Genomic DNA, 121,896 nt, shown 5'->3' on the forward strand with positions numbered 1-121,896 from the left:
GCATGATTGCTGGGGATACTAGCTTACTCCCCATAGCTCTCCCCTAATATTCCCTGAAGATCGTGCATGGATTTTTTCCTTTGAGCACTCACAGGATATTATAGGCAGCCTCTTGGATGTAAGACATCCATTCCAGCCTGATATCTCTCCCTGCTTCCTTCTGGGGGTCCTGGTTTCTCTCCCTTCTTTCCCTCATTGTGACCCTATTATTGGTCATTTTACTTGCTCTTATACTTGTTCTGTGCTTGTTTAACCTCCTGGTTTGATTTGTGTCTTCTCATCCACAGCAACTTTTAGGACACCGACCCCTGCCCTCGATGTCACCAAGTGGCTTGCCTCTCTCCACCCTGGACTCAGGTGGCACCATATGCCATACCTCCACTACCCCTCCTCAACCTATTCTGGCCCCTGAAGTGGACTCTTCATGCCTGTTCAGCAGGAAGCAGCTACTGAAGATAACGACTTTTGCCTCTTTTCCCTGAAAGAATTCTCCTACCTAGTGGTTGAATGGGGAAATGATGTGGATAGAAACAGTGCTCTAAGAGTTAAAATAATATTAAGGGTTGACTTTGTGAAGCCCCTGGTTTATTTTCTAACCTGACGGCACCCTACAGTCTATTCCCCTTATCTTGAAACACCATAAGACTTCTCCCTTATCCTGGACCATAACATTCCTTGTCTCCCCTCCCCCATCCTATCTCCTTTGTCTTGTGTCCTCCATCTTCCACATCCTGTCTCCCATTAGAAACCCTACAATTACATCACCATCCTACAGGTTGTGCATATAGTTCTGACCCTTTTCCTATATCACTGCCTTTGTTGAGCTCCTTGCTAAATCTCAGGCCTGCTGCATGTGCATCAATAAAGCTCCCAGTGGCTACAGAGAAGGTCTAAGTGGATTCATTGACATTTTGAACCAGCTCTCCCATCTCTCTCTCTTCAATACTATCTCTTCCCACCATTAAGCAAAATAATAATAATAATAATAATAAAAGGAAAGAGAAAAATAAAGATCTCATGTACTTACCTGTTTTGGCAATAGTCTAGCAAAACGATCCCCATATTGGTCATGTCTGAAAATGTATGTCTATTTCTGCAACTTAAGTTTGTCACTTCTTTAACAGAAGGTGAGTGGGACATTTAATCTGTACTCTTTTGGACTTGTGGTTTATCATCATATGCAGATTTCTAGACTTTCAAAGTTTTTTTTTTCTCTATAATGTTATCACTGTATATTTTTTTTCTCTTAGTTCTGCCCAGTTTGTATCAGTTCATAGGAATCTTCTCAGTTTTCCCTGAAAATGTCCATTTTCCTATGCACTATTTTTATGGCACTATAATATTCCATGATTTGTTTAGGCATGTCCCAAAAAGCAGACATTCACTTAGTTTACAATTTTTAACTACCACAAAAAGAAGTGTTATAAAATATATTTGTGCATATGGGATTTTTTTAATCTTTCTTTGACCTCTTTAGAGTGCAGACCTCATAGTGGGAGGCTACGTAGTGCAGTAGATAGAGCACCAAGCCAAGAATCAGGAAGATCTTAGTTCAAATTTGGCCTCAGACATTTACTAGCTCTGTGACCTAAGCAAGTCACTTAATCTCTGTTTGCCTCAGTTTCCTCATTTGTAAAATGAGCTGGAGAAGGTAAAGGCAAACCACTCCAGTATCTCTGCCCAAGAAAGCACAAATGGAGTCCCTGAGAGTCAGACATGACTGAAGAACACCAACTACAAAAGTGGGAAGCTGGGTCAAAGGGTGTACACAGTTTAATTCCTTATAGTTCCAATTCGTTTTCCAGTACTTTTTGACATTTCATTAAGAAACATTTAATACCTGTTACACTCATGGAATGATCAGTTGATCATACATTCATGCTACTGGAGCATTAAAATAACTCCAGCCAAAATTTTTATAAAAGTCAGAGAGCAATGTGAATTCTTGGAGCTACCATGGTACTACCCACAGTGCAAAAGCTACTGCCACCTGATCCACAGATCCTGACAAACCCAACTGGGCTACTTTTCCATTCTGAATCTTGTTTTTTTGATAGTGACCTAACAAAGAGGGTAATGTATGAATGGATAACAAAGTTAATCTTGTACAAAGAGAGTTTAGAAAAAAACCATCAGTGAATTTGAGAATGAAAATTATATACTAGGCTTTGCCCACTGCTGCTAAGACAACCAAAGTGGTATTTAATAGCATCAGGCTACTGGGAAACATCACCATTTGTTTCTTGACGTTAGCATCTCTAACAAAAATAAACAGTAATAACAGAAATAGATGTTATTATTGTTTCAACAGTACACAGGTACTCAGGAGGATGCCTGGATCAAACTGCTTAGAAAATGCTTTTAAAATTCCCCAAAGTTCTTTCAATATGGCATGGAGTCTTTTTCTTGACTGTTTTTCAACTCTTTCCTCCTCTGAAAATAACTTGTAAGTTCAAAATGTTAGAGACGCACTTGACATACAAAAAGGTATCAAGGAAAATTTATTAAAATGGAGTTCAGAGGAGGGAAGGCTTTCTACATCCATTCCTTTGAATGAATGGGTGGTCTCCAGCATGGCTACCAGAGACTACAACGAGGTCAGAATAAGGAAAGCTTCTTATAGAATTGTACACTTTGAATCTCGAGGGCCACTGTTCCGTAGTCATGTGACTTCTCCTTTCTGATAGGCTTTCCCTCAAACAGCTCATCAGGCCTGCACAGTATCTTCTGACCTTTTACCTGACTGTGCTAGGTCACAACTCTGTGGAAACAACTTCCTTGTTTCCCACAAAAACATTTTTGTTTTCCATTTTAAAATCCTCAGGTTCCTGGAAACATAACATGGATTTCACATGAGTTGATAAGCTTATTTAGATTTTAATTAGTGATTGTGAAGGATATTGAATAATAAACACTCAATTATCCCACAGGATACTTTGTCAAGTAGGACAAATGACCATATCTGACCAATTTCATATCTGCCTCCTGTAGAGTGATATCCTATCATAATTAAATTGAAGTAAGGCTTTGTCAGTTTTACTGTTCCTCAGTTCAGATGATTAAAATTGTATAAAAAGTCCTCCCAAATTTTAAGGCTTTCCAAAAAAAAAAGCTTTCTGATCTCTATCCAATGTTGAATTCCTATAAAAGACATCCATTGAATACTATTATTGAGGGTAGAGCCAAGATGGCAGAGAGATGCCAGGACGTTGCCTGAGCTCTCCCCAGTTTCCCTCAGAAACAACATTAAATCAAGCCTCTAAAAGACTTCTGGAGTAACACAATCTACAAAAAGAAAAAGTGAAACAATTTGAAAGTCTAAGATAACTTAGAAGGACTGCAGGAAAACTCTGCCTCACTTGGGCAAAAGGGGAGCACAACCTAGCACAGATGGTGTCCAGGAAAGCCAGCAGGAGGCTCTTCTCACAGCACATATCAGCAACCAAGGCCCCGGGGTCCAGGGTCAGCAGGCCAGGGGCAAAGCAGGCCAGCTATGAAGCTGCTAGCCCTAGAACTCAGAGCACAACAGGCATAACTAGGGTGGACCACCCTAGTGTAGTCAGCAAGCCATCAGCCCCAAGGCCCTGGCTCTAGAAGCCAATTACCAGCCCCCTGGCTCCTAGTGCAAGAAGTTTTAACAGTGCCTCCTGTATGGCAATGGGGAAATCAGAACAAACCAATTAGAGGACAACAATGACAAAATGCCTATATGTGAAGTTTCAAAGTGGAATAGGAACTGGTCTTCAGACCAAAAGTTCCTCTTGGAAGAGCTCAAATAGGATTTTTAAAATCAATTAAGAGAGGTAAAAGAAAAAATGGGAAAAGAAATGAAAGTTAGCGAAGAGAATTATGAGAAAAGCATAAATAGCTTAGAAAAGGAGGCACAAAAATTGACTGAAGAAAAAAAACCTTAAAAAAACAGAATTGGCCAAACAGGGGGGAAAATCCATTTAAGAAAACAACTCTTTCAAAAGTAGAATTGACCAAATGGAAAAGGAAGTACAAAAGCTAACTGAAGGAAATAATTTCTTTTAAAAAATTAATTTATATTTATAATGTTTCTGTTTCTTTTCTTATTATGTATTATGTTTAGACTAAATTAATTTTTTTGGTTTTTTAAATTTTTAATTAATTGATTTGTTTTATTTTTCATCAATCACTTCCATAAGTTTTAAATTTTCTCTCCCTCTCTCCTTCCTCCGTCCCTCCCTGAGACAGCATGCAATCTTATATGGGTTCTACACGTTCATCCTTATTAACCACATTTTCACATTGTCTTATATGACATTTGACTTATATGAACTGATGCTGAGTGAAATGAGCAGAACCAGGAGAACATTGTACACAGTAACAATCACAGGGTGCGAGGAATTTTTCCGGTAGACTTTGCCCTTCACAGAAATGCAAAGACCTAAAACATTCTCAAAGGACCCTTGAGGCAAAATGCCATTCACACCCAGAGAAAGAACTATGGGATTAGAATGCAGAATGAAGCAGAATATTTTCTCTTTTGTTATGTTTTGTTTTGGTTTTTCTCATGGTTTCTCCCATTGATTTTAATTCTTCTATGCAACATGACTAATGTGAAAATGTAATTAATAAGAGTGTATGTGTAGAACCCATATAAGATTGCATGCCATCTTGGGGAGAGATGGGGGAGGGAGGGGAAGAAAATCTAAGACTTATGGAAGTGATTGTAGAAAACTGAAAACCAATTCATAAAAAAAAGAAAAAAAAATCCACTGATCACCTCAGGAAAGAGATACCCAAATGAAAATTCCAAGGAATATTCAATGGATAAATGGTCAAAGGATATGAATAGGCAGTTTTCAGAGGAAGAAATCAAGCACATTTGTCTGATTTTTGAAAGTTATTAGGGCAAAGTGGCTTTTGTTAGTGCCTAACAATAATAAAATAGCATTAGCTTGATAAAATACCCTAAAATCAGTGTTCAGGTCAGCATCACAGGAGCCAGGAAATTATTTATGAAAGTGAATTGAAGCAGGGACACAAAGTAATAAACATCACTAACAGCCCCTTCTATTAGCATACTACAAGCCCCCGAACTCGTACCTCACTCTGAATCCCACATTCTTGCTTATTATGGGCATCTTAGGATCCTACCCACCACCACTGATCTACAACAAGGGAAGAACAGTAGCCACTTAGCTACTCTGTCTGGTGCTAAGTGATTCAGACATACAATATCATAGAACCACCACAACCACCACCACCCCCAGCTCTAGTCCCCTTCACTGAGCTCTAGAATGCATCTCTATTCACGATAAAATTTGCCTTAGTTTGGCCTAGAAGAGGCAAATGCCCAAAATAGGAGGCAGGAGCTTGGGACAAGTGGAACATAACTTCCTATCTTCTAGTAAGAAATCCAGGAGCTTAGAGAAGCTCATTCCTGATAGATATAAATAACAAATTAAGCAGAAAAACAAAGCTCAAGACATGAATTCATGTTTGTCATCTAGGATGTCAAAGGGGTTTGTGGAGCAATGGGCCTTTTCAAGTGGATTCACAGGCCAGAAATACAATAAACGGTCACCACAATGTGATTCTGTTTGTGTGGGGAAGTCCCAGTGCAGGCATGTCCTCCACTGACATGCAATGGTCAATAGCTTATGATCTAAGAGAACTGCTTGGAGCACTGAGGTTCAGTGAGCAGTCTATGGATGGTGTTGGAAATGAGATTTGAATCTGATTTTCCCAACTCCAATGCCTGCTTTCTATCCATTAAGCTATATATAATTAATTGAAGGAAGTTATAGAAGCCAGAAGGTGACAATGAGGAGGGAGACCATTCTAGGTAGGGAGGACAGCCAGTACAAATGCCTGGAGGAGGGAGATGGATGATCCTCGGAGAAGAAGAACCAGAGCATCAGTGTCTTGATCCCAGAGCACATGGGGGATGGAAAGACTGGAAAGGCAGGAAGGAGGGTCAGATTTAGGTCAGATTTAAGGTCAGAGCCTTAATAGAGGACTTTCTGTGTGATCCTGGAGATGTTAGGGAACCACTGGATGAGATGACATGGCCAGATCTGAACTTTAGGAAGTTCACATTGAGAAACGAGTGGAGGATGGACCGAAGTAGGGAGAAACTTGAGGCAGGGAGACCAAGCTGTTGGTAAGTCTCAGAGGTTGGATCCAAACCCAGAACTCCTGACCCCAAGTCCAACACTCTTTCCACTACATTATACATATAATATGCTTCATCTAAAAGCAAACAAATACAAAAACTGAAAATATCTGTTTCACAAGAGAGACTTAGAGGTCTATTTATATGATGAAATTAAATCAAGATCTCTAATATTTCTACATGACTACAGTCAACATGGTTTACCAACGAGTCTACTTCAATAGCCAAAATAATCACATCCCCTGTGTACTTGTTTTGGGTATCTAGACAGAGCCAGGATGGAGAGATGGACTTTTATTTTGATATGCTAACAAGAAAAACTGAAATTAAATACATTGAACATAATGTAAAATCAGGAAAAAAAAGCAAAGTCAAGTCAGAGTGAAGAGCTTGGGACAGTTTTCCTCTCTCTGTGTCTCAGTTTTCTCAGCAGTAAATTGAAGGAATAAGATGACTGCCAGCTCTGAACATCTATGACTCTGTAAGTACGATGTAAAAGTACAAAATGTTTCCCTTCAGGTGTTTTCATTTAAAAAAAGAATAACCCCCATTCTCCAACCTCTTTGTCTCTTAGGGCTAGAAAGAAACTGCTGTTTGAAAGGGATAAGAAGTCTCTCAATTTAGTTGTTGGAATGGATTCTTTTCACAAGTAGCTGATCTCTCTGTTATGATTTTGTAGTGGCATTAGAAAGGGAAGAAGTTTATAGTTCTACATTGTTTGATCAACTTCCTAGGACTTGTGAAGTGTAATTGATAAATGTCAGGTCTGCCTCCTTCATCTATCCAAGTGTTTCTGTGAGTCATTTCCTTCTGAACTCCAGAAAATAGTTAATTTTAAAGTTGGTATCAAAGAAGACAGCCACGGTAAGTACCAATCAATTGGAAACTTCACACAATGTAAGTGGTTATGAACAAATAAAAGACTGGGAACAAAAGCAAATTTTTAGAGAAATAGGTAGGAGGCTTTGAAAAATAATAATTCAGAGTATGTGACCAGGATTTTTCTGCTGCTTCTGAAGAGGAACAAATACAAGGGTCTTGTACATAAAATTTACCAAAAGTCAGAGCTGGGATATTGGGGAGGGAAGCAGGAACTTTTCTGCCACCATATACCAGTGTTGCAAAAGCGTTAACGTGGTTTTAAGCTTTAAACTTAAAAGTGCACTGTGTTTTGACACATCCTCTATTGGGGATAGAAACTGGACCTGATATTTCACTGGTAGAGGGAACTTCTAGGTAAGGAAATTCCTACTAATGCAAACCAGCACCTTTTCTACAACTCACTGTGTTAGAGAGCAGCCCAGAGCATAGAGAGGTTGACTTTTCTAGGATCACGCATCCAGCATCTGTAAGAGGCAGAGCCTGAACTCAGATCCTTCTGGATCCAAGGTCAGCTCTTGAGCTACTATGTCACACAGAAAACAGGCTAACTAACAGCTATGCAAGTCAGTGATCATGAATCATGCTCTAAAAGAACTGTTGGCTCAAACTGTAAAGAAGGGTTAGATTGAGAGCAAGATGTCAGCTAGAAGAAAGGTCTTTTTACCTTTTTCAACTCTAATGACATCTATGAGAAGTCCAAAATTGAACATGGTGCCAGTGTATATCAGAAAAACGTGCTTACCAGATAACCTTGCTTTCTGGCTATGCCAGCAGAGTGAAGATCTGGAATATCCTCCCAAGGAAGGCCTTATTGCCCCATAGCACGCCTGTTATCAGAGGGACAAGCTAGCAACATCCAAAGACACTCAGGATCAGACTGATGAGTTCTTTGACCAGAACAATTCTTTAGGACAACCTAATCCAGGAAGCTATTGCTCATGGGGCAAATCTGGTTTTGTTTTAAAATGTGAAAATTATTCAGCAAAGATGGAACAAAGCTATCACTCTTTGCAGATGATATGATGATATACTCAGAGAATACTAGAGAATCAAGTAAAAAACTATTTGAAATAATAAACAACTTTAGCACCACACAAACCATTGGCATTTTTATATATTACTAACAAAGCCTGACAGCAAGAGATAGAAAGAGAAATTCCATTTAAAGGTACTGTAGACTTCATAAAATATTTTGGAGTCTACCTGCCAAAACATACCCAAGAACTGTATGAACACAATTACAAAACACTTTTCACACAAATAAAGTCAGATCTAAATAATAGGAAGAACATCGGCTGCTCGTGGGTAGGTCGAGCTAATATAATAAAAATGACATTTCTACCTAAATTAATTTACTTATTCAGTGCCATAGCAAGGAAACTACCAAGCATTATTTTCTAGAGCTAGAAAAAATAATAACAAAATTCATCTGGAAGAATAAAAGGTCCAGCATATCAAGGGAGTTAATGAAAAGAAATGCAAGGGAAAGTCAAGCCATACCAGACTGTAAATTGTATTATAAAGCAACCATCATCAAAACTATTTGGTACCGGCTAGGAAATAGAGGGGTAGATCAGTGGAACAGGTCAGTTACACAAGACACAGTAGTCAATGAGTATAGTGATCTATCGTTTGAAAAACTCAAAGACCCCAGTTTCTGAGATAAGAACTCACTATTTGACAAAACCTGCCAGGAAAACTGGAAAATAGTATGACAGAAACTAGGCATAGACCAACGTCATACACCATAAACCAAAATAAAGTCAAAATGGGTACACAATTTAGATATAAAGGCTAATACTATAAGCAAACTGGGAAAGCAAGGAATAGTTTACCTGTCAGATATATGGAGAATGGAAAAACTATTTTTAGCTCACATATACATATGTGCACATATATATGCACATACTACATACATTTGAGGAGAAGAGCATAAACTCTTAACGACTAGCAGGGATCAGAAAAGGATTCATGTAGGAGGTGGTCCCTGAGCTGGGTTTGGAAAGAAGCTGATAATTTTACAGGTGATAGTGAAATTCTAGGGATAGGGGATAGAAAAGAATTGAAAAAAAAATAAAACATTCAATATGTCCAGCATTGTGCTAAGTACTATGGATGCCAACAGAAAAACAAGCCAGTCCCTGATTCCAAGGGGAGGTGATGGCTAGAGAAGGGGTCCATTTTAGAGCACATAGCAGTCCTTAAGGTCTGGAGGACAATGAAGTGAGGCAGGGCGCAAAGCCAGTTTGTTGAGAATAAAGAGAGCCTGAAGGGAGCAATGTAAAATGAACCTGGAAAGTTAAGTTGGGTTCAGATAGTGAAGGGCTTTAAATGCCAATAAATGGAGGACATGTATCCACAAGCTCTGTCTGGGATGTATCTTATCCTGGAGGCACCAGAGTGGCATAATCAGGCTGGGATTTTGGCATTGGGATGTATCTGGTGAGGGAAGAGATGGGAATACAGAAGTCTAGTTTGGAACAGCCCAGGTAAGAGATAGTGATGACATAGACCGGGTAATATCCATGTGAGTAAAGATGAGAAAGAGGCAAGAGAAGATCAACCAGAACTGATAGCTTTTTAGACAGAAGGAGAAGGATGAGAGAAGAGCTAACCTGGATAACTGGAACAGGAAATACTAGAGACAGAGCCAGACTAGGAGTAAAAATGACTGGAATTCAAATCCAGCATTAGGCATCACCTGGTTAAGTGACCTCTGTCTGCCTCAGTTTCCTCATCTGCAAAGTGAGGATAAATCATAGCACCAATCTCCCAGGGTTGTTGTGAGAATCAAATGAGATGAATGAGATTTATAAGGCACTTTGCAAAACTTAAGAATGCTATATAAATGCTAGTCAAAAATAAATAGATAAATTAATAAATGAATGAATGAAAAATTAAATAGAAAACCCTTTTATCCTAAAGGCTAAACTCTTGGATATCCATCAGTCACCGTAGCTCTCCTTATACGGCCCACCTTCCCCCGTTGGTGCTAGGATGTCATTTTCCACCTTGAATTACAATCCTTTCCTTTTTCCTTGGAAAACCAAAGAGTCTCCTTCCATAAAATGTTTGCTCAAGAAAGAATCCTATCTCAGGAAAACAATGAAATGGAATGATGCACATCATTCATCACACCCGGATAGGAGTGTATGTATTTTTTTTTTCCATCAATGACACTAAGTTTTGCATGATAACAACTAGTTGAAGTTGAAGTTGAACTCTTGAATAAGACTTGGGTCATGAGATTTGCAAATGTAATTTCACAATGGCCTTCTGGAAAGGGATTCTGACCATGGAGAGAGAAACTCATCCTCTCCTGATTTGGCTAGGCCTTTGATCATCACATGGACTTCCTCAGCAACTGCCAATGTATGTCAGACACTATTACTCTCAGCTTTGGGGTGGTGCTGAAAATTATAGAGGGTGTGTTGCCCAGTACAAATTGTAGGAAGCGCTTCTATTCAGCCTTGGTTATTTTGAAGGCATGACTCCTGTGGCCTAATGGCAAATGTCACTCTGTTATTTGCAGGATTGGCAGTACTAGGAAGAGGCCATTCCTAATGAATCTTTAGACCAAATTTCAAACTTTATTATTTCTAGCAAATTATGAATTTACATCGAACATATAAACATATAAGCTTACATTGATGTTCAGGGACATTTCTGTTCAACCAGAAAGACCATAAGGCTTCAAAGTAGTTTCTGAAAAATGTTCTTTCAAAACGATGGCGTAACTCACTGGGGCCTTTGAACCTTGGCTTTTCAGTTATTTACATGGTTTCCTTCCAGACAATGTGTGGTTACACACTTAAGGAAGGATATAGAAAGCTAAGTAACTTGGTACCTTAATGTTATAAAGCAAAGTCTTCCCAGCAAATGTGAATTTCTATGTGTCTAGGTTTCCAGTAATGTGTTTTTTTTCTTCCTATTACATTCATGCAAACCAAACTTCATTTACAAAAGTAGACCATAAAAATAAGAGGGAGATTTTCACCTATGACATATGCCACTTCATGCATCTGAAATACGCTACAGTATACATTTCTACTTGGGGAAATGCACAGTTTGTTTTAATATAACCATTCTGATTCACAATAAAACTGAGGTGATGGCTTCTACATCCACATCTCACCTCTGACAATAGCCTGGGCCCCAAACACTGAGGCATATTGCCAACCTCTGGCCTTGTTTGCAGACACTCTCCAAAGATTCTCAAGAATTTGGGATACACAAATTATTCTGACACAATAAAACATTAGTGTAACTGTTACTACATCAAAAGGACTTGGGAGAAAAAATAGGTTAAGCCTTTCCAACAGCTTGCCAAATGGTAGAAACATATGCCTTTTCTTCTCTGATATTTTATCATCTAGCATCCTTAACCCCATGCTCTCAAGGATGTATATTTCATTTATTGAAATCTAAAAAACCTTCTGATTATGTCATTAATGAGATCCACATTTTCTATTGTCCCATGGGAAAACGTAACCCATTTGTACTGAGATGTCCCCTAAACTCAGCATTCCATTTCTGGTTTTCTTCATTCATATAGACATTGGTCAGTGTGAAGAGCACTGGTTTGGAGATGGTGGCTCTGAGCCTTAGAGGTTCATTCATGGCACGGGCAAAGTCCTGAGTGAGTGGATGTGTGTATGTAGAAAGGGGATATGGAGGGCTAGTGATCGATCTGTAGGCTGATTTGTGAAAGTCAAAGATATATTTATCCTCAACAAAACTTCTAGACTCCCTCCTCTCCAATCTAGCCCTCACACAACTGCCCAAATCATCTCCTTAAAGCATATCTGGTCATGTTACTCCCCTGCTCAAGGGTCATTAATAGCTCTCTATTGACTCTAGGACTAGATTGGCCTTTAAAACCATCTAACCCCAGACCACCTTTCTAGGCTTAGTCTACACGACTCCTCTTCTCCCACCGAAATTGGTCTTCTTGCTGTTCTTCCCACTTACGGCCTCCATGCTTTGGACAGACTGGTTACCCCTCCTTACCTCTGCCTCTTAGAATTCCTGCTTATCTTCTAGGCTCAGCTCATGTGTCACTTTTTTTCTGTTGATTCCTCAAGTTGTTAATGTTTTCTCCCTCCTCTGATTATTCAGAAATATACTTATCTGTTTGGAACCATTATTGTCATCCCATCCCAATTCCAGTAGAGTACAAGCTCTGTGAGGAAAGAAACTATCTGGGGTTTTGCTGATGTCTCCGTGCCCTCACTAAATGCTTGTTGGAGTGGACTGGATCACCAGGTTGGTGAGAGATACTGCTACAGAGATACTCTCTGTGGAGTGGGGAAGGGAAATCTCTTCCTAATTAGCCCGTGCAGCATCACTGGAGCCATAACCTACTTTCCACATTTAAGGTTTCCTAGTATATACTTCATTTACTGCTGCCTATGGTTTTTACAATTCTCCCTGTGAGAATGGGTGGGAAAGAGTGGAACTTAAAAAAAAAGAAAATCATTTTGAATCCATCACAAGAAGAAACAAAGTGTTTATTTCAAACTGTATTCCTTTGACAAATGTGACAATATCCTGTATTTCCTCTATTTGTACATTTTGATTAGACTGATTTCTATTAATGACTTAGGGATGAATTTTGTTTAAATGGTAATACTCTTCTGAATATTTCACGCAATTGTTTTGTAAATAGAATTTATTCTTTTAAATGAATCAGTTATAAGAGAGGTATTTACAAATTATCTTGATGTGTTTTTATCTAACTCCCTAACTCCCCATGAAGCTCTCTCTATTTTATTAAACTCTTCATTATCATTAAGAATGCTATCAAGGGAGTTTGTGGTGAGAAGGACAGAGGAGAAGTAGGAAAGAATTCTTTCTGCAAATAGAAATTTTTGTTTCAATCATTTAAGCCTAAAGGGAGAACACATCTAGGATACGGCCTGCACTTCATCACTGAATTAGCAAAGTGGCAAACTATGACCAGGCAGAGTCCTCCATGTTGGCAGCATGTAATGAATAGATCTTTATACTGTCATTCATGTGACCTTGGCAGTAGCCCCCAAATTTAAACACTCCTACTCTGTGAAGGTAGGTAACTGTTACACCTTCCATCCTAACTTAAAATCTATAGGAGGTATACCCCTCCTCCTAACATACACACCACATAAACATTTTCCGACAAGGCAAGAGGGTAAGATGTCCACTGATTGTTTCAACTAGTAGAATCAAAACACCTAAATGGCTATAATATTTCATTGATAGGGAAGGAGACAGACTTGATGACTCTCATGGCAGCCATGCCATTTGGTATGTGATCTAGCCAAGGTCCATACACACCTTCTATTGGCTTCAGCCTTGTAAGAGGGAAGATGATATACCCTGCTAAGAGATGGGTCTAATAAAGGGATCTGGGTCCACTCCCCATCTCTAAAATTATTCTGCCAATCAATTGTTCTTAGTTACTGTTATTAAAACATCACCAGGCCAAATGTACAAATCTTACCAGTACAGTTTAGGTCAGAACATGAGTTACTGTGGTCTGTTTTGTAAGTACTGTCACCAGGGCTCTATACTGATTGCCCTACCCTAGTTCCAGCTTTGGTTAATCTGAAGAATGACTTGTAGACAACCTCACAGTGACTTCAGGGCATGAGGAATGAGCAGCCTTCAAATACTTCTGCCTGTGTTGTCCTGTCCTCCCTTTGCCATCAGATCTCCTGATTTATTATGGCATGACCAGCCTATTAGCCACCAGCCTTGCTCCAGTCCTCCCACTAGTTCAGTGCTCTCAGTTTCCAATGATTGCCTAGCCTTTGGTTCACCTTGGCCTCAGTCTACCTCCTCTGCCTCTTCAATATCAGCAGGCTCCTGGTTATTGAATGTTTTCTTAGACAGAAGGCAATCCACCTTGCTCTCCTCTTTAGTGTCATTGTTCACTCAATTCCAGTTCATCTGACCCAAAGATGCTAAAACCTTTCGACTTTGACTCCTGGACATGCTGTTATCCATATTCCAGTGTCAGTCTCCCCAAAGCTTCCTGCAGTTGGACATAGAAAGGTAGACCTGATATGACTCATTAAGCTTGGAAAGAACATGATTACTTCCTTTCAGAATTGATCCATGCTATGAACCTTGGAGCCCATAATCCTGCCGGGACTTCCCCATATCACGCTTACTAAAGGTTGGGGTCATAGTACAGCCATGATGTCAAACTCAAATTAAACCATACAGAAGGATCCCCAGAGGCCACAAATTAACTTAGAAAAATACACTTTAACATTACCTATGTTTTATTGCATTTTTTATCTTGTTAGGTATTTCCCAATTGCATTTTAATTTGGTTCTGGCCAAACTTGGGAACTGCCTCCTGGCTCCTATGTGTTGGACATTTCTGATGTAGAGACTGCCTTATTTGCAGATGCACCTAGGCTCCATTATTCCACACAACTCTTCTTAGCTATGGGAACTAGGAGAGCTGTGTATTCACAACCCAGCCCTGCTATTCCAAAAGCCACAGAAAATCTCTTCTTATACATTCCTTCTCCACAATACATTCAAACATCATCGCTACCAACTTTGATACCACCCTATCGTCATGCCCTGAAAAGCTCCTTTTCCATAGGCATTTATCACAATGAGATAATAATGATTGTAATTATATAATGATACAATATAATATCATAATATGAACCCAACTGTCTTTTGCCTCACACACAGAGTTAAGTGTAAAGACCTCCCTCTGTATTACAACTTTCCTCTATCTTTTAGCAAGAGCTATAATTCTTTGTGTTTTTTGCCTTCTCTCTCCTCTCTTCTCCAAAGGATCATCAATGATAAAACCTTAGAATTTTGCCCTCCATTCCCTCATAAGCAAGCAAGGATTGGGAAGGAGTGGAAGAAAGGGGCTCAGCAGCTACCATTCTTCCAACCTGGAGACCTGAGTTAGTTTTTCCAAGGCTTTGCTTCTGACACTTCAGTCTTTAGCCAATGCAACATTTTGGCCACTGTAATAGGCACTAAGGAAAGGAGAGCAGGAGATTAAAGGAATTAGTGAGATGATTAAAGAAAAGCTCCCAAATGGATATTTTTTTCCTTTAACTTTTAAGATTTAAAATTTTTAAGTCTTAACTTCTAGTGTTTTTCAGGTGAGCAGTTTTTCTTTGCTTACATTATTTGTATGACATCTCATAAAGTCAAAGACTATTTTTTGTGCCTTGGACTCTCTCTATTACCGCCCTCACCCACCTCTATCCAGGCTGCCTGCGGAATCCTGGATGCCCTTCGCTTCAATCCATGGTGGTAACTGTGGCGATTATTATACATTTCTTTCTTTCTTTTCTTTCTCTCTCTCTCTTCCTCCCTTGTTCCTTCTTTTCTTTCCTTCTTTCCTTCATTCTCTCTCCTTTCCTTCCTTCCTTCCTTCCTTCCTTCCTTCCTTCCTTCCTTCCTTCCTTCCTTCCTTCCTTCCTTCCTCCCTCCCTCCCTCCCTCCCCCCTCCCTCCCTCCCTCCCTCCCCCCTCCCTCCCTCCCTCCCTCCCCCCTCCCTCCCTCCCTCCTTCCTTCCTTCCTTCCTCCCTTCCCCCTCCCTCCCTCCCTCCTTCCTTCCTTCCTTCCTTCCTTCCTTCCTTCCTTCCTTCCTTCCTTCCTTCCTTCCTTCCTTCCTTCCTTCCTTCCTTCCTTCCTTCCTTCCTTCTTTCTCCCACATTTTCGATGATTGTACACTTGCCTTTCTTATTGATCCTTTTAGATACAGTGTTCCTTGAAGACTCTGAAAGGCCCTGGGACAGTGCTCCTGGGAGATCACTAAATGTTGGCTGAACTGCTGATTGACTTCCTTCTCAGGGGAAGCTTTCCATAATTTCTGTCAGGGCTTCTGCCAAATACATAGGAAGCTAATTGCAGGGGAGGAGAACTAATTAATGAGCCAAATACAGATCCAGGAACACCATCTTAGTGTTTAAAAACATTTAGAGTCTCAACAGGCTTACTCTTAAGAGGAAGATTGTTTCTGATCATTGCAACCCCAAATGTTCATGTAATAATGATGAATGTAGATATCTGTATTAAGGACCAATATTTTGCCAAATTAGGCAGGAACTGGTGTGTACTGTACCCTCTCCTTCCTTGCCCCCAAGCCATGGCTAGTAATTCTGGCATCAGAGCCAATTAGCACAAAAGCAGTCAAAACCACTGCTTCGGAAAAATTTACTTGAATTGAAGTTGGTAGAGCAACAGGGGAGAGAACTCAGGGTAAGACTCAAGGTATCAGGATGTGAAGCTCCAAGACAGGAGAGACCTGAAGATGCTAGCGTGTGTGTGTGTGTGTGTGTGTATGTGTATGTGTGTGTGTGTGTGTGCGCGCGCTGTGTGAACAAAGAAACACTAAGATTCTGTACTAAGTGGAGGAGTAGAGTGTGTTTGGGTCAGGGAAGCATTTAATTCTCCTTGGACTCCCTATTTTAACTAGCTGTAACTGATTACTAGTTGCTAACTTGAGTTGTTTGTATGTAGTTAAGGCACATAAGTGGTATTAGAGCTGAGAGCAGAGCCCTGGATGCCCTGCCCTACTTTTAGCTTTGGCAGATCTGAAGACTGACATGTGGATAACCTCACAGTGACTTCAGGGCAGTAACCCAGTAGAGCATGAGGAATGGCCAGCCTCTGAATACTTCAAGCCATTGGAAATATTTCAAATTAAGAAGAAGATGTCAAGCACAGTAGATTTCCCTCCACTAATTGGATTTGGCATGAAGAGGAACACAGGAAGAAATCCTCCAAGCCACCGTCCTCTAGGAAGGAGTTTCACTCAAAATAAAGATAACAAATGACAGTGCACAATAACTCCTCAGGGACATTTCCTTACCTTTAGAGAGAAACCATTTCTAGTCATTGCCGGGGATAATCTAACTCTAGCAGAATTTTCTCTATTTTGAAATATAATCTTCCTGATATCAACATTCCATACAATGGTTGTTCCAACAGCATCAGCATGTGACATCATTAAAGAGGAAGGTACCTTAAAAGGAAAGGAAAGACATAAGCATCACCATTCATTCATTCAGAAAACCTTGTTTCTTTTTTAAAAGCATATTGTGTTCTAGGTAGTATTATGTTGGCTTCTGGGGAGATAAAGATAAAATTAATCAGTCGATCCCTGTAAGAAATCTACATTCCATGATAGAATGGGACAGGAGAACATGAACACAGACAAGTGAATACAAAATATATACAAAGTCCTGGACATACAAAGTATGGACAGGTAATGGAATTATTTATAGACTATGAATGGGACCCCAAGGATCAAAGCAACATTTAAAGTCATCCTCTGCTTAACAACATCTTATACTTACATAGTATTTGAAGTACTTTCCTCATAACAACATGTGAAGTAGGCTGGGGTAGAATTATTATATGAGTTATATAGCTAAGAAGGCTGAGGCTCAGAAATCTTCTGTGACTTGTGTAGTGTCCTAGGGTTAGTAACTATAATTTACAAAATGGAAGTCAGGTCTCTTCTGACTTCAAGCTCAGTGATCTAGCCACTTTTATTACTACTACCATGACTACAACTCAACTATGATAACTACTACTACTACTAATAATAATAATAATAACTGAATTTATTCAGAACTTTAAGACTTGTCACTGAGAGAGCAACGAAGAACACAATGTTAGGCATCAATTAAGCTGCAACTCAACAAATAAGGAACTACAAAGAACTGGAACAAAGGGTATTCTCAAAGAAATGTCTAAGAATGTATGAGTAAAAAAGAAAAGGGTCTGTTCACATAAAGAGATCAAGGGATAATTCCCATGTGCTCTACTAGTACCATGGACATATTAGGATAAAGCCTCAAGCATCTTCGGTGGACCTCAAATGGGAAACTTATGGGATGGACACATGCAAGACCTACAAGGATGAATGGACTATTATTTGCATCACTGGAGGGAATACCCCTATCACTAAGGTGATATATCTTCATTAGACCATCTAGTATGGGGCCATCTAAGTTAGAAAAGGCTTTACAAATTTATCTCACTGCCATCTCACCACAATCTCATGGAAAAGGTTAGAAAAGAATTATCATTATTTTCACCCTTTGTGGATAAGGAAACTGAGACTCAGAGAGGTTCAGTGATGTGCCCAGGGTCACACAACTAGTAAGAGTCAAAGCCAAGATTTGAACCTCGGTCTCACTTGCTAAAAGTCCAGAACTTTTCCCACTCCACCACATATCTCTCTAACAAGAATAAAAAGAATCTGCATGATGACGATGATGATGATGGTGATGACAGTAATTATAAGAAGCAAAGATTCAAAAGTTAAAGCGAAATTAGGAGTCAAAGCAACACAGAGAACAAAAGTAAGCAATTTAGCATTTATCCAAAACTTTACTCTAGAAGCTTGAGAAGTAAAGACATCAGGGGCAAGATAGAATTCATCCAGAAGAAGGATACAGATAGCTTTTTTCATCTAGATGGTCACAAAATGTTTAAGAAAACAACAAGTCAAGTTGGATCGAAAGAGAAACAGGAAGCTTATGGAACCACTAATATGAGGAATGACAGAACAGATGTGTCAAAGTTGCTGAATGAAATTCTAGCCTCTATGTAAACCTGGAAAGTGACAAGTAAGTAAGATCCAAAATGATTGGCTCAAAGGCTTCACAGTGGCACTTGAATTCCTATTAAAACACTTTGCCAGTTTTCTCTGAGACAAAAGCCTGATCTCACCTAGCCTAACTATTGACATTACACTATCTATTGTTAAAGAATGAGAATGTCAGTGACGCCTACAAATATATAGGTCATGTCTATGCACTCCATACAAAGAGTTCACAGGTTTTATTATAAAAATGTCCATTAACACTTAAGAGAATATAATGTTTTGGGCAAGCAGGAACAAATCTCAGAGCACACAAAGAAAGAACAGCTTATTATCAATTTGGTAATTATTGAACAAGCTGCCTGAAAGCACCATAACATTGAGATCACTTCTGTTGAATATCGCAAAGCCAGTTCTATACTCACAGCTTATTCATTTACTGCAAACATAGAAAATTGGCCTAAGTATAGTGAGAATGTTAGATGATCTGAGGTCCAGATGGAAAGTTATTCTATGTTTAAAACATGCCACCAACACTATGTGAAGAACAATTCGTATAAAATGCAGCTCATTATGATTCTTTCTAGCCTTAAATCCATCGTTGTCTCTCCTAAACAGAGCTAAGTAAAGTTCCATATTGAAAAAGTTGAATCAAAACATCTTATTAACCATTTCATGGTTGGTGGTTTGCATTGGGCTACATAGGTACCCCCAAAACAGACATTAAACAACTCCTTCGTCTTGTGGAATCTTTCTCCAGTGATATCAGAATGACCTTAGGACTCAAAAAGTGTAAAATTCTTAATGTGATCTTAAAGGTATATGCTAAAATCTCTGAGTATGATCTCAGAGGTCACATAGAGCCAAAGAATGAAGGCAATACTGACAAATACCTTGGTCCCCTCTAGGCCAGACGCATAGAACATACAGATATAAAAAGGGGCAACAGCTGAATAATGACATTCTGAAATCAAAGGTGGATGGAATGAATATGTTAAAAAATTAACATCCATGCAATACCACTCTTAATGTATACTTTCAGATGTAAAGTGGACCATAACAGATGTGGAAAGTACCCTAACAAAAATTTATACAATATTGAGAAAACAGACCTGAAAACAACTATAAAAAAATTAGCACTTCCACACCACCAAGGCAGAACATAACTGATGGACATTCATAGAGCAGCTCCATAACTTACAGAAATACTTTAGGAATAAGCAGAATCTGCTCACTTTGCAATAGTAAGGGCTGCTAATGGGTACAAGCTATTGGATTTTTCAAAGGTAACCAAAAATAGCTTACCTCTATATGGAGCCTATGAAATGATCAAGATTCAATAGTGTAATCCAAAGGCCATCCATTAGAAATAGCCAATCAAATTCAGCCAATGATACGTCAACAACGAAGTATTGAATAAATGGCCAAGCTATGTGGATTTGTTACTGTTAAAGGGAGGGGTTTCTGATGGCAATTCAGGAATAGGTCACTGACATTAAAACTAAAGGAGGCTTATCCTTAAGGAGCCCAGATTTACTGATCAATACCAATTATTTATCTAGAGAGAGAACAACATATTACTATGGGCTATACAAAAATAGCATTTACTGAATATCTAGCAAGACATGATCTGGTGGCTAGAATTATATTATTAGAATTATATATATGGCCACTTTTCTCAAATATATAGAGAGCTGAGTCAAATTTAGAAAAATAAGAGCCACTCTTCAATTGATAAATGGTCAAAGGATATAAATGGCAGTTTTCAGAAGAAGACATCAAAGCTATATATAGTCATATAAAAATGCTTTAAATCACTATTGATCAGAGAAAGGTAAATTAAAAGAGCTCTGAGCTACTACCTCAAAATCATCAGAAATGACAAATGCTGGATGGGATGAGGGAAAATAGGTATACTCATCAACTGGTGGTGGAGTTGTAAATTGATGTAACCATTCTGGAGAATAATTTGGAACTATATCCCAAAGGTTCTATAAAGTTGTGCATTCTTTTGACCCAGCAATAGCATTAATGGGCCTGTATCTGAAAGAGATCATAGAGAAAGGAAAAGGACCTATATGTACAAAAATATTCTTAGCAGCTCTTTTTGTGGTAGCAAAGAATTGGAGATTGAAGGGATGCCTATTAATTGGGGGATGGCTGACAATTTGTGGCATATGATTATGATGGAATATTATTGTCCTATAACAAATGACAAGCAAGATAATTCCAGAAAAAAAAACCTGGCAAAACTTATATGAACGGATGCAAAATTAAGTAAGCAGAACAGGAGGTCATTTTACACAGTCACAGCAACGTCAAAGATCAATGGGAAAGACTTCGCTATTCTGATCAATATAACGATCAAAGACAATTCTAAAGGACTCATGATGAAACATGTTATTTACTTCCAGAGGGAAAACTAATAAACTCTGACTGCACACTGAAGGATGCTTTAAAAAGAACTTTCATTATTTTTCTTATTTTAATGTGCATTTTTGTATCACGACTAATATAGAAATGTTTTACATGACTTCACATTTATCGTTTATATCATATTACTTACATTCTCATTGAGATGGAGGGAAAGAATTTAGAGCTCCATATTTTTAAAGAGATTGCTAAAATAAAAATGTATTTAACAGTTGTCATCATATCAAGTACTCATAATCCCTAAGCTATATGGAACAAAAATTTCTTTCAGCTATAGAAACCTGGCTGATAATCCCAAGATCGTGTGGGAATAGGAAGAAGTACATCCCCATCGTTCTGCTTGCTACTAGATGTTTCCTGAGGATTCTTTCAGTGAGCCTAAAGAGGGTAAACTTACATCTTCATACTCTGAGTAAAAAACCAAAAACAATTATTTTCTCAACTGGTACAATATTCCATAGAACACTAGATATAAAGGAATAATATCAAGAAAATGACTTGTCCCAGAATCACTCCTAACTGAACCCTCTGGGGAGAAAAAGATGAGGACAAAACATAGTAACAGTAACATCCAAAATCCATGTCAGTAGCATAGGAAAATATGGAATTTTTCCTAGACTAAAAGAGAGTATCGTGAAACATTTCCTTCACAGGAAAAATAACAAATACAATTACTTACATTGTGTAATTGAGATCCTTGTCAAAAGGGGGAAAAGAAGCTAAGAAGAATCCCAGCGAGAGTTCCCAGGGAATTAAGACTGGCTTAAGGTTAAATACCATTTGGAAAAAGGATGATAAGGGAAGGAATGAAGCTCCTAAGCAAAGATGTTTCTCCCCTTAAGTGGAGACAGAATCCATATGGAAGTATTGATTAAATTCAGGATCTTACCACTTGGTTACATTTGTTAAAAATGAAAGATCACATAATGTTACAGTGGAACAATATGGATTCCCATTTGATTGAGTCATTTGGAAAGAAATACTAAATTTATTTTCTCTGCATCATGATGCAGTCAGAAAAAAATGACCATGAAATCTATAGATATTGCATCCATAATTTATGGCAAATGCTTGTTTAAAAACAAGACAAGGATCTCTTTGCATCTGACTCCTATTTACATATGTGGTAAGTCAAATATGTGAATCAAAGAAGACATCGACAATGTTGTAAAAAGTCTTGTTAACACATCTGGTAGTGAAGTGGAATGGAAGTTAGTGATTGCTATTTTTGATAGCTGATTCCATTTATTGAAAGAATTTTTTTAAATAGAGAAAGTTGGGAATGAGAGAGGTAGTGTATGGTAGTAGAAAGAACACAGAACTAGATGGTAGAGGCATTAAATTGAGCACTAGTTAGCCGGGTAGCTGTGTACAGATTATTTAAATTGTCTAGACCTCCTTCTTTTCATCTGTAAAATGAAGAAAACCATCCCAACACTTGCAAGCTCATTGGGTTGTTGTGAGACAAGTGCTTTCTAAATTTTAAAGTGGTCTATAAATCTAAGTTTAATCCTTTTATGAAATTAATGGTGAAGAATAGCCCATCAAACCAACTGAGGCCAGCTGCTCGATTCAGCCTCCTTGTGGTAGAAAGAAGAAAGCACACTAGAGAGATGAAGGGGAAGGAGGGCTATGTGTGCTGGGTGTGTTGAATGAACTGAGGAAGAGAAAAATGATGGGAAGGCAAGCTCAGAAGGTTGTGCTGTCTAAGTGAATGCTACCATATTTTTTGGCTGAAGAAATTGACTGAAATTGTCCACACCTCTGGGTAGTTAACAAGTCTGGGGTACCATCTGCTTCTCAGTACTACAAGCATACAACCTATAATCCCTCACAGACTAATGTGAGCAGGCTTCAGCTGTAGCAATTTCCAGGAGTACAAACTTTAAAAGAAAAAAAAAAGACTAAATGTAAAACAGAAACGACAGATAAATAACCATGCTCCGAGGGAAAAAAAGAAAAACAGCTGAATGGAAATGGTATAGCTATTAACTCAACTTCTCCCAGGATACAAGTTGACCTATGAGAAAGTCCCTGGAATCATGGGATGGAGATGCTCTTGCCACTTGAGCATGTGTGCACTTAAAACCAGCATAGCATTGGATTTTCACACGCTCCAAGATCTGAGTCCCATTGGTTCACAACAGAAGGTCCCTGTCTGGCATCTGAATTAACTTTTAATCTGCATGGCCAATGGCCATGGATCTGACATTACAACAGCAGGGCTGGCTGTAGCCAAAGGAATGGCTCCTGGCTCACTCCATGTCTTATCCTTTTGTGATACTGTGATGATTGAGAAAAGTTTTAGTGTACAGCATTCACTCTTGCTTCCTCTATATAGTCAGTAAGCTGCATAAGAGAGGGTAGTTAGTATCTGCAGTAGTTGGTCTATGATGAGAGGGCCAAAACTAAGGGGAGACTGAGTGAGGGCAAAGTCTTCCTTGGTCTATCTATCCGTTTTACTGTAACAGCAAGGACCCCGGCATACACAGGAGGGTGTGCTATATAGGTTTTTAGATCTGCTTTTCTAAAAGGAAAGCAGTTTTTGAGAGTTTTGAGCAGTTTCAGCAGCAAAGAAAATACAAGCAGAGAAATAAGGACCAACAGACAGGGCTTCCAAGTGTCTGACCATAAGCAATACATATATCACAGATCAACAGACAGATCCAGCTGTCTGACCATTACACATGTACACATTTACCAGAGACAGAAACACCAATACCTGGGTTTTCAAAGCCAGGGGGCTCCTTAAAGGCTACCCAGAGTTTCATCTGGCCAAAAGAATACTTCCAATGAGTAAGTCCCAAAGTAAAACTTCACCTCAGAACATTTATATACTTTTCAGAGCAGGAGGGTACAATCCTCTGACCCAGTACCTCAGCAGAAATTAACAAAAGGCATTGAGGCCTATTCATGGACAGAGAAGATCTTTAACTCTTCCCCCACCCACCAATAAACTTACATTAGCATTACATTCACTCACCCCAGCTCACTTCCTACCACACACATATCAAATCAAGTTATATGACACATAGGAAGCTGGGTTCCCAAAATTTCCCTCTTCCTTGGTGAAGGCTCCTGTCCTTCCATGCCTAGTAACTTGCCCAAGTTCACATAGATAGTGTAGATGCAGAACTGGGATTTTAATCCAGATCAATTGACTCCAAGCATAATTCCACTGCCCCCAAGGCCCTCTGGGAGCAGCTGGTTTTGTCTGTGTCTATCCTTTTAAGAGATATTTTGCAAAATGTATTTGAATAATGTGACTTGGTTATCTCAGAGGAAGATGGGAGTGGGGAGGTAGAAGGCCAGCATGGAGAAAACCAAAGTAGGCTTTTGGAAACTCAAAGCTTTGTGGGAGATTCTGATGCCAGTGGGAGCCATACAGGGGTAAAGTGGGAAGCAGGCCAGATATGGAGTCCAATGACCAGGGCTCACATTACAATGGTTCCCACATAAAACCCATGGGACTTAACTTCCAATTTCTACCTCTGTCAAATAAAGCAATTGGAGTAGAGGAGCTCTGAGGCCCCTTTCAGTTCAGTATCTGTGATCTTTTCTGGGCTGTTCTTTAGAAAATAAAACTGCCTTATTTTTTGATGCTTAAAAATGTGTATGCTGCTAAAGGAAGTTGGCTTCCTTTGGGGTAGGTAGTGGTAGATACTTATGCCCCCAGGTGCCATGTGAGTTAGGGACATGTTTATGTTCAGTTATGTCTAGCTCTTTGTGACCCCATTTGGGGTTTTCTTGGCAGAGATATTAGAGTGGCTTGCCATTTTGTTCTCCAAATCATTTTACAGATCAGGAAACTGAGGCAAACAGGATGAAGTAACTTGCCCAGGGTCACACGGCTAGTAAGTGTCTGAGGCCAGATTTAAACTCAGGTGTTCTTGACTCTAGGCTTGGCATTCTATCCACTGCACCAAAAGAACCTTGGCCATTGGTCAAAAGAAAGTGACCCAAGGTTCACAATACAATCTGCAAACTTGTACTTCTCTGCTTAATAATCACTAGCTTCTATTCTCCCTTTTGATGAGCTATATTCAATAAGTTAGCTCCCATGAGACTTCCCATACACTTTCTCTACCAACCACTTAAGACCCAGCTCAAGTCTCAGCTCTTCCATGAAGGCTTCCTTTACCACACTACAGTGGATGGAGCAGTGACCCTAGAGACAGGAAGACCTAAGTTTAAATAGGACCTCAGACACTAATGTGCTGCGTGAGCTTGGGCAAGTCACTGAACCTCTGTCTGCCTCTGTTTCCTCATTTATAAAATGAGAATAGCAATAACACCTACCTCCCAGAGTTGTTGTGAGAATGAAATTACATAATACTTGTAAAGTGCTTTGCGTGATGCCTGGAACATAGGAGGTACTTAATATAGCTTGTTTCATTTTCCTTTCTTGTTTTCTTCCTTTAGCTACACTGATTTCTCCCTACTTGGAAACAGGCACTCAGAATCCATGCCATACAATTTAGCACATAATTACACGTTGTCCATAAATGCTGTGATTCAGCTGTTCTGGTCTTCTTGCTGATCACAGCAATTCACCTTCCACCTTCATGCCTTTCCATTTGCTGTACCCCATGCCTGGAATGTGTTCCCCATCACTTCGGCTCTCAGAACACCTAGTTTTCTTTTTTTAAAAGTGCTATCAATTTACTTTTAGCTTTTGAAATTCATTTCCACAAGATTTTGAGTTTCAATTTTTCTCCCTTTCTCTCCCCTCTCTGCACAACACCTAGTTTTCTTTAAGGTTCTCAGGTGTCATCACCCACATGAGCCCTCTCCCAGTCCCTTCCCTGCCACAATGCCCTGTATCTGTTTCATACATACCACTGTATGGACCTGTACGTGTTCTCTTCCCTAAACAGACTATGTATGAGCTTCTTGAGGGCAAGGACCTTTTTCTCTTTTGTCATTGTATCCACTATGCCTAACACAATGCCTAGCATATAGAAGGTGCATAATCATTATTCGTAGGTTGAATTATTTATTTATTACATTATTTGTTACTGGTTTAACCCAAGTCTATATCTTCTAATGGGAGATAAGTTCTTTAGACGCAGGGCCAGCACCTTGTATTTCTACTAATTTCATGGAGGCCAGCGCTGTACCAGGTACAGAGTAGGCACATTAATACCTAAATAATTACTGAATGTTGTGAAATCTGGTAAACTGAGTCCCTCAGAGATGGAACAATTAAGCTTACAAGAGTTCAGTTTGATTCAGTAACCGTGTGTTAAGTCTTGCCTGTGTACAAGGTGTGAGGCAGTGTGGTGCAGTGGTTAGTGAGCCAGCCTCAAAACAATAAAGACTTGTCTCCAAGCCATGCCTCTGATACATGCTGGCTGTGTGATTGATCAACTTACTTCATCGTGCACTGTTCTAGAGGAGATGGCAACCACTTATCTGTACAAAAGGATCCTAAGGGCAGCTAGGTGGCACAGTGCCAGTCCTAGAGCTAAGAGGATCTGAGTTCAAATGTGACCTCAGACATTTGTTAGCTGGATGACCCTGGGAAAGTCATTTCACCCTGTTTACTTTCATTTCCTTAACTGTACAATGAGCTGGAGAAGGAAATGGTGAACCTCCCGTATCTCTGCCCAGAAAATCCTAAATGGGTTTGAAACCCTAAAAGAGTCAGACACAACTAATAGCCTAAAGAGCAACAAAGATCCTTGGGAGCTGAATACTGACTTGGTTTTAAAATGTTATTTGTGTTTTATCGTATTTTTAGTTATTTTGTTAAATACTGCCCAATTACATTTTATTCTGGTTCAGGCAGCACTCGTGAGTGTTTGGGGTTCATGGGCTGGCAACATGGTTGGTACCCCTGTTTTAGGCAACTCTCTAAGACTATAAATTACAGAAAAAGTGCCAATCTGCATTAGAAGAAGGTGTTTCCTCTCCAGGAAGCTCCGTATACTAATGAACCTGCTAGCTCAGTTCTTTTTATTGACTGAGGATAGTATTCCTAATAGTGACCCGAGGGCAAAGACACATATGCATTCCTAAAAATTCAATGAAAACTGATTACCAGTGGATACCTGTCCTTAACTTAGGCACTGTGTCTCAGGCACAGCTGCTCAAGAAGTGACAGAGAGGAACCCTAGTGAAACTTTGAAAGACTGAGAGAAAGGGTGAAAGAGCTAGTGGACCAAGCAGAAGGGATGAACACTTCGGATTCTGTTTCCTTTTAGAGTCAAGTTTCTGTTCCTTCCCTGTTTTCTTTGCTGGCTCATTGGCAGTATCACGGGCCTTAAATGGGTATAGCCCAAGGCTCGGCTCCTGAGTCCCCTTCTCTTCTGGCTCTTCAATCTCTTGACTTGCTGATCTCATCTGTTCCCATGAGTTCTATTATCATCTCCAAGCAGCTGACTCACAGATCCATATATTCAACATCAGTCTGTCCCCAGCCTCAGGCCTGTTAAACATTTCAAACTGGTCCAGAACTAAACTCATTATCTTTCCTCCAAACCCACTTCTCTTCAGAAATTTTCTGTTTCTATTGAGAATACCACAAAGGCTCCAGTCACCTAGGTTTTCAATTTCAGTTTCATTCTTGCCTCTTCACTTCTCTCTCATGCCCCTCACCCTCACCCCCCTCTAAGCACTTGTTATGTCTCGTCAATTATACCTTCAAATAATTTATAGGCTCTGTCCCCATCTTTACTCATTCAATCTCAGGTTCTTATCAGCTTTCACCTGGACTACAGCAAAGACTCCTAATTGGTCTGCTCCACTTAACTGCCAAATTGATATTCTGAAAGCATAGTTGTGACCATTCATTCTCCTACTCAAGAAGTTTTCAGAGGTTCTCCACTGCTGGTGAGTCAAAATAAAAATGTCTCTCTTTGGCATTTAAAATCTTTCACAGTGGACTTCCAGTCTACCTTTTAGGCTTAGTATATATTACTCCCTTTAATGCACTCTATAATCATACCCAATTTTTATTCCAATATGGGATTGGAATTTCTAATTGGAATTTGGAAAAGGAATTTAGAATTTGGAACTGGAGTTTGGAATAGGAATTTAGAACTTGGAACTAAAATCTAGAATTTGGAACTGGAATTTGGAGTAACAATTTAACAGTAGAATTTGGAATTGGAATTTGGAATTGGAATTTCTAATTGGAATTTGGAGGTAGAATTTGGAATTTGGAGTAGTAATTTGGAATTGGAATTTAGAATTTGGAGTAGGAATTTAGAACTGGAATTTACTTCCATGGAAGAGGCTTAGGTATAGAGATGGGGAGCTGATACAGTGCTCTGAAACCCCTACTTCTTTCCTGCCCCAGTTCCAAACAATCCTAAGGGGATACTCAATTCATAGTAGTGATTGACCAACTGCAAAATAGCTTTTTGCCCAGGTATCATGCTTTTCTCCTTACATCATGAGCACCTCTTTGCCTTTTGCAATTCCTTCTCTTGCTCTAAGACAAAACTTGCTTTTAGGGAATGGAACAATTTAATGGGAATAATGCAGATGCAGAAATTATGATGGGCTCCCAGGTTCATATGATAAATATATTTCCTGATATATTGTATCCTCAAAGAAAGGGCAATTTATTCCTCTCTATTCTCTGTTTGGCCCTTTAGCTACTGTAACCACTATTTACTCAATACTATCTATATTTTAAGTATAACTAAAAGGGCATAATTTTTTCTCCCTTCCCATGGGGGATGGAAGGATCCAAAGTTTGTTTCTCAGTCTGCTGTAGCTGCAAGGTCAAGGTAAAGAATGTATTTGGGTGGAAATGTATTAATTATATTAGCAGGATTTATAAATCATCCTAGCTTTCCCTTCCTAACCTTGAGCATCACTTCATAAGGCTGCTCTGAGGAGCTCATAAAGTTTGGTCTATATTCTGCATGGTTATACTTGGAAAAGTTAAAATACAAAACACACATAGCCACTAAAGCAAATTCACTAATTGTAGAGAAAATAAGTAAAGACTCTGAGCAAGAGAAAAGCCAGTCTCTCTGGGGAAAGAGCAGTGCAGTGTAGTCTGTTGTCTGTCAATACTACATTTTACAAAAAAATAAAAGTGTCCTCTATCCAGAGATCAATTTTTTTATTTTTCTAGAATTTTAAAAAATATTTTTGTACATGTGGGTCTTTTCCCTTTTTTTAGGATCTCTTTGGTATATAAATCTATTGCTGGATCAAAAGGTATGCACAGTTTTATAGCCCTTTGGGCGTTCCAAATTGCTCTCCAGCAGAGACCATTTCCAAACATTAGTATATGACTAAGATGAACTGAGTAGCTTTAATTACAAATTTCTTTTAATTAGCTCAAGGATATTCAGGCACCACAGGTATGGGAGCATTTCAGAAGATGGGGCCAGGAGTTGCTCTTGTAAACTTCAGTAATGCTTCAGGAAACTCATCATTCTTTCTTTATTATCTGTTAAATTTTTAAGAGGAGCATTGAAAAGGAGCTCATATCCAGGCCAACATCCCAGTAATGTAGACCCCTTACTCTCAATAAAGCCTACAAAGCAGTAGACAATGACTGAATGAGAAAAAATCAGAATGAAAGCAAAAGAGCTAATAGACAGACAGTGGGAACATCAGCCTTAGAGTAGGAGAGAAGAAAACCAAAGAATTCTGTGCAATGGAGACACTATAGAAGGAATCAAGAAGTCATGCCATCCCACGGTATCTGTGGGTCTTGGAAAGGCTAAGGAAGCAGGCCCTTCAATTTCTTCCTCAGGCAAACAAAACTTCTTTTTCTCTTGATTCTGTAACTCTATTGTTGTTTGTCCTTCATTCTCAAAGAGGGCCGATGTCTTGACTTGCAAGTGAATTGGATTTAAGTGAGGCAGAACTGTGCAAAGTCACCAGCCTCAGTTTTCTCCTCCCAGAGCCATCTGGGTCCAATGGGAAGATATAGATCAGGATGACTGGAGACGGCCCTGGATGTCTTTTCAAGCTAAGATCTTTCCCAGTTTGTATGAGGAAAGACCCATTCAGTGATTAAGGCTAGGTAAGAAATGAAGCCAAAAATGGCCACTTTCACCTATTAAAAAAATTAATCTGCGAGGGGAAGAACCTCTATAATGCAGGCCTCACCACTAATGCTTGCTATTTTAAAAATTTAAATGTGCTCCATAGGAAAGTAGGCCTTCTAAAGACACAATGCCTTCATTTTCTGAAATGATTTTTATTTCAGACTCTGGCTTTGGGCAGAAGAAAACATGATTTGGAATCAGGAGAGCTTTTCAGTGACCATCACCTGATGCCACTTTGGTGGATTTCTTGCTCGTTTTTACCCCAAACTAACCCAGCACACATCTGTGTAGGACCTGGAATTTTCTTCTCCTTAGACATTCCTGGAAAATGCCTCCCAGTAACAGAAACAATAAAAGTCATGTAGTTATATCACAAGATTCCAAAGAAACTTTTGACAAAATATAGTATTCACTTATGTTTAAAAAATAATGAAAAGCATAGGAATAAATTTTTTTTCAATATAACAAAGGACAGCTATCAAAAATCAAGAGCTAACATTACCTGTAATAAACATTAGAAATCTGCCCCATAACATTAAGGAATAACAATCTCTCCACTGTCAGTATTATTATTTAATATATTAATGCAAGCTATTTCAATAAAAGAGAAAGATATTGAGGGAATCAACATACACAAGGAAGAAATACAGTGATCACTGTTTTGCAGAGGATATGATGGGTTACTTGGAAAAACCAAGACTCAACCAAAAGTGAATTGAAATAAAGCTTGAGTAAAATAGCAGGATTTAAGATCAACACAAAAATTATCAGCCTTTTGACATACTGAGTATCTCAAAAATCTTAGGGCCGTTTTATGTTTGGAAGTTGTGATGAATTGGTAGAAACATTCTGGAAGTTAGTATGGAATTATTATACGCACAAAGTTACTAAACTGTACAAAATTTGAAGATCATAGGGCTACAAAGATTTCAGACAAATGACAAGTATTATTCAACTCATTGGAGAGAGAGAGAGAGAGAGAGAGAGAGAGAGAGAGAGAGAGAGAGAGAGAGAGAGAGAATCTCATATCCAAGTCACCTAACAATCAAAAATACTTTTCAGAAAACACCAAACTACCTTCCGTCTAGTATGTAGTATATTCTCTTTGTACCTATCTGGTTCACATTACTTATCATACTAATGAAAAGATAGTCTATGTTGTTCCCTGGTATGCTAATCTTTCTTTCCCCTTTGGCCTGAACAGATGGTACCAATGATTAATAACTTCATCTCCGTTCAAATCTCTCCTCTCCTCCTTTCCTTTCCAACTCCTTTCCACACATGATACAACCCCCTAAGTGCCCACCTTCTAGAGACCAAGTGGCTACATCAGCTCCTCTCTATGTCAACTTAAGGCATGACTTTTCTATGTCTATGTGCATTATTTGTACCTGTCCTTGTATCTCTCTTTTTTTAAAAGGTCAAGTCTAGAAGAGGTCCAGCTCTTGATTCCTGATATGTCAATGTGGTCATCCTTTCTGCTCTGCCAGCTCTGAAGCTGGGTGACCTTGCATCAGGACCAGAAGGCCTTGCCAGTGTGGAAGTGGGTACTCATAACCAGGAGAAGATCAACCTTATCCAAGAGAATTCATACTTTGTCCTGGGAATTGTCATCTTGTTCAGGAGATAGGAGAAAAGTCTGAAGAAAGCACAAGGGATCCATGTGAACTCTACAGAAATACATGCTTGCTAACATATATATATTCTGCATATGTATGTGTATGTACATATATACATATATGTAGGCATGTATTATGTATATAATCTCTCTATATAAATTTGTAATGGTGATTTGAATTGGAAAAACCTTTCCTATTCATTAATAGGTCCATTAAGTCACATAGAGTATGTGGTGGAAGGAGTTTGCTGAATGGGTGGAGCAGGAAGAGGCAGAGCTGAGAGGGAGTTAGTCCTCAGAGCAGTCAGAGCTAGGAGGATGCAGGCTTCTGGGTATGTGAGTGATTTTGTGATTGTGATTTTGTTTAAGAGAGCCTGCTTGTGATAAGTGTAACAGATCTGGTTTGTGGGAATCCTAGCACGGGGAAGGCTTGGGGATGGTGTTGTCCTCTGCATTGTTATTGTATATAGATTTTCGTTGCTGTGATGGATCTGGGTCTGAATAAATGTTTTAGCTCTGACTTTCATGTGGAGAGTCTGGTATTTCAGGATTCTGAATTGCGCCATGATATTCATGACTGTCATGGGCACTGTGAATATTGCATTGGTGCTACAAAATTCTATACACATATACTATATATGGTATTATGTGTGTATACATAAATATGTATATATACCCAAACATCATACTACATACATAGCATTTTTCTTTCTCTTCCTACTTTTTCATATAACCACAATCAGGAAAATTCTGAAAGCCAAAATCACCACCCCTACAAAGATGAAAATCTGAATGAGTGGGAATACCTTGCAAGGGTAGGCTTGACCACTAAGACCTACCACAAAACCATTCTGGCTCCATTTCCTTATTCATTCCATGTTTTTAATTAGATGAAATAAAAACATGACTTCAGACCTCACAATTAATGAATTTGTTTGCCTTAAAGATCTGGTCATCTATTCATCCTACAATTTAACTAGGTTGGGGGAAGGCATACAGCAAATTTGAACATATTTTAAAGCAATGTTCTCATTAACTGTATGTCTTTGCGCAGTTTATCACCTCCTTCTTCATTAAGGTTATATACCCTTTTATTTCAGCTTTGCAAATTACATTTAATACAATTATAAGAGAATTTCACATCTTTATTGCATGTGACTTTTTACCCCCTAAACAAAATTTAATAGTATCTTCTATTAAGTTGCTTTATGGCACATGGAACAGTTTTAAATATCTAATACAGTATGATTAAAAGTCTGAGGACTAAATCCCTTTTAACAATTACAAACAAATCTTTAAAAAACCCCACGAAACTGGAAAATACATTTAGCAAATAATTTTATGCTACTATTTCTGTCAAAAACTCTAACAGTATTGACATTTTTAATGACACAAAAATGTGAATTTTGTTCTTTTCTCAGTTTGAATGTGGAATATAAAGGCAGGGATGAGAAGGGAATAAGCATTTATATAGCACGTGTATGTGCCAGGTACTGTGCTAAGTGCTAAGGATACAAAAAGGGGAAAAGTCTCTGCTCTCACAGGATTCACAGTCTAATGGAGAGATAACATGCAAACAACTATGCAAGTATATAGAAAAAACCCAGGATAGTGGAGGAAAGCACCAGAATTAAGGGGGATCTACCAAGTCCATGTAGAAGGTGGGATTTTCAACTGGAACTTGAAGGAAGACAGGGAAGCCAAGAGGGAGAGATTCAAAGGGAGCGAATTCCAGGCATGAGAGATGGTCAATAAAAATGCCTGCACTTGGAAGATGGAGTATCTTTTTCTAAGGAACGAGAATACCAGTGTTACTGGATGACACAGTATGTGGAGCATATGTAAGGCATAAGAAAACTGGAAAGGTACGTGGTGGGTGCACATTATGAAGAGCTTTGAATGCCAAACAAAGGATTTTCAATTTGATCCTGAAGGTAATAGTGAGCCACTGGAGATTATTAAGGAAGGGAGTGACTTGATCAGACTTGTGCTTTAGGGAAGATCACATTGACAATTGAGTGGAGGATGGACAGGTGACAGGAAAGATTTTTGTCAGGGAGGCCAAAGAGCAGGCTATTGCAACAGTCCAGGTGGGAGGTGACAAGGACCACAGCCAGGGTGGTGGCAGTGTCAGAGAAGAGATATTATTAAAGTAAAGTTGAAAAGCCTTGACAACAGATTAGTGGGGGTGATGAGCAGAGGGGGAGAGAGGGAAGGTAAAGAGAAGAAGATGACACTTAGGTTGTGAGGCAGGATGGCTGGGAGGATGGATGGTGGTTCCCTTAATATTAATAGGGATGTATGAGGGCAAAGATGAGTTCAACATTAATTATGTTGAGTTTTAAGATTTCAATAATTTTCTCCTATTTAATTTCTAATTATCAACATTGATGGGCCTGGATTCAGGAACATGTAGGTTCAAATGACAACTCTGACAAACACAAACTACATAGCCTTGGGCAATTAATTTAACATCTCTGGGCCTCAGTTTCTTTATCTGTACAATGGGAATTTTAATACCTGTAATAGCTTTCTCACAGGGCTCAAATGAGATTATATACATTTAATGTCTAACAAAAATTAAAGTACTTTATAAATGTCAGCTCTTATTATCTAGCCTTCATCTCGCCCGGTCCTGGGGCAAGTTGTTTTGCTGCCTTTTTTTATATTTAATGTTTTACAGATTATTACAGCAAAAGAAAGAAAGGACTGCATTTTGTAGAACAAAAGCTTGAGGGTTTCTCTTCATCCTCTGTAGGATCTCGGAAAGCATCCTTGGTACAGTTCTAGCAATTAATTCTCCTTCTTTTTTCTCCTTCTCCTCCTCTTTCTCTTTTTCCTGAAATACTTGTTTTGATTTTAAATGTGCCAAGATAACTTATTGCAAGAAATCTATCATTTTAAAAAGAATCAAAGAATCACAGAATCTTCAAGTTGGGTGGTATCTCCATGGTGATGCTTTCTACACCCACCAGAACCAGAACAATAACCTTTTTTCTAATCTAGCTGACAAGCAACCACCAATCCTTTGTCTGCAGGGCTCCTCAGAAAGCCCATGCTGCTTGTGGAAAGCTTTAATTGTTAGCAAGGGTTTCTGTAAATGAAATTAAAAATCTGTTCCTTTGAACTTCTACTTGTTCTGTCCTTGGTCTGTCCACTGGGATCAAATAGAAGTGTGTCTGTCCCCTCCTCCACAGCAAAGGACACTTGGAGTATCCCTCACAGTACTTCAAGATGGCTGTCATTACCCCCTACCCCTACAAATATTCTTCTCTTCTGCAGGTGTTTCATTTGATATTCACAAGGCATGGTCTCAAGTCCATTCCCCACTCTACTTAGCCTGGGAACACATTCTGGCTTATAAATGTCCTTCTAAAATCCAACTTGCCCAAGTGTACACACCACTCTAACTGGGTTGTGATCAGGGCAGAGTATAGACCTGTCAAATTCCTAGTCCTGAACACAGTGGCTCTTTCATGGACACTATTAGAGACTTGCCTTCAAAATTCACATTGAACTACTAATGGGTCCTTCCAATCGAACAGTTCCAATACCACTTAACTGTGCTACCACTGAACTCATATTCTTGTCCACAAGAATAGTGTGATGGACTCTGTCAAATACTTTGCTAATATCAAGGTAAATTCATATCTACAGAATCCCCCAATCAACCAGTTAAATAAATTGTTGAAAAATAAAATGCATTTAGTTTGGCATGACTTCTGACCTGTTCTTAATTAAGTCATATTGGTATCCTTGATCACTACTCCTCATTTAACCATCCCTATATGGAATAGCTCTAATAAAAAGATTATGCCCATGACCAATTGGCATTCCTGGGGAGGGATGTCAGTAGGAGTTAATTTCAAGAAATATGTACTTTTCAGGGTCTGTGAGCTCTTTAAAAAAAAAGGTTAATGAAGAACGTTAGAAAAATTCAATATCACAGCGATGTTCCTGAGGATAGGAAGACTGTAATTAAAATATATATTTATAAATAAGAAGCCCTGTGGTTTTTTAAGAAGAGTTTTGATTCAAAAATGCACTTTGAGACAAAATTTGGCATATGAAATATCAAGTGGAGATTGATATTTAATGTCAAATTTTCTTGAAAAATAACAATTATCAATTAAGTTGATGATGAGAGAATGAAATGGGAAATATCATTTCCAATACGAAAAACTTTCAGTGACTTTCAAAAATTGTTTTTTTTCTTTTTACAACTTTTTCTACTGCTGAGACTGCCTAAGAACTGGAAGGAAGCCATGTATTATCCATGTTAATGATCATGGACTTTGGCTCTATAATCTCAACATTTTCAGGGTGATGGCATATGGTAGATTTATTGTGTTTGATTTGGTATGGGGTAAGGCAGATGGAATGAATACAAGAGAATTAATCTCAAATACTGTTCCATGTAAAATTATATTAAGTGGATATTCTGTTTTATTTTTACATCGGGCACACCAAAACCTTTTTTCCACAAGTTGGCTTTACAGATCAGTTTCGAGACATTTCTTTTGAAATGAGATGGTTGCTATGTACATAGGTCCATGGACAACAATATTGTCCTCATTCTACAACTATTTTAAAATCTAACTTTTAAAATTCCTGAGCATGCCTGAATTAGAGTAACTATACACAGCTCTAGAAACAAACAGTCATTCATAGTCTAAGACATCTTCAGCCCATCTCCACTGGCCAAATGATTTAACTCTTAAGTTATTAAATGGTGTGTGCAAATGAAACACTCCTAATACTGAAACAAAGTACAGAGCATGGAACCAAATACAGAGCTCCACTCCTTGCCCCAGCTGCAAGAGATTTGCATTCACATCTGCCAGAAGGACCTCATTTTTTAAACAAAAGTGTTGTCTGGTAGAATGCAGAGTTGACATTATTTGCATGATGTAAATTACCCAAGATAGTACATGTTTACAGATCAGGGAATAAGAAATTTTAGCTTTTCTAAAGTAGGACAAGCAACTCAAATACAGAGGGCATTCCGGATCAGGTATAGGTTGGACTTCATAGATCTTGAGTTCTAAGATTCTAAGATTCTGTGTACCATAGAAGAGTGGAACATGGAAATGGGAACAGGAGAACCAAGTGACCTAAGAACCAAGAGACCATAGTTTCAGTTACAAGTCTGCAAGTAACTAAATAAACTTGGGTAAGTTCTTCAATACTTTTGGGTTCCAGATTCCTCAAATGTTAAATGAGACAATGGGGTGCTAAGTAATGAATGGAAAGAATACTGGATTTGGAATAAGAGGTTGCTGTTCAGTTGTTTTTCAGTAGAGACCAACACTTCATGACCACATTTGGGATTTTCTTGGCAAAGATACCAGAGTGATTTGCCATTTGCTTCTCCCACTCACTTTACCAATGAGGAAACTGAAGCAAACAGGGTGAAGTGACTTGTTCAGAGTCACACACAACCAGATAGTGTCTGAGGCTGGATTTGAATTCATGAACATGAGTCTTCCTGACTCTAGGCATGGTGCTCTATCCTCTATGCCACCGAGCTGCTTGGGAGAAAGAGGACTTCAGTTTAAATTAAAGCTCTGACACTTATTGTCTGCATAACTTTGGGAAATTCATATAATCCCCTACGGCCTCATTTTCCTTGGATGGAACAGATGACTCCTTACATTCCTTCCACTTCTAAATCTATGATCTTATGATCATCCAAGGACTAAATAAATTATTTATAAGGTCCCTTCCACCTCTAAAATGCCAATGAACCTATGATTCCAATAATGGATGAACAGTATAGAAACTGCCATATTTATTCAGATATATGGCCCATCAAAATCAGCATTCTGTTTCTGGAAAGAGCACCAAGAGATGGTTTGTGGACAGACTTAAATATACTTCATGATGCCAACCCCAAAGGTTAGGGATGTACCTCCCAGTATCCATATTTTCACTTAATATCAAATTAAGGAATTGCATTTATTTTATGAAAACTAGCTCCCTGAAACTTCAAAAGATGCCTCCTAGTTCTGAGCTTGGTAAACAAGTCAGTGTTTAACCCGGTCCTAGTTCACATAAACCAATGGATCAATATCCACTTATTAATGGCCTTCTACATACCAGGCACTATGCTAGACACCGACGATACAATGAAAACAGTAAAATAGTCCCTTCCCTCAAGGAACTTCCATCATGTTAAGGATTCTGAATGGACCTCCCTCTCTCCTCACAGTTTTCATCATTCCACAATAAAAAATTCATTTTTTTTGTTTACAAGTCTCATAAGCCCATTGGTTATTTTAGTCATTATCTCCTATACTACCCCAACTCTAGTTTTTGCTTGAGATAAAGTGACCAGAACCACTTGCAGCAATCCAGATTGAGCCACTCCATAGTTACCACTCCAAGGTTGCCCCTTCCCAGGCAAGGGAAGAGAGCTGACCATTTTCTTTCTGGTTCTTCCCTGATAATATCCAAAATACTTTCTCCCCCTTGGCCTTGTGAAGTCTATACAAAAGAACAGGGTACAGTGATTATCCAATCTTAAAACAGAGATTTAGGCTGTCAGTATCTTTAGAGCAGTCTGGATAAATTTTCCCTCATAAATGTATTGTTTGATTATTTCAACAACTAAACTGAACATAATGTTTGACAAAGTCCATCAGATATCAATTTTCCCCATAATGGAAATGGCTGGAAAAAAGTAGAGTTGATAAGTGTGTAGACCCTGCTGCATGCTGGGTCTAGAGCAGGCATAATTCCAAATGTTTGACCTAAACCATGATTCCCACTCACCATATGGTTTTTCTTCGTAGAACTGGGGAGCCTACTAGAATTAGGACAGGTGAAAACTTCAGCCCCAGTAGGACCAAAACAAATATTTCCCAGAGGATGTAAGCTCCTTCCAGGTAAGGGATTTTGCATTCTTTAGCATCTGTACTTCCAGTGCTTAGCATATAATAGATATGCTTGTTAAACTGAAGTGGCTTTTAAAAAGTAAAATTTCATTTTTTCCCAATTACACATAAAAAATTGAAATGGTTTTTAAACAAGATATGGACAAATGAGGTCAAGGAGGAAGATGAGTTTCCAGTTCTGGTACTGAAATTGTCACTTTCAATGATACATACTGGTATATTTTTAGCATAAGCAATCTCTCTACCACCACACAGGCTCCATGAGTTTGCCTTAACACTGCAAGAAGATTATTTGGGATGGAAATTGTGCATCCTGGCAACACTTTGTAGAAGACTTGCTTTTCCTCTCATTGCTTCAAATCTAACTCATAGAGGAAATGCAACTTTCATTTTAATCAGCTATTCATGGCTCTTTGAAAAAGGCTAATAGTTGAGCAGAAGAAAGTGGCATCCCTTGACAGAATTCCCTTGAAAACATGTTATAATTAAAACAAAGTGAGTTACTCAGGCCCTTCAGATTGTAACAATGTGAGTCACAAAGCTACGTCTATAGCCTTTATTAAAAGGGATGAGAAAACAGTAATAACTCAATCCGACATTACTTGTGGATGGTAAATTCCTGTTTCAGCACAACTTTCAAGACAGTTCACCCATGTCTTCACTACAGAGATTTTCTTGAGGAATTTGACTTTCACTGCATCCTAAGTAGCCAAATGGAGAATTTACTTGTCTCTGGAGAATTAAACCAATAAAACTATCCAAGATTATCAGCAGGGACAGCTTCCAGATGGAAATCCCATCTGCAGTTGAATCCTCCCGAGAACTCTATGGATGACAATAACAAAGAGGGTTTCACTCTGGAGAATTTGCCCCTCATTACACTTGGTAGTATAGACAGTGGCTAACACTTATTATTATTTTTTAAAGCACAGAGGCAAGCAGAAATTGACTCTTCAAAAATAATCAAGAATAGCCTTGCATTTATTTGCTTTAGATAATTTTCTGCTAGGGTCTTCTTTAAAGGATAGTTTTTTCCAAGGCACATTACCTCAGTTTCTCTGCCATGTCTGACCTAAAGCAATTACACAAGGCTTTTATGTCAGAAATGCATAATGTTTCTTTTCTTTGATTATCTAGAGTTTAAGAAACCATAAAAAATCCTGAATTGTAATAAAAATTCTATCCCCATTCTCCTCCAAAATCAGCACTACAAATAGAGATAGACCTCCACATTATGTGACATGTGACAATTTTAAAAATGATTGATTTTTTGTAATGTGATTCATTCCTATGATCCACTCCAAAAACATTTAGAGAATTATAGCATTTTAGACTTAGATGGGACTTCTTTCAGGATCTTTAAGGAATCCCAGCCACAAAACTCCAACAAGTACTAATCTGTACCAGCTCAAAGACCTCCAACAGTGCTAATCTACTGTTTGCCAAGGCAGCCCATTCCACGCTTTATGTACAGCTCAGAAAGTTGGCAGGTTTTCCCCTACCACAAGTTCAAATTTGCTTCCTGCCATCTGGTCATAGTGATCTGACGAGGGTAGAGAAAAGTGGGCCTATCACATCCTCATTTCTGGAGGCTCAGCCTTTTCTGATGCAGCCCAAAATCTCATTAACTTTTTTGCCTGCTACATCACACGTTGCTGATGAATCCTGAACTCCAGAACTTTGTAAGACAAGCCACTGTCTGGATTTCTTGTTCCAACTTGCAGAGTTGATTTTGAGACACCAAATATAAGGCATTTACCTTAATCCACGTTTATTGTTGCCTTACGAGATCCAGCCCAATGTTCTGTTTGGATCTTCACTCTGCTGTCTAATGCTTGATCACTCCTAGCTTTAGATCTTTTATGGTTAAGTGCACGGGATAAGAATGTGGAAGACAGCCAAACTCTCCCCTCAAGGAGCTAACATTCTCTTGGCGGGAAGAGGGGAGGGATACAAAATTTACACCCGAATCACTGGTGTAAGTAAGTGAAAAGTACATGTTAAGTACTTTTAAAAGGGATAGGGCCATTAACTTTTTTTAATGGAGGTCTACATCCTTCTCTCTATAAAATCCTGTAAAGAATGAAAAAGGATCTAGCATTATTCCAAGTAGGTCTAGTTCTCATCCTACAAACTGCCTAACAATCCACATGCAGGTTCAGCTTCATGTCTAACAAGTGCCTCCTTCTCCAAACGTTCATGCACTGGGGCTCAGGACAGCCTCTGATCAACCTGACACATGCCTCCAAACAACCTGATGGGTTAACAGGATTGGGATATTTCTCTGAAAGGGGCATCTCCCACAGAGCCCAATATGCATCCTGGCCTCTTACTGACATGCACACATTCCTGTGCATTGCCAAGAAGATGCAGGGACGTCTTGATTTGTCTCTAGTGATTGGGGCATCCTCATGATGATTGGGTAATTGAAGCTGATCTTGAAGGACAGACTTTCCTGTGGTCAATGGAAATGAGCTATGAAAGATCTCCATCCTTTACTACCTTTTCCCCTTAGACCTCTAGACTGGAGAGTAGCATTTATGGAAGGGATGATCCTCTCCCTACCTTCATCCAGGAACAGAAAATGGAATCTTTCAAGAGGAGCACACAGCAATAGTGAATGGCCTATGTGTGCCCAAGAGAACCTGATAAGAATTTTTGACATCCCAATTCCATGCTGCCTCTGTCTGTTTTTATGTCTTCTTTTCTGATCACAAGTCAGTGATTAGTGATCCTGAGAAATGGCTGTTTCCAGCCTTAGGGGTTGCATTATGGGGAATTCTGAGTGTGGAGTTAGGCACCAACTGCCATGACTTCCTTAACAGCATGCGTCTTGGAAAAGAGGACTACCAAATGGAGAATCCCACAGCTGAAGGACTAAAGCCATGTTGTGGCTGGGCAGGAGACCTTTACCCTGCCAGCTGACCAGGATAATTACCATGAGTTGCTCAAAGAGTGTAGGTCCAAAGTGAATGGGATGAATCTGCCTGTATAGACGGCATTTTACCTTTTGAAGCAGCAAAATAATTGGAAAGGGCTATTTGAATTATTGCTGCTTCCTGTATTTATTTATGGGCACTGGGGAGGGCTCTGTATCTTAAGCATTTACTGTACCCCACACCAGATACCTACACTGTACATTGAATACAGATGCTGGAGGTTGACCACATTTGGGGAGACTGAAACACAGACCATACCTATGTTGTATGTTTGGGATATTTTTTGGGAGCTCTATGATAGAGACAGAAACAATAATGGAGCCACTGAGGGGCAGGTCCTTTGAATCAAACCCTGGTCCATATGAGCCTAGAGTCTCCTAGAGGGCCACTGAGCCATGGAGTTCATTTACATGAGCTGATTAGCCTGGGTAATGTTATCATTGTGTCTAAAGCAATATCCATTCATTGAAACATGGGACAAAGGGCCTAGACACAAGGTGTCACCACTGAGTATATGTCAAAAGCGAGAACACAGTAAGAAAATGGAAAAGAAAAGGAGAGTTCAGCTTTTGGGTTTTATGGAGTTTTCCCATTCCCCCACACCCATGCCCACACATAAGGTGTCTGTCTTTATGGTGAAGAAGAAAGATGGGACAAAAAGAGGTGAGAGGCAATGAGAAGAGAGGGTAAGAAGAATGGAAGGAGAAGGCAAGGGTGTTGTCCCAGCCTTTTGCACCCATTTAGAAAAGAGATCGATATTAAAGGGGCCAAAATTGGAACAAGGGTCCTTCTCCTTCTTTTAAACTAAAGCACTACAAAGAAGGGTTGGGGGCAGTTGACTTTCTCCTGAATGTAGCATTGTGGAGGGTGTGAAGATGGCAGGGACTTCTGGACTCTTTTCTTGCTCTACTTTAAATTCCCAGCCTAGGTATGCTGTCCTAATTTTGAGATGGAAATGAAGTACCAAAACCAAATGGAAGCTCACTATATACCTCCTGGTCACCTTCTCCTAAACTCACCACATTTTTCAAAGTAGCCACTTCATTTTCCACTCAAACAAGGAAGTATTCATGATGCTTCTCAGTAGGCAAGGACAGTCTGGAATAGAAAAAGAAGCCTCTTCAGGAGTTATATGACAATCTATAATGAGAAAGCATACAAATGGATTAAAAGACAAAACATATGGATCAAAGAGTTCTTTACATATGTTGATTTTTTTATCCCCAAAGCAACATATGTGAGAAGGATCTTCTTAAAGTCCCCTTTTTATGTTTATCATCTGGCTTGTGTTTCATTAAATGAATATCAGATTTTCTTTCTAGTTATGAGCTGTAAGACATTAGGGCTATCTCATAGGCCTGTGGCCATTTCCTCTGAGATAAGACTTTCTCACATTCATCCACTTGGGAGGACTTTCTCCCCTCCCTCTCATATCCATCCACTTTGGGAGACTTTCTCCCCTCCTTTTCACATCTATGCACTTTGTGAGACTTTCTCTCCTCCCTCTCACATCCATCTATCTTGGGGGACACTCTCTCCTCCACATTCATCTACTTTAGGGGATCTTTTCCCCTCCCAGTCACATCCCTCCACTTTGAGGGATGCTCTCCAATCCCTCACATCCATCCATTTTGAGGGACTTTCTCCCCTCCCTTTTACATCTATCCACTTTGTAAGACCTTCTCTCTTCCCTCTCACATCAATCTACTTTAGAGGTCAATTGCTGGGAAGCAGCATTTGGAAGGGCATGGAAAACCTCTCCTGGATCTAAGATTCTGGGACCCTGAGAGCTACAGGTGCACAAGAAATTGGGGTCTTTGAAAAGCAAATTGAATACTGTTTTAAGCAAATTAGCATCTACTTTAACAAGGATCAGGAACCAACTTGGGCATCGAAAGAGACATGAAGTGGGCTCTTTATATTATTCTTTTGGCTCAGGACCTAGAGAAGGATCCCAAGTGGCAATAAGATTAAAAAAGATCAAATAGATGAAACATGTTCATAATGAGCTCTTCCTTTCAGAATAACTCTCATCAGGTCATGAAATGTGAAGGGAGAAAGAACATTGAGGAACTGCAATGAAATCCAGGACCAGAATCTAGCAGGGTACAATGCAGAAGATCCTGGCATAGCAGTTGGGAGCCTTGAATATTATCTCTTGCTCTGTTGCTAGCTCACTGGGTACATAACCTCAAGTTTCCTCAAGAATGAATGAATTAAGCATTAATTATGTGCCAGGAAATGAGTTAATTATAAGAGATACAAATCTAAGAAAACAAAACAACCTCCAGCCTCGAGGACTTACATTCTAATATGGTAAAACAACACAGATAGGTGAGTTGGGGTCAAGAAGAAGTGTTTTGGACAGGGAAGTCTGAGAGAATGGTGACTGGAGAAATAGGGTAGTTGTGAGATATTTTCTAGGGTTCGTAGTGTTAAAATACGATTTTCAGAACAAATGCTAGATAAGTGATCACAGGAGGAAGTATTTGGGAAGAGAGTATAGAGATGGATGGGAAGAGTCCACATGGTTTCAGATAAAGAAAGGTGAGGTGAAATATTCATCAGAGCCCAGGGTCAAAGAGGTGGGAATTTGAGTTCTAATAGGAGAGAAAATGAAAGGATTGGACAAAGCTTCTACAATTTTGCACACATCAATTATGTGTCTACTGTGTACAAAAGAAGAGGCAAGGGACTAGGGGAATAGAAAACTAACCACATAGTCAGTATTATCTGGGTTCAAGCCTTGTGTTTCAGGCACATAGTAGGACACAAAGAAGGTCACTTCATTTCTCAGACCTCTAGTAACTTTCTAATACCAGAAGTTGCAAAAAATGTTGCAAATCTATATTAATATAAGGTGTTTCCTTGCTGAGATTTCTGTATAGCACTGCAATGACACCCCTCTCCCATGCATATACACTCTCTCACCCAAACTCCCATATCCCTTATGTTGTGACTGGGGATATAAAAACCAAAAATGGTAAAGGAAGTTGAGTGTGCTTTCCAGGCTAAAAAAGGAATCTTGGGGCCTCAGTTATCAAGATTTGGAAGGTATAACTTTTAAAAAATGCTGATTATATGGATAATTATTAACTTCTCCACTTTCCTTTGCATGAATAGTCTCTTAGTTCACATTGTTTCTTCTGTTATCTGAGATAAAACATATTGTTAAAAAATAAATAAGAGGAACAGCCTGAGGATACTAGCCAGTCATCTTTGTACCCATTCTTTTCATGTTTGCCTAGGGAAGAAGCTGTGCATTTCTCCTTCAATCCTATAAAGGACCTCTAAAGACTGAGGTAGCTCCCAGGATCAACGTCCAAAGGGGAAAAGTGGCATGGCAGCTAGAGAAGGTAGCCAAAGAACTGTTTCAAGTACCTGATTCCAGTTTGAGGTCAATGCAGTGAAATATAGGTTAAAATGGGAGAAATGCTATGGTGAAAGCTGGCCAGTGGCCCCAAGCACAGTAACTGGCACAATTTCCATGCTGGCACTTCTTCCAGAATACATTCCATGCAGTTACATGCCAACACTTGGGAATTCCTGGACCATGGCAACATCCCCTTCCCAGAAAATGGATTTCAGTTCCTAGCATCTGGAAACCCACAGCTCAAAAAGACTTCCTTTCTGAAACTATACAATACCTTTCATCCACCATGAATAGGCAGCTGGGGACAGCTGTGCCAGCTGCTCCCTATAACCAGGTCTTTGTTTGGAGTGTACATTGTGTGCTTCTGTAGAAATAAGAATCCCTCCCTTGGATGCCCAACAGGGTTTCTTGGAATCGTGGAGCACTCCTCCAGCTGGACTTTCATCCCACGTACATTCTTTCTGATTACTATACTTCCTGCAAGGCTATATGTTTCAGAAGATGGTGGATATTGTACCTTCCATGACTGTCCGAGAATTCCAAAATCTGTTAAGACCTGTAGTTCTGTCATCTTTAACTGGCAGGAATGACAATGAGGGAAGGATATAAAGCACACAGAGATGACATCTGACGCATCTGTACATGTTCTTTGTTCTTAACAAAATTCAACAAGAATACCCTTTGACAATGTGCCTCTGCTAGGGTTCTTGTGAGTAAGAACATCCTAAGACATCCCATTCTACTTTTTCAAGTTCCCAGTGCCTAGCATTCAATCTTTCATTTAATATACAACTGCTTCAGGACTGCTTCGATTTTTTTACGAGGCACATGGAGTTAAGTGACTTGCCCAGGATCACACAGCTAGCAAGTATCAAATGTCTGAGGCCTGATATGAACTCAGATCCTCTAGACTCAAGGGCTGTTGCTCTATCCACTGATCCACCTAGCTATTCCTTCAAGACTACTTTGAAAGGATAAACATGTGCAAAAGAGGAATAAAGAGCAGAAGCTAATGATTCCAGGAGACATCAAGAAACAATGAAACAAAAATAAAGGAACAGAAAAAAATTGAAGAAAATGTAAAATATCTCATTGGAAAAACAACTGACCTGGACAATATTCAGAAGAGATAATTTAAAAATTCATGAACTACCTGAAAGCCATGATCAAAAAAAGGGTTTAGACATCATCTTTCAAGGAATTACCAAGGACAACTGCCCTGATATTCTAGAACCAGAGGATAAATTGAAAGAAACCACTAATTATCTTCTAAAAGAGACCCCAAAAATGAAAACTTGCAGGAATGTCATAGTCAAATCCCAGAGCTCCCAGGTAAAGGAGGCAATATTTCAAGTAGTGAGAAAGAAACAATTAAAATATTGTGGAGCTACAGTCCAAATAACACAAGATTTAGCAGCTTCTACATTAAAGAATTGGAGGATTTGGAATATGATATTCTGGTGGACAAAGAATCCAGGTTTATAACTAAGAATCACTTACTCAGCAAAACTCAGTATAATTCTTCAGGGGGAAAAATGGGCATTCAATGAACTAGAGAGCTTTCAAGCAGTCCTGATGAAAAGCCCAGAACTGAAGAGAAAAATCTGACTTTCAAATGCAAGATTCAAGAAAAGCACAGAAAGGTTACAGTAAACAGGAATCATAAAGGATTCAATAAGGTCAAACTGTTTGCATTCCTATGTGGGAAGATGATACTTGTAACTCCTAAGATTTTTATTATTATTAGGACAGTTAGAATGAGTGTAAATGAACAGAGGCAATGGGTGTGAATTGACTATGATGGGATGATATCTAAAAAACATAAAATTAATGGGTGACAAAAAGGGAGCACTGGGAGAAGGAGGAAGGGAGAGGTAGAATGGGGTAAATAATCTCATATAAAAGAGATGCAAAAGAGTGAAAAGGAAGATTGATGAGTTCAGGGGGAGAGATGTGTGAACTTTACTTTTACTGGAATTGGCTCAGAGAGGGAATAACATACATACTCAGGTAGAGAAATCTATCTTACTCTACAGGGAAGTGGGTAGGGAAGAGAATAAGCAAAGGGGGTGCTGACAGAAGGGAAGGTAGACTGAGTATGATGGTGGTCAGAAGCAAAATACTGTTGGGAAGGGACAGGGTAAAAGTGGGAGATAGAAGGATAAATGGGAAAAATAGGATGAAGGGAAATACAGGCAATAATCATAACTTTTAAAAAATTATGACAAGTTTCTCTGGTAAAGGCCTTATTTCTTAAAGATATAGAGAACTGAGTCAATTTTATAAGAATACAAGTCATTCCTCAATTGATAGATGGTCAAGGTTAAGAAAAGGTAGTTTTCAGAAGAAGAAATCAAAGTTATCTATAATCAAATGAAAAAAATGTTCCAAATCACTCCTGATTAGAGAAATGCAAATTGAAATAACCCTGAGGTACCACCTTATACCTATAAGATGTTAGATAGATGTTAGATAGGCTAACAAAACAGAAAAGGAAAATGATAAGTGTTGGAGGGGACATGGGGATATTGGAACACCAAAACACTGTTGGTAGAGTTGTGAACTGATCCAACCATTCTGGAGTGCAATTTGGAACAATGACCAAAGGGCTATAAGACTGTGCATACCTTTTGACCCAGCAACAACATTACTAGTTCTATATCCCAAAGAGATTAAAAAAAGGAAAAGGATCTACATGTACAAGAATATTTATAGTAGGCCTTTTTGTAGTGACAAGGAATTGGAAATTCAGGGGATGCCCATCAATCGGGGAATGGTTGAACAAGTTGTGATATGTATGATTGTGATAGAATACTATTGTGCTATAAGAAATGAAGAGCAGGATGCTTCCGGAAAAACCTGGAGATGTACATGAACTGATGCAAAGTAAAGTGCACAAAACCAGGAGAACAGTGTACACAGTAACAGCAATTTTGTGCAATTATTAATTGTAAATGACTTAGCTATTCTTAGCAATACAATGATCCCAGTTAATTCCGAAGGATATATAATGAAAAATGCAATCCACCTCCAGAGAAAGAACTTGTAGTTTCTGAATGCAAATTGAGGCAGACTTTTTAAACTTTATTTTTCTTGGGGATTTTTTGGTCTATATTTTCTTTTACATGACAAATATAGAAATATATTTTGCCCAAATACAAATGCATTATATATATATGTATATATATATATATATATATGTATGTATACATAATGGCTTGTCTTCTTAATGAAGGTGGAGGAGAAGGGAGTGAAGAATTTAGAACTCAATTTTTTAAATGAATGTTAACTGTTTTCATATATAATTGCAAAAAATAAAATATTTTTAAAACATGAAAAAAGGAAATGTATTGAATGATCTGAACTGACATACCAAATCTAGAAATGAAGACCCAATTCTGAAATGGTATTACACTAACCTGATGACTGGATATCAAGAAGATGTTTATGAGATACTGAGCCAGGTGTAAGAATATGGGAAGATAGGTATATGCAAATAAACGAAGGATCTGTGAAGCGTGGGAAAATCCTGGTGTGGGGACTACCTCAACTGAGGCAGAGGGCAACCCTTCTATGAGTAGTAAATACATCCTATGGAGTTACCATAAGCACACAGAGATTAGGCGACTTTCCCAAGGTCACACAGCTAGGCAGTTTCACAAGTAAGATTTGAATGATCCACTACCCTACTAGGATTGGAATGATGTAGAGCTAATGTACTAATATACATGGATTTTGAGAAGTTTGTATTATTAATTATGTTGATATTAGTCATGATGAAATTATTATTATTAGTGTCATTGAACTGGGAATAAGTTTGTAGCAAGCCATATTACACTAAATTGCATTACATGATTTAGGCAGGGTTACACTTCAGGGTCCCAAGGTGACAGCTAGCCACAGAATAACTTCTGTAAGGAAAATAAAAAGAAAGAACTAGTTTGCTGAGAGGATAAAGATAATGATCTGATTGGGAAAGAAAAAAACCCCCTATAGCAATCACTCCCACTTGATTCCTATGGAATAACACACTGGGACTAAGAGAAGAGATTCGGATTTTGATGGGTTACTTGGAAAGAGGCTCCAAAGTCATACAATGCCCTTTGAGGAGTTGAGTAAGGTGACATCTGTGCTATAACATAGACTATACTCATGAACTACATGAGTAAATAAAGTTTCACATATACTTCAAAATTTAAGTCTATAATAACTCAGGGGCCCAAGGGGGTCCTAATTTGCTGGTCACAGAGTCCTATGGAGAGCATTTTGGCGTAGTTGGTCGAATTCAAGACTAGGGCAATATGTGAGTTGTATAAAAGATTATGATTTTCCTGAGAAGGACCTGATCACATGGCAAATGAAATTCTTGAATAGTGTTTCTAATTGAGGATAGTTGCTGGTCACTTTTCAATGGGGGCATTTGGAGCTGGGGACCATATGGTAAAAATTGTGGGAATGGGTAGATAGCATTTTATTGACCTTTAAATTCAAAGTGGGAGTCCTCTGTATTCCACAGAATACACGCTCTACAGAGGAAGCTATTGGTAGATCTAGAGGACCATCAGACTCTAGGGCATATAAGACAATACAAGGTCCTGATTTACCAATATGCCCTCTCTGTGCCTGCAAAAGAAAATATAATTGTACATTGCAAGGAAAAGGTATCTCAGTGAGGGAATTAGAATTGGACTATTCAAAATTACAGCAAGAATTGTCCAAGATGAGTGAAAACATCCTTGAGCATCAAGAAAAGACAATAAAGACATTGGAATGGGGCCATACGTGAGCCACACAGCACTGAAGACACCATTACCCTCAGGGACTCTGGGACCTAGATTGCAAGGTTTTATTAATCTTTAACAATGGGCACGAGTGTTTCATGTATCTCTAGGAAAAGAGATTTCTTTTCATAGACCAATAGAGAAGCACATATCTGGTATGAGTACTATATACTACACCAAAGAGAGATTAGGCAGGGGAAGCCCTGTAAAATATTTTATCACAGATAAGTAATGAGCAGAAAAGGAGGAGGGCCAGTTGTGTAGTGACATAAGTGATAAATAAATAGCCTGTGTACTCTACTGGTATCAATACAATGTTAAAAAATCTCTTGAGGAAGGCCCTCAGAATATAAGGTGGACCCTGTTTGGAGAATATATGGGAGGCCATGGACATATCCCACATGAGGTAGCATGGATGGGCTATAAACTGCATCACTTGAGATAGGACCTATTTTGAAAAGATCATAAATCTGTTCATGTATGGCAATACTGGAATATGGATATGAGACAGGGAACAACAGCTTTTGAATGATTACAAATGAATATTACATGTGTGTGTGTGTGAGACCTCTTTAATTTCCACTGAACTGGGACATCAAGGGACATTGTAGGTATGGTGCCACAGAAGAAAATGGGGACTAGTAAGGTTGTACATGGTGAAACACTATCTTAGCTCCCTCCCTAGTGGCATACAGAACCTAACTTCTATTAAACCACAGAAAATGCTGGTGCAAGGAAATGACATGTTATTGTCTCAGTGACACCCACCGCTCAGAAATGCTAGCACCTAAGTGCACTTTATAATGGGAGACCCTTGAGAAACTAAAATGAAAGGATGTGTATCACAATCAAGGATTGTGGTAGGAAATCAAGGGTTAGATAACATTGTTCCGGAGGCATGGGGGAGAACTTCTGTTTTCTCCATCTCCTAAGAACATTTTTCCTTCTAAAACCAGGCTTTACCATGGAGAGGAGGCAAGGGCATGACACATCAACTGGCAGCTTCCAACCCACACTTTGTAAATAGTTTTGAAAACTAAGCATGGCTAGGGACTGTCCCGATAGTCTATTTTCCCCTTTATTCCCCCCCCAAAAAGAGACATCTCCCTCAGTTTCTGCCTACTTTTCCACAGCACTATTAATAATTGAGTAGAATGGCTCCTTTTGTGGGTACAAGTTGGATTAGTCCTCTGAGATCCCTTCCAATCCTTAAGAATCTATGATTTTTGAGTCAATTAAAATTGATCTCTGTAATTAGCTTAATTTTCTACTTTCCATTTTCTCCTACATGATTCAAAAGTGGAAAACAAGGTCAAAATTGGGTGGAGTATATTAGAAAGAAAAACTAGAATCCATTCATTTGCTTTTAGACCTGTTCAGAACAATATCCATCAGATTCGGATTCTTTTGAGATAAAAGAGGGAACACTGCCTAGCAGCCAATTAAATGTCGGGTGTCTTGCAACAAGTTCCCTAAGAAAAGAATGAAAGGTGTCCTATTCCTCAGAAATCCACAATGATTTTGTGTTTCTAAAAATAATTTAGCTGACAAAAATGCCCTCCAAATAATTGCAAACTTGCTAAGAGAAGGTGAGAGATATCTATGAACACTCTAAGAACACACATCTTGCACTTGGTCTGGGTCTCTAAATTTCTCACTGTATCTGTCTCTGTGTTTCTCTCTTTTTCTTAGGGGACAAAGGCCTGGGCCAGCTCAGCCTTGATAATGTTTTATTCCATTATCAGAAAGCTGACATATTCTTAGTAATTTCAGCAGATGATTCTACCTCAGGTGTAATTAAAGACCAATTATTGAGAGTGAAGTGGGCCAAGATCAGCCCCATTCTCTGGGAAGGACAAAGTGGAAGAAAACGATGTCAAGAAAAATGTGTGCAGAGCATCAAAAAGCACCAGGAGAGGTGACGTATTAAAGCAAGTAATTTGAGGGGCAATACTGAAGCAGGATTAATGCTATATGTTCAATACAGTCAGTTCTCTATGTGTCATTAGAGTGTCCAGATGGATCTGCCAACAAAGAAACTTCGTTACCTCATCTATGGGATGCAGTGCCCAGGAAGTAAACTTTGGAGGGCCACAGCCTCTTTGGATTGTAAACACAGCATATTAGAGAACTACTACATAGCTAGTTAGGTATACCATAGCCCTTCTGGAATAAGACTTAGGGAAAATGACCTTTTGAATAGCGATCAAAATATAATTGTCAGTATACTAAAAATGGTATTTCAATAGCAGCCCTACAATACATAGGAACATAAAAAGAAGCAAATTATCATTAAATAACTGTGAAGGAAGACTTGAATATCTCAGTTCATGGTTTAGAATTAGTTGCCTTGCATGGACTGTGGTCAGGACATCTTAACTGGCATTAGGAGGCTGTCCAAGTTAGTGTATTATTTATTAATGGAAAAATTAAAATGAAATGAAAAGCACACTTTCTACTGATGAGAGCTCAGGCTTAATAGGGCAGAGTTTGCCTCGGGTTTGCTCTGAAATAGCAAGAAAAATATGAACAATCATACTTATAAGCCCAGAGAAAGGAAAGAGATGGCCCAACACAGTGAAAATACACATTTATACAATGTACAGTCGCAAATGTCTTTCAATATCCAGCTACTTTAATTTTCTCCAAAATTGCTACTTATGCCTTCAGAATAAGCCTAAAATTGGCTACCAATCCCTTTCTGATAAATCTGATTTTGTTTCCAAAAGCAAATCATTCATTTCAACCCATTTAAATGAACACTATCAAAACCTACATACGGGTACCAGGGGTACAAAGATACAAATGAAAAAAATGCCTATCCTCAAGGACATTACTCTCTACCCAGTTTGTAAAGAGAGGAGGAAACATAAGAAAGTCTGAGGCAGAAGGGAGTATTAATGCCTAAGGTGATGAGAAAAGATTTTATGTAGGAACTAAGACACGGATCTAGCAATTATGGATGCTAAAAATCCTAAGTGGCAAAGGTGAGGAGACACTGTATTACAGGCATAGAGGACACTGCAAAGGCCCAGAGGTGGGACAGAGAAGCCTAAGGTCAAGAAATAACCCATTTTAACTGTACATTAATACGTATGAAAGGGAAAATGAACAACAAGCTTTGCAAGGTAGGCTGAAGTTAGATTGGGAAGTACTTGACATTCTTGGCAGGGGAATCAATATCCTAGAGGCAACCTAAACATGTCAGAAGTTTATCCTGGCAGCTCTGCAGAGATTCAGTTGGAGAGGGGAGAAACCAATTAGGAGACTCTTGCAGTTAATTCAGATAAGAAGTGATATGGTCTGAACTAAGGTGGTGGCTGTGTGAGGAGCAGAAAAAATGGGAGATGGAGACATTGTGGAAGTCATAATAAAAAGAATTTATAGAATGTTTCAGTTTGCAAAGTACTTCATGAATATTTCATTTTATGCTCACAGTAACCCTGAGAGGTGTTATGATTATCTGCATTTTACAGATGAGGAAACTGAGGCAGATAATGATTAAATGACCTGCCCAGGGTTACACATCTAGTAAGTGTCTGTGAGGTAAAATTTGAACTCATGTTTTCTTGACTCCAGGTCTGGTACTCTATCCACTGGGCCATCTAACTGTAAAACCAACATGCCCTCCCAACTGATTGGATTAACAAGTTTGGGAATAAGATGGAGAGTCAAAGATGATTCTGAAGTTATGAGCCAGAGTATCCGGCAAGTTTGGAGGACGGGCAAGTTTTACTGAGGGGGGAAGATTATGAGTTTTTTTTAACTTTACATAGTATGAACAATATTTATATAGTAAAAATATTATATTATATTATATTTCTATTGTGTTTATGGACAAGAGATTTTCTTTTTGAAAGATATATTTATTCTTAACTGTCAAAATCAGCCAAAATAAAATTTAAGGAAGGTATATGTAAAATGCTTTGATCCTCAGTGATGTCCAGCCTCTTATACTGCTTTGAGATCATATCAGTTGAAATCTTTTGAGGATTCTGGGAAGATGGCGAAGGAAGTCAGAAAATTTCAAGTTCTATGGACTTCCCCCACAGATAAGACAAAATAGTGCCTCAGGGTAAACAGAGAGTAGCAAAAATAAGCAAGAGTTGGGGCAGAACAGTGGTCCTCCTGGGACAACTGGGAGAACATCCAAAGAAAAGTCCCATGGCTGAGGTTTGGTCCCAGTCAAGACACCTCCAGACTAGTTCTGCTGAAACAAGAAGCAGTAAACTCTGGGGCTAGGCGGTTTGGGAGGCAGCCTCATCCCCAGCCACAGGAACTTTTACCTCCTGGACAGTGTGGGGACTCAGGTGTCTGAGAAGGGGAAGACTGAGGGAACCTCTACTGATAATGGACCCCAGGCTCAGGTGTGCTGACAAGAGGCAGCCCTGAGGAAGAAGGAACCAACACACTCGGGAAGGGTTGGGAGGGGGTGTAAAGAAGCAGTGGGTTGGGGACACTGCTGGCTATGGGCACTTACAGGAGGGAAGAGTTGTTGGTTTCGGTTCCAGGCCAGAAGGGAGAATGGAAGGAGAATATGAGGACAGAGGCATCATTTCCCATACCCCAGGATTAGAGGGGAATACAATAACAAACTGCTACAAATAAAAAAAAAAATGAACAGGCAAAGGAGAAAGAATCCAACTATAGAAAGTTATTATGGGAATAGAGAAGACCAGGGGTTCATCTTCAGAGAAGTGTATTGAAGCAAAAAAAAAAGCCTCTCCTACCTCAAAAAATTAACATCAAATGGTCCCCTTCCCAAAAAGAATTCATAGAATTTTAAAGATTTTAAAAATAAAATGAGAGAGATTGAGGAAAAAAATTTAATAAAGAGAGAAAATTCAAAAAAATATCCCAAGTAGATTATGAAAAGAAAATCAACTAACTAGAAAAGGATATCCAGAATCTTAAGGAAGAAAATGACTCCTTGAAAATAAGAAGTGGGTAAGGGGAAACTAGCAAAGTTATGAGACCAAGAAATAATAGCACAAAATATAAAGGATGAAAAAATAGAAGAGAATGTGAAACATTTCACAAGAAAAACAAGTGATCTGGAGAACGGATCAAGAAGAGGAAACATAAGAATAATCAGACTCCCTGAAAGCTACAATAAAGAAAAAAGAATCTTGATACAATAATACAAAAATAATTAAAGAAAATTGGCCTGAAATGTTAGAAGAGGAGAAAGTAGAAATAGAAAAAAATCTACCCATCACCACCTGAAAGAGATCCTACAAGGAAAACCTACAGGAATATCATAGTCAAATTCCAAAACCTCCAGCACAAGGAGGAAATATTTTGAGTGATAAAAAAATTCAACTACAGTGAAGCCACAATTAGAATCACACAAGACCTAGCAACAGTGACACTGAAAGACTGCAGGTCTTGGAAGAGTATATATAAAAGAGCAAAACAGCTGAGGTTGTGGCTGAAAATGTCAGACTCAGCAAAGTTAGGCATAATTCCCGAATGTAAAAAAGGACATTCAATGAACTGTCAGACTTTCAGGATTTCGCTACAAAAAATTCTGAACTCAATAGAAAATTTGACATAAGAGATCCAAGAGAAATATAAAGTACATAACAAAGACTAATTACAAGAGACTCAATACAGACTGTTTAGTTTTTATATGAGGAAATGTAAAATGTATGTCTAAGATTCTTATTAGTAATTGAGTAGTGCAAAAGAAATATTGAGGTAGACATGAATATGATGTGATTTTTAAAAGTAACCATTTAAGAAAAGGTAAAAAGACTAATGCAAATGAGATGCAAAAGGAAGAAATGACACAGAGGAATTAGATGAAGGAAGAGGTCTTGTAGTTCTGGAACCCTACTCTCATTGGGAATGGGTTAAAGAGGGAACAATACATACATACATACATACATACATACATACATACATACATATATATATATACATATACATATAGAGGTATAAAAGTTTTCTAAATTCAGAAAGAAATAAAAGGCTAAGGAGATAGAGAGAGGAGAGAGGGTAAGGGAGGGATTTTTAATGGACACCCCATGCACATCAAATCTGGATAAAGAGAGAAAAATATATATATTTAGAAGGGAATAACTATTTTCTAAACTTATAAAGAAATAAGAGGTTAAGAGAATAGGATAAGAGGGTTATAGAAGGATGTTTAGATTAATGGGAATGGGAGAATAAGGGAGGAATCTTTGGAAGGGGTAGATTAAGTAACAGGAGGGCAAGGTAGTGGGTAGAAGTGAAGTAGAGGAATCAGGAAGGATAGGAAGTAATAGTATACATAAAATAAAGATCAGGAGTAGGCTTTATTAGAAACAAAAAGCAGAGGTAATCATCATGATCTCAGACAAAATTAAAGCTAATATAGATTTAATCAAAAGAGAAAAATAGGGAAACTACACTACATGTCAGCCATATTAATTAATACTGTTTTAGACTATTTAAAATAACTACTAGACAGTATAAGGCTGGAATACTGCTGTGGTGTAAGGAATGATGAGTTGGTGGACTATATACACATATATATGTAAATATGCATGTATATGTATGTGCATATGTGTGTATACACACATACACACACCCAAACATACACACATATCCATGCTTAATTGTAGTCTTCTGGGGGAAAGGGGAGTAAGGAAGGAGGTAAAAAAGAAGAAAGTAAAAAGTGCACAGCAGAACACCAAAAAGAAATTACAAGGAAGCAAAAAAAAGATGGACAGACTTGAACACAGTACATAGCATTACATCGTATTATATCATATTAATTATATGTAGTATATGCATTATAAAGGATTTCTTGATTTAGAAATTTATTGCTGTATATTTTCAATCCTCTTTTATGTTCTTCTGTGCACATGGCAATGCTATTTTTTCTTTTCTTATTTTGTATTTAAGTTTCATTCTTTAAGTTTATTATGTTTATTTTTACTTTTCTTATGTATTATGTTTAAATTGAATTAATTTTTTGTTTTTTAAAAATTTTAATTTATTTGTTTTCAGTTTTCAACAATCACTTCCATAAGTTTTAAATTTTCTCCCCCTGCCCTGAGATGGCATGCGATCTTATATTGGTTCTACACATACATTCTTATTAAACACATTTTCACATTTGTCATGTTGCACAAAAGAATTCAAATGAATGGGAGAAACAGTAAGAAAAATCAAACCAAAACAAAACGTAACACATGAGAAAATATTATGCTTCATTCTGTGTTCTGATTCCATAGCATTTTGCCTCAAGAGTCCTTTGGGGATGTTTTAGGTCCTTGCATTGTTAGCCCTTCAGGGCTAGGTCTATCAGAAACAGTCTTCACATACTTTGTAAAATGTTCTCCTCGTTCTGTTCATTTCACTCAGAAGAGTTCATATAAATCTTTCCAGGTTTTTCTGAAGTCTGACTGTTTGTCATTTCTTAATAGCACAACAGTATTTCATAACATTCATATACCACAATTTGTTCCCCTTGATTTCCAGTTTTTGGCCACCACAAAAAAAGCTACTATAAATATTTTTGCACATGTGGAACCTTTTCCTATTTTTATGATCTCTTTGGGATACAGTCCTAGAAGTGATACTGCTGGGTCAAAGGGTATGCGCATTTTTGTAGCCCTTTGGACGTAGTTCCAAATTGCTCTCCAGAATGGTTGGATCAGCTCACAGCTCCATCAACAATGAATTATGTTCCAACTCTCCCACATCCTCTCCAACACTTATCATCCTCCTGTTCTGTCATGTTTGCAATCTGACAGGTGTGATGTGGTACCTCAGAGTAGTTTTGATTTGCATCTCTCTAATCAATACTGATATAGAGCATTTTTTCATATGACTATAGATAGCTTTAATTTCCTCCTCTGAAAACTGCCTGTTCATATCCTTTGACCATTTGTCAATTGAGGAATGACTTGTATTCTTGTACGTTTGACTCAGTTCTCTATATATTCTAGAAATGAGGCCTTTATCACAGACACTGGTTGTAAAAATTCTTTTCTGGTTTTCTGCTTCCCTCCTAATCTTGGTTGCATTGGTTTTTTGTGCAAAAACTTTTCAATTTAATGTAATCAAAATTATCCATTTTGCATTTCATAATGTTTTCTGTCTCCTGTTTGGTCATAAATTCCTCCATTCTCCATAAATCTGACAAGCTTTCCCTTTCTCCTCTAATTTGTTTATAGTATCAGCCTTTATATCTAGATCTTGTACCCATTTGGACTTTATTCTTGTGTACGGTGTTAGGCATTGGTCTATGCCCAGTTTCCACCACACTATTATCCACTTTTCCCAGTAGTTTTTGTTAAACAGCGAGTTCTTATTCCAGAAGCTGGGGTCCTTGGGTTTGTCAAACAGTAGCCTGCTATAACCATTGACTACTGTGTCTTGTGTACCTAAACCTATTCTACTGACCTACCCCTCTATTTCTTAGCCAGTTCCAAGTGGTTTTGATGATTGCTGCTTTATGATATAATTTGAGATCTGGTAGGGCTAGGCCACCTTCCTTAGCATTTCTTTCCATTAATTCCCTTGATATTCTGGACCTTTTATTCTTCCAGGTGAATTTTGATATTATTTTTTCTAGCTCTAGAAAATAATTTTCTGGCACTTTGATTGGTATGGCACTGAATAATTGAATTAATTTAGGTAGAATTGTAATTTTTATTATATTAGCTTGGCCTACCCATGAGCAACTGATGTTTTTCCAATTATTTAGATCTGACTTTATTTGTGTGAAAAGTGTTTCATAATTGTGTTCATATGGTCCCTGGGTTTGCTTTGGCAGGTAGACTCCCAGATATTTTATGGTGTCTACTGTAGACACTTTAAATGAGATTTCTCTTTCTATCTCCTGCTGTTGGGCTTTGTTAGTAATAGACAGAAATGCAGATGATTTATGTGGGTTTATTTTGTATCTGGCAACTTTGCCAAAATTGTTTATTATTTCAAGTAGTTTTTTTTTAAAGAAATCTCCTGGGGAAAAATTGTCATACAGCATATTCTTTTTTTAATGAAAAACTTTTCTTCCTTAGGGTAGGTCGGTGGCACTGAAGTGAACAGAGCTCTGGGCCTAAAGTTAGGAAATGAGTTCAAATCCGACCTCAAACACTTTCTGTGTGGGCAAGTCACTTATTCCTGTTTGTCTCAAGTTTCCTCATCTGTAAAATGAACTGGAGAAGGAAATGGCAAATCAATGCTGTATCTTTGCCAAGAAAATCCCAAATGGGGTCACGAAGAGTCGAACATGACTGAAATGACTGAACAACTTTCTTTTCTTCTTATTGTTTTATAAGAGGCCTTGAAATAACTTTACTACTGTGGTGGGGCTGGCAAAACAGGGGATAGACCAGGGCTTGGCTTCTTGCATGTGAACTATAGGCAGCACTGGTAGTACGTGGGAGACCTCCTAATGTAGCTGGAGAATTACAGGAGCATGACATCCAACTGGACCCCTGAATTTTTCTAATTACACAATAAGGGCAGGACAGATAGAGCAATGTACTTGGCAATACGATGAGGATGGAAATTCTAGCTCTGACTTTCACTTCTTATGTACCCTAGGATAAGTCACTTAAACATTCCGTGCCTCAGTTTCTTCTGCTATAAAGTGGAAATAATAATGCCATTGAGATAATAATGCCATACTGAGGCTCAAGTAAGATGTACAGAAAGAACATGATAGACTTAAAGTGCTGCCACGTATTCTTGGCATCTCATTTGGTTTATCTTTTGCAATGGACTTAAGACAGAAAAGGATCAAGATCAACTTGAAATAGTCTTTGATATTTAACTACTGCTGTTGTGATCATGATTACTGTGAGCTAGCTGTTCTAGTCCTTTCTTGAAGGTGTAGAGATAAAAACCATTCATGGGAAAATGCCAATTTCTGCTGTTATTTCTGTATATTTAATATTCTGTGACCTATTATGAAAAGATTGCCTTTTGTAATTGGAAAATGAGTACAGGGATACAAGATAATCTTCTGTAGATCCAGAGGAAGCATCTTTGGAATATTGTCAGTAACAGATAGCCTGATGGGAGGATGGGATAATGGGATGATGCAATAATGGGATGACATATACATCCACGTTGTTTTAATCTCTTCCACTAAGTCTCTATATTTGGAAAGCTTTTCAGCTCATGCAGTTTAGAGATGATGAGTATTTGGTGTGGTGACATCTATTTAAAACGGTATCCTTAAACTTTTATGGCTCAATATTATGTCTGGACCATTGTGGGCAAGAGCTTTGTCTCTAATGATGCTCTGGCTCCAGGACAGTTTATTTGCTGAATTTTCAAGGTGACTTGGGAGTTTATATTTGGAATGTGGAAACTTGGCATGTGTTACCTCCAGGAGAGTGAACTTCTAGCGCATAATTCCAGTTATAGGATTGTGCCTTTCTAAGTATCTGGTAAGGGTTCAGTATGTGCCACTTACAATGATGTGCTGCACAATTTTTACCCTTTCATTGTGTAATTATTGTCATTTTGGTAATGATAGTTTCTATCTTCTGGCTTCACTTAGGGTAATAACCTTTCAAAAACTTATCACAGAATCTCAATAACTCATACTTGTACAGGAATCTCCTGTCCAACATTCCAGACAGGTGGGAATGCAACCACCGCTTGACCCCCAGAATTGAGGAGCCTTCCCGGGTGGCCTATTATACATTTGTGAGAAATTAGCCCAACTCCCAGACACTGCTTCTAATCCTGCCCCATAGGTCACACTGATATCTAATGGTTATTCTACTTTATAGGCTTTTAAATTCCTGAGAAGAGCTATCATGTCCCCTCAAAGACTTCCCTTCTCCCTGCTTCAGCACTTATGGGTCCTTCAGTTCATTCCTTTTAGTCAGAGTCTCCAGCGATCTCACCATGCGGACTGCCTACCTTTGAATACTCTCTAACTTATCTGCAGTTAACAGTCTGGATAAGACTCAGTTCTAATCATAGACCCATTCCTTGGTCAAAGGACAGAGGCCTTCCATTAAGAGCACCTACAGGTAAGTTGGTTTTGGTACATAGTCTAAGGGCAAGACCCCTTGCCCCCTTTTTCTGCCACTTTGCACTGTCGGGTATACAGAAGCAAGGACAATTTTGTCTTTATGTCCATTTCCTGGTTCACCACTGTCCCCCAGATTGACCCTACCACCACAACCACTGACCAAAGTGCTGATGATGGCTCTCTCTATACACAGCTACGCTGCTTTTGAGTCAACTGACACAATGTGTTGCCAGATCCCTAGTCAGAAAGGCCATTGAGGAGGATCTGCTTATGAGAAGTGTCCTTCCTATATATATATATATATATCAAGGGGGCAAGGGCTAGCAGTAAGGGGATAAAGAAAGGCTTCCTGCAAAAGGTGGATTCAGAGCTATTTCGAAGGAAGCCAGGGAAGCTAGGATTTAGAATAGAGGAGAAAGACAATTTCTGAGTATGGGGGACAGCCAATACAAAGGCAAGGAATTGGGACATGGAACATTGTGAGTAAGAAACAGGAAGTAGCTGAAGAAAGCTGCAATACAGATCACAGCAGGGGAAGTTATGTGCAATGAGGCTGGACAGATAGGGTGGAATCAAGCTATATGGGACTTTAAGAGGTAAACAGATGAGTTTGTATCTGAACCTAGAGGTCAAACAGAGCCATAAGTTTATTGAGTAGGAAGGGTGATCTGGCCAGACTTACACTTAAGAAGATTACTTTAGTAACTGAGTAGGAGATAGATTTAAGTAGGGAAGAGACTTGGGGCAAGGAGACCAAGCAGAAGGCTCTTTCAGTCCTTCAAGGATAGACAATGGGCCTATACCAGGTTGGCATCTGTGTGAGTGGAAAGAAGAGGATGCATATGAGAGATGGTGTGAGAGTAGGAAGGATTAGATTTGGCAACAGATGGGCCATGTGGGCTGAGTATGAGTGAGGAGTTGAGGATGACACAAAGACTGTAAGTCTGGGTATCTGGGAGAATGGTGGTACATTCTACAGTAACAGGAAATCAGGAAAATGAGAGCTCTTTGGGAGGAAATAAGGAGTTCTGGGTTAAACTGGGTAAATTTGACCTACACAAATTTTGCTTTTCGTTCTCCCAACAGAATGGTCCCTCCTTTTCCAGTCCTATTTCAGTGAACTTATGATCTCATGGATGGGATCACAGTCAATCCACATACTTTCTCATGCTGTGCAACTCCTCCAAGTCTTTCCATAAATCTTCCCAAGAGAGAAATCTAGTCTTGGAGGGCAGCCACTGCAAAGTCATGGAGATGGGAGATGGAGCATTATGGGAATGGAACAGAAAATAGGTCAGTGTCTGCACTGCTGAGAGTAGGAGGGGCAGTAATATTATCCTTCCAGTGCATTGCCTTTCAGCACACCAATGGCAGTTTGTGCATTGCCTTTGCTCCAGTCTTCACCTAGCTTCTACTTCCAGGTGATCCTGGGAACTTGCTGAGGTTTGCCCATGCTGTCTCCATTGCTGCTAGTTCCTAATGCTTCTCTCTCTACTGTATTGTCTCCCAAGCAAGAAAGCTTTGGTTTAGAATTTTTCACGTGCATGGATTTGTGAGCCCTTTTTGAACTTGGTTGGAAGACAGGTGAGGGGTTGGTCCAACTGCTTGTACAATGAGTATTTTCATCATGTGCCTTCTTGGCATGTGCCTGCTATACTTAAAATTTCTGGTTTTATTTAGAGTATGAGAGCCAATCCTCCCATGGCTCAGCTAGTTCCTCTAGTAATCCAGTGACTCTGTGGTTACAGGACAGTCGTTTGTCATTTCAAGTACTCACAGATAAACTAATTATTATAAATAGTCTAGAAATTGTGATTCATAGTAGCACCCTCAGGCCCTTTTCAAGAACCCCACCATTACTCCTGCAAAAGCAGAAGGCTACCAAACCTGAAAACCATCTTCCAATGTTTCTCTGTGTCACACTTTGCCAGGGTCCATGGTTTTATCACTTAGTGCTGTATCCTAAACCACTGGAAACCCAGTCATCCTTGGGGACACACCTCACTTACTTATACTCGACTATGTAGTCATAATCCTTTGGAGACTATGGCATTCACAGCATTTTTTTTTACATTATTTCATTAATAAATTTACATATTTTAGTGCCAGAGAAGCCTACTCTCTATGGCCTATAGGTATTTATTTTGTGCTAAGTCAAATCTCCCATGTTATAGAGATGGCTCGAAGCCTCTAGTGGACAGTAATACATAGGGGGAGCAATTTTTGCACCTTACCTCAGGCACACGAATGTTTCCGTCCAACTCTGCTTCCAGCCCACCTATTTTCTGAACTTTCCCCTGAAAGCCCAGTCGCAAACACAATGTTGACTTCAAAACTAAAATGAACAAGAAAACACAAAACTTTAGAATCAGCCTTTCCACTCCTCCAAATATTTGCTCCTGCTTTAATAACTTCCATCATCAGAACAACTTTTTAGACAGCCATTACCATTTAAGTAATCCCATCAGTAAGAGAAAGTCAACTGAATTTGTCATGGTGGGAGATGTTGCATTCATTCCTTTTCTAATGGCTTATTTCTGGTCATTTGGGAAGTGATTATATGTACATGGAAAGACCATTGGGGAGATTTGGGTTGATATCCCCAATCTGTTATGTATTAGGACTATCCACAGTGCTCATTATCTCTTGCTATCCCCTTCTACTGCCCTATGTTTCTGAAAAAGAGAGCATACACACACACACACACACACACACATAGACAGAGAGTACAGGCTGTGTTGAATCAGAAGAGATGATACCCATAAAAAAAGATATAAAATAAAAATTAAGGGGTGAGGGAGGAAAATACTGGGAGGAGAAAGGGAGAAATGGAATAGGGCAGGCTATAACTCATCAAAGAGATAAAGAAAAATCTTGTTCAATGAAGGAGAAAAGGGAGAAGAGGAAGGGGGAAAAGTGAAGCTACTCTCTCCATATATGGCTTAAAGAGGGAATAACATGCTCACTAAATTTGGTATGAAAAGCTATCTTATACTAGAGGAAAGTAGGGGAGGAGGTGACAAGCGGGGTGAGGGGAATGATAGAAGGGAGGGCAAATGGGAAAAGGGAGTAACTAGAAATAAACACTTTTGGGAAGGGACAAGGTCAAATGAGGGAATAAAAAATAAGGCGGGATAGAGTAGGATAGAGGGCAATAGAGTTAGTATTACACAACACGATTATTATGGAAGTCTTTTGCAAAACAACATATATTTAATCTGTATTGAATTGCTTGCCTTCTCAGTGGGGATGGGTAGGGAGGGAGGGAAGGAAAGAAGGTGGAATTCAAAGTATTAGAAACGAATATTGAGAATTATTATTGCATATAACAGGGAAATAAGAAACACAGGTAATGGGGTATAGAAATTCATCTTGCCCTACAAGAAAAGAGAGAAGATAGGGATAAGGGAAGGGTGGGGTGTGATAAAAGGGAGGGTACATTGACAGAAGGGTCAATCAGAATGCAAGGAATTAGGGAGTGGGGGGAGGGGAAAGATGGGGAGAAAAACTGGACGTGTTACAAAGTGATGTAAAAGCAATTAGTTCTAAAACAATTGACTGAATTAATTACAGATACTAAATCAGAGACATCTTTTGTTTGGGGAAATGAATTTTAGTCTAAATCTCCTAGAGGCAGGTAACCTCGGGTAAAATTTGGCATTGATGGAAAAGTTAAGGTTTTAATGGTAAATTTGACTTTATTATTGTTATTTAATCAGGAACTAGAACATGTATAGAAAGGCATGTAAGCCGCTTAAGACTTGCCTCAAAAGATGTTCCTTAGCCAAAGTGAAATTATAGTCAGATCTGAAACCTAGTTATTGGAACTTTCTATTTTAAGATGTTATGGGACTATTAAGTGACTGTTCTTCTGAGTCTAACTCCAGGTATGGATAGCAACAAAGGCGGTCTGAGCCTCCAATCCATGAGGCCAGTAAGTCTGTGAGATGCTGGTATGAACTGAAAAAGGTGATCTCATGGGAAGGGTGGGAGAGCGGCTGTTCAGCCTGGGCTGAGGTAGGAGTCTCCTGACTCAATTTCCCCACTGACACCTGGCAAACTCTAAGCCTCACTGAATGCAAGTTGACAATCTACTCCTGCCTGGAATTGACATGAAGTTGGGGAGATATTGTTTCCCTGCGATGTCCCTACTCTTAGTGGCAATTTCCTGTAGTCAAAAGGTTTATAAGCTTAATACCAGATCTATTAAATTAGAGATTGTTGGTAGGGGAACATCCGAGGTTAAGTCTAAAATTAAGCTATTAGGCTTAGGACTTTAGACCAACAACAATATGTTAGGGTCCTTTAATTCTTAGTAATAGTGTGGAGATAATTAGGTCAAGGGCTTGTGAAGTTAGCACACATAGTTATTATTTGTGTCTCAGTTGGATAATGTTAAAAAAAACATTTGTTTGTGGTCTATATTGTAAATGCTTTAAAAGAAATATCACCTGACAAAAGGTTGGAATTGTTTTATGTGATATGAACTGTGTTAAAAATGAAAAATTAAAAAAAAAAGAAAAAGAGAGCATAGGGAGCTCCAAGAAGACATATGATCTTTATTCCATGGAAGATGGCCTTCCCCGAATGTCTGAGGGCCCTCTCTAATTTTAGTGACTATACATCCGGAATTTCGAGAAGACTCAATCAATCCACAAGCATTTCTTCAGTGGCCACTTTGTGCCAGACATTAATGCCAGCTTGTACAGATACAAAGCAAAAGCAAAAGCAGCCCCTGTTCTCAGTGAGTCGGCATTCCAATTTCCACTAGGGGGACATAACAGGTACGTATGAGATGCCTTCAGAACAGGAGAAGGTAGCGTTAGAGGGGAAGCTTTCTTGTAGAGGACAGCATTTGAGAAGAGCATTGAGGAGGGAGGAGATTTGAGGCATGGGGGCAGCCAGGGCAGAGGCCTGCAGATGGGGCATCATGGAAAAGGAACTGGAAGAAGGCCAACTCAACTGAACTGCAGAGTACAGGAGGCTGAATAAAGTGTAATGATACTGGAAATATAGGGGTGAGGAGCACAGGTTATGATGGGCTTTAAAAGCTGAACACTATCACTGGGGTAGTTCTATGGGTTGAGCCATAGTGCATGGTCTTGGGTGTAAAGCACAAGCAAGGATTAAGCATGGTCAGCGATAGCCACCTGCTAGGGAAGACCTTCTGATCTCTTCTGTATTCTTCCATACATACCTCTGGTAGAAGTTCTGGAAAGATTCCTGGCACGTCTAAAAGTCTAACTTAAGAAGCATATCTTTGGAGCCATGACTCATGATTTGCACTCCCAAAGTAAGTTCCACAGACTGTGCCAAAGATAGGTGGTAAGAAACATACTCTGAGTTGTTGCAGGACCAGGAGAGGTTAGAGTGGAGCACCCCTAAACGTGCTATCTGGTAGCATCATCTTCTAACTAATGAAGCCCGTGGGTCCTACTCTGCAGAAGAATTAAGAGTACCATCACTATTCTCTAAATGGGATGCCTTCAGGAAAAAGCCAGGCTACCTCACCCTAGGAACAAGGCCAATTTCTCACCCTATGCAACCCCTCAAACATGCTTTTCAAACACTTAAATGACACCTCAGAGATTTGTGACTATCCCCCATAGGCATAGAATGCAACTCCTCTACACCTATCCATCTTGTGTAAATCTTTGTTGGTGGCGTTCCCAAAGTACGGCCCCCAACAGCCAGAGGCCTTCCTCACTTTTATCTAGCATCAGTCTGATTATTCACCTGCCATCCCTTACTCTAACCATGTTACTGGTCAATCTTTTCGATGGTCATATGTACAGTTCCATGATGACATCCTTGACTCCAATTTTTCTTTAGAGTCCCTCAATGGTTGCATGTTCTATGTTGTAGCCCATCTACTCTGCCACATGCTCCTCCACAATTGCTCCTCGGCCTAGATTCTGCCCTGTATCTCCTCTGTCATAGTGGGGGACACCCGTTGACCCACCTTCATCTTCCTGCTTTATACTTCACCTGTTCAGAAAGTCACTGAACAAGGATATTGTTGTTACATCTTTAAGGAATCCGTAATGAACCTGACATATGTATGGGAGACAAGATGATATAAAAGAGCCTTTGTTCTACAGAATTAAATGCTTGATTGTTCAATAAACACAATGGCAACTTAGATTCTCCACATCTTTCAGTTAATTTTGAGATGGGAATGATCTGGTCCATTGTACTATCTACACATCTACCTCCAAAATAACCTGGTGGAAGGGGACAAATGCAACCTCTTGTATTGTTTGCTTATTTTAACACACTAGTTTGAGTGATTTTTCCCCTGTCTCTGAATTGTCTGACATTCTACAGAGACATCCTATGACTGAGCATGCTATGTCTTTTAATGTGAACATAAGAGAATTCATCAAAATGTCTGGGGTATCAGGAACCTAAAGCACAAGTGGAATAGCAAGGATGAAAAGAGATTTGCAGCATCCTGCCTTGTTCTTTAGCAGTCTTAACCCTCAGTTTGCAGTATCTCACCTATTGAGATGTCCTGTTCTAAACACTCTGTCTTGTCAGATGACATGTCCTGGGACACATGGCAGCCACATGTCATTTTTCAATAATAATACTTCCCAAATGAAAATCCAACAGTGGTCCAAGGGACCAGATAAGGAATCACATCTACTTTCTCTTAATCAGCTGCTGCCCACTGTGTCACTTGTTTATCTTTGTTACAAAGACTGGCTCAGCGGATAGACAGTGGGGAGCAGTTACACCAGACTCCAGAAATAATTGTGATGTTAAAACAAAAGGCGTGAACAAAACTTATGGTAATGATATCAGTATTTGCCACAGGCCCACAGGCTTTCAGGAAGGGTGGGGGAAATCAGAGCAGTGTCTGGCAATATTTCATAAAGAACTTTTATTCTGGCAGACATTTCATCTCCTTTATCACATTTTTAGGAAGTTCTCATCTAATTCCTTTTTGTGATGCTTGGAAATCAAATGCCACCGACAGAGATTGGAGACTAATGATGGTCACAAAGAAGCCAAGCCCACATGCTCCTTAGGGCTCTCCAGTAAGCCAGGCCCAGTCATGGCACGAGATGAGTGTTTGGATTGGCCACGTGTGCTACCAAGCAGAACTCTGTCTGGTTTTTCACATCTAAATGAGGCATGTGGCACACCTCCCATTTCGTTCCATTGCTCTCCAGGTCAAGATTTTGCATAAACACTATGAAATTAAAAGGTCAGAGACGCAAAGAAGTAGAATAGAATCAGAGAATTTCTCAAGCTAGACGGAATCTGAAGAAATCGTCTAGTTTCATAACAATAACGCCGTCCCTTGTAAAATATTCCATTTTTTCAAAGTGCATTCATATCTATAATATCTCATTTTCTCCTCTCAATAACACTGTGAGCAAAGCAGGTATTATTACCTTAAAGAAGAAAAACATGCTGTCCTAGGATGTTCCATAACTTGGCAAGATCACACAAATCGTCAGTGGCAGAGTGGCAAAGAGAACACAGGTCTTGACTCAGGGCCCATTCTCTTTCCTCTAGAGCAGTGATCTCCAAGCCATCAGCCTGACAGCATCTGAACCCCTGCACCTATACAGTGGGAAGGAGGTCAGGGGCCTGGAACCTACTTCTCCTGAGAAGGAGAATAGCTTGTTCAGAAGAAGACAGTCTCAAGTTGCCTCTAGATAACTTGCCTAGTGAAGGAGTCTAGCTGCTGGGCAATTTATCACTAGCATTTATTTAGAGCTTTGAGGTTTGCAAAGAACTTTATGATAATCTTGTAAGATGAGCATGGGAGGAAAACATAAAAGACAGTGGAGGCAGGGTGCTACAGTGGAGAGTAGGAAGCCTGGCGCTACCACTTCTTGTCTGCCTTTGGAACACACTTTCCACTTCTGGGGCTGTTTTCTCATTCATTAACATGTTAATAGTGGCTAGAGAGATGACTTTGAGTTCCAGGAGGCCCAGGTTCAAGTCCTACTTTAGAAATAGCCTGGGTAAGTGGCCCTGAGCTCTAGGCATCTCCCTAAGACTGGAAACTAGAGAGAAGTTGACCATGTGTACTAAGAGGGGAAGGTCTTTTTCATACACTGATAAAAATCACAAGATCCCTCAACTAAACAAAGAAATAAATCTATCACTCAGTCAGGACCCTGGGCTATCGTCACTTCACCTCTTCAGTTTTTTTCATCTCTAAAAAAGGGAAGAGAAAAAAAGGGGGGGGGGGAAGAGCACATGCTTCACAGGCTGTTGGGAGGAGGCAGTGAGGTCAGGTATATAGATTCTTCTGCCATATAAATGTCAACCATCATTATTAGTAACAGGAAGAGCTCTAACTGGATGATCTTTTAAGTTTGTTTCCAGCATGAAACCTATGATCTTAGGTACAAATGGGTAGGAAGGGTTGAGCGTGGAATGTGTCTCATTTCGCACTCTAATTTTAGTACTTTTAATCCATGTACCTGTAATTTTCTGAAGGCCTTTGACTTCTAATTCTATGTTTTCACCTGAATGAACCTACAGTTTTGATCTGAGGTAAAAAAAAGAATCTGCTTCTTATCTAGGTTTATGCTGCTGGCTAAAAGGTCAAAAGGTAATCTCAAGTCTCCTAGGTTCTTTTGGATTTTAAAAATTTGATTACTTTAATAATCACGTTGCAACCAAGCCACTGACTGTTGCCCTCTCTCTCCTTATATTCATAATCAAATTTGTTGAGTTTTTGTTAATCCCTGTCCTTTCTCAGACACAGGTATACACAGATCACTGATTTTGTTAGCAAATGGTTGATCACAGTCTACATAATGGAGAAGCCTGATGCCCAGGAAAGATGTGACTTGCTGAGGCTCCCAGAGCTAGGAAGCATTAGGCAAGAATCGAAACTCAATCTTTCTGACTCCCAGGCCACTACTCTAACCTCTTGGTCAGGTTACCTCCCTCCTCTGCCTGATGAATGTTTTAGTTCAGGAGGGTTTTACTTCGGTTCAGTCTGAGGGAAGAATTTTAGTTTCCCCTTCTAGGTTTACTCACCCTTGACTCATCAGAAACAATTTCTACCTTGTATTTGCATGCAAGTCTCCTTCAAAGTATGAGAAATTGGTTGCTAATTAGAGAAGACTGGCAGTGGGGGTACTTTAGGAACCTGGCTTTTGAAAAGGGATGAGCTGGCATTTGCGAACGTGAAGGTTTGAAAAGGGAGCACTAGAATGGCTTGGGGAGCATTGTACGGAGTTAATGGAGTCCTTGGGCAATTTCTTTCATCTAAGCAGACTTACAGCTTCCAGTAGCCTTTGAAACATTCATACTAGAATTACATCCCGAAGACAGTGAGCTGGAGACTCAGAGATACCATGCAATTAACTGTTCATCATTTCACCGATGTCAATGAAGCTCACACTTACTCAATGCAGTTTTATTAAATGTCCCACATAAATAGTGAAGCCCCTCAGGCACCTTCAGACATGGTGCTGGAAGGAGGGATAAGCAGTTAAAGAAGGAAATGCACACTGATGAATCATCAGCAGAGAAGGGTGAATTGGAGCTCAGAAAGAGGCTGAGTTTTCAGGGCAAAGGATGAGAGAGGGACAAGTATAGAGGCTGAAGGACTGGGCCTAGGCCCGTGGCAGTTTGAAAACAGGAAGATGAAAAGGGATCAACATACAAGGAACAGAAAGAAAGTGCAGGTAAAGTAGAAGAGGACAGTGTTATGGAAACCAGTGGAGGAGAGTTCAAGTCTGGGAATGATCAGTAGAGGACAGGGATGATATGGAATGAATCAAGTTCAATGGATTAGAGAGAAGGGCTTCTGATATACAAGTGGAAACTAGAATTCACTAAGTTAAGGACAGCAGTAGGTTAAGTTCTGCCTGTGTGACCATCAGCAAATAAATCAACAAAACTCTTAGTGTCGCAGGAAACTCTTTACATCTAGAAATTATAGGAGATTGCAAATACTCATTGGCTGACGAAGTTGATTAATTCATTCAACATTCATTGAGTGTCAAAGACAGAGAAAGAGAGCATTCATTAATGCAGAGGGAGCTAGGTGCTAAAATGGCTAGCGTATTGTAGTAAAGAAGACTTTGAACCTGCCTCAGATATGCACCAGCTGTGTCACCTTAGGCAAGTCACTGAATCTCTCTGTCTCATTTTTCACATCTTTAAAATGAGAACAATAAAAACACCTACCCCATAGAGTTGTTGTGAAGATCAAATGAGACAACACATGTAAACCACCTGGGAAATCTTAAAGCACCACATCAATGGTAATATTGGTATTACATATGGTTAGTATAAGCTAGACACTAAGCTGATTGTTGAGGTTTCAAATACAAGCAAGCAGGACAAGCTCTGCTCTCAAACAGCCTGTGTTTTAATGAAGAAAGACAACTAAAAAGGGAAAGGAGAACAACTAAAGGAGGAAGACAAAGCTAAAGGGAAGCTAGAAAGGGAAGAGAAAGGTTGCTTTGGGCTAGGCACTGCGCTTGGTCCTAGAGATACAAAGACAGAAATCATCCCTACCCTCAAAGAGCTTCCTTTCTATGAGACAGCCCCCATCCACTGATGACATCTCCCATCTGGATACCCATCCATGGGCAGAGACTTCCTTTTGTGTCTTTGAATCTCTAGGTGGAGTAGGTGCTTAATAGGTGCTTGGTGGTGATCAAGGACATGGAATCTACAGCTGGAAAGTTCTCATCTAGAGAGTTGCCATCTGTGAAAGGAAGTAAAGAGACAGGAAGGGAAATGAAAGGGGACCAAAGGATCAAATAAAGGAGCCTAAGATATCAGGACCACCAGAGACCAAGAAAGCTAGAAGTGACCCCGAATGGGAGCTTCACCAAGATGCTCTTGTAGTCATTTTACTGATAGTAGAAGAGTTACTACCGGAAAAGGAGATCCCAATCCACTCTGTAAGAACAAGCCCAGTTTTTGGTGGATGATTCCAGCTCCTTCAGCTCTATTCTAGGGGCACTAGTACTTAGGTCATAAATGGAGAATGGCAGAGTGTTCTCCACACAGGAGAATCTCAGTTCTGTTAGAGGCAAGATAAACTCTGCACTGGCCAAGGACTCCAGAGACAAGGCCAGGATTACACCATGATGGAGGCCTACCTCGTTTTCTGACATCTCCAGGATGGCACACAGTCTGTCCACAGGCCATTCCTCATTTAGCTATTGCCTAAAACCAATCACTTTATGGCTGACAGAGGGGCAACTCAGTGATTCAGTTGATTGAACACTGAAATCAGGAAGACCTGAGTTCAATAATTTGGTCTGTGCCTCACACAATGCCTAGTACACAGTAGGTTCTTCATCCATCCATCCATCCATCCTTCCTACCTTCCTTCCTTCCTTCCTTCCTTCCTTCCTTCCTTCCTTCCTTCCTTCCTTCCTTCCTTCCTTCCTTGCTTCCTTCCTTCTTTCCTTTCTTCCTTCCTTCCCATATATTAGCTCATTTGCTCTGCCTCTGACAGCGACAACTCCAGGTTTCATGTGTATTTTTGGTTGGCCCACCTTAGGGGTCAAGAACCATCTATGTTGAAGCAGGTGAAATGTTATTACTTTGGATATGTCCTACATATCTGGCCTTTTTATGGTACAAGAACCAGGTGGAACACTGCTCACTCCATTGTTTTCCATGTCAAACTGATCATTACTGTGGTTCTGAGGAGGGTTGACCTTTGACCCTGAAGGGCCTGGTTTACATTTACATCACCTGGCTGGAGTACTGATCCAATCAGTGATACCACCAGGGGTAGATTCATCAGCATTCATTTCAAGACTCCCACTAGGTTTTCACAGCAGCCTAGGGGCCCCTGAAGGCACACCTTCCTGGATGCCATTCCCCAATTTTACTGTTTCCAGCTCTGACTCCACCATCACATCATGGGTAATGAGTTAGACATCGATGGTGATGTCAGTGTGGTTGTTATTACTATACTTTCATTGCACTCCCTTGAAAAGTCTGAGAAGTAATCAGCAATCCTTGCTGAACTCACTTTGGTTCTGTTCTGTATGTGGGTGCCAAGTGCTGAGAAGGCATGGCTAGTGAACTGCATCCATACCACCGAATGCCCAAGGAAGGGGCACAAGAGGCAAGGTGTGGATGCCCCAGAATGAGCCTGACAGCCAAACTCCCCTGCAAGAACATGAAAGGAGGAGCAGCCACCAGCGCCACTAAACAGACTGAGCAGTGGGCTCAAGGGCTTGGAATTCTAATCAAAGTTCTAACTGAAGGAACATGGAGGGAATTAGAGATCAAAGCCCCTGAGTCCAGGCTGCTAAGGAAAAACTATTTCAGTGTCTGTTGCAAATATATTTTTCCCTCATTAAGGATGGTAAGTCACTCTTGTTGAAATCACTCTTCCAAAATGGAATGAGCTCTTCCAAAGGCTCATTCATTCACAAGGTAGGGGCAGCTAGGTGGTGCAATGGATAGAGCACCAGTGCAGGAGTCAGGAGGACCTGAGTTCAAATCTCACCTCAGACACTTGACACTCACTAGCTGTGTGACCTTGGGCAAGTCACTTAACCCCAATTGCCTCATCCTGGGTCATCTCCAGTCATCCTGATGAATATCTGGTCACTGGATTCAGATGGCTCTGGAGGAGAAGTGAGGCTGGTAACCTGCACAGCCCTCCCTCACTCAAAAAAAAAAAAAAAACCAAAGTCAAGTGCAAGTCATGTCAACATTTTTGATGGCATGGTCTTCTTCGGCAGTGAAGGACAAATACACACACATTCACAAGGTCTAAATTGAAAAAAAAACTCTATTTCCCCAAATTCTAAGGTGTTTTCTGTAGTTTAGCTACCACAAGCACATCTGGCAATTTGATGTTAATGCAATTAACAGAACCCTAACTGGGCTGGGGCAGCCAGGAGTTTGACCTAGATAGTGACATAGTGGGGGTGCACTTCTTTTTCTTAAATGTCCAGAGGTAATAATCTTCTGCCAATCTGTACCCTCATGATGGCTAGGCATAGAGAAAAGTCGGCACAGGGAGAAGTGAGGGAGAAGAACTGCCAGCCAGAAGAGTCAGGGTAGAAAATGGGCTGTCCCCTTCCTGGGATGACTATACCCTCATTCTCAAACACACACACACACACACACACACACACACACACACAGCTGGCTAAGAGTCATAGTCACAAGTGTAGACAACTAAACAACCTATGAATTAGAATATCCGTGAGGTAGAAGGAACTATTTAGTTCAACTCTACATTTGACTTTTTCTAGTCCTACCCCAACTTTCATTATATTTAATTTTTTTAAAGTTATTTTCGGGCTTTTGTTTTTATATCATGATCATTTCTGCGTATGCTTCCTAGCAGCCACTGTTACTGTCAGAATCTTCCCTTGTATAAAGAAAAACAGGCAAGCAAAACCAATCGACACAGCGACCATGCTCACAGCACAGGGAGCGTTCTATGACCACTGCCAGCAGGCATCTCCCTACCCCGCTTCCAGAACCATGTCTAGCCAATACATTCACACAGCATTTGGGTCTGTTTTAGTGGGTGTTTCCCCTGATTTATATTATTATGGTCATTCTGTAGATTTTCTGGGTTCTACTTTGCTTCCCATCAACTCATACAAATCTACCCACGTTTAATGGAGTTAGCATGTTTTACAATTTTGTGAAAGTACTGGAATGGAGTCAGAGAACCTGAGTTCATATTCTGACTCTGCCACACATATTCCTTTCAACCTTGGGAAAATTATTCAACTGCCCTGGCTTCCATTTCGTCTGTTAAAACAAGGAAGTTATCCTAGACAGACGTCAAAGGTTCCTTCCACTTACAAAGCTATGCTCATGTGAGCTTATGTCCCTTCCAGATATAAACCTGTGGTCCGAGCATCCTACGACTTCCAAATGGCAAACAGAGATGGAATGAGTTTTCATTGGTGAAGCTATTTTAAAGCTACTTACTTCTGTTTCAGTTATTAATCACTGAAAAAAATTCTAAGAAAGAGAATCTAAAGATGATCCTCAATATTAAAAACAAAGAAGCATTGACAAGCTTCATTTGCTCTAATACAACACTGGCAGATGGACCACTGTTTCTATACAGAGCACATTTGACTGCTTTTTTAAAGGCTAAAAACTTGAAATATTTCTTTTTAAAAAGCAAAAGCACACGCCAAAAGGTGGACAAACACACTTGACATTTTTCATCTCATGTATTTAAATGTTATTTCCTTTCACTCAGTTTCATTGGCTCTTCCTGTTGTGTATGTTGTGCAACAAGAGATAACATGTAGTGGTACAATCTAATGCTGGAGTTCCAGTTCAGCCCTGGGGTTTGCCTGTCATTAACTTGTCAGTGCCATAATGAGCTGTGCCTTACCCAACAGTCTTGACAACACTACAACCCAGAATTCAATTGTCCCATTTATAAATTCCCATCTCTCTTCATCTTGTTCAAACCTGAGATTCATGAAGAATAAGAAAGGTCTTAACAGACTGGGCATCTAGAGATTTATTCCAGATCCCTTAGTTATGAACTGCATTTTCTTAAAGAAATCACTCCTGATTTCTTCTTTGTGTTTAGCACAATTCTTTTAAAAGGTGGTAAAGAAAATATTCCCTTTACTGTCCTGGGTTACAACTGTTTAGAATGCTCTTTGTTGATTTTGGGAACTCTGCCATGCTTTCCACTGGGTATTAGTGCCAGTTCCAAGAAGGCAATAATTTCTGGAACATGGCTGTAGGATTAGATATTGAATTTGGGATTCTTTTCCATTTCCAGCGAAGGTAGACACTTCATACATCAGAGTTTTTAAGAGCAAAAATTCCTTCAGTATTTCTACAAATGCATCCTTTGCTCTCCCTCCAAGTTTATAGACAATGTCTTAACTGCTAAATGTGATGACCTTTCCTTAATCCTCAATTTTCTTGACCTGTCTGTAAATTTTGGTACTATCAACTACCTCTTCCTACTAGCCACTCTTTCCTACCTCCAATTTCATGATATCGCTCCCTCCTGGTTCTCTCCTGACCTTTCTGACTGCTCCTTCTCAGTTTCCTTTAATGGATCCATGTCTCCATTCCCTAGCCATGAGAGTTCCCTAAGAGTGTGTCCTGGGGCCCTCTTCTCCAAAACCTTTTTCTTGGTTATCCCATCAGATCCCTTTTTCTCTCCTGAGATCTTATTCTCCATCTAGATATCCTACATATCCAACTGAAAGCAAAAAAAATTCCAAAGTGAAATTCATTATCATTCTTCCCAAACCTGCCCTTCCTCAAAATTTTCCTGATTTTATATAAGGTGCCACCATCCTTCTAGTCAAAAAGGAGTACAATTTCAGAGTAATCTTCAATTATTAACTCTCCTTAGCTTCATTCCCTATATTCAATCATGTGACAAATTTGGCCAACGCTACCTTCATAATATCGATTGCATTCATTCCCTCATTTCCATGTATATGGCTACCACCCTAGTTCAGGCCATCATTACTTCTCTCCTATGTGATGCCAACGGCCTCCTAAATAAGCTACCTGATTCTACTCTTCTTCTCCACTTCGTATTCCACATAGCTTTCAATAATTTTCCTAAAATATAAGTCTAACTATGTTTTCCCCCACTCATGAATATTCAGTGACTCACTATTGTCTTTACAATAAAATGCAAACTTCTCAGCCCAGAAGTTCAAATCTTCCAGAAACTAGATCCGACCTATCTTTACAATCTCATTTCACATCGTTCCTCTTTAAGCATTCTACTTTTATGGTCAAAATGACCTGCTTGCTGTTTCCTAAACTTAATATTCCATTTCTCACCTCAGTGTCCTTACAGAGACTAGAAAGTATTTTCCCATCACCTCTGCCTTTAAGAAGCCTCTGGAGCCAATACTGGTCCTAGTTTTGAATCTGGATTCTTGTGTCTTTTCATGTTGTTTTCATTTGAATTATTGTAGTCACTGTGTGTATTCTATCAATGCTTCTTTTTTTTGTTCTGCTGCAATCCATATGAATCTTCCTATCCACCCCCTTCTTTTATGTATTAAAAAAAATGAGGCCCAGAAAGGGAAATTGGTTTGTTCACAGTCACACATGTGGTGAGTGGTAGAGCTAGAATCCAAATATCATTCTTCAGATTTCAAAATCATACCATGTCTTGTCATACTGCAACCTGCTGCTGACAGCATCGGATAGAGCAGAGAGGCAGGAATACTCATTGAAGAACAAGCAGTGCTTGTTAGAAAAGGAAACCAAAGAATTATGGAAGCACTTTTGAGAAGTTACCACATCTATACCCAAGCAGAATATACCTAAACCAGTACAAATCAATGAAGCTCAAGCAGATATTCTAAGACCTCCAAAAAAGCAGGGAAAATATAAGGCTTACATCCCATATGGACATAAGAGAAAACAATTGTCATTCATCAAGGATGGTGATCAGTAGAGAGCAGATGGGACCCATCCACTGCTTGTATAGGGCATTCACTGTCCAAAGGGTTGGCTTTGCCAGGTCTCTAATGGGAAGTTTCTTCCCTCAAACAGTCCCAGCCACATGGACATTTGAGTACCTCCTCCTTTACTTTTGATGTTTCCTCAGAAGACAAGGTTCCATTTGGAAATTTCATGCTGAAGGCAGAGACTTGGTAATTGGAAAGAATCCTGGCATGCTTCCCTTCTCTGGGCAGAGTGATGGCGGGCAGGAATGGGGAGCAAGACATATGTTGTCAGATACAGCCAATGTATACATCTGTTTGGATTACCTGCCCTTCTTTGTTACAAGGTTCCATTAGTGGTGGGAGAAGAGAACGTATTGAGAAAGGATGGAAGTGTAAAAAAAATGTTCTTGGCATTGAATTTAGGAAACATGGTTTCTAATCCCTGATCTCTCACTAATTAGCTGGAAAAATAATTAATCCTCTCTAACTCTCAATTTCATCATCTGTAAAATGAGTATGATAATACTTCTCTGAATTCATATGGTAGCATATATCCTTTGCTTTTTACAAAAATCTTTTTAGGCAATTTGTTTTATTCATATCTATTTACTACAATGTGATTTGAATACCTGATTTTTTAACATTAAAAAAGGTGTTAATTCCCCTCAAGGAGTTCACCTTATGCTTCTCAGAAGGCCAAAGGGCCTTGTGGTATCACCAAGAGTAAGCTGATGGAGTGTTGCCCTGGCAATTAGGGTTGCCATCTGCTCCACCATCTCCTGATGCCAAGATATCATGGTCTAGAGCAGTAGTGTCAAAATTCAAACAGAAACTAGGGCTACTAAACCATAATAAAGATCCATGTGAAGCACACACTGACCTAGAAAATCACATATTAACATTATCTATGTTCTATTGTACTTTTATTTATTTTGGTAAATATTTTCCATTTTAATTTGGTTGTGGCCACATTCAGGAGTATTGGCAGCTATCCATCTGATACCTCTGACCTACAGCAACAGAAAACATGGTGGGTGAGTCATGACTTCCAAACTGGTGAGAAGAAAAAAAGATATAGTATGGACTCTGGATGACCAACAGGCTTGGTCTGAGCTCAAACTATTTAGTTCTAACATTTTATGATTTTCTAAAATGAAAATTTTCAAAAGAACTGAATTCCCAGCTAAAATATTACCTATAAGAAGCTTTTCTCAAACTCTATGTTTGTGCTTTCCCTCTATTGCGTATCTCCAATGTATGTGTGCATGCTACGCACACACACACACACACATACACACACACACACATCTTGTTTGTACAAGTTGCTGGCAGGTTGTTTGTTTCATTAGCTTCTTGAGTCCAGGACCACCTTGTCCCTTTCGTTTTATCACTAATTCTTAGCATAATACCTTGCACGTAACAGGTGCTTAATGGACACTTGCTGAATGATAAGAACAAAAGATGGCAACATTGTTCTCTTGCCCATATATTCTCCACTAGAAACCCAGCTGCCTTCCCTAGTGGCTTTAGGTTCCCTCTGTCACCATCTTGTGCTTTTCAGCTGACAACATATTCCCCAGGCTCAAGGACCATACCACTTGAGGTGCCAGCAGGAACCTGCTAGTTGATTTTTCAACAAGGCAGTCAGCACCTTGACCAGTGTGAGTACCCTAGTCTACAGCAATCCTTCCATTCGAATCCAAACAGGATGGATCAAATGGCCTCTGAGGTCCCTTCCAGCTCTGACGTGCTGGGAATCAGGGTCTAGGGAAGAGGCAAAGAACTTGAGCTGACAAATTTCATTCATTTGGCGCTAGTGGAAAATTTGCATCAAAAACCCAAATGGTTTTGTCATTTCTACAAGATTAACTTTACCAAGAAAGGAGACAAAAAGAACTGATGACCCAAGGAAACTTGAACCCGTCAGCATGAGTTAGAAACATGGTGCTGGGTGCTCATGTGAAAAAGAACTCACGCAGAATATGAAGGAGCCAAAGCACTAATGAAAAGTTGTATTTCTCTCCTCGCAGTGGAATCGTCTAGACTGCACCTGCTCAAAAGTGCACATTTCCCACGTACATACTAAGTCTTACATGTAAAGACAGCTTCCTATTATCATCCGGACCAGAAAAGGAAGAGAGCATCGCCAAAGGTCAGCACAGCTGCATCAAGAACAGGTCATGCCAGTCTAATCTCATTTCCAAACAGTACTCGGGAATGGCCATTTGGAAAGCAGTCTCCCTTGGAATGATTTGGTGATGTATGCTTGGTTCTGGGCTATTTACCATTTCTATAAATTACTTAGATAAAGCCATGGATATCATGCTTTTTAATTTAGCAGTTAGCACAATGCTGGTAGGAAGGGTTTACACATTGGGTTACGGAACCAGGATCCAGAAAAGCCTTTAAGAGGCTAGAGCTTTCAGGTAAATCTAATCATTTCACTGCTCTAAGACTTTGTACTTATTTTCTGTTCAATTTCATCTGATTGGAGGATGTGTGTCATGGTGGTGGGAGAACCAGCCAATAAACCAAGAAGTCATGGGTTGAAGTCTTGATTCTGACACACCCTGGCTGTGTGACCCTGGGAAAATCCCTTAGCCTTTCAGTGCTCTAGGGAACTCTCTAAAAATATAAGTTGTAGAGAAAGTACTGACCTGCACTGGGAAAGGGAGCTTCTTTACCTAAAAATGCCAACAAAATCACAAGTCCCGTCCCGATATGCTTTAAATATCACAATCTAGTGTCACACTGTCACTTTGAATTTAAAATGATGAGAAAACAAAGCATGATCTGAACACAGCCATGTTCTGCTAACATTGCCACATCCTGTTTTGTACTGATGAGAAAGTGTTTGCAATTTCAAGAATTTGGAGCTGGATAACCTAGGTTTCATCCCATTTGGCCTGGGAGCTTACCCCCTTAATCATCCCTTTTCCTCCTAATCTTGATCTTCTCTTTATTCCCTGGCCCAATCCTTGTTGATGATAAATAAGTCCAGACCCACCATATCCTTAAGAAACAAGATGAGAAAAAACTCTGCCCTGCTATCACCTCAAGCAATCATCCAATGACTCTCCTCCCTTTTAGAGATAAAGTGAGAAAAAACTATATATGTTTTTGCCTCTACTGCCTTATCTCTGAATTACTACCAAGCCCTTTGCAATCTGCTTTCTGTCTACCTCACTTTACTGGCTCCAGAGTCACCAGTGATCTCTTTATTGCAAAATCCAAAGGACTTTTCTCAATTCTCATCCTTCTTGACCTCTCTGTAGCATTGAACAGTTGACTATGCTCTCTTCTTGGATAATGTCTTTCTCTGGGGCACACTTGATACTGTTCTGTTGTGTATCTCTTTCTACCTGATCATTCTTTCCTGATTTTCTTTGCAAGATCAACAGTCATGCCCTACCCCCTCCCCAACCCATGTATCAAACCTTAACTCTACTCCAGGGCTCTGGACTAGGCACTCTTCCCTTTTCTTCTTGCACAGTTTCTTAATGATCTCAACAGATCTCATAACTCAGTAATAATATCCAAGCCAGTGACTGCAGTCCCACATTTCGAAAAGTGTGCTTGACATTTCTTCTCCCCACCAGCCCCATCCATAAAAAGTTATAAATAGTATTTCATTTCTCAAGTTCAAGCACAGGTTATTAATGATAGTAACATTCAGAACAAGAGGCAAACTATAAGATCCAAGATGGATCCTTAAGGGAGAGGAGGATGGAAGAAAGGAGTACCCTGGTTCTATAAGAAATAGACAGACTAGAGCCTCTCATCTGCATCTGCTCTAGATGGTATCAATCCTGATTTCTAAGCCTTGGTCCAGGGCACATAATAAGAGGAAGTCAGGGAACTTAGGTGAAGTTATAGGGGGTACAGCTGTAGAAAAACATCCAAGGAAGGCCAAAGTTACAAATCCAACCAAAGTGGGGGGCTGGGATTCTCCTTGGATCAGCAGCACTGCTTCCTTTTATGGAATTCAAGCAGAGAAGTTTGATAAGTTTCATTGCACATAGTTCAGCTCTTAAGGGACATTCTTGTCTTGTAGTTACAGTCTTTCTACTAAAGAATTCTTTCATCGTTTCTCTAACTTCCTGTACTTTGCTTAGAGTTTCTTTGAATGTGCATTCATTCAACCTGTAGGCTGCCAGGTCAAGAGCTGCTACTGATCTCTCAATTAAAGTGATTTGAGGCAGATAAGGCCAAAGCACTGCATATTAGTCCTTTAGGCTTCTCCTTATATCTGCTGCAATATCTGTCATTTCTAGCCAGTTTGTTCATATTTTCCAGAAGTTTATAGTCTTCACTGGGGGCTGTCAGCTCACTGGTCAGGTACATGACCATTCTGGAGACCACATCCTGGCACAGCCTTGTGATGTCTACCTTTATGGGCTCTGTGGCCTCTTCAGCCATCTTTACCACCACATCATCTATGTCAATGAAGAGAGGAAGGAGAAAAGTAGAGGAAGGGAGTCAGCAGGGAGGGGGAAAAGAGAAGGGAAGCAAAGAGAAGGGTGAAGAGTCTGCAAAGGCGATAAGGGAAGGGACCCTGCTTGACATTTCAACCTCTGTATCCCATATTCAGCTCAAATTCCAAAAGTCTAGAACAGAGCGTACTATCATCCTGTCTAAATCTATCCTTCCCCTTACTTTTCTTCATTCTGTCAAGGGCATCACTAGTCTTTCTGTCATGCAGGTTCGCAGACTAGGACTATCCTTAGTCTTTCACAATTTGCCTCATCTCCTTCATATCTAATTGGTTGTTAAATTTTGTTGATTCTTTTTCTTAAATGATAACATTTGCCTCACCCATACCACAACCACTCTAGCTCAGGCCCCCATTACCTCTTGTCTAACAATTGCAATAATTTCATAACTGGTCGCCCTGCATATGATCTCTCCTCTTTTAAGCCATGTTCCACACAGCTGTTACATTCATGCTTCCAAAGCACAAGTGCAACTGTGCCACTCTTCTTTTCAAGAAGCTTAAATGCCTCCCTGTCACTTCCAAGATAAAATACAACCACCTCTGTTTGGCAACGAAGGCCCTTCGCAATCTGACTCTAGCCTATCCTTCCAGGCTGATTACACATTCTGTCTCTTCCTGTACTCTTTCCTCCAGCCTAACTTAAACCTATTTTCTTTTTACCATATAAGATGTTCCATACCCTTTTTCTATTCCTTCTGACACACTGGCTCCCATGTCTGGAATGCCTTTCCTATTTAAGTCCACCTTCTGGAATTTCTAGCTTCCTTCAAGACTCATTTCAAGGGTCTCCTCCTTTGCAACACTTTTCTTGCCTCACTCCACACACCTGTTGGTAGCATCCCCTCCAAAAAGTTTTGGATTCATTTAACATATCTATCTCTTAGTATTTAAATTACGTATATGAATATACCATATCCTTTCTCGGTATTAAAGCTCCTTAAGGGCAGAGACCATTTTGTTTTTGCACTTACAGCTCTAAGCACAGAACCTGGCACCTACCAGGGACTTAGTCAATGGTTCTTGATTAGCTTATTTATAGATTGGGACGACCATGGGAAGAGTATCCGTCTGGATCACAAAGGGTAATTTGTGCAATGCAGGCCAGCCCTCCAAAGTATCTCCTCAGGAAGCACAAATATAAAGACATATTTCCCTTCTTCCTCCCATAAGTACACTGTCTTTGCTTAGAGAAATACCAAAGCCTTCTCTCCACATGATTCCAGCAGCCCCAGCTCCTAAGCATGAACTAGAGAACTGAAATAGCCATGGACAAAAAGAAAATTTGAATATACTAACATGGCTGGAATTTGCAAAGCCTTCAAAATAATAATTACATTGCTTAGTCAGAAAATCATAAAGCCTGGTGAACTTTCAAACATTTCCCAATATATCCTGGCAGAATTATGTACCCTTATGTAAGGGTAAAAGCTCTTTATAACAAACTCTTTAGACTATCTTAATTATTTTCTTGTAATGGAATTTTGGCGAAAATAACTACATTGTTAGAATCTATATTTCAGTTTTCAGGTACCAGAAATGATGAAACAAGAACTGGTGCCCTGTCTAGAATGCACAGGTGAAAGGAAGTATTTTGAACCCTGCAGAGAAAGTAGGAGTATTGAGTTTAGCAAGCATAAAGACTGATCTCCTTGCTCATCTCTCTTCAACGTCTGTGATCTCAAGATCTGGCTCCAATGTATACTTTGAGGTTTTAGGCAAGATGAGTTGAGGTAGGAAGGGTAAAAGTTACTCGGTATTAAGGGAATCATAGGATAAAGTCAGCTTATGTTCAACCTTCTTCCTAGAGGTATAATGGAATTATTTCATTGGCAACAAAAACAGGTGGAGGCAAAGGCAGTGAGTAGCAAAGGAAGAAAGAGGATAGGGGAGGGCATACAGCACCATCTGCAGGGAACTGTCCAACACCGGATATAACTGCACCATCACCACCCTGCCTCTGTTCTCCCCCACTGGTCTGTGACCTTGCTCCATTACCACCTCCTATGCTCTGCCTTTCCCCTCAATTACTTTGGTGCACAGGGCTAGCAGGCTTTGAGATGCTAGAGGAAGGTAACAGCAATGACTACTCTGGCACAGTCTCTCTTTCTGCCCCCCCCATCACCCTTATAGTTAGAACACACTCCAATTCCTTTCCTGTTATATCTATGGGATTAACAGTTACAGGGAGATAGTTCCACATCCAAAGACCAGAGAAAACCCTGCTTGCTAGATAGAGAGCTTTGCAATCAGCCTGACAACACATGGTTTCCATTGGCCATCTGCCAGAACTATGGAATTAACTTTACTCCCCAGAACGCTGTCGTAATAATATTAATTTTAATGAGAGTTTGCTGGTATTATCCGGTTAGTTAAGATAAATGCTCATATTGATCTTAATTTTCTAATCCATCTGTGGAGACTGAGTCTCAAAGTGAGTGTTAATTGGTGGCTTTGTCTACTTGTTCAGAACGACTGAAATAGCTGTTACTTGAAAATCAACTCCGAGGCTGCTAGCCCTTTGGAGGTTCAGCCCTTGTGGCCAGATGCTATTAATATTCTTTCCAGGGACTACATTCCATTTCATGATATTCAACACATGTAATCTACTAAACAGCCAGAAACAATATTTCATGAAGGTGAGTCATAAAGTTACTTTGAGATTTTGAGGAACCAAAAAACAAAATCTCCATTGCTGCTGCTTGCTTCATTCCAATTTCAACATTAAATGAAAAACAAGGTTTGTTTTGAGTTTAATACCTTGTGGGCTTTTTTCTTTTACAGCTTAAACCATTTCTTTTTTTCTTTCCTTTCGTTAAAAACATTATACCTACCTTTGGAGACATGACTGATCACAGATTAGCAAAGCACAGTCTGACTTTTGATGTCAGTTTCCTAAGGAACTAATTTTCTTTCTTTTTCTTTGTCCAGAGTGAATAAGAAAAATTTTAAAAACTAAATCCAAAAGGCATAGTAAGACTGTTTCTCTCTTTTATTGTTGTTTTTATTCCTATCAACTGAGACTTAATTATGAGGCTTGCTCATCTGTTACTTTCCTATTCTTTCCACCTCAACCTTCCAAATGTCCTATGGTAGTCTAATGTCTCACTAGTGGTTTTCTTTATAAGGGGAAGTTAGTAGAGGGTCAGAGTGAGCAGGAGTGGTCCCATGTTAGAGCACTTAATGAATTGACAAATTAAAGCCCTCCATCCTATGAGTCACTATAGATTAAAAGGATATGCTATTTACTTATCATCAGCTAGCACCCTCCTCACCCTTTACCCCAAAACCAGGGGTAACTGCTTAATGTTAGATTAAAATGGAACCAAAGGCTCATAGATATCATAGCACGTTAGAAGTGGAAGGAATTTTAGATGTCATCTACTTTATTTCCTCATATATCTGTTCATTCATTCATTGAATAACTATTAAATAAATGCCAACTATGGTTATGGTCCTCTGCAAAGTCTTCCTCCAATATTTCACTGTGGCATGGAAGTGATCCTGGGATCTAGAAGTCTATGTCAGTGTAGAACAAGTCTTGGTGGGTCATATAATGCTGGAAAAGTATGGGGTACAGCCCCAACAAAAAACTAGGTCTGTTTTCCTGAGAGCCAGTCTAGCTAAGTATGGAGAGACTCAGGACCTGTAGGCTGGCCTCTTGATGATGAATTCACTGGACATGGCAGCCTATGAAACCAAGAATAATGTGCAGTGGATCTCTACCCTATGTAGCCCCTTCAATGTAGCAAAATGGCAGGCAGTAAGGAGGTCAGGAGGTAATAAGAATCATGCAGTTGTTAGACTAGCAGTACATTTTTTGACAGATAGGTCTTTTCAGGACAATTGACTTATGTTAATAAAGCACTATACAACCATTCATCTCATCCAATGGAAAGAAGAAATAGTTAATCTGAACTAGAACCTATTAAAATTTATACAGAGAACTCATCCACAGGTTGAATTGTTACCCAAAGGGAACCATCTGTTCTCAGACTTTCAAACTCATGTAATCCTTAGATTCTCAGTAATTCCCAGACTCATGTCAATTCAAGACAGGGGTACCCAAAGTGTGCCTTGCAGTCAACACCTAAACCAATCAAAGTGACAGAAGGTGACTTGTAGGCCACAGTTTTACCATTGAGGAAGGCTATTGAAACAACATGATCCAGATGTTCAACCAAATTTAAGCTTATTCTCCTCAGAAACCCTCAAATTTGATCTGATGTATAATGTTTCAGCAGAATGATGACTTGATGCACAAATGTTGATTTTTTTCTTGTATTTTCAAAAAAATAAGAGCACACCTGTGAAGAAAATCTGCTTTCCAATGGCATTAGAATGACATCTGTGCAATGGAAGGATCTGAGAAATCTGAAAATTCATTTAAGTCTCCCCAACGAGTCCCACCTTGGACAACTTAATACTGAAAAGCAATGAGGGAAAAATTTGAAAGCTGGATAATGTTCTTTTAAACCTTTAGATAGATTGCAGGAATGTAAGGGACACAATGAATGCCCATAAATCATTACATTTTTTTCAAACACCATCCACATGTACTTCTGAATCAGAAACTGGCACCCAAGAGACAATGCCAACAATTTTCCAAAAGGGAAATTTAAATAGTTTGAGTAAGCCTCTGGGAAACTAAACATTAAATAATCTGTTCTCTTTTCTTTAGCTTTCTGATATAGAGTCAACTTTTCCAAGCTAAGAAAGGAGGATATGACTTTAAGTAGCTATATTCACACACTAACAAAATGTGAGAGGCAGGGAGGATCTTAGAGGTCATCTAGTCAACCACCATCTCCCTTTCTTAGAGGAGAAACTAAGGTCAAATAGATCAAGGCGAGGATGCAAGAAAGATGGAGAAGTAGGTCAGAAAATTCTAAGCTCTCCAGATTTTCCCCACAAAAGAGATAATAATAGCACCTCAGGGTGAACACAGAACAGTACAAACAAATGAGAGTAGGGGCAGAACGGTGGTCCTCCTGGGACAATCAGAGAAGATCTGAAGAAAAGTCCCATGATGAGGTTTGGTCCTTGTAAAGAGTAAACACTACTTTACCACTTAAACAACAAATGGCAAGCCTTGGGGTTAAGTTGACAGGGAGGCTGCCTCAGTGCCAGCCACAGGATCTTTTACATACTCCCTCCCCCAACAGTGAAGGGAGTTAGGCATCTGAGTCAGGGAAGATTTAGAGAAACTCTGCTGACAAGGAATACCAGACCCAGTTGACCCAGCTGTGCTGCCAAGATGTGGCTGGGGTAGGGGGGAGGAACCAGCCCACATCTGGTAAGTGCAAAAGCAGTGGGGCGGGGATGCCATTGGTTGTGGTTATTTACAGGAGGCTAGATGTCTTTGTTTTGGTTCCAGGCCAGAGGGAAGAACTGAAGGAGGATTTGAGACCAGAGGCACCATCTCCCCTACCGTAGGGTTAGAGGTGATTACAAAAACTAAGCTGATACAAATAATAAAAAAATGAACAGGCAAAGGAGAAAGAATACAACCTAGAGAATTACTATGGGAATAGAGAAGAATGGGGTTTGTCTTCAGAGGAGGAGACTAAAGCAAATAAACTCTTTTCTATCCCAAAGAGTAATATCAATGGTCACCTGCCTAAAAAGAATTCATAGAATTTTAAAAAGACTTTAAAAATCAAATGAGATGGAGGAAAAAGCAAAAAGGAAATACAAAACAGTCCAAGAAAAACAAAATTAAGAATAGAAAGTCAACTACTTAGAAGAGGAGATCTAGAAGCTTAAGGAAAAAAACAACTCCTTGAAAATCAGAATTGGTCAATAGGAAGCTAGTGAAGTTATAGGAGATCAAGAAATAATTTTAAAAATATGAAGAATTAAAAAATAAAAGAGAATGTAAAACATCTCATAAAAAAACCAACTGATCTGGAGAAGAGATCAAGAAGAGAAAATATAACAATAACCAGAATACCTGAAAGCTGTGATCAAAATAAAGAATCTTGATACAATAATATAAAAAATAATTAAAGAACATTGTCCTGAAGCATTAGAACAAGAGGGGAAAGTAGAAATAAAAAAATCCACCAATAACCACCTGAAAGAGATCCTACAAGGAAAACCCACAGGAATAGTACAGTCAAATTATAAAACCTCAGCCTCAAGGAGAAGATATTGTGAGCAACAAGAAAAAAAATAATTTAAATATGGTGGTGCCACAATAAAATATTAAATATGGTTGTGCCATACAAGACCTAGCAGCAGTGACATTAAAAGATGGCAAGTCTTTAAACACTATTTATCAAAGAGCAAACTATTTGTGTTTGTGGAAAAAAATATTATACCCAGCAAAGCTCAGCATAATCCTGATTGAAAAAAAATTGACTTTTAATGAATTGTCAGATTTTCAGGATTTTGTTTAAAATCCAAAAAACCTGAACTTAATAAATGATTTGACATATAAGAGCTAAGATAAGATACATACTGAAGACTAATTACAAAGGGCTAAAGGATAGACTGTTTACTTATTATGTATGTAAAATATATGTCAATGATTGTTATTAATAATTGAGTAGCTACTCAAGAAAGAATGGAGTAGATCTGAGTATATGATTTTAAAAAGCCAAACTCTTAGGAACAGCTAAAAAGAGTAATTATCTTTTACAATTGAGGTGTCAAAGGAAGAACTGAAACAGGAATTAGATGGGGAGGAGAGCTGGTAGTTCTAAAAACTTACTTTCATGGAGAATGGGTTAAAGAGGGAATATTACATACATATATACATATATATGTATATATGTATAAAAGTCTTCTAATTTCAGAAAGAAATAGAACATTAAGAAGATAGGGAGTGGGAAAGGACCGAGGGAGGGATCTTTAGAGATGAGGGTGATGGAGCAGGTTAAGGTGGGGGTATGGAAGAGTGTTTAGATTAATGGGAATGGGAGGATAAAGGAAGGTCCTTGGAGGTGGGGTAGGTTAAGTAATAGGAGAGTAAGGTAGCGAGTAGAAGTAAAGTAGAGGAGTCAGGAGGGATAGGAAATAAGAGATATGCACAAACATAAAATAAAGTTCAGGAGTAGAATTTGTTAGGTAAAAGGAGGGGGGGTAATCATGTCTAGGGCAAAGTTGAAGTTAAAAGAGACTTAATCAAAAGAGAAAAACAGGAAAACTATACTATGTGTCACCTGTATTCATCAACATTGTTCTAGACTTTTTAAAACAACTAGACAGTATAAGGCAAGAATATTGCTCTGGTGTAGGAAATGAAGAGTTGGTGGACTTGAAAAAATATGGAAAGATTTGTACTTATGAAGAGGTCATCCACTCTCAGAGAAACATAGGATAAATAAGTATAGTACAGTCTTACATATATGCATATGCATGTATATATCTATATATGACTGATTATCGATATCTAAGTATATGCATATATAGGTATATGTGTGTTTGAAACACTATTTATCAAAGAGCAAAATATTTGTGTTTGCAGCAAAAAATATCATACCCAGAAAAGCTCAGCATAATCCTGAGTGCTCAGAGGGAGGAGACATAAATAGACCTCAAACTTGAGAAGTAAGTGGCTATGAGTTGGTCTTTGATGTCCAGAGCCAAAGCTATATCTTTCTGTGTATATGTCTGTATATATGTATATGTATATAAATGCAGATATGTGTATGTATACACACATTATATATATATATATATATACATATATATATATGCACACACATATTTATATATAAATATATTTGGGCTTAATTGTAGCCTTCTTGGGGGGGGGCAGGGTAGGACAGGAAAAAAGAACAAAGTAAAGTGCACAGTAGAGAACATAAGAAAACTTACAAGGAAGCAAAGACAAGATGGACAGCTCTGAATTCAATAAGTAGTATTTCTTATATAGGCTTTCTTGAAATGGAAATTGATTGCTGTATATTTCAAATCCTCTCTCAGGTTCTGCTATGCACATGGTAATGTTTTTTTTTTCTTTTTTTGCTTTTCTTATTTTGTATTATTTTAGTGTTAGTATTTAAGTTTGTTTCTTTTTTCTTTTCTTATTTTGCATTTAAGTTTAAAATAAATAAATTTACGAATGAGAGAGAGAGAGAGAAAGAGAGAGAGAGAGAGAGAGAGAGAGAGAGAGAGAGAGAGAGAGAGAGAGAGATGAAGGGACTTTCCTAAGCCCTCAAAGGCAAATAGTTAGGACAGTATAGCTAATACCAAGTAACAACAAAAACATCTTTCTTATAAGCCTTCTCCTGACCTCATAGAACCCTCTCCCTTGTCAACCCATTATCTCCAATCCTATGATTGAGTTCCAGTCACAAGATGAACTAGCTAGCATCATAAGTTGTGCAGGCATACAGCTGCCCATGATTCCAGAGACTTGTTCAAGAGACACTAAGATGTCCCCTTAAAGCTGACATTAGACACAGCTGTCTTTGACTGGAAGGATATTTAAGAAACAGAGTACTGATAAGACAAAGGAATCAATAGAGTATATAGAGCAGCACTCTACACTGGGATGAGGGATAGAAGGGAAGAAGAAGACGACAAAATGAAGTTTGTAGCTCAGGCTAGGTAGTGGTCCCAACCCGAGAGGAACTCCAAACTGGGAATCTGAATACCAGTGTCCTCCTTGTACAACAAAGTAGTTACTAAGCCACACTGAAGAGCCTAGTTAGATCTAGTATCGCAAAGCACATATGAATGGCAATTCTCTATGATCCCTGCAGTCTCTACATGGGAAAAGTGGGTGCTCAGAGGAAGAAGACATAAGTAGACCTCAAACTTGAGAAGTAAGTGATGATGAGTTGGTATTTGACGTCCAGAGCCAAAGCTATATATTTTTTGAACACAGGATATTTACCAGTAGTGTTATCCTTTTCTTTTAAATTCTTTTAAATTTAAATTCTGAATTTCCAGATCCAATTTCTTTCTTTTTTTATTAATTTATTTAAATTTTGCAATTTGCTTTATTTTCCTCTTCAAGGAGAATATGTGGGTTATTCTATAACTTTCCTGTGTCTTCTGATTACATTGACGCTACTCATTTCCTCCAGGAGTATGTTGACTCTTGGGGTTGTTGGTATAAGATTTCATATTAAGAGTACTAATATGTAGATTTATATTTATAGATTATCTTAAAATGATGTCCTCCTAAGTAACTTTAGTGCCCAGGGATTCCACTGCAGAGATAAACATAAGAGAGGCTCACAGAAACATCATGGAAAACATGGCTCATGGTAAAGAAATGAAAGAGACTGAGTACACTTATGTCAATATATGATGAATACTGTTTTTCAAAAAGGAAGAAGGAAAGAAAAAAGGAAGGAAGGAATAGAGGGAGGAAGTGGGAGGTAGAGGGGAGAGAAAGAACATGAAGAGAAGGATAGAGGAAGGAAACAAGCATCTTGTTTATGGTGCTTTATTGATTTATATGTTTATTATTTATAGCATTGTGCTAAATGTTGGGGATAAAAATATAAGCAAAAAGAAAAGAAAGATTTTGCCCTCAAAGATCCTATATTCTCATGGGGGAAGAGGAAACACAAAAGGGAGTTGAAAGAGGGAATGAAGAGAAGTATGACTATGTTACACATGGGTGAAGACTGGAAGTCAGGAACAGAGTTGGGAGGGGAACAAAAGCTAGCCAGATGGAGCCCATCTACAAAATGGAGGCCCAGGAGGAACTTATCACTGAGAGAAGGAAAAATGCTTTCTGGAAGAAAAAGGATATTGATAAGGCCTGGAAATGGAGCACATGGGCATATCATTTAAAAAAAATAATAAAACTGACTATATCTCAAAATACAGGAAGCAACTAGTTACCAAAATGGCAGTAATTTCTGAAATACCTGTTCATGTTAGAGCAAAGATCAAAATCAATGCCAAAGGAGAAGGATAAAGATGAGAAGTTAGAGCATGAAATCAAAACAGGTCCAGACTGACAAGTAATCCATTGCTACAAAACAGCGGGGAATACATAAATGAACAGACATCAAATAGACTTATTACCATTTCCTCTCAATTTTAAATGATATAAAGGAAGGACTCAAGAGGCTAGAACCTGCCTCATGCAAACACTGACTCTCCAAGCCAAGTAGAAAGCTGTGACAGCTAAGGACAGTATCGCTTAATAAATAAATTCATTTGGAAAATCGTGAAGAGCAGGATCATAGAGGATTATCAGAAATATCACCATAAAAACAACAGAGAGAAGTCATGGAGGGATAATTTAATTTATAGAAAGCTTGGCAAGAGAGACAATTAAACTAGATCATTTCAAGAGTATTTTTTTTTATTCTTGAGGTCATTCTTTTTCTTTACCCAAAGAATATCAATAATGGAATAAAAGAAAAGCAATATTATTGCCTATCACATGTGCTAGATACTGTGGTTATTAAAATAGATAGAAAATGAATCGCTATGTCAAAGAAGTTACATTCTACTAAAACCATATGATACTCCCAACACAATTCTACAAAACATTTTAAAAATTATTTTGAAGGACTATAATGCAACCAAATTCTTCTGTTATGTTACTAAATAATTTCTCTTACTAACTACCTCTGTGACCTTGGGCAAGCCACTTCCATTCTCCAGAACTCTACTTCCTCACCTGTAAAATGAAGGGTTAAACTCAATGGCCTCTGAGTGCCCTTCTGGCTTTAGACATATGATTCTAAGAAAGCAAATATTTTAGAAGGCTAAAATGCCAACGGTTAATAGGATGCTGGCACTCAAAATCACAGGGCAAATAGCAAAACTATACTTTAACCTGATGAGTTGAATCACCAAATATAGCCAAATGACATCACAGTGTACTAGAGAAGTCACTGTCAATGACCACTGCAGACTTTAGAACTTTGACCAATGCAATCACCAATAATCCTAGATGAATGATGATAAAGCAGGCTCCCTTCCTCCTGCCAAAGAGATTGAATATGCAGAATGAAGCACATTTTTGTAAATGGTCAACGAGGGAACTGATTTTACTTAACTGTGTATTTGTTTCAAGACTTCTGCTTTTCTTTTTCTAATGGGTGAGGGGAGGGAGAAGGGAGAGAAAATAACTGCTTGTTAAATGAAAAAAATAAAATTATGGAGAAAAAACAGCACTGCTGTCCCAATTTTGATAAAAATAAATGGATTTTATGAACTATATGCCAGTATAGTTGACTCTCATTCTTGGCAAATTACTAGAACATATTATTAAAGGTATATTAGGAGAGTATCTAGAAGAAGAAACACAAACAACAAGCATAACTTCATCAAGAACAAGTTATTCAATGGAATACTACAAACAAATTACACTTGGATTTGGCAAAAGATACAACAAAGTTCTCTCATTCTCTCCTTGGGGAAAGAATGGAAACCATAAGCTTGATGATAGTACCGTTTGGTACACTTAGATCTGGCTGAGTGAATAGACCCAGAGAATCTGAACAATTTCACAGTGGAGTGAGGTCTCCCATACCATAGTTTGAAGATCCGTCCTTGGTCCTACGCAATTTATCATTTTTGTTGATGACTTGACATATTTATGAAATTTGAAGATAATAGAAAGTTTAGAGGCCATGTAACAAATACACTGGATTATAGGATTCAAAACCATATTCACCGGTCAGGAGGATGGGTTAATTTAATAAGATGAAAATTAATAACGACAAATTGAAGTATTAAATAATAAGTCCACTTCCTAGATGTGGGCTAGAGAAGGCAGAATAGAAATGAGGGTATGCACCCTTTCCCTGGGGGATTCAATGGCCTGCAAGCCTTGGCCAGATCTCTTTAAACTTAGTGTCTTTCCTCTGAGAATATCCCCAATTTATATTTGATATGTCTTATTTGTAAATAGCTTACATGTTGTCTCCCACCCACCTCCATTAAAATGTCAGCTCCCTGAGAGAAGGGACGGTTTTTCATCTTTTCTTTGTATTCACAGTGCTTAGTACAGTGCTAAGCATAGAACAAGTGCTTAATAAATGCTTGTAGACAGAGTGACAGACTTTTTTTTCTAATTATACATCTGGCAGAAGCAGTCTAATCATCTAAGGCTCCCAATGAGAAGCTCCCCTTCCAAGTAAAGCTATATTCTCCCCAGACTTTCCCATACTCATGCTCTAAAGACATTCCTTTAATTATCCCAAACTAAGTTGGAGATGGAAGAAGTCTGAGATAAGAATCCATGGCCTTGACAAGTAGGAGTATACCATGAAGATTAATACCAGGGAGAATAAGGAATGGAAAGACAAACGTAAGATTCACTTACCTGGAAGGATTGTGTCATAAAAGTTGTATAACTTAATACTTGCTAGGAAATTTGGGATCTTAATGCTATTGATGTGGACACCACCCCTTTCAGGGGACTTAATAAACCAGTTAATGAAAGCACAACTCTGAGTAACATAGGTCATATTTCACACACACACACACACACACACACACACACACACACACACCAGTATATAAAGGAGGAAACTGAAAATTCAATTGCATTGACATTTCTCTACAGAAAATTATTTTATTTCATTGAGGGTCCTTATAGGTATGGGTACATCTCTCACTGTCTGCAGCTGAATTTATATTTCTGGGAAAATTATCTGCTTTACAATGCCACATGAAATGTTTCAAGGGTTCCTCTAGTAGCCTGAGTCCAGGCACTCTCCGCTTCTAATAAATGGAACAGTAGAACACATTTAATGGAATTCTTAAGAGGGAAAACCTCAGACAATTGCCCCTTTTAGGAAGAATGATAGGAGTAGTCAAGCCAACTTGAATCAAAATTTTTTCATAGCAGAAATAATAAATCAAACATAAGAGTAAATATGGCATTGGACCATTTTCCAAATTATCTGTGATTCAATCCAAAGGAATACATTCTAGCAGGCCAGAGATTAAAACACAAGTAATTGATAATCACCATTTAAAGCCTTTGCATTTACATCTATTTCTAGTTAATTTGGGGGGTAAAGATTCAGTTTCATGGATATAAGACAATGAATACACGGAACAGTGAATTAACTCAGTTGGAGGTTCCCTTGCTTAGCAATGAATCAATTTTCTTTATGACTGAAATAGCTGTACATTTTGATCTTGTCCATTACTAAGCATTTGACCTAAAACAAGACATCAAAATAAATCAATAGCATAGATATGGTCTTAGAAACATTAAGATATTTCTAAACAAGGGAAAATGACTCAATCATTAATAAAGCTGGCTGAAATTAACATGCTCTTTAAGCATTTTGTGAGGGTTATAGACAAAAGTGCATAATCATTTTCACCAATAATTTAGAGTCACAGAAAAGTACTTTTGAAGGAAATATATAGCCTTAAGACAGAGATGCAGCACAGAAGATGGAGGGTTGACTTTGGAGTCAAGAAAACCTTGGTGAAGTGCTACCTCTGGTACGTGTTAGTTGGGGAATCCTGGGCAAGACACTTAACCTCTAAGTGTCATAGGCCACTGCTTCTTAAACTGTGAGTTACAACCCCATGTGGGGTTTAAGACGTGCTGAAGGGGTCACAAATGGAAAAGGTTTAAGAAGCCCTGCCACAGGCAACTTGCTAAGACACTAACTGATGGTCTGAATTGGCAGAGAGAGATTCCATACCCAGGAGTTCCCCAGGCCTGTGAAATCACAGGCACAGACTTTATCCTCCCTCAAATATGATGATGGACAGCAACTTCAACAAGTTTGTCCATGAGCAAAGACATGCTGAGTGGACATTCTGAATGGAAAAGGTACCCACCTACTTGACGCAGATCAAGTCAGACGTGTTTTTTTCTTAATTTCCACTTTGGGTATTATAACTGAATCCATTATCACCACACTACCTCTCCAGCATTGGTACTGAATAATAGAATACAATTCTTATGCTAGCCTTAAATTCAGAGAGACACAGGAAAGCATGAAGCATGGACTGACAGAAAATGAAAGCATAGTCTAGTAACAGAAAGATTTTCCATAGGAAAAAGTATAGCAGAAGGTAAGGGTACCCATTGAAAGCCACCAACAACAAAGGTTAATGACACCAAAGGGTGAAATTCTTTTGAGGTAGAGATGTATGGTCAGGGGAGATACTGTAAACAGGAAATATACTTGTGTTTCATTAGAAGATGCTATCTGCAGGTTGAGAGAGGGGGCAGCCTTGGTCAATAAGAATTCTTGTAGAGTATAGTCTACGCCTCCTATTTGAGTGGGACACAGGAAATGAGTTTGAGTCATGAAAGAATCCCAATGTCAGAGGAGGTAGGCACTGATGCAAAAGGCATCTTATCCAACCTTGAGAAGTGGGGGAGGGTGATAGCTGTGTCTCCAAGGATTTGAAAGGGTGTGAGTGAAGGGGAACATGGAATTATACAAATATTGCTTGGGTGCAGAGAGCAGCATTACATTTTGCTTTAATATGAAGAAAAATCTCTCTAATCATCAGTAATGTCCAAAAGGGCAATGGGCTTCCTCCTGCGGAAGTGGGGCCCTCGGGGACTGCAGATCTGATGACCACTCATCAGAGACACTGAAGAGAAGGGCTCAACTCTCACAGCCTCACATTCCTTTCTTTTCAACAATCCTTCTTCGTTTCATTCCTCTTAGATTTCTCCTTACATTGAGCAGCCAATAAAAATGCCTAACCGGTCCAATCAGTTAGGAAAATAATTTGTAATTATGTGAGAAAAGTCACTAAATTGGCAGAACCCTTTGTGTCAGAGATGGCATTGTTAGGCATGTGCCTTAACGTGAGGGCCAGCAAAATAGGATCTTTTGGCTGTTTTTGTTTATATCAAGAAATATAATACCTCTATTTAAATGTGATTAAAGAAGATCTTCCCTGCACATTGCCTGCTCATTGATTGAAGCTTGGATGGGGGAGTTGCTTTGAAGGAGGGTCCCAAGTAACTTTTGTTTTTTCTATTAAGGCACTGGGTTAGAGGGCCATGTCCTCTGATTCTGAAAAGTGTATAAATACTCTGAGGGTGAGGTTTTACTTTAGGGATTACTTTTTGGAAGGTTTGAGGGCCAGATGAGAGTCTGGGAAATCGCCAAGCAGCCTCCTGGCTTTGAAAACCCAGATGTTGGTGCTTCCCTCTCTGGTAAAGATGTATGTATGCTAATGGTCAGCCAGTTTGGAAGCATAGTCTGTTGATTTTTGATTTCTCTGAAATTTTGATTTGCTCTGATACCTGTGTTTGGTTAAAGTGATGGTTAACCCCTCAGAAGTTGCCTTTTCTTTTAGAGAAGCGGATCAAAGAACCTGTGGTGGCAGGCCCCCTTGTCTACGTTGGGGTACTTACTGATACACTTAATGAGATCAAAGGCAGAAAGAAACATCCCACACACACTGAAATCTTCACAACAGCACTGTTTGTGGCAGCAAAAACTTGGAAACAAAGTAGATGCCCATCAATTGGGGAATGGTTAAACAAACTGCAGTCATGAAAATAACATATTTCTGTGCAATAGGAAACAATAAATATGAATAATAATCATGGGAAACATGGGAATACTTTTGTGAATTGATGCAAAGCATTGTAAGCAAAACCAATAAAAATATCCCCAATGACTAGAGCATAAAGTTATTAAAATGTTTTAAAAAATACTAAAGCAAAAGTGGATATCATGCAATTACAATAGCCAATCTTTGCTCTAAAGAAGAAATGAGGAAATACACTTATCTCTCTTTTTTTTTAAAAGATAGGATCTCTGGATACAGAATGGTGTATACAGTGTTAGGCATGGTCACTGTCTTGGTGGATTCTGCTTAATTATTTGACTTGAGAACAAGGGAAGACTCCTATGCATGGAAGGGAGGGAGAGAGGTATATTTGAAAACAACCAAAACCCAAAAGCCATCAAAAAGCCATTTAGAATCCATAGCCACAGATTGTTTGCATAACTTTAAGTCCATGTGGAACTATTATAGGATCCTTGAATGTTATGTATGCAGAGATCTCAGGGAGCATCTTCAGACTTCAAGTCCTCAAGTGATTTGGTCCAGACTTGAAGTTTTAAGTGGCTGACCTCATGTGAGAAATGTTGGATAGGATGTTGATGTACAGTAAGTTCTGTGACTGACATATTTTGATATATCCTGCTACCCAGAAAAGCAAAGGATGTCATATGTTAAATAAAAATACCTCTTCTAGAGGGAAGAAAAAAGGAGATAAACCTATTATTAGAGCTCTGCATATCCATATGCCAGTCAGCAAAATGTATAAAATATTCATCATCATTACATCATTCTATAATGTGATTTCATTCGTAGTATGGCTTGGAATGTTGTGTTGTTCTGATAGCCAAGCTGATCAATGCTGGGGTTCAAACAGAGGGTGCAGCAGGAAATGATTTTATAGCCCCTATACTATTGAGTACAATTCACTGCAGCCCACAGGCTGACATCCAACCCATCATTCATCACTCCAGATCCCAGGTTTCCAATAACAAGGACAGGGTGGGAGCTGTTCAGTACACATGCAGGAATGGGTAGTGAGAGGCAGTCATGGCCCCATGTATACTGAGTCAGAGTCCTACCCTATCCCGCCTACTCAGGGGAGAGGCTCTTATATACATTAGGGGTTAAGTGGAAGATCACTCATATAGTTTTGGGTTTTTATGCAGGAGCCAGGAAAATCTTCTTAGTCTAACCTGGAAAAAGGTATCAGTGAAAAGAGGGAGGCAGCAGCTTGGGACAGGAGTTCTCCATCTCTGGTGGAAAAGCCAGGAGCTAAAAGAAGTTCATTTCTGGGAAATAGACAATTAAGCACAAAAGTAAAATCAAGGCTATGAATAAACAACTAACAATCAATCAATTAGGTGCATACAATGTGCCAGGCAAGCACTGTGCTATGTACTGAAGATACAAAGGCAAAAAGGCAACAGCTCCTGTCCTCAAGGTGCTTACATTCTATCAGGTAAAACATCAAGTACATGAATAATTAAATATAAACTATAGAAAATGCATACAAAGAAAATAAGGAATTTCAGTGGGAGGAGGACACCTAATAGCTGAGGGGGTCATTTAGGGTCTCCTCTAGAAATTAGCCCTTGAGCTGGCCTTTAAAAGAAACTAGGTGAGAAGGATAGACCTGCTCTAGCTCTAACCCCATAGCCCAAAAAATACCTGTGAAAAATGGCTCTACATAAATTCTAGGGCAGCAGAAGCCACAAAACGACAGAGTGAAAGATAGTTTCAGCACAAGACAGCCTGGAAGGCTGACAGGAAAGGTCTATCACATCAGAACTCAGAGCGGAGAGCAGCCCAGACTTGACAGGGCAGCACAGACAGGACTGGAGCAGGTTTCAGGGCACAGAATCACAGGTAGCAGCTGCGAAAGACCTGGAAAATAGATCCACCAGAGACAATTTAAAAATTATTAGTCTATCTGAAAACCATGATCAAAAAATAGCTCTGACATCATCTTCCAAGAAATTATCAAGGAAAACTGCCCTGATATTCTAGAACCAGAGGGTTAAATAAATATTGAAAGAATCCACTGATCACCTCCTGAAAGAGATTCAAAAAGAAAGACTCCTAGGAATATTGCAGCCAAATTCCAGAGTTCCCAGGTCAAAAAGAAAATATTGCAAGCAGTCAGAAAGAAAAAAAAAATCAAGTACTGTGGAAATACCGTCAGGATAACACAAGATTTAGAATCTTCTGCATTAAGGGATAGAAAGACTTGGACTATGATATTCCAGAAGTCAAAGGAACTAGAATTAAAACAAAGAATCAACTACTCAACAAAACTGAATATAAAACTCCAGGGGGGAAAATGGTCATTCAGTGAAATAAAGGACTTTCAAGCATTCTTGATGAAAAGACCAGAGCTGAATAGAAATTTGACTTTCAAACACAAGAATCGAGAGAAGCATGAAAAGGTAACAGGAAAGAGAAATCACAAGGGACTTACTAAAGTCGAACTGTTTACATTCCTACATGAAAAGAAAATATTTGTAACTCTTGAGACTTTTCTCAGTATTTGGATAGTTGGAGGGATTATATCCATATATAGAGAGGGCACAAGGTGAGTTGAATAGGAAGACATGATATTGAAAAAAATAAAATTTAGGGATGAGAGAGGAATATATTGGGAGGAGAAAAGGAGAAGTGGAATGGGGCAAATTATCTCTCATAAAAGAGGCAAGAAAAAGCTTTTTCAATGAAGGGGAAAAGGGGGGAGGTGAGAGGGAAAAAATGAAGCTTCCTTTCATCACATTTGGCTTAAGAAGGGAATAACATGCACACTCAGTTTGGTATGAAAATCTATTTTGCACTACATGAAAGCAGGGGAGAAGGGGATAAGTGGGGTGTGAGGGGAATCATGGAAGGAAGGGCAAATAGAAGGAGGGAGTAATTAGAAGTAAACACTTTTGGGGAGGGACAAAATCAAGAGAGAATAGAATAAATGGGGGGCAGGATAGGATGGAGGGAAATAAAGATAGTCTTTTACAACATGACTATTATGGAACTCTTTTGCATAACTACACATACATAGCCTATATTGAATTGCTTGCCTTCTCAGTGGGGATGAGTGGGGAGGGAGGAAGGGAGAGAAGATGGAACTCAAAGTTTTAGAAACAAATGTTGAAAACTATTTTTGCATGCAACTGGGAAATAAGAAATACAGGTTATGGGGTAGAAATCTGTCTTGCCCTATAAGAGAAGAGAGAAGATGGGGATAAGGGAAGGGTGGGGTGTGATAGAAGGGAGGGTAGATTGGGGAATGGGGTAATCAGAATGCACGGTTTCTTGGGATGGGGAGAGATGGAGAGAAAATTTGGAACTCAAAATCTTGTGGAAATGATGTTGAAAACTAAAAGTAAATAAATTTTAAAAAATGAAAGAAACTAGGTATATTTAGCAATAGAGGTGAGAAAAGAGTGTATTCCAGTTATGAGGGAGGGCATATGCAAAGTTACAAGATGGAAGACAGAATATAACATAAGCAAATGAAAAGTAAGCTAGTGTGGCCAGACTATGAAGTGAGAGGAGAGGAATAATAGGCAAGAAAGGTAGGTTAGGAGAAAAATGTGAAGATTTTTAAATGACAAACAGAAGAGTCTGGATGATACCCTAGAAACAAGTGGAGCCATTGCTGCTTCTAGAGAAGGAAAGTAGTATGGTCAGACCTGTCTGTGTTTTGAGAATATCATCTTGACAGCTAGATGGTAGAAGAATCAGTGGAAGGAAGGATAGAATTGTGGCAGGGAGACCAATTAGAAAGTTACTCCGTTAGTTTAGGGAAGAGATGGTGAACTGTGGCCATGTAAGTGGAGAAGAGAAGAAGGATGCCAGATGTGTTGCAAACATAAATTTGCCTAAAAGACTATTTTACAGAGAACTTAAACAAGGTAAGCACTCACATGGAGATCAGAAGAGATACAAGGACACTCAATGTCTCCCTGAAGAACTCTGGAAGTGATTGAGGGACAAGGGAGACTGCTCAGCATGGCATACCTGCATCAAAGTAGGTGTTGTGCTCTATGAGTGAAGTAGAATTGTAGTACCTCAAAAGAAACATGCAATATGCAAATTTAGAGCCTGCTCCAGTCTAAATGTTCATATCAACTATTTGTGCCCAACCTATGGTGGAGCCTTCCAAGCTCATGTTGGTCTGATCAGCCACAATCAGACACTATACCTTGACCTCAACATAGGTCCTCTTCTATTATTTTGGTCCCCTTCGAGAACTAAGGATAACAACCAAAGATAAATTTTATAGAACCTGGGAAATGACTGGATTTGTGGGGTGAGAAATTGAAGATGCCAATGCAATCTTGAATCTAGGTGACTTCGAAGATTGTGATATCCTCAACAGAAATAGGGAAGTTTGGAAGCAGGATAAGTTTGGAGGAAAAGATAACAAATTTCATCTTGGACATGCTGAACCAAGATGCCTATGGAACCTTCAATTAGTCATCATCATAGAAATGATAACTAAACAGACAGGAGCTGGTGAAATCACCAAAAAAGAATATAGGAAGAGAATGAGATAAAAAGGTCCTGGACTGGTAGATAGATAGATAGATAGATAGATAGATAGATAGATAGATAGATAGATAGATAGATAGATAGACAGACAGACAGACAGACAGATAGACAGACAAGATAGATATAGCCAACTTTTATTAAGTACTTATCTCCTGTCAGGCATTCTCCCAAACACCCAAATCGAAACCAAGACACAGTCCCCACCCTCTTATATGCTAATGGAGGCAGATAACACATAAAAGAGAGTTGAAAAGTAGTAGATGGAGAAGGTACTTTTGTGGAAGCAAGTTGTAAATGTTCCCAGTTAGGACCAGAGTCAGGCCATCCAGTCTACCTTCTCCCAATTATTCAATTCTGAGCCCAACTTATACTCCCTTTACAACGTCTAATACATAGATACTGAGAGTGAACTATGTAAGCTGTCCATTTAATTGCATATCATAGTCTGGACAACAGGCATTCTTCATCCACTTAGTTTTTCCTACATAAATAGTTATTTCACTCTTTTGAATGATTATAATCTCATTTGGAAGGCTCTGCAAAACCAGTGCTAAATGTAGTCAGTACAACGGCACCTGCAAAGATGGAGATTCTTTTCTCAACAAGTACAATGAGATATCTGTAAAGTGATTCACACACCTTTACAATGCTATATAAATGCTAGCTATTAAAATTATTAATATTATTCACTCTGACCATTTTTCCATCATCTAGCTTTCTAACCCCTCCAATGAGCTATTTTTACTGAAACAAAAGAGATAACAAGTTGTAGTGAACAGGGTATTGGTTTTGGAGTCCCGAACATCTAGGTTCAATGACCACTCTCACTCTAGCTGTGGCATAATGGGCATTTCTCTACTAAACTCCAAATGGAATCTGTGGCTTCTGATGTACCTTAGTGACTACCATCCATCATACTTACAAAGAAATAATCTATAACATGATAGCTTAATTCAATCCACTGTATACATATCTGGAAACATTACAGGAATCATTTGGAATTTTTGGAGTAGCTTCCTCAGAGACACCCATGTATCATAATTAATTATGAACCACAAGTCAGTTTCTTCACTAATGAAGTCCATGAGGGCAGTCAATTCTATGTGAATTTATACACCTGAAGGATGTCCTAGGACAGGAGACAGTTATAATCTTTTAGATCTTTTTTCCAAGCAGTCAATGGAACTGGATTCGAATTTGAACATTGGTGTTTTCCACCTTAGGTAAGCAACTTAACCTCTGTGACTTTGATTCTACATCTGTGACAACAGTGAATGAGACTAAATGCTCCCTTAAGTTTACTTCTAGGAAAAATCCTTATGATCTCTGATCAAAATGATGTTCAAAATGAAGACCTAAGGCCCTACAGGATCCCTAAGACTAACTCTTGCTGCATTTACTGATATAGGAAAGAGGACTAATAATGCCTTTTAGAAAGATGTTCAACAAAATTGAAGGATAAACAAAAAATGGTTTGTTTGAGCTTAATTCTTAGGTAACGAAAAATTTTCATTAACCAGAGTCCTGCAATTTAGAGTAAACTGAACTATTACTTTAGAAGGAGGAATTTTTGTTCTTACCATAATTTTCTAGTTTACAGAGTAGAGGAAACATATATATGTTCATGTGGTTTTACCATATTAACTTGTCCATTTAGAGAATAACTTCAATTATTAATACAAAAGATGGTAGATTATTCTGCAATAGAACTTCAAGGTTAACCAATAAATCTACCTACTGCCTCCACAGTATGTACGTACTCCAAGACTCTGTCTTGGGCAATTTTCTCCCTCTTTCTCCTCCTCCTCCCTCTTCCTTCTCTCCTTCCTCTCCCTACCTCCCTCTGTCTCTCATGTTTCTCCAAGAGTGAAATGATCACATCTACATAAATAATTTCTGATCTAAAATTACTCATGAATGCCATTCCCAAGTTGCATAGACATCATTTAGTCCACTCTGTAACTGCAAAGGGAACACTTTCCAATACCTGTAGCAAGAGGCTGTCTAGCCTTGACTTGAAGTGCTCTAGACAGGGGGAATCCAGTATGTCCTAAGGAAACTCATTACCATTTGGGAAAACTTACATTCATTGCTCCTTGAAAGGCCTTCTGGGGCCAAGAAGAACAAGTCTAACTCTCTTTGCATATGACAGTGCCTCTAATACTTGAAACAGGCATCACGTCCTACTGAAATGTTCGCTTCTTCACCTTCAACCACAAATTCTTTTAACAAATAACAATGGCCCAACCTTTTTAAAAACATCCTACTAAAGGTTAATATATATTTTAAATTGTCAAAATTTACGCAATATGTACAACTGAATTCTAAGTACATTTATCATTTAACATAGCACTTGGCATTTGTCAGTAGAAAAGTAATTTATATTGTGACTTTTTTCTTTTCATTCTTTTTTCTTTTAAATTTCAGTTCCAATTTTTCTCCTGCCTTCCATCTTCTCTCTCACCCATGGTGAAGGCGATATGATACCCATTATATACATGAAGTCATGCAAAACATTCCCACATTAGTCAGGTTGTGTATATACATAGATAGATAGATAGATAGATAGATAGATAGATAGATAGATAGATAGATAGATATAGATAGATAGATATAGATAGATATAGATATGTATATAGATATAGATATATAGATGTATAAATATAGATATATAGTTGTTGTTGTGTTCGTCCTTCGTTGCCGAAGAAGACCACGCCATCAGAGCAATGATAACATGACTTGCACTTGACTTTGTTTTGAGTGAGGGAGGGCTGTGCAGGTCACCAGCCTCACTTCTCCTCCAGAGCCATCTGAATCCAGTGACCAGATATTCATCAGGATGACTGGAGATGGCCCAGGATGCACTGGGAGACCTTGGCCTCTTTAGGGTGAGGTAACACCCATTCAGTGAATAGGTCTGTTTAAGAAGTAGTCAGGGGATGGTCCCTTTAATGAGGCAAAGAAAAATAACTAAATCAGGCTGAGAGGGAAACAGCAACAGTTACTATTGATAATCACTCTTAAGTCATATTGATAATCACTCCTGGCTTAAGAGTGATATATATATATATATATATATGTATATGTATATATATATATGTATATATATACACATATATATGTACACACACACACACACACACACACACACACACACATATATATATATATATATGCACAAGAAAAATGAATTTTAAAAGTATGCTTCAATAAGCACTCAGAATCCATCCTCTCTTTGGAACTAAATAGCATTTTTCATCATATACCTTTGAAAATGTATTGGATCTTTGTACCGATCTGAGTAGCTCAGTCATTCACAGCTGACCATGGTTACAGCATAGCTGTTACTGTGTACAAATATTCTCCCAGTTCTGCTGACTTCACTTTGAATCAGTTCATGTAAGTCTTTCCAGGTTTTTCTGAGAGCATCTTGCTTATCATTTCCTATAGTACAATAGTAGTCTATCACAATCATAAACCACAACTTGCTCAGCCATTCTCCAATTGACAGCATTCCCTCAATTTCCAATTCTTTGCTACCACAAAAAGAGGTGCTATAAAAATTTCTGTATATTTGAGTCCTTTTCTTTTTTTAATCTCTTTGGGATGTAGACATAGTAGAGGTATTGCTGGATCAGAGGGTATACACCATTTTATAGCTCTTTGGGCACAGTTCCAAATTGTCCTCCAGAATGTATGAACCAGTTCACAACGCCAGCAACAGTGCATTAGCATATTTATTTTTTCACATCCCCTGCAGCATTTGTGATTTTTCTTTTCTGTGATATTAGCCAATTGGATAGGTGTGAGGTGGAACCTCAAAACTGTTTTAATTTGCATTTCACTAATCAATAGTGATTTAGAACATATTTTCTTATGAAAATTGTTTTGTTTTCTTCTCCTGAAAGCTGCCTGTTTATATTGCTTGACTGACAATGACATGAACTTAAGGTCCCTTTACATTCTGGTTGCTTTTCTGGTTGTCCTCCTGCTTCTCAATGTTCTTTTGCAAAGAACATGAACACGGTGTTTCAAGTGCAGTCAAAGTGGGGCAGCATGGGGACACCGAGGTGGCACAGTGGATAGAGTGTGAGGCCTGGAATGAGGAAGCCTCCTCTTCCTGAGTTCAAACCCGGTCTCAAATACTGCCTACTTGTGTAACCCTGGGCAACTCACTTCACCCTGTTTGTCTCGGTTTCTTTATCAGTAAAGTGAGCTGGAGAAAGAAATGGCAAACTGCTCTAGCATCTTTGCCAAGAACCCCCAATGGGGTCACAAAGAGTTGGACATAACTGAAACAACAACCATAAAATAGTTACCTCCCTAGACCTGGACACCATGCCTATCTTAATGGCTACGGTATCACATTGGTGCCTCATATTGACCTTGAAGTCTGCTAAAGCCACGAAATCTTTCTCAATTTACCAACTTTTTAGTCAAGGTTCTTCCACCCTAGTTTAGGGTCTGCTGAAAGGTATAGTCTGAACAAATAGTGGGATTAAACAACTGAAAGCATCAGTCACTTCCCACAATACCCTAAAATGAATATAGAAATGCATAAATGAATGGATACTGCCTTTCTCTGCTCCCCAAAATACCCCACTGATCAGGTCATTCATTTTAAATATAGTAATAAGTAGGGGTGTAAGAAAAGACAATTATATGAGGAGAAGTGGAATATAGGAAACATATTTATTTATGTATATATATATCAGTGAAATATATGACTGAAAGAGATGGGCCAGTTGTACAGCAAGAAGGAGAAATCGCTGAGGGACAGCCATGTACCCCAAGATAAGTAGGTGTAGATGAATGGTGATCTTCATTATAAGAAGGAATACACCCACTTCAAATCAATGAGATCATAGTGCTACTAAAGTATTAGAGGATAAAAAAGAGAAAATAACTTTTAAAACTAGGAAGCAAAAAAAATCCACAATTGTAGACTTCATAGAAATGTGATAGAATTACCCTTTTGTACTTCTATGACCTTTAGAAACAATGAGACTTGAGAAAATGTGCTTATCAATATGCTCTGTTAAAAATACCTATAAATTCATTATTCAAGGATGTTCCATTTTGAAGGTTCCGTAAGATAAGACCTTAATGAAAAGCTGCCTTTACTTACTTAATAAATACTCAATAAGTTACATGAACTAACTGAGATGACTTTAAATTATTTATTAGGGCTTAATGTTTCATTTCCGTGGAGAGCAAGGTAGCACTAGAATGGTTTCAGTTTGTGAAGTGACCCACTAAATAGTGGCACATGGCTCTTTCAGGGAAAACATCCTTTGAGAGGAAGGAGTGACTGGTTATTAATTTGCTATTTCTGACCTTTGAGAGAAAAGGCCAAAAAGTTTTTTCACTGAAAAACCAAGGTTAACTTGTCAAATTTGAAAGAGACTGTAATAAATTATATAGAGACAAGTTTAAGTTCAGTATTGATGCTAAAAAAGGGGGGGAGGAGGACAATGTTCTGCAGAGGAACTTTGAGGTTAATAAAAAAATCTACCTCCTACTTCCTTAGTATGTTCCCCAGGCCTCTGACCTGGGCCTTTGCTCTTTTCTTCCTCTTCTCTCTTGGAGAGTTCACTCTCATAGGTTAAATTTCCATCTCTATACTGATGATTCCCAAATCTTTATTATGTAGCCCTTAATCTCCTTTGTGAATTCTAGTCGGAAGGTACTGACTGCCTGCTATATCTCTTCCACAGGTATCTCAATCCCAACATGTCCAAAACAGAATTTATTATCTTTTCATCTGCAAAATTTATCCCACTTCCAATCCCCCCCACCATTTCTGTGGAAAGTCTCACCATCTTCTTAATCAATCTTGTTCATGACCTATGAGTCAATGCCAATCCTTTCCATTCAGTCAATCTGGAGGCCATCTTACCATGTGTTCTTTCCAACTGGACCAGCATGTATCACATTCAACCTAATCCAAACCTCTATATTTCATTCTTCCAGAATCCATGCCCCATATCCTGGGGGAAGTTAATCTACTCATATTTGTAGAGCCCACCATAGGACCCAATCTGGTTTGATTGGTTACTACATGTGAGCAAACAAGCCCACTAAGTGAATGGAGCAGATGTGTCTCAGCTTTACATCCCAATTAGCCAGTTCCTTTTATCATCTGCCTGCAGCCACCTTTGTTCTCCCTCCCCATGTCCCTCTTACCCAACTCAACAAAACTCCCCTCCTTGGATCACCTCTTCCCTATATGTGTTATCTTGTCTTATTAGAATGTAAGCTCCTTGAAGGCAGGGTTTGAAACTTCAGCATTTAGCACAGTGCTTGGCATATAAAAATTGCTTAATAAATAGTCATTTATTCATTTCCTCATCTATCAAATCCAGCCAGCTACCAAGAGTTTGTTGGGACTACCTCCACATCTCTTTTATCCATCCCCTTCTCTCCAATTACCGATCAGAACTCTAAACGAAGCTCATCAGGACTACTGTAAATACTTTTTAATTGATCTCCCTAATTTTCATTTCTTCTAATTCAACCTGTAAAGAACCACCAAAAAGAACTTTCTTAAAACACAGATCTGATTTTGTCACTTCCCTGCTCAGATCACTTCAGTGCTTGCTAATTATTTTCATGAGAAAATCCCAAACCCTGGCTTTTACAGTCTGCTACAATTTATCTTCCACTTACCTTTCCAGCCTTTTCTCAAAACATGATCCTTTACAAACTCAATATTCCAGCCAAAAGAGAAAACAAGTCACTTGCTTAGCTAACAAACATTTATTAAGGCCTTTCTATGTGCCAAGTTCAAAATCATGCAAGCTCCCATCAGCCTTCGTACTCTATTTCATGATGACCCTCTGTCCCTCTGATTGGAGGGTAGAGCCATAAATTCCAAAATTTCAATTTAAGGAGGGACCTGAAATCAGAAGCTCTCATTGCTCACCTGACTGCATTCCTTTGGTATTTCCATGACTTCTCAATCATGCCCCACCGTCAGGTGCTCACTCCCCCATTCCCTCAGTCTTTAGCTTCTTTTTGTTACTGTCTTTTCTCATTACAACATATGCTTCCTGAGGGCAGAGACTATCTTTTTCTACATGTGCATCCCCAGCACTCATAGCAGTTCCTTATGCATAAAAGGAGCTTAATAAACATTTACTGACTAACAAGTAAGCAGTAGGGATGCAAAGAAAGGCAAAAAGCCTGGTCCTGGCCCTCAAGGAGCTCCAATTCTAAAGAGGGATGCAACGTATAAAAAACTGCACATACAAGACATATGCAGTGGAAATGGAAGTTAATTACAGAGGGAAGGCACTGTGTGAGGTAGGGGGACATGCAAGGGTGATGGGAAAAGGGCCATCATAATGTAGACTTTAAGCTGAATTCTGAAGGAAGCCAGAGGAGCTGAAAGAAATAAATAAATGAAAAGGAGAGAGTGCTCCAGGGAAATAATTAGTGCAAAGGGTCAGAGTGACATAATGGAATGTCCTGACTGAGACAATGTAAGTTGGTTAGTGTAGTTGGATGGTAGAGCATAATGTGTAAGAAGGCTGGAAAGGTTAGGAAAGACTTTATATGCCAAAAAAGAAGATCTTTAGTTGACCTTGGGGGTAAGGGGAGTCCCTGAGCCAAGTTGGTATGGGGGTGACATGATCAGAACTACACTTTAGAAAAATCACTTTGGTACTTGAGTGGAGGATGGATTGGAATTATTAGAGACTTGAACTAGGGAGACCATTTAAAAGACTATTGAAATAACTATGAGGTGATGGGGATCTGCACCAGTGTGACCGCTATATGAATGAAGAGAAAAGGATCTATACGATAGTTGTTGTAATGGTAGAAATGACAAGATTGGATAACAGACTGGATATGTGGGGTGAATGTGTAGTTGAGGATGCTCCTTTAGTTGTGAGCCTGGGTGACTTGGGAGTATGGTGACGATGCCCTCCATAGTAATAAGATAGTTAGGAGGGGGAGACTTGGGGAAGTTAGGGAGGAAGGATGACAAGTTGAATACTTTGAGGTTGAGATGCCTATGGGAGATCTCGTTCAAAATGTCCAAGAGGCAGTTGGAGATGTGCTAACCCTAAAATGGCACTAGATACAGATGGAGAATTACTGGTATAAATATTACTTCTAAATCCATGGCAACTGATGAGATGCCAAAAGAAGATATTATAGAGATAAGAGAATAAGGAGTCTAGCACAGAGCCTTGGGTGGTACCCACAGTTAGTAGGCACGACCTAGATAAAGAACCAGCAAAGGAGACTGAAAAAGAACAGTCAGACACAAAGGAGGAGAGAGAGGATAGGACACTATCTTGAAAAGTTTGAGAGAAGATAATATCCAGAAGAAGTTGATTTACAGTGCCAAAGTCTTCAGAGAGGTCAAAGAGAATCAGGATTGAGGAAAGGCTATTAGATTTGACAGGTAAGGGATCACTGGTAACTTGGAGAGAAGAGTTTCAGTCGAATGATGTTGGAAGCCAAATTGCAGAAACAAATGAGAAGAGTTAGTGGCACCAGTGCAAGAAGATTTTTATTAGAAACTGAGAAACAAAGAAGTAGATAATTACAGGATAATAGCTAGTGGGTAGGGGAGGAGCAAGTAAGATTTTTTTTAACAGGATGAGAAAAATATGGCCATCTTTCTACAACAGGGAAGGAACCAGTAGATAACCAGAAGATAAGAGAGAGTGGAGATGACAGCTGAGGCAATCTGATGGAGAAGATGAATGAGGATGGAATCAGACTGACATAGAAAGATTAAATTTGGCAAAGGAAGGAGACACCTCTTCACGAGGTTCACTTGCCAGGTTATGCTGGAGGTGAATAACTGTTAAGGCCCACACTAGGTTAGACTAGATGCCCTCTGAGGACCCTTCCAACTCTGAAATTTTATGATTAAAAAGTCTATGTAAAATATCAATGTCATTTCTGTTACAGGCTCTAGCACATTTAGCACCTAACACATTTGGTACTCAATGGATACTTGTTTAATGGATAACTGAATGTCACTTCTGCTCTCTGGACTCCAAATTCCTCATCTTATAATCAGAAGATGCTAGGGGATATTTCAGGTCCCTTCTATCTCTTGAGTCCCCAAATTATGGTCCATGCCATAAGTTTTCAATTTTACTTTACTGTTTTTCCTTGATGATATGAAGAATGGTAGACTATGTCTACTGAGAGAGAGGCTTTACCTCATCATGGAATATGGCACTTCTTAATATAGGAAAATACATGCTGATGCCTACAAATACCCTGAGAGCTGTCTCTGGAATGTGTTCATGGTACATTCAGGAATGCAGATAGAGTATTCTTCAAATAACTATCACTGGCTTTCCCCCTCTCTCTAGTGGTCTACCTAGGTGACAAATATTACTTGGTGGAGGGAATAGTGACAAAATGATTCCAGTGTTTATTCTGTCAGGAGAACACATTTTGTCAGAGTAAAAATATGGTAAAATAATAGGACTTCTTCAAAAGATAGTCTCTCAAGCATACAGAAAGATGTAAAGTATGCTCACCATGCTGAAATAAACTTTTAACCTCTTCCAAATATCATCCATTTAGGTGCCAACAGTAAAAGCCCTAATGCAAAAATCTCCTAAGATACCAGATAAATGCTAATGAAGGTGTGGGGTTAAGAACCAATGTAAAAGAAATGCAAAAAGATCGAGAAGAGTCAGAGAATGGGGAAGGGAAATGAAGAAGCAAGAGAACCACAGACCTTGTACGATGAGTGAACAATACGACTGAATGAAGATAAGTGCATTATTAAATAGCTTTAGAAACTGACAAATAGCTCCAGTCATAGAAAGGCAATGTTAACATATAAATTATTTAAAGGGAAGCAGGTAAGGGGAGGTGAGCCTTGGAAAAGAATTGTATCTCAGCTACTGTAAATTTCCTAGAGTCAAAATCATCAGTTCCAGTGAGTGTAATATGAACTATATACATTAGCAACTCATTTTGAAACTTTTTTCCCTGCCAAAAACACCAGCCAAACTGACCAGGCTCTTCATTTAATAGGGACTGGAGGGATTCTCATTAATAGAATCTTTGAGTTGGCAGGGACTACAGATGTTATTGAATCCAGCCTCCAACAGGATATAAGCATCTTCTTGACAGTACTGCTGTCAAGTGGTCACTGGGCTTTTGCTTCCTCATTCACATTCCATCTTGGGATAATTCTAATAAATTAAAAGTTCTTGACATGGACCTCAAATCTGTCTCTGTTTTAATTATACACATTATAAATCTAAGTCATTTTTTCCTTGTGACCCACGTGGCAACCCAGAAGTTCCTACTCTCCAAGGGTTCCAGAAAGTAAAGAGGGTCCCCCACTCCTTGCACAAACCGTGCACAGATATCCTCGTTTTGCAGTCCGGTCTTCTCATAGCCCTTGTGGAGCCCCTGATGAAGCCTGCACTTCTAATATTACATGAGTTTTGAGGGCAACCACATCACCCTGTTTTGTTGTACTAGACTTGCCATCCACTAAAGCCCCTAAAGGTTTTTCATGTAGAGTGGCCACTATTAATTCTGCTCTTTCTCCTCCTGCAGTTCCCAGTGAATGGCCCATCATTATATCTGGCATATCCTTTCATCCTTTGGTGAAATAATCCTTTTGGATCTTGTTTCCACCATCAAATACCTTGGCTAACCTACATTCTTCCTGTTATCTGTAAATGTGATTAGCATGGCATTTGTGTCTTCATCCAAGGTTGTGGGAAAGAAATGGTTACTCTCTCAGGGATAACTCTCAGTTGACTGAATGTTTTTACTGGTCTCCTCCCTATCATTTTCCTCCGCTCTTCTCTGCTCGCTCACTTTCTGTCAGTCTCAGTAACGTTTTTGTTGCTATTGTTCAGTCATTTTCAGTCCTGGCTGTTCTTTCTCAACCCCATTTCTTGAATATTGGAGTGGTTTGCCATTTTCTTCTCCAGCTCATTTTACAGATGAGGAAACTGAGGCAAACAGGGTAAAGTGACTTGCCCAGGATCACAAAGCTACTAAGTGTCTGAAGCCAAATTTGAATTCAAGAAGATGAGTTTTTCTAACTTCAAGCCTGACACTCTATCCACTGTGCCACCTAACTGCCCTCCTTTCCTCCACTAACCTTAGATTGCCCCCTTTCCATTACATCAGCCACACAGTGCTTCTCTTGGGAAATCACACACTTGAAATCAGTTAATTCACTTTACTTAGAAAAGCTATCAGATGGAGGAGCCTTTGCCCCTCGCACCCACAACGCTGAGCAGAATATGGGAGCTTAATTTCAATGCTATTCTACCAAACAAAGTCCTTAACACTAACTCATTAATGAAAAGAGCTATGTATCTGTTCTGAGGGGAAAAAAACCATTTAAATATAATCTGCCTGATTATGACACAATTAAATGTTAATTGTCTTGGCTGAAAAAGAGTTAGTAAGTGACATCTGGGACCTGTAGAGAACTAACACACTTAGAAAATTCATATCTATCCAAAGAATCACAGACCTAGTATGGAAACAGTCCTTAGAAATCATGTATTTCAAACACTTTATTTTAGAGATGAGGAAACAGTCCCAAAGAGATTAAGTGACTTGTGCCAGGTCACACAGGCAGTGTAAGGTCCAAGATTTGAACTCAACTTTCATTCCAATGCTGTTTCCACTTCAACACACAGCCTCTAACAGAAGTGGCCAAAGTATTTGAAAATAACTATCTCAGCTACTGTAAATTTCCTAGTTTTCAAAAGAAAAAATGCAAAACATCAACATCTGAAAAACTGTTCAAAATCACTAAACATCAGAGACATGCAAATTAAAGGAATCCTGAGTTGTCACTTTGCATACATCAAAATATCATAAATGGTAAAAAGGTGGAGAAATACAAGGTTAGAGAAACTACAGGGAGACAGTACACTGATTCCTTGCTGGTTACCTCTCATTTGGAATTATGCAGGATAAGTTATTAAAATGTTAATAGCCTTCCAGAAGTCCCAGCTAAAGGGTTAGTATCACCAGAGAGGTTAAGGACAACAAGAAAAGAACCTTACATGGTATACCAAAATATACATAATGGCATTATTTGTAAGAATCAAAAGCTGGAAACAAAGTATGTACCCAACAATTGAGGAAGACTTAAACAACGTGGTCTATAAATGCAATGGAATATTATTGTACCACAGGGAATGGCAAATAGGAAGAATCCCGGGATGATTTGTATGAAATGATACAGAGGCAGAAGAATCAGATACACACGGAGTACAATGTAAATGGAAAGTGACAAGAGCCAGGTCACATAGAGTTGACAAGGAAGGTACCATATCACCAAACTAACTAATGTAGCGATCCTTCTTTTCTATCTCAAACTTTTCAGCTACAAAACTAGTGAGTGAAAGAGAAAGAATTGATAAAGGAAGTATGAATAGGACTGTTTTAAATAAATAACATATCTGTGTCAAATGGTGGCCTTCTCTAGTGTAAGGTGGGGAAGGAGGGAGAAAGATATAAAAAATAAAAACTGCACAGAAGAGAACATAAGAAAACTCAGGAGGACACACAGGAAAGCAGGGTAGTTTGAAAACAATGCATAGTACTTCTTAGGTAGCTTTTTTTTAAAAAAAAAGTGAAATGAAGATTCATGGTTTCATACTGAATTTCCTTTTGATGATGCGCTGTGTACATGGACATACTTTTTCCTTTTTGTATTTAAGTTCAGAATGAATTGAAAAAGTGTCAAGTGACCCATATGATTGGTTGCAATCATGCATTAGGCAGTTTTGCTCTTTTAAGGGAACATACTTTGCAGTGATGGAAAGCAGTGTCTGCTATGCTACAACCAAACCATCCAAGAACTTGATGCTTGAAGGGATTTGTGGTAGCAGATGTGATTCTGAGGGAGTAGTGTGATACCTCTCAATGGGGCCGATTTCAACCTGTCTTGTGACTCTCATCGTAAATCCTCCAAAGGGGCTCCACCCAGCATTCTAGGGGCCTTCTCTATGTCTCCTTACATGGTATAGGTGGCACACAGGCTATCAGTTATCTATGTGTCTTGCTACATGGATTATCCACTTCCTTTCCTGCTCATGCATCTATGTGATGTTTTCCTTCTTGCTGCTTCTCATGTGTAATTCTTCACAGGCAATATGATACAACCTACCAATGTTCAAAACCATTTTTAAGAGCTAGAAAAATGATGCAAGTTTAAGACTCACATGACTGTTATGAGATTTTGAAAATTATATCTATATTTTTACATTGGGTTACTTAAGCAAATTTCTCATGTAGTCTTCTATACATAGCTATAACAGATTCAATATGGTCTATGAATGAGGAAATGTGTTAATCCCTTACAATACATTTATATTAAGTCCCCATAGTACAAAGTAGTTTCTTTTTAGAGCTTTGAATTAAGCAGTGAAATAATTATGGTGATGACCAGTAGTTCAAAATTGAATACCAAGATGGAGCCCATTAAATTTAGAGATGTTCATCACCAGGTTTTCCTCAGGCTAATAATGTATTCTTGCACTCACAACAGCTTTTGAAGGAAGAGTTGTAGTAGGCTTACAGTAAATGCTCGTGGAATATGAAACCCAAATGACAGGAGAGAAAATCTTATGGCTACTGAAAAGAACCTGAGACTTGGGCTCAATCCCGATTCTGCTACTTAGCATCCATGCAGAATCAATGCCTTTACACTTGTGGCAGTACAAAGAGGCCACATGTTGTAGTGGGTACAACGCTGATCCTGCAGTAGCTGGGAAGATCTGAGTTGGAACTCTGCTTCAAGCACTCACTATTTGTAAATGATGGGTGCAAAGCACTGAATCTCCCTGGATCTTAGTTTCCTCACATGTAAAATGAGAGTTTGGGACTAACTGGTAGCTAAATTCACCATCAACTCTTGATTCATGATCCCAGGAGCCTGACTGTAATATCCCAATTGCTGATAAGGTGCATGAAGAATTGGAAATTGTGCTAAAAAAACCCGGAGATTGAAAGAGCAGCCAGATGTGACAGATTATTCCTAGAAACAGTCCATTTTGGAAGCAAGAGAATTTTAAGAGCATTAAGAGATCAAGATACTTAACAGATTCTAAAGATACTTGAAAGAAATACCAAATGAGGGAAAAAAATAATGGATGTTAATATTACAAAAAAAGGGAGACTGCATTAACTAGTGACTAACAGGCCAACTTCTATATATATCTACAAAATCTTCACCAGAATACTTAACACATGTATCAATGCTGTCCTTGATGAAAAAAAATAGAAGGGAATGGGAAGGATTTTACATTTTATAAAAGACCCCATCTTTATAGTCACAAAGTCCAGAGAAGAAAAGATCTTGTCGTACTTATTATTTATTGATTCTAAAAGGCATTTTATGCCATAAAGTAGTAGTAGTAGTAGTAATAGCAGTAGTAGTAGTAGTAGTAGTAGTAGTAGTAGTAGTAGTAGTAGTAGTAGTAGTAGTAGTAGTAGCAGCAGCAGTAGTAGTACTAGCAGTAGTAGTAGTAAATACTAATATTTAAATAGTGGAAGCTAGGTGGTTCAGTGCTGAGTTTGGAGTCAAGAAGACTAATCTTCCCAAGTTCAAATCTGGCTTCTTAGATACTTCTTAGCTATGTGACCCTAGGCAAGTCACTTAAACTTTTTTACCTCAGTTTCCTCATTTGTAAAATGAGCTGGAAAAGGAAATGACAAACCCCTTCAGTATCTTTCCCAAATCCCAAACAGAGTCACAAAAAGTCAGACACAACTGAAAATGATTGAACAATAACAAGAAATATATAAATATGGCTTTAACATTTATAAAGCATTTTATACATGATCTCATTTGATTCTCATAACAACCCTGTAAAATATGTGCCTAGTTATCATTAGTCCCATTTAATAGACAAGGCAACTGAGACACAGGGAAGTTCCTTAAGTGACTTTACCAGGGTCATACAGCTAGAACATCTCAGAGGTGGGATTCAAACCCAGCTCTTCCCAATATCAAATCCTGCACCCTCTTCACCATACCCCATTGTCTCCACAAATACAACCATAAACAGGGGATTTATGGGGTCTGAGGACAGATTTCAGGGAGTCTATGAATTTGGATAAAAAAATATATCTTCGTTTTCACTCATTTCTTACTGAAATTTAGCAATTTTGTAAAAGGGGTTCATAGGCTTCCCAAGACTGCCAAAGGGGTACCTGGCACACCTTAAAAAATTTTAAGTGCCTTTGCCTTAAAGGTTTGACTACAACAAGATTTGTTTCCCATATATATACGTTAAAATTTTACAAGATTCCTCAAAAGATTTAACAATAGATATGTTTGTTAACCTCTGATTATGAATATCAAGTGAAGCATAAAACAGAGGCCAGCTTTACTAAGAAAAGTCAAAATAGAGTCAAGTAGAAGGGAATTCTCTGTGGATGTTAAGGACCTCGGACAAGACACTGCCATATATCATTGACATTTTACCGGGTGTATCAAGCCATGGAACATTGCAAAGATCTAACATCCCACGAAAGGGTTAACACTTCACACAGGGGAAAGTAGATGAAGAATGTCTATTGTCCAGATAATGCTAGACAGTTACTTGAATAGTCCTTTGAGTTGATTCACTGGCACATTCCTCTTGGGCAGACAGCACAGATGGACAATGACCAGGCTCAGGACTAAATAGATGAAAGAAAGTGGACTCTATTGCCTTTGAGAAATTGTGCACACTTTCAATAGCTCCTAGTCTCTCAATGAAATAAAAACCCATCTTTTTAGCACCGATGTTCTTCCAAAAAATGCTATAAGGCTGTGCATCATAGGAGAGCAAAATCTCCCTGGAATTCAAATGCAGGTTACATGAAAGGCAGCGAATGGAGAAATGAGTGGTAGGAACAAATAGGCAGGAACATCATATGAATGGTGATTTGTGTGAATGAAGCGGTAAAAAAAGATTTCATCAAAGAGAAATGCAATATTTTGCAGGACTTCACATGTATAATCAAGGGAAGGGGAAGGAGAAAGGGAGAGAATCTGGAATTCAAAAAATTTTAAAAGAATGTTAAAAAATTATTTTTACACATAATTGAGAATTTTTTAAAATTAAAAAAATCAACCCCCACTGCCAACACCAAAGAGGTAAAAGATAGAAACAGAAATAAGGTGGTCATGTAGAGAGAGTGAAGGATAACCCACATAATATCTAAATAGAAAAATGAAAGCATCTGTTTCTCCCTACCATTTGATATACTTTCAGAAATGCTAACTAAAACCAGAGTACAAAATTGCATACATAAGCATTAGCAAAGAGGAAAAAAAATCATCCCTGTTTACTGCTGACATGTTATACTTAGAAAACTCCAGGGAATCAGTGAAGAAACTAATTGAGGCAATTAAGAACATCAATAAAGTGGCAGAATACAAAAATGAATCCATAAATTGTCAATATTTCTATAACAAAAAAAATCAGAAAAAATGTTAATAAGAGAAATTCTTTTCAAAATGATCACAAAATTCAAAAAAGCTAAGAGTTAACTTAACCCCAAAATATACAAGATTTATTCACACACAATACTCCAGGTGTGTTCTCACCAGGAAAAAGTACAGGATAAAGTATTTCCTTCCCATAAGTCATGCCTGTCATAACAAAGCCTAAGATTACAGTTGTTTTTGTAGCTGCCACATCACAATGCTGACTCATGAAATTACAATCCATTACACCCACTTTTTTGTGAATCGCTGTCTAACCATGCCTTGCCCATCTATTATTTGTGAAGTTGACTATATGCACCCAAGTATAAGCCTTTACATTTATCCTTAGTGAATTACATCATTTCAGCCCAAGCCCATCGAGACCTTTTTGTTTGTTTGTTTCTGTATCCCGATTCCAACATCCACTTTATTAGCTATCCCTCTTGGCTTCATGTTGCATCCACATTTGGTTCCTGACCTCATCCTGTCTTCTCCTGCTTCCTTGCAATCAAGCATATTGGTCAGTTCTCATATTTGTAATACACTCTCTTTGTTAAAGACCCACCTAGGTACTCTCTCTTTTGTACAACCTTGTCTGACTTTCCCAGGTGGAGCAATCTCTCTGTGCTCAAATGTTCTTGTCACAGTACTTTGCCTAACTTCCTCCTTTGCACTTGCATGATAATTTGCCTTGTGGAATACTTATTTGTATGAGTTTTATCATATTTACCATTGGAATGTAAGCCATTTGAGGGCTGATCAATTTAATTGAACCATTTTTAAGAGGTAGGACCCGATTTCCCCAATTGATAAATGGTCAAAGGATATGAACAGGCAGTTTGCAGAGGAAGAAATTAAAATTTGCTATAGTCATATAAAAAAATCCTCTAAATCACTATTGATTAGAGATGCAAATCAAAACAACTCTGAGGTACCACATCACACCTATCAGATTGGCTAACATGACAAAACAAGAAGATGATAAATGTTGGAGAAGACATGGGAGAGTTGGAGCTGTTAGCTAATCTAATCATTTTGGAGAGAATCAAGAACTATGCCAAAAGGGCTACAAAAATGTGCATATCCTTTGACCCAACAATATCACTTCTAGCACTGTATCCCAAAGAAATTACAAAAGGCTCCCACATCTACAAAAATATTTATAGCAGCTCTCTTTGTGATGGTCAAGAACTGGAAATCGAGGGGATGCCCAATAGTTGGGGAATGGCTGAACAAGTTGTGGTATATGAATGTAATTGATTACTATTGTACTATAAGAAATGATGAACAGGACGACTTCAGAGAGGCCTAAAAGGACTTATATGAACTGATGCTGAGTGAAAGGAGTAGAACCAGAAGATACACAGTACAACCACAGTGTGTGAGGAAATTTTCTGGTAGACTTAGCCCTTCACAGCAATGCAAGGACGTAAAACATTCCCCAAGGACTCGAGGCAAAATGCCATCCACATCCAGAGAAAGAACTATGGAACTGGAACTCAGAGTGAAGCAGGCTATTTTCTCTTGTGCTATGTTTTGTTTTGTTTGGGTTTTTTCTCATGACTTCTCCCATGCATTTTAATTCTTCTATGAAACATGACTAATGTGAAAATGTGTTTAATACGAATGTATGTGTAGAATCCATATAAGATTACATGCCATCTGGGGGAGGAAAGGGGGAGGGAGAGGGAGAAAATCTAAAACTTATGGAAGTGATTGTGGAAAACTGAAAACAAATCAATTAATAAAAAAATCACTGACCAAAAAAAAAAGAGGTAGGGCCAGATGATGGAAACCTAGCTTTGTGACCCCAGCACTTAGTAAATGCTTGTTGAACTGAATTAAAGGTCAATGTTTTAAACTACTATTTCTGAGAATTACAAAAATTCCTCTATCCCACTCCCATTTCTGGCCTACTTTAGGAGTTAATCATATCATTGATTCATGTTTAAATTGGATTCAATTGCTTAAAGGACTGCTTCCTGAATGATCAGCACAGTGAAAGCTTATGTTCCTTCCACAGTCCCTGGATAACAAACATGATGCTTAGGAACAGAGAAAAAGATTTTCTTTAAGATTAAGTTCATGTGTCAGATGTTTTTAAAATTAAGGAAATAAATGCAAGAGCAGAGCACTATCGTTCCAGGCCAATCTGCCATGATTATGACATCCCCCTGGGTTTCTGAAGCACCACTTCCAACAGCCAGTGTTTTTGAAAGCCCAAAGGTCCATGAAAAGTCAGATCAAAAGATCTGCAGAATAGCAGATGTAAGATACTTTTTACTATATAAATGTTAGAAGCACCAAGAAAACAACATTTCTGTTAATCTTTTTTTCCTAAATAAAATAGCTCTGCCTTCTTCACACTAGGAATTAACTCACTTTCTCAAGACTAGTTGCTACTATGGTTAGACAAAGTTAAACAAAGAAGGTTTAGCAGTAGCCACAAATGGTGTGGGATGAATTTTCTAAAAGTAGGACAAAGCCTACTTTACCATCCTATGAAGAACTGAGATGTTTTATAATAGTCCTTTCTAGAAATAATGACATCTATTCCATCCTTCAGTGCCAAATCTGTAGTGTACTTACTATCTAGAATCTATATTTTGTAGAGAACACATGGGCTTGTGCACTGGCACAATTCTCTTCTTCAAGTGGGTGGCCCTCTGTCAATTTCTTCTTGAATAGTCTCGATGGTCCCAGTTATGGGATATATAAGAAACACACAGGAGATCATAGCCCTCGATCCTCAGGGTACGGAATACTGCCTTCTCTCCCACAGCAGTTAAAGAGGGGACAGTCTACCTATAGCAATATTCCCAATAATAGAGGTGGGCAACCTACCAAGGATAAATTTATTCACAAAAGGGAATGGTGAAAGAAGAAGAGGGAATGTGGCACCCAATTCCCAGAATCTTCTAGAAGTATGAGAGATAGGTGTTTAAGAGGAAGAGGGATGAGGGTGAACTCACCTCCTGGTCTCAGGAGATGAAAGATGAGTCCATTTTCAAACCCACCTACTCAGGGGTCTCCCAGAAAGATGGCAGAAAAGTAAGTGTCGATCTCAGCAGAGCTGCCATCCGACCTCTTCAAAATGAGCAATGTGTCAAATAAAGGAGTTGAAACCACAAAAAAACATGGAGAGGAAGAAATATCTTTCCAGAATGTAATTAAACCTTGTTTAAAAAAACCAGAAGGCTCCATCTTGATCCTAAGTTTTCTAATCATCCCCAGTCTATTCTGGGCCCAGTGGAGACAAAACATCTGAATTTCAAGCTTTGGCTCTGGCAGATTTATGTAATATTCTCTTAGTAGGAAACTAATCTGAAACACACATATGCACGTATACGCATCTCCCCCTAAAAACCAGGGAGAGCACTGAACTTGCCCAATCCAATAATGGAGAAAACGAGCAACCATGGAGAGCAGGGAATATTGGCAGTACAAAGTCAGTGAGAGGTGAAGCAACATTCATATCTAAAGCAAAAGATGGTATAATCACTCTGCAGCTGTCTGCCCTCAGAGTTTTTTCCTAGCAAATATCAAGTCAGACCTACCACCTCACCTTCTGAGAGGTCACTGAATCCACGGAGATCCAAGTAGCAACAGATAAAGGTGAGTCCTAACCATCAGAGCAGCTATTTCAGCTACCTGAAACAGTGAAGAAAGGGAAGAAGATTAAAAAAAGAAGTAGACTGTGAGTTACAAGCTCAGCTTTCCCTGCGTAAGAATGTATTTATATTATCTCACCAACCATAACAATGATTTACCAAAGAAGGAATAAAACTACAAGCTGTTATGTAATAGGTAGAATGGTCAAAGGTTATAAAGTTTCTTTAAAAAATAGTACAAGTAACAAAAAATACATGAAAAAAGATTTCCAGCTACTAATAAATAAATAAAAGAAATTCAAATGACAACA

At 38.9% G+C, this 121,896-nt stretch overlaps 1 long non-coding RNA gene across 1 annotated transcript; it reads right to left on the bottom strand.

The window, feature by feature from the left end:
* Positions 1–42,509: 42,509 nt before the first annotated feature.
* LOC140515548 (uncharacterized) lies at positions 42,510–121,627 on the bottom strand. The gene is made up of 3 exons (XR_011971080.1): positions 121,540–121,627; positions 62,902–63,002; positions 42,510–42,615 (listed from the first exon to the last, which is right to left on the bottom strand). It is a non-coding gene; the product is annotated as an uncharacterized lncRNA (long non-coding RNA).
* Positions 121,628–121,896: the final 269 nt, after the last annotated feature.

Source organism: Notamacropus eugenii, chromosome X, assembly GCF_028372415.1.
Source record: "Notamacropus eugenii isolate mMacEug1 chromosome X, mMacEug1.pri_v2, whole genome shotgun sequence".
Classification (NCBI taxonomy): Eukaryota; Metazoa; Chordata; class Mammalia; order Diprotodontia; family Macropodidae; genus Notamacropus; species Notamacropus eugenii.